Source organism: Cetorhinus maximus, unplaced genomic scaffold (genome assembly GCF_964194155.1).
Source record: "Cetorhinus maximus unplaced genomic scaffold, sCetMax3.hap1.1 HAP1_SCAFFOLD_541, whole genome shotgun sequence".
NCBI lineage: Eukaryota > Metazoa > Chordata > Chondrichthyes > Lamniformes > Cetorhinidae > Cetorhinus > Cetorhinus maximus.
In genome coordinates, this window is record NW_027596483.1 from 113,545 (window position 1) to 257,723 (window position 144,179).

The window sequence follows — 144,179 nt, forward strand, 5'->3', positions numbered from 1 at the left end:
ACCCCAAAGGAGAACTGAGGAGGCAAAACATGTTCTGTTATCAAGGAGATTGTCTCACACACACGGACAGATCGTCCAACGCAGCGGGTTCCTTAAGCGGACAAAGACTGACCTGTGGCATGTGACCGCAGACACACAGGGAAGAGGCTGACTCCGAACTGCCCTCTGAAATGGACTGGCACGGAAACTTGGTACAAGCCCAAGGAAGGGGTGGGCGAGAAATGCCAGTGAGAGCCAGAGGGATGAAAGGGAACCACCTCCGAGTTACTCCAGGGGTGAAGAGAGTCCATGGAATTGAACGCTTCAGCATTTGCCCTTTCTCCACAAATAGCATCTGCTTATGTGCATTCTGCCTTCTCTCCGACCTCCCCCAACCCCACCCCCACCCCACCCCACCCCACCCCACCAGCCCCCACCCCCGGATCCCCACACCCTCAACCTCTCCACGATAACCCCCTCAAGGACATCCGACCCCCAGCTAACGCCAGGAACACCGGCCGAGCTCCGCTCCCGACCTCGGACGCCCCCCACCCCCGCCCCAACCCCCCCAACCCTAAACTTTCCCCCTCACCCACCCCCACCCCGACCCCTACCCCCCCCCGTACCTCGGACATCCCTCTACGGGCTTCCGACAAAACCACCCACCACCCCCCTCCTCACCCCCCTCCCTCCTCACCCCCCACCTGCCCACAGCCGCCAGCGCCCCCACGCCAACACCCCCCACCCCCCCTTCCCTTTACCCAACCTCTGCCTCCCTCATTTCTAACAGTGAGCACTAATGCTCAATGCTCATAGGCCGGCAGCTGTTTATTTTTTTTGTTTACAGATGTTGGACAATAACTTGATGGACCTGAATTCTGGGAGGCAGTTGTGGATTCCCGAGCTGTGTTGAAACCCAAATTGCGAAAGCACCTGTCACATCACATCCTGTTTCTCCAAAGACACCGGAGAGGCGAGAACATTGGTCAAAAAAATAATAATAATAATAATAATAAACTGGCTGCGTTGGATGATCCGAAGAGCCTAAGAAAATCCTCACTGAAATGAAAATGTTGAGTTTCTCAGTTCTCCTCGGGGTCGGTGAGTACAATCGTGGGGCCTCTTAGCTTTAACTCATTTACAATCTTAGTTTTTTTGTCGTAATGTTTAAAGCAGGGGTGGGGGGGGAAAAAAACCCCAGAAAATTCAGAAATTGCTCCACTTGAGGAAGTACAGGCAAAGGCTGGATCTCAGACCATTTGGGGTTTTTTTTTTCCATTGAAATCAATATAGCCAGGCTGATATGGTCTGTGGCTAGGAAACAACAAGGAAATAAAAGTAGGAAAAGAGCAAACAGCATTATCTGTTTCCCTGCCGCTACATTTCGAAAGCACACGGAAGTCCTCCGTGCCCTTAACTGTCTTACAGCACAATTTTACAGGAGGCTTGGGTGAAATGAGAGTGCATTTGGCGTGACTGCTCTGCACCGTGGTATATTCAATGGACTCAAAACAGAGAAGGCAGAAACCGCAAAAACAGACACTCTCTGTGGAGAGAGGAAACTATTTAGCCTTTTAATGCGATGAACTCTCTTCATCTTTGGAATAACTCGGAGATATTGACCATTCATTCTTCTGGGCGTCACTGGCATTGGTCGCCTACCCCCATTTGGCCTTGTACTAGCCCATTTCAGAGGGCAGCCAAGACTCAGCTGCATTCCTGTGGGCCCGGCGGTCACATGTCAGCCAGGACAGAGAGGTGAAGATGGCAGGGTTCTCTTCCCTAAAGGACATTACACAACGAGATGGCCTATTTCAACGACCTATGATCGATTTCATAGTCACCGTCACTTAGACGACCTTTTATGTTCCGGATGTTTTAATCGCGTTTAAATTGCGCCGTCTACAATGGTCGCATATGAAATCACGTCCCCAGCGCATTAGCCCGGGTCTCTGGACTAGCTCAGTCATATTACCGCTACGCCGCCGTGTTATGGCACAGCCGATGGCAAATGCTGAGCTGCTCCGATCCCAGAGGGAAACTTGACGCAGCTGCCACAACGATTTGCAACGTGTATCTATTTCGAGATGCAGGCTTTGAATTCAGTAGTAATAAGACCACCGAGTTTTATATGTTTCGTACAAAACTAAATTAATGCTTTATTAATAGAAGAAATGATTTCAAGCACACACATAGATAGACAAATTACAACTATGGTACCTTTTAAATCGCCTAGTTAAACTTACTCCTAGGTGCAATTACATTAAGGCCATAGTAAGCCACATAGGTTTGAAAAGACCAGGCAAAGAATCACAATACCCAGGACAATCCTTTTTCAATTTTCTCTACTTCAGTTCTTTGTCGACAACAGTATGAGGATTAGATGCTGGAGGTGTTTTCATATATGTTTTAGTTCTTAGAATGATTACCCTTGCACACAGCCTTCTCTCGTTCACACAAATTTTCCCCTTTCAATGCAAATTCCCATTTTTTTCACTCTGTCTTTGGACTTTACCTCTTTAATTATAAAAATCTCACTTAGTACCAATTTCACCAGCAATCTTTGGGGGGAAAGAAAAACAAACACACTTTTGAAACATTTCACTCCCTCCTTTTAATTCACTCTAGGGCGACATATTTTTTAACAAAATGAAATTCTTTCCTTTACGTTTATTTTTAACTACTTAACACTTCAAACCTAGCCTTTCTTCTGTTATATCAAGGCCATCAGACCAGCTGTCTTTAATCTAATGAAGTCACACACACTCACACACACACACACACAGAGAGATACCTAGACACAGGCTCCACCATCACTCTACAATAAATTCTAATTATGAAAATTATTACATCGTCTGATCACCAGGTCCCCCGGAGCTGGTTGGCTCCGCTGATATGATAAGCAGCACTTGATGGACTGTTTCAGGTGATATTTGCAGCATTGGCAGGCCTGGGATTCGGAGAGAAGAGAACCCCCGGGTAGCTGGGAGACGGGTGCTGGAAGGTAGTGGGAGTGTGGGATAGGTAAGAGTGCCGTTAGTGGTGGGAGTGAGTTGACAGGTAGCGGCCTATCGAGCCAGGGGGGTCTTAAATTAAGAAATTAAGATGCGAAACCAAATTGGGAATGAAGACGCATCTGATTTCAGAATAATAATAATAATAATAATAATAATTGCCTGCTGTTCAGCTGAGAACAGAGATTAAGGGACATGCCTTCAGTTTATGACGTTAAAGGGACATGAATAGTCCTAATCGAGGCTGACGTGAGGAGCACAGTTAACGTTTCGAGTCCGAATGGCCCTTCAGCAGAACTAAGTGAAAATAGAAGAGAGGTGAAATATAAGCAAGTTTTATTTTTATTTTTTTCAGGGCTTATAATGGAACCTGGGAGAGCTCGAGGTGAGTCCATAGATCTATCACAGTGCGTAATGCTTATAAGTTTAATTGTATTTTGTTTTCTTCCGGAGACACTCCTTTGTGGTACTACTTGGAAGATGAGGAGAAGGGTTGTCTTGAATTGAAAGAAAAACTGTTAGTGCCGCTCATGCTTGTGAAAGACGCTGGAAACTGCATGCCGCTTTTGATGGCATGGTTGGCAGATACACCAACAGTCAAAGATATTATGTCCTACAGCTGTAAACGCTTTCACGGCCATTAATGTTCTAGCTGGGCAATTGGCGTTAGTGAGCTCGGAGAAACGGTCCTGGAAATCACCATTATTAACCACACGGTTGTTGCTGAGGGTTTTAAATCTCAGGAGAGGATGTGGTTAGTTAATGATGCTCATGACAATTGAAAAGACCCAAATATCAGTCATGCATGTTTGTTTGACACAGGAAATTGCATGACTCAAATATCAAGAGCGCAACATGCTTTTATGGGCTTTTTTTGAGTACTAGTCCCTCACGGGGCAGAGTGGGGTGAGGGTGGGACGTGGTATTGCCTCACAATGATGGACTCAGAGAACAAGAGGGAACATTTGGGAAGGTGACGGAGATCAATCTGAAAGAGAGAGTTTTTTGAGCGGGGATTGAAAGGAACCTTGAGTGACACAAAGGGCGGTAGACAAAGGCCCGGCCATCAATGGGTGAGCGATGAAAACCGTGGACACCTGGGAAGCTGGTTGATGATGTAAAAAGGCAATTTGAAGGCAATTTTAATCAATTGTCAGAAACTTGGAACACCAGCTATAATGGGAGAGGATATATATATAATGTATTTCAGGATGTGGGCGTCGCTGGCTAGGCCAGCATTTTTATTGGTCTTGAATTAACTCTGCTCAGTTTAAAAGCGATTAAATGGTAAGCATTGCCTGAAGGAGAAATATATATTATAATTTTTATGTCTATGCCACTATATCTAGATGAATAAGAATCATCGTTCTATTACTTGCTTTCATTAAGGCAGAACAATAATCGGAACCTTGTTTTGCACATGAATTAGATTATTACTGAAAGTTGTGTTAACATTGATTAATTTGGGAACGTTAACATTAATTAATTTAATCCAGCAGGTGGTAGATCAGTAAAGGTCTGTGTGTAATCCTCAGAATATCCAGCAGGGGGTAGATCAGTAAAGGTGTGTGTGTAATTCAGGGAACATCCAGCAGGGGGTAGATCAGTAAAGGTGTGTGTGTAATTGTCAGAATATCCAGCAGGGGGTAGATCAGAAAAGGTGTGTGTGTGTAATTGTCAGAATATCCAGCAGGGGGTAGATCAGTAAAGGTGTGTGTGTAATTCAGGGAACATCCAGCAGGGGGTAGATCAGTAAAGGTGTGTGTGTAATTCAGGGAACATCCAGCAGGGGGTAGATCAGTAAAGGTGAGTGGGTAAACCAGGGCTGCATTGCAGATTGATAAATATCTCTGCGTTTTAACCCTTTACCTGGGAAAATTTGCACCAGTTTCTCCTTTGTTTTGTCCTGCCCTTGTTAACCTGATAACTATTGAAAGTGACGTGTTAACCTGTACCTATGGAATCCACTGCTCCTGTCGTATACTTTACCAATGATGTCCAGCTTTATATTGTCAATGCTGTAAGTGTAAGATGAATGGGATGAGTTAATGTCTCACGGTTCAGTCTGTAATATTGCAGCGAATGAAGTCAGTGAAAGACAATCCTTTGCTGTCAGTGCGTTTATCCCATTGTGTGAAATCACCAGATTCAACATTTCCAATCAGGAATGAAACACAGCTTGATATCAGCCGGGGAAACTCTGTTATCAAACACCCCGAGTGGACAGGATGGAGAAAGATCCCAACTGCAAGAAAGTCTGGAAACCTGTGTAAATATCTTCTAAATGCTGCCGGGCTCCAATGCATCCCGGAATGACTGTTGTGTCTGCAGCTCCCTGTTTAACCTGAAAGGTCAAGTGAGGTCCCAGAGGATCCGAATTAGTGCTATGAGTGTTGGCACACAGAGAGAGAGAGAGTCCAGAGAAGCTGTCTCACGACATTGACAGTGGCCCTGACAGATCTGAGCTGGGAGCACACAGCTTGGTTTGAGTGGAGTTTGGGGAGGTGAGAAAATCAATGCAGAAATGAAGTTCGGGACTCACCTCTCCTCAAAGCTGGGAGCTGAGCAGAGATGTCACTCGGTGAAGACATGGCAGAGCCTGCAGGAGATGTGGGGATATCGTTGTGCAGCGTTGTTAGTCGGGTCTCTGTAACACAAGGCTTCAGAGAATGTTTGATATGAAATGAGAATTGTAAATCTAACCAATGTTCAATTGTATTGAAGTCCCTCAGACGGCCCCACACACAGTGGATTGAAAGTGAGTGAACTGCGTTGCATTTTATGTCAACATGAGTGGCATGTAATGTACCCTCACAGATTTCCTGAATAGAATAAAGTGTATTCTTTGGAAAGCTAATTGCACAGTTTCCAGACTTGTCTCTCAGTGTGTGTGTGTGTGTACAGGAGTGGATGTCTCTCTCAGTGTGTGTGTGTGTACAGGATTGAATGTCTCTCTCAGTGTGTGTGTGTGTACAGGAGTGGATGTCTCTCTCAGTGTGTGTGTGTGTGTGTGTGTACAGGAGTGGATGTCTCTCTCAGTGTGTGTGTGTGTACAGGAGTGGATGTCTCTCTCAGTGTGTGTGTGTGTACAGGAGTGAATGTCTCTCTCAGTGTGTGTGTGTGTACAGGAGTGGATGTCTCTCTCAGTGTGTGTGTGTGTACAGGAGTGAATGTCTCTCTCAGTGTGTGTGTGTGTACAGGAGTGGATGTCTCTCTCAGTGTGTGTGTGTGTACAGGAGTGGATGTCTCTCTCAGTGTGTGTGTGTGTACAGGATTGAATGTCTCTCTCAGTGTGTGTGTGTGTACAGGAGTGAATGTCTCTCTCAGTGTGTGTGTGTGTACAGGAGTGGATGTCTCTCTCAGTGTGTGTGTGTGTACAGGAGTGAATGTCTCTCTCAGTGTGTGTGTGTACAGGAGTGGATGTCTCTCTCAGTGTGTGTGTGTGTGTACAGGAGTGAATGTCTCTCTCAGTGTGTGTGTGTACAGGAGTGGTTGTCTCTCTCAGTGTGTGTGTGTGTACAGGAGTGGATGTCTCTCTCAGTGTGTGTGTGTGTACAGGAGTGGATGTCTCTCTCAGTGTGTGTGTGTGTACAGGATTGAATGTCTCTCTCAGTGTGTGTGTGTGTACAGGAGTGAATGTCTCTCTCAGTGTGTGTGTGTGTACAGGAGTGGATGTCTCTCTCAGTGTGTGTGTGTGTGTGTACAGGAGTGAATGTCTCTCTCAGTGTGTGTGTGTGTGCAGGAGTGGTTGTCTCTCTCAGTGTGTGTGTGTGTACAGGAGTGGATGTCTCTCTCAGTGTGTGTGTGTGTACAGGAGTGGATGTCTCTCTCAGTGTGTGTGTGTGTGTACAGGAGTGAATGTCTCTCTCAGTGTGTGTGTGTGTACAGGAGTGGATGTCTCTCTCAGTGTGTGTGTGTGTGTACAGGAGTGAATGTCTCTCTCAGTGTGTGTGTGTGTACAGGAGTGGATGTCTCTCTCAGTGTGTGTGTGTGTACAGGAGTGGATGTCTCTCTCAGTGTGTGTGTGTGTACAGGAGTGGATGTCTCTCTCAGTGTGTGTGTGTGTGTGTGTGTGTGTACAGGAGTGAATGTCTCTCTCAGTGTGTGTGTGTACAGGATTGAATGTCTCTCTCAGTGTGTGTGTGTGTACAGGAGTGAATGTCTCTCTCAGTGTGTGTGTGTGTACAGGAGTGAATGTCTCTCTCAGTGTGTGTGTGTACAGGAGTGGATGTCTCTCTCAGTGTGTGTGTGTGTACAGGAGTGAATGTCTCTCTCAGTGTGTGTGTGTGTACAGGAGTGAATGTCTCTCTCAGTGTGTGTGTGTACAGGAGTGGATGTCTCTCTCAGTGTGTGTGTGTGTACAGGATTGAATGTCTCAGTGTGTGTGTGTGTACAGGAGCGGATGTCTCTCTCAGTGTGTGTGTGTACAGGATTGAATGTCTCAGTGTGTGTGTGTGTACAGGATTGAATGTCTCTCTCAGTGTGTGTGTGTACAGGATTGAATGTCTCTCTCAGTGTGTGTGTGTGTACAGGAGTGGATGTCTCTCAGTGTGTGTGTGTGTACAGGAGTGAATGTCTCTCTCAGTGTGTGTGTGTGTACAGCAGTGGATGTCTCTCTCAGTGTGTCTCTGTGTGTGGGCGCCTGTGTACATCCCAGTGTGAGCAGATCCCTCGGGGATGAGCCTGGGCAGAAACCAGTGCAGCTGGATCCAGAGCAGCTTGGTGAAGACACATCGCAGCATTTTCCCTGTCCTGTTTCTCCACAGAGCTGCTCCACTTTAATTCTTTCCCCCCTCCCCAGCTCCTTGTGTTCAATGTTCTCTGTGTTTAAACTCCTGCCAGCCCTGATCTCAGATCCCTGTCCCTGACACATGAAACCTGTCACAGTCGCAGTGGCACCGATAAGGTTTGAACTAGAAAGATCTGCACTCACTCAGGGTGTCCAATGCACACACAGGCTGTCTGGTAAAGATGAAGAGTCATTGGAAATGGAGTAAACTCTACCTTGTTTAATGCAGTAGGGAGGAACTGTGGAAGGAATGATCCTTGGCTGCCGTGCTGAATTTCACATTGCAATCTCTCTGCCAGCTCCATTGTTCCCGAGCTGTGAGCCTGGTGTGGATTCTGGCCTAGGGGGAAAGAGAGAGATGGACAGGGAGATTGCCCTGGGGTAAACCATTTTCCTGGTGGATTACAGCACACCCACCCCACCCCCCCCAAGTCACAGAGAAAGTTTCCTGTTGGTCTGTGCCACCCCTGGGTAGGTGTGTCTCAGGTGTGCAGAGCTGAATGTGGGTTGGATAGGGCAGATTGGTGAGGTGTGGAGTGTTTGAGGGACAGACATGGGAGTATAAAAGGTCTGGATCACCCATTGTTCAGGTCTCTGGGCCATGCGTCATTGGGATGAGTAACATTGCCTGTGTGAGGTGAGTATATATCTTTCTCTTTCTCTCACTGTCTTTGTGTCTGTCTGGGTTGGTGGGTGGGTGGTTGGGTAGGTTTGTGTCTGTTTGTGTGGGTGGGACAGTGTGTGTCTGTGTGGGTGGGTAGGTGTGTGGGTGAGTGTGTATCTGAACCAAGTCCCAGATCTGGCCTTTGAATCTCCCCACCCAGCACACAAACCCAGGCCCAGGGTCTCTCTCCCCGCCATGGGAGAGGAGATGGAAGGAGGAGTGAGAATCCACCAAGGGAAGTTGGAACCTATGGATTAGTGAGTATGAAACTCTTCAATTTCTCGCCTTACTCTCTCTCTCCACCCTTTGCCTCTGTCTCCTTCTCTTCCTCTCTCACTGTGTCTCTCTATCCCTCTCTCTGTGTCTCTCTATACCTCTCTCTGTGTCTCTCTATCCCTCTCTCTGTGTCTCTCTATCCCTCTCTCTGTGTCTCTCTATACCTCTCTCTATGTGTTTCTCTACCCCTCTCTCTGTGTCTCTCTATCCCTCTCTCTATGTGTTTCTCTATCCCTCTCTCTGTGTCTCTCTATCCTCTCTCTCTGTCTCTATAGGTCTCTCTGCCTCTCTCTCTCTCTCTGCTTCTTTCTCTCTATCCCCCTCTGCTCTCTCTCTGCCTCTATCCCTCTCTGCTCTCTCTCTGCCTCTTTGTCTCTGCCTCTCTCTCTCTCTCTCTCTCTGCATCTTTCTCTCTCTCTCTCTCTCTGCCTCTTTCTCTCTCTATCTTTCTCACTATCCCTCTCTGACTCTCTCTCTCTCTGCCTCTTTCCCTGTCTTTCTCTCTCTGCATCTTTCTCTCTCTCTCTCTGCATCTTTCTCTCTCTCTCTCTGCATCTTTCTCTCTCTATCTCTGCCTCTTTCTCTCTCTCTCTCTCTCTCTGCCTCTTTCTTTTTCTCTCTCTGCCTCTTTCTTTTTCTCTCTCTGCCTCTTTCTTTTTCTCTCTCTGCATCTTTCTCTCTCTCTCTCTGCATCTTTCTCTCTCTCTCTCTGCATCTTTCTCTCTCTATCTCTGCCTCTTTCTCTCTCTCTCTCTCTCTCTCTGCCTCTTTCTTTTTCTCTCTCTGCCTCTTTCTTTTTCTCTCTCTGCCTCTTTCTTTCTCTCTCTCTGTCTCTTTCTTTCTCTCTCTCTGCCTCTTTCTTTCTCTCTCTCTGCCTCTTTCTTTTTCTCTCTCTGCCTCTTTCTTTCTCTCTCTCTGTCTCTTTCTTTCTCTCTCTCTGCCTCTTTCTTTTTCTCTCTCTGCCTCTTTCTTTTTCTCTCTCTGCCTCTTTCTTTCTCTCTCTCTGTCTCTTTCTTTCTCTCTCTCTGTCTCTTTCTTTCTCTCTCTCTGCCTCTTTCTTTTTCTCTCTCTGCCTCTTTCTTTTTCTCTCTCTGCCTCTTTCTTTCTCTCTCTCTGTCTCTTTCTTTCTCTCTCTCTGCCTCTTTCTTTCTCTCTCTCTGTCTCTTTCTTTCTCTCTCTCTGCCTCTTTCTTTCTCTCTCTGTCTCTTTCTTTCTCTCTCTCTGTCTCTTTCTCTCTGTCTCCTCTGTCTCTTTCTCTCTCTCTCTGCATCTTTCCCCCCCCCCCACACTCTTCTTTTTTTTATCCCCCCCCCACACTCTTTTTTTTTTATCCCCCCCCCCACACTCTTCTTTTTTTTATCCCCCCCCACACTCTTTTTTTTTTTATCCCCCCCCCACACTCTTCTTTTTTTTATCCCCCCCCCCACACTCTTCTTTTTTTTATCCCCCCCCACACTCTTTTTTTTATCCCCCCCCCACACTCTTTTTTTTATCCCCCCCCCCCACACTCTTTTTTTTATCCCCCCCCACACTCTTTTTTTTTATCCCCCCCCCCACACTCTTTTTTTTATCCCCCCCCCCACACTCTTTTTTTTATCCCCCCCCCACACTCTTTTTTTTTATCCCCCCCCCCCACACTCTTTTTTTTATCCCCCCCCACACTCTTTTTTTTTATCCCCCCCCACACTCTTTTTTTTTATCCCCCCCCCCACACTCTTTTTTTTTATCCCCCCCCCACACTCTTTTTTTTATCCCCCCCCACACTCTTTTTTTTATCCCCCCCCCACACTCTTTTTTTTTATCCCCCCCCACACTCTTTTTTTTTATCCCCCCCCACACTCTTTTTTTTTATCCCCCCCCACACTTTTTTTTTTATCCCCCCCCCACACTCTTTTTTTTTTATCCCCCCCCACACTCTTTTTTTTTATCCCCCCCACACTCTTTTTTTTTATCCCCCCCCACACTTTTTTTTTATCCCCCCCCCACACTTTTTTTTCTTTATTCCCCCCCACACTCTTTTTTTTCTTTATTACCCCCCCACACTCTTTTTTTTCTTTATTACCCCCCCACACTCTTTTTTTTTTCTTTATTCCCCCCCACACTCTTTTTTTTCTTTATTACCCCCCCACACTCTTTTTTTTTTCTTTATTCCCCCCCCACACTCTTTTTTTTTATCCCCCTCTTTTTTTTTATCCCCCCCACACTTTTTTTTTATCCCCCCCCACACTCTTTTTTTAATCTTTTTTTATCCCCCCCATGCTCTTTTTTTTAAATCTTTTTTTTATCCCCCCCCACACTTTTTTTTTAATCTTTTTTTTATCCCCCCCACGCTCTTTTTTTTTTCTTTATTCCCCCCCCCACGCTCTTTTTTTTTCTTTATCCCCCCCACGCTCTTTTTTTTTCTTTATCCCCCCCACGCTCTTTTTTTTCTTTATTCGCCCCCCATGCTCTTTTTTTTTCTTCCCCCCCCCACGCTCTTTTTTTTTCTTTATCCCCCCCACGCTCTTTTTTTTCTTTATTCGCCCCCCATGCTCTTTTTTTTTCTTCCCCCCCCCACGCTCTTTTTTTTTCTTTATTCCCCCCCACGCTCTTTTTTTGCTCTTTTTTCCCCCCCACGCTCTTTTTTTTTCTTTATTCCCCCCCACGCTCTTTTTTGCTCTTTATTCCCCCCCCCCCCCCCCCCGCGCTCTTTCCTTTCCCCCCTCCCCTGTAATTTCGCACTCTGGCCCTCCACACCCGAAATTTCTTCCACCCCCCGGCTCTAATCATTGCCCTGACACTAAAGATCCTCAAGCCCATACTGACCCTGCAACTAATACATGGTCTGGAATTAATACTGACCCTGCAACTAATACATGGTCTGGAATTAATACTGACCCTGCAACTAATACACGGTCTGGAATTAATACTGACCCTGCAACTAATACATGGTCTGGAATTAATACTGACCCTGCAACTAATACACGGTCTGGAATTAATACTGACCCTGAAACTAATACACGGTCTGGAATTAATACTGACCCTGAAACTAATACATGGTCTGGAATTAATACTGACCCTGAAACTAATACATGGTCTGGAATTAATACTGACCCTGAAACTAATACATGGTCTGGAATTAATACTGACCCTGAAACTAATACATGGTCTGGAATTAATACTGACCCTGAAACTAATACAGACACTAATACACGGTCTGGAATTAATACCGACCCTGAAACTAATACACGGTCTGGAATTAATACTGACCCTGAAACTAATACATGGTCTGGAATTAATACTGACCCTGAAACTAATACATGGTCTGGAATTAATACTGATCCTGAAACTAATACAGACACTAATACACGGTCTGGAATTAATACCGACCCTGAAACTAATACACGGTCTGGAATTAATACTGACCCTGAAACTAATACATGGTCTGGAATTAATACTGACCCTGAAACTAATACATGGTCTGGAATTAATACTGACCCTGAAACTAATAGATGGTCTGGAATTAATACTGACCCTGAAACTAATACAGGGCCAGAAACCAATGCAGACCCGACACTAATACTGGACCCGGAATTAATAGAGACTATGAAAAAAATGCAGACCCGGAATAAATAATCTAGTTCCGGAATCGAAATCAGGCATTGAAACTAATGGAGCCCCTGAGACTAGGATTCACCATGAAACTCATTTTGGCCCTGATCATTAGACGGCGCCTGAAACTATTACTGAGCCAAAAAATGAATATGGTCCCTGAAATTACAATTACACCAGGGGAAATACATACCTCGAAATTTATTCAATCACTGAAACTAACAGAATCCCTCAAATCCAATATTAAACACTGAAACCCACACGGGCCGTGAAATAAATACTCATAGAAGCCATTAAAGTAATACAGACACGACGGGCATGATGCCTCTCCCGCCGATGTCTGATTTGTTGGGTGTGTGCCAACAGAGGCCATCGGAGGCCTGAGGCCTAACAGAAGCCGGGGGCCCTATGTCTTGGTTAAGTTTGTGCTGAACAGTTTCTGAGGATGATCTTCCTTGGGCGGTAATAAATCAAAAGCAGAAACAAATCCACCCAGCAACAACTGAATCCCCTCAAACTGATCAAAACCATCAAACAAAGACAGGCCCCCGATCTAATAGGAGACCCTGAAAATAATGCAGAATTGATACCGTTAAAGGATAATGATCCAGGCCGTGAATCGAATGCAGACCCTGTGAGTGTTTCAGGCCCTGAAACTATCACTGAGTAAGATAAGAGCGGCAGGACGAGGTGGAGGGATTGAACTCGATGGGATTATATTGGGCTCTCTGCAGCACCGTGTCTCAACCTGGATCCCCCTGAGTAAAACCCCCATTCCCCAACCACCCCCCACCCCCCGCCACCGACACTGAACCCAATCGTCGGTGTGAAAATTCCACACGTCCTTTCTCCGGGTATAAGAATGAGTGACAAAGACACGGATACATTTTTTTTATTTTTCTCTCCGGTTACAGCTCTTGTCCGAGGATTCCTCGCGGCAAATCGATTCTCTCTCTGCATCGTCCGAGCTGCAGCTGCCAAATCCATTCTCCTTGGGGCGGAGAGGGAGAGAGAGAGAAATGGAAATTGATTAAAATAAAGCACAGAATTTTAAAACACAAGACACAGCAAGATCCCAGGGGCTCTTCTCACTCCCTCACAGCCACAATCTCAATCAAAAGGGGGAGGTGGGCATGTGGGGCCTTTACTCTGAGGCTGGGGCTGTGACTAAACACTGGAGACCACCCCAGTGCCTCCCCTGTCCCCCCAACTCCCAGAGGCTGCGTCTCTCCCTCAGTGTTTAACCTGCTAGCTCCAGCTGTTTTACTGCCTCATTGTAAAAACCACACAAACACTGATCATTCCCCTCTCACCGTCCCTCTCCCATTCACTGTCCTCACCCCCTCTACCTGCTCACTCCAGGGCTGCTGCTGTTTGCACACTAAATATTCACATTGCACGTTCCGATTCTAACACTGTCACCTCTCTCCCTCTGTCTCTCTCTCCCCCTCCCTCTATACCTATCTAGCCTCCTCTCTCTATCTCTGCTCATCTTTCCCTCTCTAATCTGTCGCTATCTCTGTTCCTTTTCTTTACCTCAGGATCAATCTTGACTGAAATGCGTCTCTGAAAAGCTTCTGTCTGACTATTTGAAATAATGATGCACTGTGGCCATGTTTTATATTTATCCATGATTTACTGAGAGAAATGAGGGGGGAGGGGGGCGGGAAATGGGAGCAATCCTCAATCAGCCCGTCACTGAACTGAATTCAGGGGGAGGGCAGCCACAGGGTTGCAGTGCAGGACAGGCTGCAGGTTGGACACGCACAGCAAGATCCCACAAGCAAGGTGATGTTAGCCAGGTATCCTTCCCCCACCCCCTATTCCTAGAAAAAGCTAATCTTCCTCTTTAAAACTGGGCCCGGGGTTGGGAACTAATTGATTTACAAAATATATGAAAACTTCAGAGAAATCAGTGATGGGGATTCAACACAGGAAATAGAACAATAAATAAGCAACATAAAAATAACAGGCCTTTACGCAGCCTCACATTTAGAAATTCAATTCCAGGACCTCCGAAAGTCAACACATCAATGTTTACAATTGCAGCGCACAGCAGGATCCCACAAACAGCCCCACGAGGGACATGGACTGGACAAACCTCAGATGCTGTCTGTCTCTCTCCCTCATAACCGTCCCCTCCCACCATTTGTTAACCTCCCCACTCAATAGTTCCCTCAATCTTTCCTCTTTCCCTTCTCTCTCTCTCCCTCCCTCCCTCTCTCTCTCTCTCTCTCTCTCTTTCTCCCATGGCAGAATATAGAGGCAGAGAGAGAGAGAAAACCACAGTCAGGGCCTCAATAAACTCAATTCAAAATGATTAAAATAAAGCAAACATTACTGAAACAAAAAAGACACAGCAAGATCCCAGGGCTCTTCTCACTCACTTACATCCACAATCTCGGAGGGGCGGTGGAGTGGGGGTAGAGGCATCATTTAGTAAACACACCCTCTGTTAGTAAACACAGACAATGGGAACAGATTTGAAATGAGATGACGGTGTAAATGCCTCGTGACCAGCCCTCTCCCTCTGTGTTTAACCTGACAGCTCCAGCTGTTTTACTGCCTGATTGTAACCTCCCCATGATCTCACCCTCTTTCCCTTTAACCCTCCCGTGATCTCATTCCCTGTCCCTTTAACATCCCCGTGATCTCACTCTCTGTCCCTTTAACCTCCCCTTGATCTCACTCTCTGTCCCTTTAACCTCACCGTGATTTCACTCTCTGTCCCGTTAACCTCCCCGTGATCTCACTCTCTGTCCCTTTAACCTCCCCGTGATCTCACTCACTTTCCCTTTAACCTCTCTGTGATCTCACTCTCTGCCCCTTTAACCTCCCCGTGATCTCACTCTCTGTCCCTTTAACCTCGCCTTGATCAAACTCTCTGTCCCTTTTACCTCCCCGTGATCTCACTGTCTGTCCCTTTAACCTCCCCGTGATCTCACTCTCTGTCCCTTTAAACTCCCCGTGATCTCACTGTCTGTCCCTTTAACGTCCCCGTGATCTCAATCTCTGTCCCTTTAACCTCGCCGTGATCTCACTCTCTGTCCCTTTAACCTTCCCGTGATCTCACTCTCTATCCCTTTAACTCCCCGTGATCTCACTCACTGTCCCTTTAACCTCCCCGTGATCTCACTCTCTGTACGTTTAACTCCCCGTGATCTCTCTCTCTGTCCCTTTAACCTCCCCGTGATCTCAGTCTCTGTCCTTTTAAACTCCCCGTGATCTCACTCTCTGTCCCTCTAACCTCCCCGTGATCTCACTCTCTGTCCCTTTAACCTTCCCGTGATCTCACTCTCTGTCCATTTAACATCCCCGTGATCTCACACTCTGTCCCTTTAACCTCATCGTGATCTCACTCTGTGTACGTTTAACCTCCCCGTCATCTAACACTCTGGCCCTTTAACCGCCCAGTGATCTCACTCTCTGTCTCTTTAACCTCCCCGTGATCTCAATCTCTGTCCCTTTAACAGTCCCTGTTCTCACTTTCTGTCCATTTGACTGTCCCCGATCTCAATCTCTGTCCCTTTCACCTCCCCGTGATCTCACTCTCTGTCCCTTTAACCTCCCCTGAAACTCACTCTCTGTCCCTTTAACGCTCCCGTGATCTCACTCTCTGTCCCTTTAACCTCCCCGTGATCTCACTCTCTGTACGTTTAACTCCCCGTGATCTCTCTCTCTGTCCCTTTAACCTCCCCGTGATCTCAATCTCTGTCCCTTTAACAGTCCCTGTTCTCACTTTCTGTCCATTTGACTGTCCCCGATCTCAATCTCTGTCCCTTTCACCTCCCCGTGATCTCACTCTCTGTCCCTTTAACCTCCCCTGAAACTCACTCTCTGTCCTTTTAACGCTCTCGTGATCTCACTCTCTGTCCCTTTAAACTGCCGGTGATCTCACCCTCTGTCCCTATAGCATCCCCGTGATCTCAGGGGGAGGGCAGCCACAGGGTTGCAGTGCAGGACAGGCTGCAGGTTGGACATGCACAGCAAGATCCCACAAGCAAGGTGATGTTAGCCAGGTATCCTTCCCCCACCCCCTATTCCCAGAAAATCTTCCTCTTTAAAACTGGGCCCGGGGTTGGGAACTAATTGATTTACAAAATATATCAAACAAAAAAGACACAGCAAGATCCCAGGGCTCTTCTCACTCACTTACATCCACAATCTCAGAGGGGCGGTGGAGTGGGGGTAGAGGCATCATTTAGTAAACACACCCCCTGTTAGTAAACACAGACAATGGGAACAGATTTGAAATGAGATGACGGTGTAAATGCCTCGTGACCAGCCCTCTCCCTCTGTGTTTAACCTGACAGCTCCAGCTGTTTTACTGCCTGATTGTACATAACACACAAACACTGATCATCCCCACCTCACCGTCCCTCTCCCATTCACTGGCCTCACCCCCTCTACCTGCTCACTCCAGGGCTGCTGCTGTTTGCACACTAAATATTCACATTGCACTTTCCGATTCAAACACTGTCACCTCTCCCTCTCCCTCTGTCTCTCTCTCCCCCTCCCTCTGTACCTATCCAGCCCACCCCATCCCTGCTCATCTTTCCCTCTCTCTCTCTCTCTCTCCCGCTTGATAATCTGTCCCTATCTCTGTTCTTTCCCCCTTCCTCAGGATTGAACTTGATTCGAAAAGTCTCTGTCTGACCATTTGAAATAATGATGCGCTGTGGCCATGTTTTACATTTATCGATGATTTACGGAGAGAAATGAGGGTGGGGGGCGGTGGGAAATGGGAACAATCCTCAATCAGCCCGTCAGTAAACTGAACTCGGGGAGGGTAACCATGGTTGCGGTGCAGGACAGGCTGCAGGCCAGACAAGCACAGAAAGATCCCAAAAGCCAGGTGATGTTAGCCAGGTATCCTTCCTTCCCTCACCCCCAGAAAAGTCTAATCTACCTCTTTTAAACTGGGGTCGGCTGGGTGGAACTGATTGTATTGCAACTTTTTGAAGGCTTGAGAGAAATCGCTGGAATTAAACCCCCCCCACTCCCCACCCCTGTCCCATTCCTCATCTGGCCCTCAACACAGGGAATTATAACAATAAATAAACAATATCAAACTAACAAGCACAGCCTCACATTTAGACATTCAATTCAAGAAGCTCAAACATTCGAAAATCAATGTTTACAATTGCAGTGCACAGCAGGATCCCACAAACAGCCCCACAAGGGATATGACCATAAGACCTAGGAGCAGAAATGAGGCCATTTGGCCCATCGAGTCTGCTCCGCCATTCAATCGTGGCTGATAAGTTTCTCAACCCCATTCTCCCGCCTTCTCCCCGTAATCTTTGATCCCCTTATCAATCAAGAACCTATCTATCTCGGTCTTAAATACACTCAATGACCTGGCCTCGACAGCCTTCTGTGGCAATGAATTCCATAGATTCACCACTCTCTAGCTAAACAAGTTTCTCCTCATCTCTGTTCTAAAAGGTCTTCACCTTTACTCTGAGGCTGTGTCCTCGGGTCCTGGTCTCTCCTGCTAATGGAAACATCTTCCCCACGTCCACTCTATCCAGGCATTTCAGTATTCTGTGAGTTTCAATCAGATCCCCCCTCATCCTTCTAAACACCATCGAGTATAGACCCAGAGTCCTCAAACGTTCCTCATATGTTAAGCCTTTCATTCCTGGGATCGTTCTCGTGAGCCTCCTCTGGACCCTCTCCAGGGCCAGCACATCCTTCCTGAGTTACGGGGCCCAAAATTGCTCCCAATATTCTAAATGCGGTCTGACCACAGCCTTATAAAGCCTCAGCAGCACATCCCTGCTTTTATATTCTAGTCCTCTCGAAATAAATGCCAACATTGCATTTGCCTTTCTAACTACCGACTCAACCTGCAAGTTAACCTTAAGAGAATCCTGGACTAGGGCTCCCAAGTCCCTTTGCGCTCCAGATTTCTGAATTCTCTCCCCATTTAGAAAATAGTCTATGCCTCTATTCTTCCTACCAAAGTGCATGACCTCACACTTCCCCACGTCCAACCAGGCTGCAGGTTGGACACGCACAGCAAGATCCCACAAGCAAGGTGATGTTAGCCAGGTATCCTTCCCCCACCCCCTATTCCTAGAAAAAGCTAATCTTCCTCTTTAAAACTGGGCCCGGGGTTGGGAACTAATTGCTTTACAAAATATATGAAAACTTTCAGAGAAATCAGTGATGGGGATTCAACACAGGAAATAGAACAATAAATAAGCAACATAAAAATAACAGGCCTTTACGCAGCCTCACATTTAGAAATTCAATTCCAGGCCCTCCGAAAGTAAACGCATCAATGTTTACAATTGCAGCGCACAGCAGGATCCCAAAAACAGCCCCACGAGGGACATGGACTGGACAAACCCCAGATGCTGTCTGTCTCTCTCCCTCATAACCGTCCCCTCCCACCATCTGTTAACCTCCCCACTCAATAGTTGCCTCAATCTTTCCTCTTTCCCACCTCTCTCTCTCTCTCTCCCTCTCTCCCTCTCTCCCTCTGTCTCTCTCTCTCTGTTTCTCCCATGCCAGAATATGGAGAGGCAGAGAGAGAGAAATCCACAGTCAGGCCCTCAATAAACTCAATTCAAAATGGTTCCCGCACATTTCATTCAAGCCTCAATTCATCGCAGTGTCTAAAACAGCAGCATTATTCGGGGAAACAGCCTCACTTGAACAAGTTTCACTTCAGGCCCTCCCGCCTGCTTCACCAGTCGGGAAATTAATTTTCAAAGTGTGCTCCCTGCTGGTCATTTGGGAAAACCTGTTTGGCATTTGCGTACGGAAAGATCCCACACACTGCAGTGTGCTCACAGTCACATCAGATTGGTTTAGACTGAGAGTTGATGGAAAGGCAAAGGCAGAGAAATATCTTGAAACAAACTGGCACAGATTGGCCCCTCAGTGACACATTTTCTTTTCACTAATCCAAACTTCTGGGAGGCTGGGAGTGAGGGTCTTTTCTCCAGAGGCTGGGAGCTGGGCAGTCACTGCACGCCGGAGGCCCCCAGATCCTCGTCTCTCCCCTCCCTGTCCCTCTCTCTCCCTGTTTCCCTCCCTCTCCCCTTTCTCTCTCCCTCCCTCTTGGTGAATTAGACCCGGGTACAAGTTCCGGCCTTTTTAATTCCACGCCCCTGTGAGTGCTGGATAGAAAGGGCACTCTGGAAAGCTCCTGTCTCACCATCGACAAAAATCCACACCACACTGGCCATCTTTTACATTTATAGTTCCACAATCACATCCCCCAGTCAATCAAATAGTTATTAGAGTTGCAACTAAGGCAATTCTGCACAGCAGGATCCCACGAGCGGTCCCACAATGGAGGGGGACACCCCAGACCCTGTGTCTCCTTCCCCTGCCCCCGAGCCCCCAACACCCCCACCCCCTCTCTGTCAAAGTCTCCCTCATTCTGTTCCTCTTTCTCTCTCTCTGCACCCACCTCTCTCTCTGCCCCCATCACTCCGCCCTCTGCACCCACCTCTCTCTCTGCCCACATGTGTACACAGCAAGATCCCACTCCCCACCTGCTCATGACCAGTTAAAAATGTATTGGCTGAGGATAGCGGGTCAGTGAGTGAGGAATGGGCCTCACCCCCTCTCTCTCCTCCCCCCAACATCCTCCCCCACCCCCAATTAAAGTAACGACAAATCACATTGGTGTTTTTATACATTTTATTGAAAGATGAATTATGGACAGAATTGGCTGGAGAGAGAGAGAGGGAGAGAGGGAACAAGCTGGAGAGACAGAGACTGGAGGCTGCTCTCTCCCCACCCTCACCACCAGCCCGCACCCTCAGATCTACATTAACCTCAATTGAAATGGCTGCTGCCCCTTCCACTTAACCCAGGAAAGCCCGTGGCCCGGCCTGTCTAACACACACCGACATGACTCTGGGGGTGAGAAGAAGCCTTCGCACAGGCTCCGGGTTCTCATTTCAGGCCCTCTCCCCCTCCCTCTCTCTCTCCCTCTCCCTCTTCTCTCTCTCTGACTGCTTCACACTCCATGAACCCATTTCTATCAAGTGTGGTCACTGATGCAGTCCAGGAAAGGCTGGCGGCCTGTGTTTTATTTTTTTACACAGCAAGATCCCATGACTTTCCCTATCTCCACACCTGCTGTGAAAGCCTCTCTCTCCCCGATTTCCCCGTGGGAATTCCCCAGTCTGGGGGCCATCCCCTCAGTTCCCTCCCTCCCCAACACCACAACCCCCTGAAAGGGCTGAAACTCAAACGGGGGAGCAGCTGGATTCTCTCAGGAGACATTTTCAAATCACTGCCTCGGGATTTCAGTTGGGGTCAAATCCCACTTTCTGGAAGGCCCTGACTGGGAGCTGGGCAGTGACTGCACACGAGGAGCCCTCTCTCTCTCCCCCCGGACCCTGTGTCTTCTCACCTACCCACACCAACTCCGCTCTGTTTTGTTATCTCTCCCCCTCATTCCCCTGACCTTTCCTTTCTCTCTCTCTCATGTGGGGAAAGGCCACAGGCCCCTGTGGGCACAGCAAGATCAGGAGGATGGAGAGAGAGAGAGAGAGAAATCCACACACAGAAGCTGCGTAAACTGAATTAAAATGGTTCCCCCTGTCCACCCATCAGTCTCCAGAAGGTGCTAAACTCCCTGTCTTATTTTGGAATTATAACAAGCTTCTAAACAGCCTCAGGTTTCAGATTTTTAATCTCCTCTTTGTCACACACCAAAGGGTTAATGTGTTTGTGACTAATCGCAAGGCCGGGATATTTTAACCCCAGGGTTTCAAAATCCAGCACCCCATCATCTGACAGAAACCGCTTCATCGATGCACCAGAAACCAGGGTCCCTCCGAGATTAAAATTAAACCTCGGGGTCATAAAGAAACACAACTCACGTGGGTGGGTGGGGGGTGTGGAACAGGCCTGAGTCCATCCATCCAAGCTGGGGAAAAGCTCCTGCCCATGGATTCATAGTCACATTGCAGTCTTCAAACTCCAAATTCCTGGGGAAAAGAGAGAGAGAAAAGAATTGACTAAAACACAAAGCAAGATCATTTCTAAACAAAATAGCACAGCAAGAGCCCAGGATTCCACCCCCACCCCCACCCCCTCTTTCACCGTTACACAATCTCTTAGCAACATCCAAATACAAAAATATCCCAGTTATAAACCAGAGGCTAAAACAGATTAAGAGACCTTTCCCATCCCCTGTGTTTCTCTCTGTATCTCTCTTCCTATCTCACTCACATCTCTGTCCCCCTCACTCATTCACTCTCTCACTCTGTGTCTCAGAATTGGAAACTAAACCTCGATTGGGGTAATAAACAGACACAACTCACGTGGGTGAAGCCTGTGGACCAGGCCTCAGTCTATCCCCCTCCCTCCGCACCCTCCTCTCTCTCTGCCCCCATCACCCCTCCCTCCGCACCCTCCTCCTTTCCCTCAATCTTTTATTTTGAAAGTGTGGTCACTCTTGTGGGGGGCAAAGAACAGGGCGGGGGGGGGGGGGTGGAGACCATGTGACACAGCAAGATCCCACTCCCCACCTGCTCATGACCAGTTAAAAATGTATTGGCTGAGGATTGCGGAACAGTGAGTGGGGAATGTGCCTCACCCCCTCTCTCTCTCCACCCCAACACCCTCCCCCACCCCCAATTAAAGTAACGACAAATCACATTGAGAGGGAACAAGCTGGAGAGGCAGAGACTGGGGGCTGCTCTCTCCCCACCCTCACCACACCACACTGGCCATGTTTTACATTTATAGTTCCCCCTGTCCACCCATCAGTCTCCAGAAGGTGCTAAACTCCCTGTCTTATTTTGGAATTCTCACAAGCTTTTAAACAGCCTCAGGTTTCAGATTATTAATCTCCTCTTTGCCACACAGCAAAGGGTTAATGTGTTTGTGAATAATCGCAAGGCCGGGATATTTTAACCCCAGGGTTTCAAAATCTAGCACCCCATCATCTAACAGAAACCGCTTCATCGATGAACCAAAAACCAGGGTCCCTCAGAGATTAAAATTAAACCTAGGAGTCATAAAGAGACACAACTCACGTGGGTGGGTGGGGGGTGTGGAACAGGCCTGAGTCCATCCATCCAAGCTGGGGAAAAGCTCCTGCCCATGGATTCATAGTCACATTGCAGTCTTCAAACTCGAAATTCCTGGGGAAAAGAGAGAGGGAAAAGAATTGACTAAAACACAAAGCAAGATCATTTCTAAACATAATAGCACAGCAAGAGCCCAGGATTCCATCCCCCCCATACCAACCCCTTCACAGTTACACAACCTCTTAGCAACATCCAAATACAAAAATATCCCAGTTATAAACCAGAGGCTAAAACAGATTGAGAGACATTTCCCATCCCCTGTGTTTCTCTCTGTATCTCTCTTCCTATCTCACTCACATCTCTGTCCCCCTCTCTCTCTCTCTGTCTCTGTCTCTCAGAGATGAAAATTAAACCTCGATTAGGGTAATAAACAGACACAATTCATGTGGGTGAAGCCTGTGGACCAGGCCTCAGACTATCCCCCTCTGGAAGAAGCTCCTTGTCCTTGTCCCAGACTTTCCCTCTATGGATCCTCACCTTCCAGTTTTCAGAATACAAATTTCTCAGGAGAAAAAGAGATAAATTTTGTTGAAAGGACAAAAGCAAGGACATTTAACTGCATAAATTGAATTAAAATGGTACCCCCTGTCCCCCCCACCGTCAGACTCCAGAAGGTGCTAAACTCCCTCTTTCAGTTTGGGAAGGGGCTGCTCATTCCTTTGGGACACTTTTTAATATTACCATCCCAGGATTTATTTTAAAATCTCATTCTATCTCAGAGGATGTGAGTGGAGGTGGCTTGTGACTACACACTGGAGACCATCAGACCCTGTCTCTCTTTCCCACACCCCCTCCTGTTTTTACACCTCCACTCGCCTTGGCATCCCTCTCTCTACCTGTTTCAATCACTCCCTCCCTTCTCTCTCTGCTCCCGTCTCTCACATTCAGGGTAAAGATGGATGCTCCTATCTAGGCCCTTGTCCCTGTCCTCTCTTTCTCCATCCCTCTTTCTCGCTCGTTCTCTCTGTCCATCTTTCTATTTTCCTTCCCCCTGTCTCATGTGCTCTGCATTGAAATGAGAGTTGAAATGTTCCTGTCTCCCCATTTCAAATAATGACAAATCACATTGCTGTTTCTGGTCAGTTTTTGTTGATTAAAGTTTAAAATGGGCACAAAGAGAGCTGGAGAGAGAGAGAGAGGGAGAGAGAAAAGCTGGAGGGAGAAAGACACAGAAAATCACTCAGGTAAAACTAAAGTCAGAATCTCAGTAAACTGAACAGTAGTGGCCCCTGTGAATCTGATTGAACAGATTCCACTTCATCGCACTGTCTCCCCACCTGTCTTATTTTGCAATTATAACCAGCTTTTAAACAGCCTCAGATTTCAGATTTTTAATCTCCTCTGTCACACACCAAAGGGTTAATGTGTTTGTGACTAATCGCAAGGCCGGGATATTATAACCCCAGGGTTTCAAAATCCAGCACCCCATCATCTAACAGAAACCACTTCATCGATGAACCAAAAAGCAGGGTCCCTCCGAGATTAAAATTAAACCTCGGGGTTATAAAGAGACACAACTCACGTGGGTGGGTGGGGGGTGTGGAAAAGGCCTGAGACCATCCATCCAAGCTGGGGAAAAGCTCCTGCTCATGGATTCATAGTCATATTGCAGTCTTCAAACACCAAATTCCTGGGGAAAAGAGAGAGGGAAAAAGACTTGACTAAAACACAAAGCAAGAACATTTCTAAACAAAATAGCACAGCAAGAGCCCAGGATTCCACACCCACCCCCACCCCCTCTTTCACAGTTACACAACCTCTTAGCAACATCCAAATACAAAAATATCCCAGTTATAAACCAGAGGCGAAAACAGATTGAGAGACCTTTCCCATCCCCTGTGTTTCTCTCTGTATCTCTCTTCCTATCTCACTCACATCTCTGTCCCCCTCACTCATTCACTCTCTCACTCTCTGTGTCTCAGAGATGGAAATTAAACCTCGATTGGGGTAATAAACAGACACAACTCACGTGGGTGAAGCCTGTGGACCAGGCCTCAGTCTATCCCCCTCCCTCCGCACCCTCCTCTATCTCTGCCTCCATCATCCCTCCCTCTGCACCCTCCTCCTTTCCCTCAATCTTTTATTTTGAAAGTGTGGTCACTCTTGTGGGGGGCAAAGAACAGGGCGGGGGTGGAGACCATGTGTACACAGCAAGATCCCACTACCCACCTGCTCATGACCAGATAAAAATGTATTGGCTGAGGATTGCGGGACAGTGAGTGGGGAATGGGCCTCACCCCCTCTCTCTCTCCCCCCCCAACACCCTCCCCCAACCCCAATTAAAGTAACGACAAATCACATTGAGAGGGAACAAGCTGGAGTGGCAGAGACTGGGGGCTGCTCTCTCCCCACCCTCACCACACCACACTGGCCATGTTTTACATTTATAGTTCCATTTATAGTTCCCACTGTCCACCCATCAGTCTCCAGAAGGTGCTAAACTCCCTGACTTATTTTGGAATTATAACAAGCTTTTAAACAGCCTCAGGTTTCAGATTTTTAATCTCCTCTTTGCCACACACAAAAGGGTTAATGTGTTTGTGACTAATCGCAAGGCCGGGATATTTTAACCCCAGGGTTTCAAAATCCAGCACCCCATCCTCTGACAGAAACCGCTTCATCGATGAACCAAAAACCAGGGACCCTCCGAGATTAAAATTAAACCTCGGGGTCATAAAGGGACACAACTCACGTGGGTGGGTGGGGGGTGTGGAACAGGCCTGAGTCCATCCATCCAAGCTGGGGAAAAGCTCCTGCCCATGGATTCATAGTCACATTGCAGTCTTCAAACTCCAAATTCCTGGGGAAAAGAGAGAGGGAAAAGAATTGACTAAAACACAAAGCAAGAACATTTCTAAACTAAATAGCACAGCAAGATCCCAGTATTCCATTCCCCCCATACCGACCCCTTCACAGTTACACAACCTCTTAGCAACATCCAAATACAAAAATATCCCAGTTATAAACCAGAGGCTAAAACAAATTCAGAGACATTTCCCATCCCCTGTGTTTCTCTCTGTATCTCTCTTCCTATCTCACTCACATCTCTGTCCCTCTCTCTCTCTCTCACTCTGTCTCAGAGAGAGGAAAAAGAATTAACTAAACACACAAAGCAAGATCATTTCTAAACAAAATAGCACAGCAGGAGCCCAGGATTCCACCCCCACACCCACCCCCTCCCCTTCACAGTTACGCAATCCCTTAGCAACATCCAAATACCAAAATATCGCAGTTATAAACCAGATGCTAAAACAGATTGAGAGACCTTTCCCATCCCCTGTGTTTCTCTCTGTATCTCACTCACATCTCTGTTCTCCTCACTCTCTCTCTCTTTCGCTCTCTCTCTGTCTCTCAGAGATGAAAATTAAACCTCGATTGGGTTAATAAACAGACACAACTCACGTGGGTGAAGCCTGTGGACCAGGCCTCAGACTATCCCCCTCTGGAAGAAGCTCCTTGTCCTTATCCCAGACTTTCCCTCTTTGGATCCTCACCTTCCAGTTTTCAGAATACAAATTTCTCAGGAGAAAAACAGATAAAATTGGTTAAAAGGACAAAAACTAGGACATTTTTAAAAAAACACAACATAGCACAACAAGATCCCAGAGTTACCACTCTCAAGTCAGTCTCTCAGCAACTTCCCAACACAAACAAATCACAGTTCAAAAGCAGGTTGAGACACACAGAAACACACACACACACACACTGAACCAGAGTGGGCAGGCTGTTCACTCTCTCCAGAGAGAGAGTGCACAGGGAGTTTGCTGGTTTGGGACTGGTTTGGGAATATCCTGATCCATATTTATCCTGAGTGAGCTGGATACAGACTCCACCCCCTGATTCTCGCACATGTTTGGAATGTCGCTCACCCTATCCCCTAGGAGCCCTGTCCATTGAATGTTAATCTCCGGACAGGACCCCTTGCTGATCCTGTCCATTGAATGTTAATCCCTGGATAGGACCCCTTGCTGATCCTGTCCTTTGAATGTTAATGCCTGGATAGGACCCCTTGCTGATCCTGTCCATTGAATGTTAATAACAGGACAGGACCCCTTGCTGCTCCTGTCCACTGAGGGTTAATCCCAGGACAGACATGGTTTCAACAAGGGCCTGTCTTTATTTTTGGCTTAATATTAAATCTATATTTCTTTCCCCTGTTGGTTGTGTTACTCCAGTTCCAAACCCCGATCTCACACAAACCCCCAAAACACTGGCAGTAATCGCAGTCCCCAACCCACTCTCCCTCTCACCCCAACCCACTCTCCCTCTCACCCCAACCCACTCTCCCTCTCACCCCAACCCACTCTCCCTCTCACCCCAACCCACTCTCCCTCTCGGGTTGTATTCCCTGAAATTAAGTAGCATCAGGGGTGACTTGATCAATTTGTCAAATCCTGAGAGGTACTGAGGGGGGAGATTAGGTTAAGGTATGAGCTCTTGTCCTGAGTAACAAGCTTTGTGAGGCAACTTATCGAATCCTTTTTGAACAGACAAGTATCCTTCTGTCACTACAATTTACCTGTATGTTGCAAAGTTATTCTGTTAATTTTCATCCCACAGAGTCAAAATTTCTGCGATTCTGTGTCTGAGTCAGAACTTCAAATAGTTCAGATTCACTGTTTAAAATAAGCAGTCACTTTTCTGTGGTGGTTTTTGTGATTGAGTATGGATCTCAGAATCTGTCAGTGGAAGGGAGTTTCAACAGAGATAGGAAATGGGATTGATGAATAAAGGTCCAGGATTTTGTTCGCTGCATTAGATTGTGAATAATGAATTTGAACACTTTTTTAATTTGAACTCGAATTCAAAGATAATGAGGCTTTTGAATCTCAAAACATCAAATAGTTTCAATGAGAAATTAAATTTGATATTTGGGATCAAGCTGGTTAAAAACTCACACTACCCATTCCATGAATCAGCCTCTGTAACCTGCACTTCAGCACACCACAACAAAAATGATATTTTCAACTGTTCTTGATTCCAGTCTGTTACTCAATCCCGGGTATCGATTATTCTATATATAAACCCCCTGCACCCCTGAATTAGATTCCAGCCTGTAACTCAATCCCGGGTAACTACTATTCTCTATATAAATCCCCTGATCCCAAACTCTCTCTCCCACTCATCCAAACTCTCTCTCCCTCTCACCCCAACCCTCTCTCCCTCTCACCCCAACCCTCTCTCCCTCTCACCCCAACCCTCTCTTCCTCTCACCCCAACACTCTCTCCCTCTCACCCCAACACTCTCTCCCTCTCACCCCAACACTCTCTCCCTCTCACCCCAACACTGTCTCCCTCTCACCCCAACACTGTCTCCCTCTCACCCCAACACTGTCTCCCTCTCACCCTAACACTGTCTCCCTCTCACCCCAACACTGTCTCCCTCTCACCCCAACACTGTCTCCCTCTCACCCCAACCCTCATTCCCTCTCACCCCAACCCTCATTCCCTCTCACTCCAACCCTCTCTGCCTCTCAACACAACCCATTCTCCCTCTCACACCAACCAACTTACCATCTCATCCCCACTCTCCCTCTTACCCCAACACTATCTCCCTCTCACCCCAACTCTATCTCCCTCTCACCCCAACTCTCTCTCCCAATCTCCCCAACTCTCTCTCCCAATCTCCCCAACTCTCTCTCCCAATCTCCCCAACTCTCTCTCCCAATCACCCCAACACTCTCTCCCTATCACCCCAAACCACTCACCCAAAATTCTCTCAATATCATCCCCACTCTCTCACCCTCTCCCCCCAACTCTCTTTCACTCTCACCATCTCCTCATTCCCTCTTACACCAACCCTCTCTCCCTCTCACCCAACCCTCTCTCCCTCTCACCCCATCCTTCTCTCCCTCTCTGCACAACCCTCTCTAACTCTCACCAAAACTCTCTCCCACTCACCCCAAACTTCTGTCCCTCTCAATGCAACCCTCTCTCCATCTCACCAGAACCCGCTGTCCCTCTCACCACAACTCTCTTTCCCTCTCACCCCAACAGTCTCTTCCTCTCACCCCAAACCTCCCACCCTCATACCCCAACTCACTCTCTCTCTCTCACCCCAACCCTCTCTCCCTCTCACCCCAAACCTCTCTCCCTCCCTTCCCCACTCTCTCACCCCAACTCTCCCTCCCTATCACTCCAAACCTCTCACCCAAAAGCTCTCTCACTCTCATCCGCACTCTCTCAGCCTCTCACACCAACTCTCTTTCACTCTCTCCCTTTCACAGGCAATCCCTCTTTCACAATCCCTCTCATACGCTCGCTCTCACACTCAATCTCTTGCACACACAATCTCCCACGCACACACACCATCTCTCTCTCACACACACAATCTCTGTCTCTCACATGCACTCTCTCTCTGATCATCATCTTGGACCACACCCTCTCTGCCAACCCCACGCTTTCTCTCCCACCCCCCAAACTATCTCTGCACAATCCCACCCACCACCCCACCCCGTGCTCTCTCATTCCCATATTCTCTCCAGTTTTGGATGAGAGAGAGTTGGTGAGGGAGGATGGAGATCCCTTCTCTATCCGTTTCTCAGTCTCTATTTCTCTCTGCGAGTGTTTGATGGGGACAGTATGGAGGGAGCTTTATTCTATATTTAACCCTGTGCTGTACCTATCCTGGGAGTGTCAGTTGGGGACAGTATAGAGGGAGCTTTACTCTGTATCTAACCCCGTGCTGTACCTGTCCTGGGAGTGTTTGATGGAGACAGTATCGAGGGAGCTTTACTCTGTATATAACCCCGTGCTGTAGCTGCGCTGGGTGTGTTTGATGGGCACAATATAGAGGGAGCTTTACTCTGTATCTAACCCAATGCTGTACCTGTCCTGGGAGTGTTTGATGGGGACAGTATCGAGGGAGCTTTACTCTGTATCTAACCCCGTGCAGTACCTGTCTTGGGAGTGTTTGGTGGGCACAGTATAGAGGGAGTTTTACTCTGTATCTAACCCCGTGCTTTACCTGTCCTGGAAGAGTTTGATGGGGACAGTATAGAGGGAGCTTTACTCTGTATCTAACCCCGTGCTGTACCTGTCCTGGGAGTGTTTGATGGGGACAGTGCAGAGGGAGCTTTTCCCTGTATGTAACCCCGTGCTGTACCTGTCCTGGGCGTGTTTGATGGGCACAGTATAGAGGGAGCTTTACTCTGTATCTAAATGCGTGCTGTACCTGTCCTGGGAGTGTTTGATGGGGACAGTATCGAGGGAGCTTTACTCTGTATCTAGCCCCTGCTGCATCATCTCTGGGAATGTTTGTTGGCAACATTCTCATCAAAAACAATCCACAAATCAGGCCTAATAAATTGAACATCTGTTTCCATGTTTGATTCTCCCTGGTCTGTTCTGATTCTCTGATAGATTCCTCGGGTTTACCCTGCACATGAGCAGTCATCCTAATCCCGTCTACCTGTCCTGCTCCCAACGTGGCATCCGACTACAATAAGGCCAGTGATACAGGAGCGTCTCAGTGAGTGAGACAGGTGAGTCTTGAACCTGACCTGGGTGTATGTGAGTGACCCGGGTTAATCCGACACTCCAGGGACAGTTTAGACAGTTCGAGTGCATCACAGATTTGCCAGAATGAGACCTGGATTCCAAGGGTTAAATTGCAAAGTGAGATTGCACAAACACGGGTTCTATTCCTTCAAATTTAGTAGCATCAGGGGTGACTTGATCAAATTATCAAATCCTAAGAGGAACTGAGGGGGCCAGTGGGAGTGTTTGATGGGGACGGTGTAGATGGAGATTTACTCTGTATCTAACCCCGTGCTGTAACTGCCCTGGGAGTGTATGATGGGCACAGTGTAGGGGGAGCTTTACTCTGTATCTAACCCCATGCTGTAACTGCCCTGGGAGTGTATGATGGGCACAGTGTAGGGGGAGCTTTACTCTGTATCTAACCCCGTGCTGTAACTGCCCTGGGAGTGTATGATGGGCACAGTGTAGGGGGAGCTTTACTCTGTATCTAACCCCATGCTGTACCAGTCCTTGGAGTGTTTGATGGGGACAGTATAGAGGGAGCTTTACTTTGTATCTAACCCTGTGCTGTACCGGTCCTGGGAGTGTTTGATGGAGAGAGTGTAGAGTGAGCTTTACTTTTTCTCTAACCCAGTGCATTACCTGCCCTGGGAGTTTTTGATGGGGAAAGTGTAGAGGAAGCTTTACTCTGTATCTAACCCTGTCCTGTTCCTGTCCTGGGAATGTTTGATGGGGACAGTATAGATGGAGCTTTACTCTGTTTCTAACCCTGTCCTGTTCCTGTCCTGGGAGTGTTTGATGGGGACAGTGTAGAGGGAGGTTTACTCTGTATCTAACCCCGTGCTGTGCCTTTCCTGGGAGTGTTTGTTGGGGACATTATCGAGGGAGGTTTACTCTGTATCTAACCCCGTGCTGCACTTGCCCTGGGAATGTTTGATGGGGACAGTGCAGAGAGAGCTTTATTCTGTATCTAACCCCGCGCTGTACCTGCCATGGGAGTGTTTGATGGGCACAGTGTAGGGGGAGCTTTACTCTGTATCTAACCCCGTGCTGTACCTGCCCTGGGAGTGTATGATGGAGCCAGTGTAGTGGGAGCTTTACGCTGTATCTAACCCAGTGCTTTAACTGCCCTGGGAGTGTTTGATGGGGAAAGTGTAGAGGTTGCTTTACTCTGTATATAACCCTGTCCAGTTCCTGTCCTGGGAGTGTTTGATGGGAACAGTGTAGAGGGAGCTTTACTCTGTATCTAACCCTGTCCTGTTCCTGTCATGGGAGTGTTTGATGGGGACAGTGTAGAGGGAGCTTTTTTCTGTATCTAACCCCTTGCTTTACCTGTCCTGGGAGTGTTTGATGGGGACAGTGTAGAGGGAGCTTTACTCTGTATCTAACCCAGTGCTTTACCTGCCCTGGGAGTGTTTGATGAGGAAAGTGTAGAGGTTACCCACTCCCGGGTATCAGATATTCTATATATAAACCCAGCAAACCCCTAGATTAGATTCCAGTCTGTAACTCACTCCCGCCTATCAGTGATTCTATTTATAAATCCCCGAAACTCTCGATTAGATTCCAGTCTGTAACTCACGCTCGGGTATCTGTGATTCTATTTATAAATCCCCGAAACTCTTGATCAGATTCCAGTCTATAACTCACTCTCAGGTATCTGATTTTCTTTATTTAAACCATGCCAAAAATCCTCCATTAGATTCGAATCTGTTACTCATTCCCGGGTATCTATCAGCCTATATATATATATACCCTCCAAACCCATCAATTCGATCCCAGTCTGTAACTCCATCACGGGTATCTGTTATTCTATATATAATCCACCTCGAACCCCTCGTTTAGATTCCAGCCTGTAACTCACTCCCAGGTATCTGTTATTATATATATAAAACACCCCGACCCCTTCGATTAGATTGCAGTCTGTAACTCTCTCCCGGGTATCTGTTGTTTTATAAATAAACCCCCTGAAGTCCTCGATTAGATTCCAGTTTGTAACTCACTCCCGGGTATCTGTTATTCAAGATATAAACCACCCCAAACCCCTCGATTAGATTCCAGTCTGCAACTCTCTCCCGGGTATCTGTTATTCTATATATAATCCACCTCGAACCCCTCGATTAGATTCCAGTCTGTAACTCACTCCCGGGCGTTTGTTATTCTATATATAATCCACCGCGAACCCCTCAATTAGATTCCAGTCAGTAACTCACTCCCGGGTAACTGTTATTCTATATATAATCCACCCCGAACCCCTCGATTAGATTCCAGTCTGTAACTCACTCCCGGGTATCTGTTATTCTATATATAATCCACCCCGAACCCCTCGATTAGATTCCAGTCTGTAACTCACTCCCGGGAATTTTTTATTCTGTATATAAACCGCCCCGAACCCCTCGATTAGATTCCAGTCTGTAACTAACTCCCGGGTATCTGTTATTCTATATATAAACCACCCCGAACCCCTCGATTAGATTCCAGTCTGTAACTCAATCCTTGGTATCTATTATTCCATATATAAACCCCACAAAACCCTCGATTAGATTCCAGTCTGCAACTCACTCCCGGGTATCTATTATTCTATATATAAACCCTACAAACCCCTCGATTAGATTCCAGCACTTCCACATCACAAGTTGAGGAAGGGGTCTCCCCCCATTTTAAAGTTAGTTAAAGGCTCTCCGGCCAAATTTAAGATGGAGAAGGGATGTCTCACAGGATATTGTTCTTTACACTCAATAATGTTAACACATTTTTGAACATTTTCAGTTTCCCCCTACACTTTCTCTTTTTGTCATCCTGTCTCGTTCCTTCTCTCCCTCTCCCATCCCATCTGTCTGCCACTCTATACATTTCTCTGTTTCTCTAACTCACCCCATATCTTTACCCTACACTCGCTCCCCTCTCTTCATCTCTCTCTCTCAACTCATCACTTTTTTATCGCTTGATCTCCTCTCTCTATCTCACTCGCTTACCCAGCTCTCTTTCCCTCTCTCCCTGCCTCTCTTCCTCTGAGAATCTAGGCTACAAACACCAGGCAGCCATTTTAGGTTTGTTCACAGTGGCCATTTTATTTCCCCACAGGAATGGGACACTTAGGACAGAGTTGACTCATGTAACATTAGTATTAAAAACGTGACAGAGACACAGGTATGGAGACATAAATTCCACGTGTATTCCCTGGAATATTGAAGGATCCGGGCGTTCAGTCCCACACTTTGCTGTTGTGAATTTGAATTCTGAATTTTCTAAAACTGAATCTGGAAGTAAAAACCTCCGGGATGGAATGATTGACATTCTTTCTGCTGCTGCAAAGCCCGTGTCTGTGTCTGTTTCTCAGTATTTATTAACAATTTGAGATAATAGTTTAGAATGCCACAAGTTTGCCATAATGTCTGGAAAGAGGGTTGAAACAGAGGGGCTGAGGTAGTAAAACAAGAGGAGGGGGTGTGAATAGACACAGGATCTGGGGGTCTCCAATGTGTAGAATCTGCCCAGCTCCCAGTCACATCTTTTAGAAAAGGCTGAATTGCGTAAATGAATCCAGGGACAGTGAAGCAAGTGACTCACTAACAATGAGAGCATTTTAAACATTCATTCTTTCACTGCAAAGCGCTCAGTCTTTCTGAGGTTCTGAAGGGGTCGGGGGTCTTCACTGTCTTAGTCCCTCTCCAACTTGCTGCCTCTCTCTCTCTGTGTAAATATTGCCCCATTTAAAAAGTGCTGAGCAGAGCTGGCTGTACCCTGTGGGATGTTGCTATGCACAAATTGCCTGCAGTGTTTCATACTGTCCCACAACCAGTTAATTTATTAAAAATGTGCTGATTGGACTGATTTCCTGTCCCTTAGGAGCCCTTTACCAAGTCCTAACTGTGAGAGTGTGTAAAAGTTTGTGCTAATTCCTGAATAATGCTGGTGTTTTAGGCAGGGCGATGAATTGGGAGGTGGAACAGTCATTTGAATTCAGTCTCTCTAGGATGTGTCCCTACGTTACAACAGAGAGAGAGGGAGGAGATTGAGGGAAACAGGAAAAGACAGTGACACAGAGGCAGGGGGTGGGGGGTGAGGAAGAGACACAGGGTCTTGGGGGGTTGGATAGGGGAGGTTCTCCAGTGTGGAGTCAGTACCCAGCTCCCAGTCTCTGCAGAAAAGCCTCAGTCACACCCTCCCGGGGATGCCTGGTTTGTAAAAATCACATCTGTGCCCCCCTCACTCATTCACTCTCTCACTCTGTGTCTCAGAGATGAAAATTAAACCTCGACTGGGGTAATAAACAGACACAATTCATGTGGGTGAAGCCTGTGGACCAGGCCTCAGACTATCCCCCTCTGGAAGAAGCTCCTTGTCCTTGTCCCAGACTTTCCCTCTATGGATCCTCACATTCCAGTTTTCAGAATACAAATTTCTCAGGAGAAAAAGAGAGAAATTTTGTTGAAAGGACAAAAGCAAGGACATTTAACTGCATAAATTGAATTCAAATGGTTCCCCCTGTCCCCCTCCCCCATCAGACTCTTGAAGGTGCTAAACTCCCTCTTTCAGTTTGGGAAGGGGCTGCTCATTCCTTTGGGACACTTTTTAAAATTACCATCCCAGGATTTATTTTAAAATCTCATTCTATCTCAGAGGATGAGAGTGGAGGTGGCTTGTGACTACACACTGGAGACCATCAGACCCTGACTCTCTTTCCCACACCTCCTCCTGTTTTTGCACCTCCACTAGCCTTGGCATCCCTCTCTCTCTCTGTTTCAATCACTCCCTCCCTTTTCTCTCTCTGCTCCCGTCTCTCACATTCAGGGTAAAGATGGATGCTCCTATCTAGGCCCTTGTCCCTGTCCTCTCTTTCTCCATCCCTCTTTCTCGCTCGTTCTCTCTGTCCATCTTTCTATTTTCCTTCCCCCTGTCTCATGTGCTCTGCATTGAAATGAGAGATGAAATGTTCCTGTCTCCCCATTTCAAATAATGACAAATCACATTGCTGTTTCTGGTCAGTTTGTGTTGATTAAAGTTTAAAATGGGCACAAAGAGAGCTGGAGAGAGAGAGAGAGAGAGAGAGGGAGGTACTCTCTCACTCTCACCCCAACACTGTCTCCCTCTCACCCCAACACTGTCTCCCTCTCACCCCAACACTGTCTCCCTCTCACCCCAACACTGTCTCCCTCTCACCCCAACACTGTCTCCCTCTCACCCCAACACTGTCTCCCTCTCACCCCAACACTGTCTCCCTCTCACCCCAACACTGTCTCCCTCTCACCCCAACACTGTCTCCCTCTCACCCCAACACTGTCTCCCTCTCACCCCAACACTGTCTCCCTCTCACCCCAACACTGTCTCCCTCTCACCCCAACACTGTCTCCCTCTCACCCCAACACTGTCTCCCTCTCACCCCAACACTGTCTCCCTCTCACCCCAACACTGTCTCCCTCTCACCCCAACCCTCTCTGCCTCTCAACACAACCCATTCTCCCTCTCACACCAACCAACTCACCATCTCATCCCCACTCTCCCTCTCACCCCAACACTATCTCCCTCTCACCCCAACTCATCTCCCTGCCACCCCAACTCTCTCTCCCAATCTCCCCAACTCTCTCTCCCTATCACTCCCACCCTCTCTACCTCCTACCCCAACACTCTCTCCCTATCACCCCAAACCACTCACCCAAAAGATCTCTCACTCTCATCCCTGCTCTCTCAACCTCTCCCCCCAACTCTCTCTCATTCTCACCATCTCCTCATTCCCCCTTACACCAACCCTCTCTCCCTCTCACCCAACCCTCTCTCCCTCTCACCCCATCCTTCTCTCTCTCTCACCCCAAACCTCTCTCCCTCTCACCTCAACCCTCTTACAATCTCATCCCAACACTCTCTCCCTCTCACCCCAACTCTCTCACCCTCTCAGCACAACCCTCTCTAACTCTCACCAAAACTCTCTCCCACTCACCCCAAACTTCTCTCCCTCTCAATGCAACCCTCTCTCCCTCTCACCACAACCCGGTCTCCCTCTCACACCAACAGTCTCTCCCTCTCAGCCCAAACCTCCCACCCTCATACCCCAACTCACTCTCTCTCTCACCCAACCCTCTCTCCCTCTCACCCCAAACCTCTCTCCCTCCCTTCCCCACTCTCTCACCCCAACTCTCCCTCCCTATCACTCCAAACCTCTCACCCAAAAGCTCTCTCACTCTCATCCGCACTCTCTCAGCCTCTCACACCAACTCTCTTTCACTCTCTCCCTTTCACAGGCAATCCCTCTTTCACAATCCCTCTCATACGCTCGCTCTCACACTCAATCTCTTGCACACACAATCTCCCACGCACACACACCATCTCTCTCTCACACACACAATCTCTGTCTCTCACATGCACTCTCTCTCTGATCATCATCTTGGACCACACCCTCTCTGCCAACCCCACGCTTTCTCTCCCACCCCCCAAACTATCTCTGCACAATCCCACCCACCACCCCACCCCGTGCTCTCTCATTCCCATATTCTCTCCAGTTTTGGATGAGAGAGAGTTGGTGAGGGAGGATGGAGATCCCTTCTCTATCCGTTTCTCAGTCTCTATTTCTCTCTGCGAGTGTTTGATGGGGACAGTATGGAGGGAGCTTTATTCTATATTTAACCCTGTGCTGTACCTATCCTGGGAGTGTCAGTTGGGGACAGTATAGAGGGAGCTTTACTCTGTATCTAACCCCGTGCTGTACCTGTCCTGGGAGTGTTTGATGGAGACAGTATCGAGGGAGCTTTACTCTGTATATAACCCCGTGCTGTAGCTGCGCTGGGTGTGTTTGATGGGCACAATATAGAGGGAGCTTTACTCTGTATCTAACCCAATGCTGTACCTGTCCTGGGAGTGTTTGATGGGGACAGTATCGAGGGAGCTTTACTCTGTATCTAACCCCGTGCAGTACCTGTCTTGGGAGTGTTTGGTGGGCACAGTATAGAGGGAGTTTTACTCTGTATCTAACCCCGTGCTTTACCTGTCCTGGAAGAGTTTGATGGGGACAGTATAGAGGGAGCTTTACTCTGTATCTAACCCCGTGCTGTACCTGTCCTGGGAGTGTTTGATGGGGACAGTGCAGAGGGAGCTTTTCCCTGTATGTAACCCCGTGCTGTACCTGTCCTGGGCGTGTTTGATGGGCACAGTATAGAGGGAGCTTTACTCTGTATCTAAATGCGTGCTGTACCTGTCCTGGGAGTGTTTGATGGGGACAGTATCGAGGGAGCTTTACTCTGTATCTAGCCCCTGCTGCATCATCTCTGGGAATGTTTGTTGGCAACATTCTCATCAAAAACAATCCACAAATCAGGCCTAATAAATTGAACATCTGTTTCCATGTTTGATTCTCCCTGGTCTGTTCTGATTCTCTGATAGATTCCTCGGGTTTACCCTGCACATGAGCAGTCATCCTAATCCCGTCTACCTGTCCTGCTCCCAACGTGGCATCCGACTACAATAAGGCCAGTGATACAGGAGCGTCTCAGTGAGTGAGACAGGTGAGTCTTGAACCTGACCTGGGTGTATGTGAGTGACCCGGGTTAATCCGACACTCCAGGGACAGTTTAGACAGTTCGAGTGCATCACAGATTTGCCAGAATGAGACCTGGATTCCAAGGGTTAAATTGCAAAGTGAGATTGCACAAACACGGGTTCTATTCCTTCAAATTTAGTAGTATCAGGGGTGACTTGATCAAATTATCAAATCCTAAGAGGAACTGAGGGGGCCAGTGGGAGTGTTTGATGGGGACGGTGTAGATGGAGATTTACTCTGTATCTAACCCCGTGCTGTAACTGCCCTGGGAGTGTATGATGGGCACAGTGTAGGGGGAGCTTTACTCTGTATCTAACCCCATGCTGTAACTGCCCTGGGAGTGTATGATGGGCACAGTGTAGGGGGAGCTTTACTCTGTATCTAACCCCGTGCTGTAACTGCCCTGGGAGTGTATGATGGGCACAGTGTAGGGGGAGCTTTACTCTGTATCTAACCCCATGCTGTACCAGTCCTTGGAGTGTTTGATGGGGACAGTATAGAGGGAGCTTTACTTTGTATCTAACCCTGTGCTGTACCGGTCCTGGGAGTGTTTGATGGAGAGAGTGTAGAGTGAGCTTTACTTTTTCTCTAACCCAGTGCATTACCTGCCCTGGGAGTTTTTGATGGGGAAAGTGTAGAGGAAGCTTTACTCTGTATCTAACCCTGTCCTGTTCCTGTCCTGGGAATGTTTGATGGGGACAGTATAGATGGAGCTTTACTCTGTTTCTAACCCTGTCCTGTTCCTGTCCTGGGAGTGTTTGATGGGGACAGTGTAGAGGGAGGTTTACTCTGTATCTAACCCCGTGCTGTGCCTTTCCTGGGAGTGTTTGTTGGGGACATTATCGAGGGAGGTTTACTCTGTATCTAACCCCGTGCTGCACTTGCCCTGGGAATGTTTGATGGGGACAGTGCAGAGAGAGCTTTATTCTGTATCTAACCCCGCGCTGTACCTGCCATGGGAGTGTTTGATGGGCACAGTGTAGGGGGAGCTTTACTCTGTATCTAACCCCGTGCTGTGCCTTTCCTGGGAGTGTTTGTTGGGGACATTATCGAGGGAGGTTTACTCTGTATCTAACCCCGTGCTTTACCTGTCCTGGGAGTGTTTGATGGGCACAGTATAGAGGGAGCTTTACTCTGTATATAACCGTGTGTTGTACTGCCCTGGGAGTGTTTGATGGGGACAGTATCGAGGGTGCTTTACTCTGTATCTAGCCCCGTGCTGTACCTGCCCTGGGAGTGTTTGATGGAGACAGTATCGAGTGAGCTCTACTCTGTATCTAACCCCGTGCTGTACCTGTCCTGGGAGTGTTTGATGGGGACAGTATCGAGGGAGCTTTTCTCTGTATCATACCCGGGCTGCACCTGTCCTGGGAGTGTTTGATGGAGACAGTATCGAGTGAGGCCTACTCTGTATCTAACCCCGTGCTGTACCTGTCCTGGGAATGTTTGATGGGTACAGTATCGAGGGAGCTTTACTCTGTATCTAACCCCGTGCTGTACCTGCCCTGGCAGTGTTTGATGGGGACAGTGTAGAGGGAGCTTTACTCTGTATCTAAGCCCGTTCTGTAACTGTCCTGGGAGTGTTTTATGGGGACAGTATCGAGGGAGCTTTGCTCTGTATCTAACCCCGTGCTGTACCTGTCCTTGGAGTGTTTGATGGGGACATTATCGGGGGAGCATTACTCTGTATCTAACCGCGATCTGTACCTGTCCTGGGAGTGTTTGATGGGGACAGCATAGAGGGTGCTTTACTCTGTATCTAACCCCGTGCTGTACCTGTCCTGGGAGTGTTTGATGGGGACAGTATAGAGGGAGCTTTACTCTGTATCTAACCCTGATCAGTACCAGTCCTTGGAGTGTTTGATGGAGACAGTGTAGAGGGAGCTTTACTCTGTATCTAACCACGTGCGGTACCAGTCCAGGGAGTGCTTGATGGGGTGAGTATAGAGGGAGGTTTACTCTGTATCTAATGCTGTGCTGTACCAGTCCTGGGAGAGTTTGATGGTGTAAGTGTAGAGGAAGCTTTACTCTGTATCTAACCCAGTGCTTTACCTGCCCTGTGAGTGTTTGATGGGGTAAGTGTAGAGGTAGCTTTACTCTGTATCTAACCCTGATCTGTTCCTGTCCTGGGAGTGTTTAATGGAGACAGTATAGAGGGAGCTTTACTCTGTATCTAACCCTGTCCTGTTCCTGTCCAGCGAGTATTTGATGGGGACAGTGCAGAGGGAGCTTTTCTCTGTATGTAACCCCGTGCTGTACCTGTCCTGGGAGTGTTTGATGGGGGCAGTGTAGAGGGAGCTTTACTCTGTATCTAACCCCGTGCTGTACCTGTCCAGGGAGTGATTGATGGGCACAGTGTAGGGAGAGATAACTCTCTATCTTTTTACATCTAAATGTAAAAGATGGCCAGTGCGGTGTGGATTTTTGTCGATGGTGAGACAGGAGCTTTCCAGAGTGCCCTTTCTATCCAGCACTCACAGGGGCGTGGAATTAAAAAGGCCCGAACTTGCACCCGGGTCTAATTCACCAAGAGCACAGGGCCCTTGTCTGAGAGCAATTCATGTCACGGTGAAAGGTAAAGGCCCGGCAGCCGATTTAATTCACTTCACCGATCTCTGACTGTCAAATTCTCAGTCTCCTCTCTCCCCTTCGGTCTCTCCAATGGGGGAAGAGAGAGAGAGAGAGAGAAAGGGGGGAGTGAGTGAGGTGAAACAGAGGGGCTGAGATAGTAAAACAAGAGGAGGAGGGGGTGTGAATAGACACAGGATCAGGGGGTCTCCAATGTGTAGAATCTGCCCAGCTCCCAGTCACATCTTTTAGAAAAGGCTGAATTGCGTAAATGAATCCAGGGACAGTGAAGCAAGTGACTCACTAAGAATGAGAGCATTTTAAACATTCATTCTTTCACTGCAAAGCGCTCAGTCTTTCTGAGGTTCTGAAGGGGTCGGGGGTCTTCACTGTCTTAGTCCCTCTCCAACTTGCTGCCTCTCTCTCTCTGTGTAAATATTGCCCCATTTAAAAAGTGCTGAGCAGAGCTGGCTGTACCCTGTGGGATGTTGCTATGCACAAATTGCCTGCAGTGTTTCATACTGTCCCACAACCAGTTAATTTATTAAAAATGTGCTGATTGGACTGATTTCCTGTCCCTTAGGAGCCCTTTACCAAGTCCTAACTGTGAGAGTGTGTAAAAGTTTGTGCTAATTCCTGAATAATGCTGGTGTTTTAGGCAGGGCGATGAATTGGGAGGTGGAACAGTCATTTGAATTCAGTCTCTCTAGGATGTGTCCCTACGTTACAACAGAGAGAGAGGGAGGAGATTGAGGGAAACAGGAAAAGACAGTGACACAGAGGCAGGGGGTGGGGGGTGAGGAAGAGACACAGGGTCTTGGGGGGTTGGATAGGGGAGGTTCTCCAGTGTGGAGTCAGTACCCAGCTCCCAGTCTCTGCAGAAAAGCCTCAGTCACACCCTCCCGGGGATGCCTGGTTTGTAAAAATCACATCTGTGTCCCCCTCACTCATTCACTCTCTCACTCTGTGTCTCAGAGATGAAAATTAAACCTCGACTGGGGTAATAAACAGACACAATTCATGTGGGTGAAGCCTGTGGACCAGGCCTCAGACTATCCCCCTCTGGAAGAAGCTCCTTGTCCTTGTCCCAGACTTTCCCTCTATGGATCCTCACCTTCCAGTTTTCAGAATACAAATTTCTCAGGAGAAAAAGAGAGAAATTTTGTTGAAAGGACAAAAGCAAGGACATTTAACTGCATAAATTGAATTCAAATGGTTCCCCCTGTCCCCCTCCCCCATCAGACTCTTGAAGGTGCTAAACTCCCTCTTTCAGTTTGGGAAGGGGCTGCTCATTCCTTTGGGACACTTTTTAAAATTACCATCCCAGGATTTATTTTAAAATCTCATTCTAACTGTGAGTGTGTGTAAAAGTTTGTGCTAATTCCTGAATAATGCTGGTGTTTTAGGCAGGGCGATGAATTTGGAGGTGGAACATCTTTTGAATTCAGTCTCTCTAGGATGTGTCCCTACGTTACAACAGAGAGAGAGGGGGGAGATTGAGGGAAACAGGAAAAGACAGTGACACAGAGGCAGGGGGTTGGGGGTGAGGAAGAGACACAGGGTCTGGGGGGGGTTAGGGGAGGGTCTCCAGTGTGGAGTCAGTGCCCAGCTCCCAGTCTCTGCAGAAAAGCCTCAGTCACACCCTCCCGGGGACGCCTGGTTTGTAAAAATCGATGCTGGGATGGAGATTTCAAAAAGTCTCCCCCAGGAAGCAGCAGCTTGTCCCCGGTTTGAAGAGAAGGAGTTTAGGCCTTTCTGGGGATGTGTCCGGACTCAGAGCACACATGGTGCCCGGGGTGGGGGAGAGGGGGAAGAGGGAGGGTTACAGCAGGCATGAGGCTGGGGAAGGAAATGTGTCTCCCTGTTCCCATCCGGATAGCATTACATTGCTGCCTGTGGGATCCCCCTGTGCAGAAACGGCCTGCAGCTTTTCCTGAACTGCAACAGGGAACACATGAAGTTTCTGGGGGAGGGGGTGGCATTTCCCTGTCTCTGTCACTCCAGCTTTCCCTCTCCCTCTCTCTTTCCAGACAGGACCCCTTGCTGATCCTGTCCATTGAATGTTAATAACAGGACAGGACCCCTTGCTGCTCCTGTCCACTGAGGGTTAATCCCAGGACAGACATGGTCTCAACAAGGGCCTGTCTTTATTTTTGGCTTAATAATAAATTTATATTTCTTTCCCCTGTTGGTTGTGTTACCCCAGTTCCAAACCCTGATCTCACACAAACCCCCAAAACAATGGCAGTAATCGCAGTCCCCAACCCACTCTCCCTCTCACCCCAACCCACTCTCCCTCTCACCCCAACCCACTCTCCCTCTCACCCCAACCCACTCTCCCTCTCACCCCAACCCACTCTCCCTCTCACCCCAACCCACTCTCCCTCTCACCCCAACCCACTCTCCCTCTCACCCCAACCCACTCTCCCTCTCACCCCAACCCACTCTCCCTCTCACCCCAACCCACTCTCCCTCTCACCCCAACCCACTCTCCCTCTCACCCCAACCCACTCTCCCTCTCACCCCAACCCACTCTCCCTCTCACCCCAACCCACTCTCCCTCTCACCCCAACCCACTCTCCCTCTCACCCCAACCCACTCTCCCTCTCACCCCAACCCACTCTCCCTCTCTCCCCAACCCACTCTCCCTCTCACCCCAACCCACTCTCCCTCTCACCCCAACACTCTCTCCATCTCACCCCAACATAATCTACCTCTCACCCTAACACTCTGTCCCTCTCACCCCAATATTCTCTCCCTCTCACCCCAACCCTCATTCCCTCTCACTCCAACCCTCTCTACCTCTCAACACAACCCATTCACCCTCTCACACCAACCATCTCACCATCTCATCCCCACTCTCTCTCCCTCTCACTCCAAAACTCTCTCCCTCTCACCCCAACACTGTCTCCCTCTCACCCCAACACTGTCTCCCTCTCACCCCAACACTGTCTCTCTCTCACCCCAACACTGTCTCCCTCTCACCCCAACACTGTCTCCCTCTCACCCCAACACTGTCTCCCTCTCACCGCAACACTGTCTCCCTCTCACCGCAACACTGTCTCCCTCTCACCCCAACACTGTCTCCCTCTCACCCCAACACTGTCTCCCTCTCACCCCAACACTGTCTCCCTCTCACCCCAACACTGTCTCCCTCTCACCCCAACATTATCTCCCTCTCACCCCAACTCTCTCTCCCAATCTCCCCAACTCTCTCTCCCTATCACTCCCACCCACTCTACCTCCTACCCCAACACTCTCTCCCTATCACCCCGAACCACTCACCCAAAAGCTCTCTCACTCTCATCCCCCTCTCTCACCCTCTCCACCCAACTCTCTCTCACTCTCACCAACTCCTCATTCCCTCTTACACCAACCCTCTCTCCCTCTCACCCAACCCTCTCTCCCTCTCACCCCATCCTTCTCTCCCTCTCACCCCAAACCTCTCTCCCTCTCACCCCATCGTTCTCTCCCTCTCACCCCAACACTCTCTCCCTCTCACCCCAACTCTCTCAACCTCACAGCACAACCCTCTCTAACTCTCACCAAAACTCTCTCCCACTCACCCCAAACTTCTCTCCCTCTCAATGCAACCCTCTCTCCCTCTCACCACAACCCTCTCTCCCACTCACCCCAACTCTCTCTCCCTCTCACCCCAACAGTCTCTCCCTCTCACTCCAAACCTCCCACCCTCATACCCCAACTCACTCTCTCTCTCACCCCAACCCTCTCTCCCTCTCACCCCTAACCTCTCTCCCTCCCTTCCCCACTCTCTCACCCCAACTCTCCCTCCCTATCACTCCAAACCTCTCACCCAAAGCTCTCTCACTCTCATTCGCACTCTCTCACCCTCTCACTCCAACTCTCTCTCACTCTCTCCCTTTCACAAGCAATCTCTCTTTCACAATCCCTCTCACACGCTCGCTCTCACACTCTATCTCTTGCACGCACAATCTCCCACGCGCACACACCATCTCTCTCTCTCACACACAATCTCTGTCTCTCACATGCACTCTCTCTCTGATCATCATCTTGGCCCACACCCTCTCTGCCAACCCCACGCTTTCTCTTCCACCCCCCAAACTATCTCTGCACCATCGCACCCACCACCACCCCCCGTGCTCTCTCATTCCAATGCTCTCTCCAGTTATGGATGAGAGAGAGTTGGTGAGGGAGGATGGAGATCCTTTCTTAACCCGTTTCTCAGTCTCTATTTCTCTCTGCGAGTGTTTGATGGGAACAGTATGGAGGGAGCTTAATTCTATATTTAACCCTGTGCTGTACCTGTCCTGGGAGTGTTAGTTGGGGACAGTATAGAGGGAGCTTTACTCTGTATCTAACCCCGTGCTGTACCTGTCCTTGGAGCGTTTGATGGGGACAGTGTAGAGGGAGCTTTACTCTGTATCTAACCCCGTGCTGTACCTGTCCTGGGAGTGTTTGATGGGGACAGTATAGAGGGAGCTTTACTCTGCATCTAACCCTGTGCTGTGCTTGCCCTCGGATTGTTTGATGGGGACAGTGCAGAGGGAGCTTTATTCTGTATCTAACCCCGTGCTGTAGCTGCCCTGGGAGTGTTTGATGGGGACAGTATCTTGGGAGATTTACTCTGTATCTAACCCCGTGCTGTACCTGTCCTGGGAGTGTTTGATGGGGACAGTATTGAGGGAGATTTACTCTGTATATAACCCTGTCCTGTACCAGCCCTGGGAGTTTTTGATGGGGACAGGTTAGAGGGAGCTTTACTCTGTATCTAACCCCATGCTGTACCAGTCCTGGGAGTGTATGATGGGGACAGTATTGTGGGAGCTTTACTCTGTATCTAACCCTTTGCTGTACCACTCCTGGGAGTGTTTGATCGATACAGTGTAGAGGGAGCTTTACTCTTTATCTAACCCAGTGCTTCACCTGCCCTGGGAGTGTTTGATGGGGAAAGTGTAGAGGTAGCTTAACTCTGTATCTAACCCTGTCCTGTTCCTGTCCTGGGAGTGTTGATGGGGAAAGTGTAGTGGGAGCTTTACTCTGTATCTAACCCCGTGCTGTACCAGTCCTGGGAGTGTTTGATGGGGAGAGTATAGAGGGAGCTTTACTCTGTATCTAACCCTGTGCTGTACCAGTCCTGGGAGTGTTTGATGAAGACAGTGTAGAGGGATCTTTACTCTATATCTAACCCAGTGCTTTACCTGCCCTGGGAGTGTTTTATGGGGAAAGTGTAGAGGGAGCTTTACTCTGTATCTAACCCTGTCCTGTTCCTGTCCTGGGAGTGTTTGATGGGGACAGTGGAGAGGGAGCTTTACTCTGTATCCAACCCTGTGCTGTACCTGTCCTGGGAGTGTTTGATGGGGACGTTGTAGAGGGAGATTTAATCTTTATCTAACTCCGTGCTGTACCCTTCCTGGGAGTGTTTGATGGGGACAGTGTAGAGGATGCTTTACGATGTATCTAACCCCGTGCTTTACCTGTCCTGGGAGTGTTTGATGGGGACGGTGTAGAGGTAGCTTTACTCTGTATCTAACCCCGTGCTGTACCTGTCCTGGGAGTGTTTGATGGGGACAGTTTAGAGGGAGTTTTCCTCTGTATATAACCCCGTGCTGTACCTGTCCAGGTAGTGTTTGATGGGGACAGCGTAGAGGAAGCTTAACTCTGTATCTAACCCCGTGCTGTACCTGCCCTGGGAGTGTTTGATGGGGACGGTGATGAGGGTGATTTACTCTGTATCTAACCCTGTCCTGTACCTGCCCTGTGAGTGCTTGATGGGGACAGTGTAGAGGGAGCTTTACTCTGTATCTAACCCTGTGCTGTACCAGTCCTCGGAGTGTCTGATGGGTACAGTGTAGCGGGAGCTTTACTCTGTATCTAACCCCGTGCTGTACCTGCCCTGGGAGTGTATGATGGAGCCAGTGTAGTGGGAGCTTTACGCTGTATCTAACCCAGTGCTTTAACTGCCCTGGGAGTGTTTGATGGGGAAAGTGTAGAGGTTGCTTTACTCTGTATATAACCCTGTCCAGTTCCTGTCCTGGGAGTGTTTGATGGGAACAGTGTAGAGGGAGCTTTACTCTGTATCTAACCCTGTCCTGTTCCTGTCATGGGAGTGTTTGATGGGGACAGTGTAGAGGGAGCTTTTTTCTGTATCTAACCCCTTGCTTTACCTGTCCTGGGAGTGTTTGATGGGGACAGTGTAGAGGGAGCTTTACTCTGTATCTAACCCAGTGCTTTACCTGCCCTGGGAGTGTTTGATGAGGAAAGTGTAGAGGTTACCCACTCCCGGGTATCAGATATTCTATATATAAACCCAGCAAACCCCTAGATTAGATTCCAGTCTGTAACTCACTCCCGCCTATCAGTGATTCTATTTATAAATCCCCGAAACTCTCGATTAGATTCCAGTCTGTAACTCACGCTCGGGTATCTGTGATTCTATTTATAAATCCCCGAAACTCTTGATCAGATTCCAGTCTATAACTCACTCTCAGGTATCTGATTTTCTTTATTTAAACCATGCCAAAAATCCTCCATTAGATTCGAATCTGTTACTCATTCCCGGGTATCTATCAGCCTATATATATATATACCCTCCAAACCCATCAATTCGATCCCAGTCTGTAACTCCATCACGGGTATCTGTTATTCTATATATAATCCACCTCGAACCCCTCGTTTAGATTCCAGCCTGTAACTCACTCCCAGGTATCTGTTATTATATATATAAAACACCCCGACCCCTTCGATTAGATTGCAGTCTGTAACTCTCTCCCGGGTATCTGTTGTTTTATAAATAAACCCCCTGAAGTCCTCGATTAGATTCCAGTTTGTAACTCACTCCCGGGTATCTGTTATTCAAGATATAAACCACCCCAAACCCCTCGATTAGATTCCAGTCTGCAACTCTCTCCCGGGTATCTGTTATTCTATATATAATCCACCTCGAACCCCTCGATTAGATTCCAGTCTGTAACTCACTCCCGGGCGTTTGTTATTCTATATATAATCCACCGCGAACCCCTCAATTAGATTCCAGTCAGTAACTCACTCCCGGGTAACTGTTATTCTATATATAATCCACCCCGAACCCCTCGATTAGATTCCAGTCTGCAACTCTCTCCCGGGTATCTGTTATTCTATATATAATCCACCGCGAACCCCTCAATTAGATTCCAGTCAGTAACTCACTCCCGGGTAACTGTTATTCTATATATAATCCACCCCGAACCCCTCGATTAGATTCCAGTCTGTAACTCACTCCCGGGTATCTGTTATTCTATATATAATCCACCCCGAACCCCTCGATTAGATTCCAGTCTGTAACTAACTCCCGGGTATCTGTTATTCTATATATAAACCACCCCGAACCCCTCGATTAGATTCCAGCACTTCCACATCACAAGTTGAGGAAGGGGTCTCCCCCCATTTTAAAGTTAGTTAAAGGCTCTCCGGCCAAATTTAAGATGGAGAAGGGATGTCTCACAGGATATTGTTCTTTACACTCAATAATGTTAACACATTTTTGAACATTTTCAGTTTCCCCCTACACTTTCTCTTTTTGTCATCCTGTCTCGTTCCTTCTCTCCCTCTCCCATCCCATCTGTCTGCCACTCTATACATTTCTCTGTTTCTCTAACTCACCCCATATCTTTACCCTACACTCGCTCCCCTCTCTTCATCTCTCTCTCTCAACTCATCACCTTTTTATCGCTTGATCTCCTCTCTCTATCTCACTCGCTTACCCAGCTCTCTTTCCCTCTCTCCCTGCCTCTCTTCCTCTGAGAATCTAGGCTACAAACACCAGGCAGCCATTTTAGGTTTGTTCACAGTGGCCATTTTATTTCCCCACAGGAATGGGACACTTAGGACAGAGTTGACTCATGTAACATTAGTATTAAAAACGTGACAGAGACACAGGTATGGAGACATAAATTCCACGTGTATTCCCTGGAATATTGAAGGATCCGGGCGTTCAGTCCCACACTTTGCTGTTGTGAATTTGAATTCTGAATTTTCTAAAACTGAATCTGGAAGTAAAAACCTCCGGGATGGAATGATTGACATTCTTTCTGCTGCTGCAAAGCCCGTGTCTGTGTCTGTTTCTCAGTATTTATTAACAATTTGAGATAATAGTTTAGAATGCCACAAGTTTGCCATAATGTCTGGAAAGAGGGTTGAAACAGAGGGGCTGAGGTAGTAAAACAAGAGGAGGGGGTGTGAATAGACACAGGATCTGGGGGTCTCCAATGTGTAGAATCTGCCCAGCTCCCAGTCACATCTTTTAGAAAAGGCTGAATTGCGTAAATGAATCCAGGGACAGTGAAGCAAGTGACTCACTAAGAATGAGAGCATTTTAAACATTCATTCTTTCACTGCAAAGCGCTCAGTCTTTCTGAGGTTCTGAAGGGGTCGGGGGTCTTCACTGTCTTAGTCCCTCTCCAACTTGCTGCCTCTCTCTCTCTGTGTAAATATTGCCCCATTTAAAAAGTGCTGAGCAGAGCTGGCTGTACCCTGTGGGATGTTGCTATGCACAAATTGCCTGCAGTGTTTCATACTGTCCCACAACCAGTTAATTTATTAAAAATGTGCTGATTGGACTGATTTCCTGTCCCTTAGGAGCCCTTTACCAAGTCCTAACTGTGAGAGTGTGTAAAAGTTTGTGCTAATTCCTGAATAATGCTGGTGTTTTAGGCAGGGCGATGAATTGGGAGGTGGAACAGTCATTTGAATTCAGTCTCTCTAGGATGTGTCCCTACGTTACAACAGAGAGAGAGGGAGGAGATTGAGGGAAACAGGAAAAGACAGTGACACAGAGGCAGGGGGTGGGGGGTGAGGAAGAGACACAGGGTCTTGGGGGGTTGGATAGGGGAGGTTCTCCAGTGTAGATAGTACCCAGCTCCCAGTCTCTGCAGAAAAGCCTCAGTCACACCCTCCCGGGGATGCCTGGTTTGTAAAAATCACATCTGTGCCCCCCTCACTCATTCACTCTCTCACTCTGTGTCTCAGAGATGAAAATTAAACCTCGACTGGGGTAATAAACAGACACAATTCATGTGGGTGAAGCCTGTGGACCAGGCCTCAGACTATCCCCCTCTGGAAGAAGCTCCTTGTCCTTGTCCCAGACTTTCCCTCTATGGATCCTCACATTCCAGTTTTCAGAATACAAATTTCTCAGGAGAAAAAGAGAGAAATTTTGTTGAAAGGACAAAAGCAAGGACATTTAACTGCATAAATTGAATTCAAATGGTTCCCCCTGTCCCCCTCCCCCATCAGACTCTTGAAGGTGCTAAACTCCCTCTTTCAGTTTGGGAAGGGGCTGCTCATTCCTTTGGGACACTTTTTAAAATTACCATCCCAGGATTTATTTTAAAATCTCATTCTAACTGTGAGTGTGTGTAAAAGTTTGTGCTAATTCCTGAATAATGCTGGTGTTTTAGGCAGGGCGATGAATTTGGAGGTGGAACATCTTTTGAATTCAGTCTCTCTAGGATGTGTCCCTACGTTACAACAGAGAGAGAGGGGGGAGATTGAGGGAAACAGGAAAAGACAGTGACACAGAGGCAGGGGGTTGGGGGTGAGGAAGAGACACAGGGTCTGGGGGGGGTTAGGGGAGGGTCTCCAGTGTGGAGTCAGTGCCCAGCTCCCAGTCTCTGCAGAAAAGCCTCAGTCACACCCTCCCGGGGACGCCTGGTTTGTAAAAATCGATGCTGGGATGGAGATTTCAAAAAGTCTCCCCCAGGAAGCAGCAGCTTGTTCCCGGTTTGAAGGGAAGGAGTTTAGGCCTTTCTGGGGATGTGTCCGGACTCAGAGCACACATGGTGCCCGGGGTGGGGGAGAGGGGGAAGAGGGAGGGTTACAGCAGGCATGAGGCTGGGGAAGGAAATGTGTCTCCCTGTTCCCATCCGGATAGCATTACATTGCTGCCTGTGGGATCCCCCTGTGCAGAAACGGCCTGCAGCTTTTCCTGAACTGCAACAGGGAACACATGAAGTTTCTGGGGGAGGGGGTGGCATTTCCCTGTCTCTGTCACTCCAGCATTCCCTCTCCCTCTCTCTTTCCAGACAGGACCCCTTGCTGATCCTGTCCATTGAATGTTAATAACAGGACAGGACCCCTTGCTGCTCCTGTCCACTGAGGGTTAATCCCAGGACAGACATGGTCTCAACAAGGGCCTGTCTTTATTTTTGGCTTAATAATAAATTTATATTTCTTTCCCCTGTTGGTTGTGTTACTCCAGTTCCAAACCCTGATCTCACACAAACCCCCAAAACAATGGCAGTAATCGCAGTCCCCAACCCACTCTCCCTCTCACCCCAACTCTCTCTCCCTCTCACCCCAACCCACTCTCCCTCTCACCCCAACCCACTCTCCCTCTCACCCCAACCCACTCTCCCTCTCACCCCAACCCACTCTCCCTCTCACCCCAACCCACTCTCCCTCTCACCCCAACCCACTCTCCCTCTCACCCCAACCCACTCTCCCACTCACCCCAACCCACTCTCCCTCTCACCCCAACCCACTCTCCCTCTCACCCCAACCCACTCACCCTCTCACCCCAACCCACTCACCCTCTCACCCCAACCCACTCTCCCTCTCACCCCAACCCACTCTCCCTCTCACCCCAACCCACTCTCCCTCTCACCCCAACCCACTCTCCCTCTCACCCCAACACACTCTCCCTCTCACCCCAACCCACTCTCCCTCTCACCCCAACCCACTCTCCCTCTCACCCCAACCCACTCTCCCTCACACCCCAACCCACTCTCCCTCTCACCCCAACCCACTCTCCCTCTCACCCCAACCCACTCTCCCTCTCACCCCAACACTCTCTCCATCTCACCCCAACATAATCTACCTCTCACCCTAACACTCTGTCCCTCTCACCCCAATATTCTCTCCCTCTCACCCCAACCCTCATTCCCTCTCACTCCAACCCTCTCTACCTCTCAACACAACCCATTCACCCTCTCACACCAACCATCTCACCATCTCATCCCCACTCTCTCTCCCTCTCACTCCAAAACTCTCTCCCTCTCACCCCAACACTGTCTCCCTCTCACCCCAACACTGTCTCCCTCTCAGCCCAACACTGTCTCTCTCTCACCCCAACACTGTCTCCCTCTCACCCCAACACTGTCTCCCTCTCACCCCAACACTGTCTCCCTCTCACCCCAACACTGTCTCCCTCTCACCGCAACACTGTCTCCCTCTCACCGCAACACTGTCTCCCTCTCACCCCAACACTGTCTCCCTCTCACCCCAACACTGTCTCCCTCTCACCCCAACACTGTCTCCCTCTCACCCCAACACTGTCTCCCTCTCACCCCAACCCTGTCTCCCTCTCACCCCAACATTATCTCCCTCTCACCCCAACTCTCTCTCCCAATCTCCCCAACTCTCTCTCCCTATCACTCCCACCCACTCTACCTCCTACCCCAACACTCTCTCCCTATCACCCCGAACCACTCACCCAAAAGCTCTCTCACTCTCATCCCCACTCTCTCACCCTCTCCACCCAACTCTCTCTCACTCTCACCAACTCCTCATTCCCTCTTACACCAACCCTCTCTCCCTCTCACCCAACCCTCTCTCCCTCTCACCCCATCCTTCTCTCCCTCTCACCCCAAACCTCTCTCCCTCTCACCCCATCGTTCTCTCCCTCTCACCCCAACACTCTCTCCCTCTCACCCCAACTCTCTCAACCTCACAGCACAACCCCCTCTAACTCTCACCAAAACTCTCTCCCACTCACCCCAAACTTCTCTCCCTCTCAATGCAACCCTCTCTCCCTCTCACCACAACCCGCTCTCCCACTCACCCCAACTCTCTCTCCCTCTCACCCCAACAGTCTCTCCCTCTCACTCCAAACCTCCCACCCTCATACCCCAACTCACTCTCTCTCTCACCCCAACCCTCTCTCCCTCTCACCCCTAACCTCTCTTCCTCCCTTCCCCACTCTCTCACCCCAACTCTCCCTCCCTATTACTCCAAACCTCTCACCCAAAAGCTCTCTCACTCTCATTCGCACTCTCTCACCCTCTCACTCCAACTCTCTCTCACTCTCTCCCTTTCACAAGCAATCGCTCTTTCACAATCCCTCTCACACGCTCGCTCTCACACTCTATCTCTTGCACGCACAATCTCCCACGCGCACACACCATCTCTCTCTCACACACACAATCTCTGTCTCTCACATGCACTCTCTCTCTGATCATCATCTTGGCCCACACCCTCTCTGCCAACCCCACGCTTTCTCTTCCACCCCCCAAACTATCTCTGCACCATCGCACCCACCACCACCCCCCGTGCTCTCTCATTCCAATGCTCTCTCCAGTTATGGATGAGAGAGAGTTGGTGAGGGAGGATGGAGATCCTTTCTTAACCCGTATCTCAGTCTCTATTTCTCTCTGCGAGTGTTTGATGGGAACAGTATGGAGGGAGCTTAATTCTATATTTAACCCTGTGCTGTACCTGTCCTGGGAGTGTTAGTTGGGGACAGTATAGAGGGAGCTTTACTCTGTATCTAACCCCGTGCTGTACCTGTCCTGGGAGTGTTTGATGGGGACAGTATCGAGTGACCTTTACTCTGTTTCTAACCCCGTGCTGTACCTGTCCTGGGAGTGTTTGATGGGCACAGTATAGAGGGAGCTTTACTCTGTATCTAACCCCGTGCTGTACCTGTCCTGGGAGTGTTTGATGGGCACAGTATAGAGGGAGCTTTACTCTGTATCTAACCCTGTACTGTATCTGTCCTGGAAGTGTTTGATGGGGACAGTGTAGAGGGAGCTTTACTCTGTATCTAACCCTCGCTGTACCTGTCCTGGGAGTGTTTGATGGGGACAGTGTAGAGGGAGCTTTACTCTGTATCTAACGCTGTGCTGTACCTGCCCTGGGAGTGTTTGATGGGGACGGTGTAGAGGGAGCTTTACTCTGTATCTAACCCCGTGCTGAACCAGTCCTGGGAGTGTTTGATGGGGACAGGTTAGAGGGAAATTTACTCTGTATCTAACCCCATGCTGTACCTGTCCTGGGAGTGTTTGATGGGGACAGTATCGAGTGACCTTTACTCTGTATCTAACCCCGTGCTGTACCTGTCCTGGGAGTGTTTGATGGGGACAGTATCGAGTGACCTTTACTCTGTTTCTAACCCCGTGCTGTACCTGTCCTGGGAGTGTTTGATTGGGACAATATCGAGGGAGCTTTACTCTGTATCTAACCCCGTGCTGCACCTGTCCTGGGAGTGTTTGATGGTTACAGTATCAAGGGAGCTTTACTCTGTATCTAACCCCGTGCTGTACTTGACCTGGGAGTGTTTGATGGGGACAGTGCAGAGGGAGCTTTATTCTGTATCTAACCCGTGCTATTCCTGCCCTTGGAGTGCATGATAGGCACAGTGTAGAGGGAGCTTTACTCTGTATCTAACCCCGTGCTGTACCTGTCCTGGGAGTGTTTGATGGGGACAGTGTAGACGAAGCTTTACTCTGTATCTAACCCCGTGCTGTACCTGCCCTGGGAGTGTTTGATGGCCACAGTGTAGCGGGAGCTTTACTCTGTATCTAACGCCGTGCTGTACCTGTCCTGGGAGTGTTTGATGGGGACAGTATCGAGGGAGCTTTACTCTGTCTCTAGCCCCTGCTGCATCATCTCTGGGAATGTTTGTTGGCAACATTCTCCCCCAAAACAATAACAATCCACAAATCAGGCCTAATAAATTGAACATCAGTTTCCTTGTTTGATTCTCCCTGATCTGTTCTGATTCTCTGATAGATTCCTCATGTTTACCCTCCACATGAGCAGTCATCCTAATCCCGTCTACCTGTCCTGCTCCCAACGTGGCATCCGACTACAATAAGGCCAGTGATACAGGAGCGTCTCAGTGAGTGAGACAGGTGAGTCTTGAACCTGACCTGGGTGTATGTGAGTGACCCGGGTTAATCCGACACTCCAGGGACAGTTTAGACAGTTCGAGTACATCACAGCTTTGTCAGAATGAGACCTGGATTCCAAGGGTTAAATTGCAAAGTGAGATTGCACAAACTCGGGTTGTATTCCCTGAAATTTAATAGCATCAGGGGTGACTTGATCAAATGGTCAAATCCTATTGATGTTACCTGTATGTTGCAAAGTTATTCTGTTAATTTTCATCCCACAGAGTCAAAATTTCTGCGATTCTGTGTCTGAGTCATAACTTCAAATAGTTCAGATTCACTGTTTAAAATAAGCAGTCACTTTTCTGTGGTGGTTTTTGAGATTGAGTATGGATCTCAGAATCTGTCAGTGGAAGGGAGTTTCTACAGAGATAGGAAATGGTATTAATGATTAAAGGTGCAGGATTTTGCTCACTGCATTAGATTGTGTCTGTTGCAGATTCCCAGGAGTTTACATTTTCATGGGAAACGGATGATTATCCAATGTCAACAATTCAATTTCTTCAGACAAGTGAAAACGCAAGAGAAAGATGGAATATACCAACACTGGAACAAACAGGCAACTGTATGAGGAAGGTTTCAATTCTCTGCATGTTTTACTGTGAATTCCTGAGCTAAAGATTGAAATAAACAGGAGTTTAAATCTCACACTGGGATGCCGTACAATTTCAGTCCTGTTACCCTAAAATTAAAAATAAAAACCTACAATTAAAAATTTCTTGGAAAGAGCAGAGGTAATTTGACTCTGTATCGAACCCCATACTGTATTTGGGTTGGGAGTGTTTGATGAACAGTGTAGTCAAAGCTTTAGTTTGAAACAATCTTCTGCAAACGGCAACTGATGCAAAGTCTCTTGTTAATGTTTCAATCTGAGGTTGATAGATTTTTGTTAGAAGAAGGTGTAAAGAGATATGTAGTTAGATCAGGGATCAGTCAGGATCTCATTGAATGTCGGAAACAGTGTGCGGGGAGAAATGGAATCTTCCTCTTCCAATGTACTATGATAACTATCCTTCCTTCCATCTCTGTCTCTCGGTCTCCCTCTCGATGTGAGTCTCTCTCTTCTCCTCTCTCTCTCTCTCTTCCTCTCTCTCAGAATCTATATAAATGACACAAACACCAGTCAGCCTTTTAGGTTTGTTCAGTGAGGCCATATTATGTCCCCAAAGCACTGGGACATTTCTGACAGAGTTGACTCCTCAGGAATGTGACATTGGCACTATATATAAACCCACCAAACACCTCTATTAGATTCCAGTCTGTAACTCCCTCCCGGGTGTCTGTTATTACATATATAAACTACCCCGAACCCCTCGATTAGATTCCAGTCTGTAACTCACTCCCGGGTGTCTGTTATTACATATATAAACTACCCCGAACCCCTCGATTAGATTCCAGTCTGTAACTCACTCCCGGGTATGTTATTCTGTATATAAATCCCCAAAATCCCTCGATTAGATTCCATGGATAAACGATATGACAGGACAATGTTGTTTATACCCAGGCACGTTGAAAAATATTTGGAGCTTTACCATTTTCTCCAGCTGATGAACTTTTAATTTGAACACTATTTATTTTGAAATCTAATTCAAAGGAGAATGAGGCTTTTTAACCTAATAACTTAAGTGTTGAGGGAGCTTTACTCTATATCAAACCCCATGCTGTACCTGTTCTGGCAGCGTTTGATGGGGACAATTTAATAACAACTTTAATTCCTATCTAACCCCACGCTGTCCAATAACGGATGCAGATTCAGATAAATCGGATGTTTCATTTCTGTACCACTTTCTGTATCTTGAAGCTTCTATTTGGAGCTGGAAATCTGTCAGTTGATGAATGTTGTCTTGAAAATTTCACCCTGAATAGTGTGAGCCTTAGTATTGTGGAAACGTGTGAAGAAAGTGTTTGCATTCACACATTCCTACATTGTCAAATGTAAGTTAGCTTTGAAACAATAGGATGTAGGGCCAGGGAGTCTGAATGGGCATCAGGATTTGGTTGATTAAAGAGTGAATTTTAATGATGACCTTTGAAGAAGCCGTTTATTGTAAATATCCCGAGACAATGAAATGCTTCAAAGGAAATATCCCGAGAGAGAGAAATGGTTCCTGAATGTCTGAAACACTTTCCCAAGTCTTCAGAGACATGAAGGGGGCAGAGATATTGTAAGATACAGATCATGAGATACCAGTGAATCACAGAATTGAAGTTGTGGGGCCCTCTCCTGTTTCTGAATGTCAGTTTTGATGTTTAACTCTGTGAAACTTGGCTAATGATTCAGAAAGCAGAAAGTTCCAATCCAATCTGTAACCTGCACTGCAAATTCCAAAGAGATATGTACACCTTAAGTGAATGGGTGAAATAGTGAAAGATGGATTTCATTGTAGGCAAATGTGTGGCTGCCCACTTTAAAAAGGATGGAACAGGTTAACTTATAAATGGTGAAAAGCTGCAAACAGTGAGGGTCAAAAGAGTCCCTATCTATTTGTGTCAAGACTAAGAAAACATCAAATAGTTCCAGTTAAATTTGATATTTGGGATAAAGCTGGTTAAAAACTCACACTACCCATTCCATGAATCAGCCTCTGTAACCTGCACTTCAGCACATCACAAGAAAAATGATATTTTCAACTGTTCTTGATTCCAGTCTGTTACTCAATCCCGGGTATCTATTATTCTATATATAAACCCCCTGCACCCCTGAATTAGATTCCAGCCTGTAACTCAATCCCGGGTATCCCAGAATCGTAAAACCTGTTCATTTCCAGCGACCACAGTATGCCTGTCAGGAATGATAGAGTGCATGTCGGTTTTCACTGGTGCCAGATAACTCCAATAAGAACAGGAAGCAAAATGGAAAGGTTGCAAGATTAGTGACTGCAAGTAGGAAGCTGGCGAAAGGCCAGTTATCCTGGAGGTAATTTTTCACTGTAAACAGCAAGCGCCTGCTGCTTGGGGGATTTAACCCTTCCATTGTCAGTTCCAACTGGCAGCAGGAATACTGACTGTAATTACGCAGTACAAACACAAGGTGGCAATCCACAGGCAGCATTGTCAGCCTGAGAAGCGATTCTCAAGGTAAACTACTATTAGTCCTTAGCACTGCTTATTAACTATAAAAACATCTAGCAGTGATTCCCCCTCACCCCCGCTTTGATTCAATCTGCATCTCTTATTGTGTTAACATGCTGCAGCGGTTTAAGAGGCAAAACGAGCAGAAAATGTAATCGATTCCAAGGCGGTAGAATTATTTCACATGTCACAATTCATTGGGAGGATGAATAGGGCATTAAAGGGCAGGAACGACAGCTATAAGGCGGTGGAAGAAACAATTCGGTATTTCGTTGGGTAGAGACGAAAAACAAAGCAAAAAAAAAATGAGCGTCAGTGTCAACAACACGAGCCTTTCGAATTTATGGATATGTTATCCATTTAATGTGCATAATGCAGCATTGACCTTATTCCGTATAGTGACTGCTAGCTGTGCTTTGATGCAGTCCCGCTTCAATGCTACTAAGCTTTTGTCCTTCATTGCACGCTAGTGAATGATGCATGGAAATTAAAGACGGAATCCCACATCCGTTGCATACATTTTATTCATTGAGCTAACAAGATGCACATGTATATAAATATGCCTGAGGCTAATCAAAACCTCGCCCAACAAACAGTCGATCCTTTGGACTGCAGGGTGAGAAAGAAAAAAATATTCGAGCACCCTGTAAAGCTATTATATCCTTTTGTCACACTGCCCACTATGGTTGACTCGATGTCGTGCAACCAGGAAACAATATAAACTTGATCACGGTATGAACCATGTCTCTGTTCCCTAAAAAAAAAATGCTCTTAACAGAAGCTTCAGACATATTGCTAGTTTCCTCCACCTACTTGATTCTGCATTATTTTTCTACTTGAGACCTGTGAATATTAGAAAGATAGACACATAGAAACTCAGAGCAGGAGCAGGCCATTCGGCCCTTCGGGCCTGCTCCGCCATGCAATATGATTATGGCTGATCCTCTCTCTCGAAGCTCTATTCCTGCTTTCTCTCAATACTCCTTGATGCCCTTAACATCCAAAAAATATATAAATTTCTTTCTTGAATATGCTCAGTGACCCGGCCTCTGGTAGGTTGGCCGCCCTCTGAGTGAAGATTGATTTCCTCATCTCAGTCCTAAATGTCTTGTCCCACATCCTGAGCTTGTGGCCCTTGCTTCTAGACTTCACGACCAGGCGAAACATCCCCCCCCACCCCCTGCATCCAGTCTGTCTGGCCCTCTTAGAATTTTATACGTTTCAATCAGGTCCCCTCTCATCCTTCTAAACTCTAGTGACCAGTCGAACCAATCTCTGCTCATACGTTAGTCCTGCTGTCTAACATTGTGCAAAGCACTGAGCAAACCAGTGAGCAATTCGGAGGCAGGGAAGGAGCCTTGTTGGATTTTGTTCAATGCTGTGATGTAAGGTTCTTATTGTGAGAATATGAACATTTGGCAGACGTGTTAAAAAAAAACATTGTAACTACTATATTAGGTGTCAGTGAAAAATTCAAAGCAGGCCTCTGGTTTATTACCATGTCCGAAGGTTCACATCTTATGGATTGGCACGAGTGCTGCGACTATTATCTGCATCGCTCATTTTATTCCTGGATCTTCAAATATCATATCTTGCCGTTCAATTCTATTGTTATTCTTGACAGTAACACCGCGCTGCAAATTTGGCTAGGGTACAAAGGGAAGGGAATGGGACTTAACGCGCGTTTTCCAGAGCACATATGCTATTCGGTCATGGGGTGCGGGCATTTATTTTAATTCCTTAATTGCCCTTCCTGTGGGGTCTGGGGTCACATGTAGACCAGGTAAGGACGGCCTTGCTTAATTGTTTGTTTTTTTTAATGACAATCAGCATTGATTTCGTGGTTATCATCAGATTTTAAATTCCAGATTTTTATTGAATTCAATTTTCACCATTGGCCGTAATGCTCCAGGGATTTGAACCCAGAACCAGGAGATCGGATCTCTGGGATCTCATGGATTCGCGGAGCATTATCTTAGTTTTCATGGTGATACCCCATAGCACCCTCGCCTTTGAATCAGAGGGTTGTGGGTTCATGTCCCACTCACGGAAACCAAGAACTGTGAATGTACTCGAAAGAGTTACATGCGATCTGTTGATAACTCGAAAGAGTTACAAGCCAGGCCAGGTAGGCACAGCAGTTTAAGGTCTCGACCTCTTAAGAGAGGTGTCAGCTGTGGCTCAGTTCATAGCACCCTCGCCTTTGAATCAGGGGGTTGTGGGTTCATGTCCCACTCCCGGAAACCAAGAACTGTGAATGTACTCGAAAGAGTTACAATCTGTGACTGTTGATAACTCGAAAGAGTTACATCTTCTAGAGAGGTGTCAGCTGTGGCTCAGTTCATAGCACCCTCGCCTTTGAGTCAGAGGGTTGCGGGTTCATGTCCCACTCCTGGAAAACTAAGAACTATGGCGGTAATGCTAGCAATACCACTATGCCACCTTCTCCCCTAAGAAATGCGCAGAGGTGCTAGCCATGAGTTCAGTGTGCATGGTGTTAGTTGGAAAATTAATTAGGCAAATCACGATAGAACCAATTGGAGGATTTTAGAAGAGGGGTCTGAAAAAAGAGACCTTCAGGTTGACAGAATTCAATATTGATCAAATATTAAAAGAGGAGCATGGAAATCACGACACTTATATAGAAAGCAATGGTTCAGTTTTCAAATGCAAGTTAGGAATACTAAGCTGTTAACAATCACGCTTCGGCTGGGGTACTGTCACATCCTGAGCACCGTGGTTTAAGTTGGATGCTGTGAATTTCGGCATGGCGTGCGAAGCCTTATCAGGATGGAAGCACCACCGAGGACCTCAGTTATATATCATTACTAAGAAGCCCCTTCTTGTAGCACAAAACGGCAATTGTTTCAATAGAGGTGGTAATAGTGATCATGGAAAAGATGATCATCTGTTTTCACTGGTCGTTCAGCAGCATTAATACACCTTTTGGGTAATTGTCAAAGAACTGGAGTGGAGGTCAGGAAAGGTTTATTTTGAATAAGCATCTGTTTCAAACAGGAACTTATTACATGGAAAAGGGGCAACAGAAATGGACATGTGGTGGCCTAGTGGTAACGCCACTGTATTAGGAATGCACAGGTCCAGGTTAATGGCTTTGCGGACATGGATTTTAAATGCCATCTCAGAAGCTGTGTGAAATTAAATTCAATTAATAAATATGGAATATAAATCAAGTTCCGGTGATGGTGACCATGAAAATGTTGCCATGAACTAAACAGTGTCTTTTCGGAAGAAAATATGACATCCTTGCCTGGTCTGGCCTACATGTGACTCCAGACCCACAGCGATGTGGATGGCTCTTAACTGCCCTCTGAAATGGCCTAGCAAGTCACCCTGTTCAAGGACAATTCGGAATGTGCAACAAAGGCTGGTCTTGCCAGTAACACCCACGCACCATGAAAACTGTACATAAATCTAAAACAAAATGAATAATTAAGTATCTCTGGGGGAAAAAAAGCTAAAAACTGGGTGTGTATTAAAATGAACAATGTGAAGGGCTATTGAGATGTAGAAGGTGTCTGCAATTAATTAGGCAATTCTTCAATATTAAGCAAAGCAGATATAGGTCCAATTTACTCATTCTCTGTCTTTTCATTCTCTGAAACATAAGTCTTAGCACCTTCTGTTCGTTTATTCCAGTGCTCGAAGCATTAGGTTATATAATTTTACATTCATTCAAACGATCAAAGGCATGCTAATTCAATAGTTTTAATGTCAAATAATAAACATGTCGGGTCACTGAAGATTGCAGTAAAATGTACGATGCCATTGATTTGTTTGATTACACCAGTGGTCTGTGGGCAACACTATTACAAGAGAGATTGAATGTTGACAGGCAGGCATACATAGAACAGTAGAACAGTCAATCCCACCAGATAGATTAGCTATTAAATTAGATCATAAATTATCAGTATCTGAACTCTAACTATCTGCCCTTCTATCGATTCCATTGATATGTTGACCAAACAGTCATGAATCAACCATATTGTATACAGTTCTAATTATACAATGTCTAAGGCACTTTGGTTGATCCATTTCTGATTTGTAAAACCATACTGTTTGACAGAAACTACCGTTAGCACAGGCTTGATTACCACGAACTTGTCTTCAATTAAAATCCTCCATAATTTGCTGCGCTCCTTAAATGTCCCGTTAAACCAGGCTTTTCCAGAGGAAAGATTTGCAGATTCCCTCGTCCCTGCACCTAACCGAATGTCTAATAGAACCAGTGACATGTTACTAATAACCCCGGACAACCAACCACCCACCCCGCACCGCACCCCCTCCCTCCACCAACAACCACCCTTCAGCTCTGCGCCGAATATGGCAGTATTCTCCCACTGGAGACAAATCCGGGCATTCTTAACGCTTCTTGGGAAATGTTTTTATCGCTGACTGTCCATTCGTTCTTTCACTGGAATTGGTATCTGGTAGTATTGCCTTCGCCCTTTTCTTTCAATGGAATTATCAGAGTTAGATTCAGCAATAGAGTCCACGATTTTTTATTAATAGAATGGCAGCCGCGTAATAATTGAAGTGTCCAAAGACCTTTGGGTCACTTAGCCACACCAGTCATTGGCGTCAACAGTTAATAGAGCTTTATGGAATTGATACCCACGCGAGACAATTGATCACTAGTGCTAGGCTCACGTTTCAGTAAAAGACTCATTGTAGCCCTGTCATATTCTGCCTGAGGTGTTAAGCAGGAACCCCTTTCTGAACTCTGTAATGACTTGGAATTATCCCAAGAATTTATTCAAAAACCTCACCTGGGAGCTCCCCAAGTAGCCTGGTCATGGCTAAACCATCATCCAACCCGATAGCTACCTGATGCTTGCAGTCTGATATCTCATCGTAATGGACTGCAAGTCATCTCCCAAATCCTGCGGGATGATAGAACGATGCCACGCTGGACAGGTCCCCCTCGGTAAAGGAAATGCAATTTTCAGGAGTTGACCAGCAATTGCAAATTGTCCAAGGGCCATCTTTTGGTTAGCAGGTGCAGGGCGAAGGGAAAACGATCTTCCGTCAGCAACGTGATGAAATGCATCGAGGATAATGCTATCAAGCATCACTTAGGCGGAAAATAACCTGATCGCTTAGGCTTAGAATGAGGCCCCTTCACTCTCTAGGCCTCATTGCAGGATTGGCCCAAGCGTGACAACAACATCACACAAAAAGGCTGGATCAACAGTTTGAGATGGAAGCGACTGCCCTTGTCATCACGGTTGCCTCTGACCGAATGTGGCAACAACAACCTACACCAAAATAGACGCCAACGGAGTAAGGCCAAGGAACTTCACAGGTTGGAGGTGCACAGACCACAGGGCAATATGGTTTTGCTTGTTGGAAGCCATTCACCTCACCCCAAAAACCATAACTCCCCGAGTTCCTCAGTGCAAAACCTTTGGCTAACCGATTTCACGGCTTCATCAATGACTTTTGCTCCATCATAAGGTCAGGGTCTTCCACGATTGCTGCCCAGCACTCAGTGTTATGCGACTCCCCAATTGCAGAGGTAGACCATGATTGCATACAGCGTCCAGGCTTGGGATGATAAGTGGCAAGCAACTTTGGGGGTCACATATGGTTCCTGGTAATCATCATGCCAAATAAGCGAGAATATAACCATGTCATAGTGCCAACATTTATAAGGCCGAATCCGCCCCCTTCTCCCCGTCAACACACCTGTTCCAGCTACCATTGGCTGAGGAAATGGCAGGCCCAGCCATTTCAATGCTGGGGCTATCGGGGCAGTTCAGAGGCCCTGCCGCGAGGAACTTACATCCTGAAATCCCAATGCCTTTCCAACCCCCAGAGGGTACAGCTGTTGGTGGGAGGTGAGGGCGTTGGTGCGGGGAGCGAGAGTGTGTCGGTGGGATCCCGTCCATGTCCCTGCATGAGTGCAGCTCCAATAAGGCCCAAGAAGCTTCACACCATCCAGGGCAAAGAAGCTAGAACGCTGGGCATACCATGGGCCACATTCCGCATGACTTATCTCCACCACTAGCGCCCAGTGGCAGCTCACTGCACCACCTACAAGTCCCATTGTAGCAACTTGAAAGCATTTTCCAACCCCGAGACACCTGTACACGGGAGATGCATTCGACCCACCGCCCCCCCAACCCCACCCTGCTTACAGATTAGCACGTTACCATCATCACACAGCCACCAACACACCTCCCCACCGCCCACCACAACAATCACACACACACACACATAAACACACACACACACATAAACACACACAGACGCATACGCACACAAACACACGCACACAAAAACTCGCACTCACTCACACACACACACACGCAAACCCTCACACACACACACACACAAACACGCAGACAAGCACACACACACACACACACACATACCCACAAACACACACTCACTCACACACACACACACACACACACATACCCACAAACACACACTCACTCACACACACAAACGCACACACAAACGCACACACAGGCAAGCACACACACACACACACATACCCACAAACACACACTCACACACACACACATACATACCCACAAACACACACTCACTCACACACACGCACACACAAACACACACACACGCACACACACACCCAGGCACATACACTCACTCTCACACACAAACACACACACACACTCACTCACTCACTCACATACACAGAATCACACACACACAAACACACCCACAGAAACACACACACACTCACTCGCACACACACACACACTCACTCATACTCAGACACTCACTAACACACACACGTACACACAAACACACACACACTCACTCACTCACATACACAGAATCACACACACACACACAAACACACCCACAGAAACACACACACACTCACTCACACACACACACACTCACTCACACTCACTCATACTCACACACTCACTGACACACACACTCACACTCACTCATACTCACACACTCACTGACACACACACACTCACACTCACTCATACTCACACACTCACTGACACACACACACACTCACTCACTCATACTCACACTCACTGACACACGCACACACACAAATCCGCCTCTTAAATACACGCAGGTAGCAGGAAAGTGAGCCGTCAGCACACTGCACGTTAGAAGGTCTTCACTATGAATACAGCAGCAGGTAACCTTGAACCACTGAATAGAGAATCATAGTTCGACTCAAGAGAAAAATGATACATATGTGGAATTGTAAACCCCGTGTGCTTCTGTTATTAATCTATGTTTATGTCTATTAGGGGGGGGGGTGTGGGGGGGGTTCAACACTGCATCACTGAAACTAAATCTCCAATAGGGACCGGCCTTTCAGCCCGTTCAGGCGGCTTCTATCACCCGTCACTTCTGCGCCACCTAGCGTCGGATTTGGCGGCTGCCCGAAATATGCGCTGGGAAATCCCGATGGGAGGTCCCCAGGTAAAGGGGGCTTGTTGGGGAAATGGGGCCAGAACAGAGCACATCACCTGGGCAACTTCGGCTCCGCTGGGAACCGTCTGAAAGTCCCTTTCACCCCTCCACGAACCCCCCGGACCCTCTGAATCACACCCCCACCTCCCCCAGAACACCGCGGGACTCAGGCCCCCCCCTCACCAGGATCCACCCGGACACTCCCACCCCCCCCACCCCCACCCCCCCCACCACCCCCACCCCTCCCACAACACCTTTTTTCGCTGAATATTCTGTCCTTCCCTTTTTTTGTTTGGAAATGATGAGACGGGATCAGGTTTTGAGTGAGTTAAATTAAAGCTGAGATGCCCCAGAAGTGCCAGTCACCCACCCCAAAGGAGAACTGAGGAGGCAAAACATGTTCTGTTATCAAGGAGATTGTCTCACACACACGGACAGATCGTCCAACGCAGCGGGTTCCTTAAGCGGACAAAGACTGACCTGTGGCATGTGACCGCAGACACACAGGGAAGAGGCTGACTCCGAACTGCCCTCTGAAATGGACTGGCACGGAAACTTGGTACAAGCCCAAGGAAGGGGTGGGCGAGAAATGCCAGTGAGAGCCAGAGGGATGAAAGGGAACCACCTCCGAGTTACTCCAGGGGTGAAGAGAGTCCATGGAATTGAACGCTTCAGCATTTGCCCTTTCTCCACAAATAGCATCTGCTTATGTGCATTCTGCCTTCTCTCCGACCTCCGACCTCCCCCCACCCCACCCCCACCCCCCACCCCACCCCACCCCCGGATCCCCACACCCTCAACCTCTCCACGATAACCCCCTCAAGGACATCCGACCCCCAGCTAACGCCAGGAACACCGGCCGAGCTCCGCTCCCGACCTCGGACGCCCCCCGCCCCAACCCCCCAACCCTAAACTTTCCCCCTCACCCCCACCCCCACCCCCACCCCGACCCCTACCCCCCCCCCGTACCTCGGACATCCCTCTACGGGCTTCCGACAAAACCACCCACCACCCCCCACCCTCCCTCCTCACCCACCACCACCCCCCTCCTCACCCCCTCCCTCCTCACCCCCCACCTGCCCACAGCCGCCAGCGCCCCCACGCCAACACCCCCCACCCCCCCTTCCCTTTACCCAACCTCTGCCTCCCTCATTTCTAACACTGAGCACTAATGCTCAATGCTCATAGGCCGGCAGCTGTTTATTTTTTTTTGTTTACAGATGTTGGACAATAACTTGATGGACCTGAATTCTGGGAGGCAGTTGTGGATTCCCGGGCTGTGTTGAAACCCAAATTGCGAAAGCACCTGTCACATCACATCCTGTTTCTCCAAAGACACCGGAGAGGCGAGAACATTGGTCAAAAAAAAAAATAATAATAATAATAAACTGGCTGCGTTGGATGATCCGAAGAGCCTAAGAAAATCCTCACTGAAATGAAAATGTTGAGTTTCTCAGTTCTCCTCGGGGTCGGTGACTACAATCGTGGGGCCTCTTAGCTTTAACTCATTTACAATCTTAGTTTTTTTGTCGTAATGTTTAAAGCAGGGGTGGGGGGGGAAAAAAACCCCCAGAAAATTCAGAAATTGCTCCACTTGAGGAAGTGCAGGCAAAGGCTGGATCTCAGACCATTTGGGGTTTTTTTTTTCCATTGAAATCAATATAGCCAGGCTGATATGGTCTGTGGCTAGGAAACAACAAGGAAATAAAAGTAGGAAAAGAGCAAACAGCATTATCTGTTTCCCTACCGCTACATTTCGAAAGCACACGGAAGTCCTCCGAGCCCTTAACTGTCTTACAGCACAATTTTACAGGAGGCTTGGGTGAAATGAGAGTGCATTTGGCGTGACTGCTCTGCACCGTGGTATATTCAATGGACTCAAAACAGAGAAGGCAGAAACCGCAAAAACAGACACTATCTGTGGAGAGAGGAAACTATTTAGCCTTTTAATGCGATGAACTCTCTTCATCTTTGGAATAACTCGGAGATATTGACCATTCATTCTTCTGGGCGTCACTGGCATTGGTCGCCTACCCCCATTTGGCCTTGTACTAGCCCATTTCAGAGGGCAGCCAAGACTCAGCTGCATTCCTGTGGGCCCGGCGGTCACATGTCAGCCAGGACAGAGAGGTGAAGATGGCAGGGTTCTCTTCCCTAAAGGACATTACACAACGAGATGGCCTATTTCAACGACCTATGATCGATTTCATAGTCACCGTCACTTAGACGACCTTTTATGTTCCGGATGTTTTAATCGCGTTTAAATTGCGCCGTCTACAATGGTCGCATATGAAATCACGTCCCCAGAGCATTAGCCTGTGTCTCTGGACTAGCTCAGTCATATTACCGCTACGCCGCCGTGTTATGGCACAGCCGATGGCAAATGCTGAGCTGCTCCAATCCCAGAGGGAAACTTGACGCAGCTGCCACAACGATTTGCAACGTGTATCTATTTCGAGATGCAGGCTTTGAATTCAGTAGTAATAAGACCACCGAGTTTTATATGTTTCGTACAAAACTAAATTAATGCTTTATTAATAGAAGAAATGATTTCAAGCACACACATAGATAGACAAATTACAACTATGGTACCTTTTAAATCGCCTAGTTAAACTTACTCCTAGGTGCAACTACGTTAAGGCCATAGTAAGCCACATAGGTTTAAAAAGACCAGGCAAAGAGTCACAATACCCAGGACAATCCTTTTTCAATTTTCTCTACTTCAGTTCTTTGTCGACAACAGTATGAGGATTAGATGCTGGAGGTTTTTTCATATATGTTTTAGTTCTTAGAATGATTACCCTTGCACACAGCCTTCTCTCGTTCACACAAATTTTCCCCTTTCAATGCAAATTCCCATTTTTTTCACTCTGTCTTTGGACTTTACCTCTTTAATTATAAAAATCTCACTTAGTACCAATTTCACCAGCAATCTTTGGGGGGAAAGAAAAACAAACACACTTTTGAAACATTTCACTCCCTCCTTTTAATTCACTCTAGGGTGACATATTTTTTAACAAAATGCAATTCTTTCCTTTACGTTTATTTTTACCTACTTAACACTTCAAACCTAGCCTTTCTTCTGTTATATCAAGGCCATCAGACCAGCTGTCTTTAATCTAATGAAGTCACACACACTCACACACACACACACACAGAGAGATACCTAGACACAGGCTCCACCATCACCCTACAATAAATTCTAATTATGAAAATTATTACATCGTCTGACCACCAGGTCCCCCGGAGCTGGTTGGCTCCGCTGATATGATAAGCAGCACTTGATGGACTGTTTCAGGTGATATTTGCAGCATTGGCAGGCCTGGGATTCGGAGAGAAGAGAACCCCCGGGTAGCTGGGAGACGGGTGCCGGAAGGTAGTGGGAGTGTGGGATAGGTAAGAGTGCCGGTAGTGGTGGGAGTGAGTTGACAGGTAGCGGCCTATCGAGCCAGGGGGGTCTTAAATTAAGAAATTAAGATGCGAAACCAAATTGGGAATGAAGACGCATCTGATTTCAGAATAATAATAATAATAATAATAATAATTGCCTGCTGTTCAGCTGAGAACAGAGATTAAGGGACATGCCTTCAGTTTATGACGTTAAAGGGACATGAATAGTCCTAATCGAGGCTGACGTGAGGAGCACAGTTAACGTTTCGAGTCCGAATGGCCCTTCAGCAGAACTAAGTGAAAATAGAAGAGAGGTGAAATATAAGCAAGTTTTATTTTTATTTTTTTCAGGGCTTATAATGGAACCTGGGAGAGCTCGAGGTGAGTCCATAGATCTATCACAGTGCGTAATGCTTATAAGTTTAATTGTATTTTTTTTTCTTCCGGAGACACTCCTTTGTGGTACTACTTGGAAGATGAGGAGAAGGGTTGTCTTGAATTGAAAGAAAAACTGTTAGTGCCGCTCATGCATGTGAAAGACGCTGGAAACTGCATGCCGCTTTTGATGGCATGGTTGGCAGATACACCAACAGTCAAAGATATTATGTCCTACAGCTGTAAACGCTTTCACGGCCATTAATGTTCTAGCTGGGCAATTGGCGTTAGTGAGCTCAGAGAAACGGTCCTGGAAATCACCATTATTAACCACACGGTTGTTGCTGAGGGTTTTAAATCTCAGGAGAGGATGTGGTTAGTTAATGATGCTCATGACAATTGAAAAGACCCAAATATCAGTCATGCATGTTTGTTTGACACAGGAAATTGCATGACTCAAATATCAAGAGCGCAACATGCTTTTATGGGCTTTTTTTGAGTACTAGTCCCTCACGGGGCAGAGTGGGGTGAGGGTGGGACGTGGTATTGCCTCACAATGATGGACTCAGAGAACAAGAGGGAACATTTGGGAAGGTGACGGAGATCAATCTGAAAGAGAGAGTTTTTTGAGCGGGGATTGAAAGGAACCTTGAGTGACACAAAGGACGGTAGACAAAGGCCCGGCCATCAATGGGTGAGCGATGAAAACCGTGGACACCTGGGAAGCTGGTTGATGATGTAAAAAGGCAATTTGAAGGCAATTTTAATCAATTGTCAGAAACTTGGAACACCAGCTATAATGGGAGAGGATATATATATAATGTATTTCAGGATGTGGGCGTCGCTGGCTAGGCCAGCATTTTTATTGGTCTTGAATTAACTCTGCTCAGTTTAAAAGTGATTAAATGGTAAGCATTGCCTGAAGGAGAAATATATATTATAATTTTTATGTCTATGCCACTATATCTAGATGAATAAGAATCATCGTTCTATTACTTGCTTTCATTAAGGCAGAACAATAATCGGAACCTTGTTTTGCACATGAATTAAATTATTACTGAAAGTTGTGTTAACATTGATTAATTTGGGAACGTTAACATTAATTAATTTAATCCAGCAGGTGGTAGATCAGTTAAGGTCTGTGTGTAATCCTCAGAATATCCAGCAGGGGGTAGATCAGTAAAGGTGTGTGTGTAATTCAGGGAACATCCAGCAGGGGGTAGATCAGTAAAGGTGTGTGTGTAATTGTCAGAATATCCAGCAGGGGGTAGATCAGAAAAGGTGTGTGTGTGTAATTGTCAGAATATCCAGCAGGGGGTAGATCAGTAAAGGTGTGTGTGTAATCCTCAGAATATCCAGCAGGGGGTAGATCTGTAAATGTGTGTGTGTAATTCAGGGAACATCCAGCAGGGGGTAGATCAGTAAAGGTGTGTGTGTAATTCAGGGAACATCCAGCAGGGGGTAGATCAGTAAAGGTGTGTGTGTAATTCAGGGAACATCCAGCAGGGGGTAGATCAGTAAAGGTGAGTGGGTAAACCAGGGCTGCATTGCAGATTGATAAATATCTCTGCGTTTTAACCCTTTACCTGGGAAAATTTGCACCAGTTTCTCCTTTGTTCTGTCCTGCCCTTGTTAACCTGATAACTATTGAAAGTGACGTGTTAACCTGTACCTATGGAATCCACTGCTCCTGTCGTATACTTTACCAATGATGTCCAGCTTTATATTGTCAATGCTGTAAGTGTAAGATGAATGGGATGAGTTAATGTCTCACGGTTCAGTCTGTAATATTGCAGCGAATGAAGTCAGTGAAAGACAATCCTTTGCTGTCAGTGCGTTTATCCCATTGTGTGAAATCACCAGATTCAACATTTCCAATCAGGAATGAAACACAGCTTGATATCAGCCGGGGAAACTCTGTTATCAAACACCCCGAGTGGACAGGATGGAGAAAGATCCCAACTGCAAGAAAGTCTGAAAACCTGTGTAAATATCTTCTAAATGCTGCCAGGCTCCAATGCATCCCGGAATGACTGTTGTGTCTGCAGCTCCCTGTTTAACCTGAAAGGTCAAGTGAGGTCCCAGAGGATCAGAATTAGTGCTATGAGTGTTGGCGCACAGAGAGAGAGAGAGTCCAGAGAAGCTGTCTCACGACATTGACAGTGGCCCTGACAGATCTGAGCTGGGAGCACACAGCTCGGTTTGAGTGGAGTTTGGGGAGGTGAGAAAATCAATGCAGAAATGAAGTTCAGGACTCACCTCTCCTCAAAGCTGGGAGCTGGGCAGAGATGTCACTCGGTGAAGACATGGCAGAGCCTGCAGGAGATGTGGGGATATCGTTGTGCAGCGTTGTTAGTCGGGTCTCTGTAACACAAGGCTTCAGAGAATGTTTGATATGAAATGGGAATTGTAAATCTAACCAATGTTCAATTGTATTGAAGTCCCTCAGACGGCCCCACACACAGTGGATTGAAAGTGAGTGAACTGCGTTGCATTTTATGTCAACATGGGAGGCATGTAATGTACCCTCACAGATTTCCTGAATAGAATAAAGTGTATTCTTTGGAAAGCTAATTGCACAGTTTCCAGACTTGTCTCTCTCAGTGTGTGTGTGTACAGGAGTGGATGTCTCTCTCAGTGTGTGTGTGTGTACAGGAGTGGATGTCTCTCTCAGTGTGTGTGTGTGTACAGGAGTGAATGTCTCTCTCAGTGTGTGTGTGTGTACAGGAGTGGATGTCTCTCTCAGTGTGTGTGTGTGTGTACAGGAGTGGATGTCTCTCTCAGTGTGTGTGTGTACAGGAGTGAATGTCTCTCTCAGTGTGTGTGTGTGTACAGGAGTGGATGTCTCTCTCAGTGTGTGTGTGTGTTTACAGGAGTGAATGTCTCTCTCAGTGTGTGTGTGTACAGGAGTGGATGTCTCTCTCAGTGTGTGTGTGTGTACAGGATTGAATGTCTCTCTCAGTGTGTGTGTGTGTACAGGAGTGGATGTCTCTCTCAGTGTGTGTGTGTTTACAGGAGTGAATGTCTCTCTCAGTGTGTGTGTGTGTACAGGAGTGGATGTCTCTCAGTGTGTGTGTGTGTACAGGAGTGGATGTCTCTCTCAGTGTGTCTCTGTGTGTGGGCGCCTGTGTACATCCCAGTGTGAGCAGATCCCTCGGGGATGAGCCTGGGCAGAAACCAGTGCAGCTGGATCCAGAGCAGCTTGGTGAAGACACATCGCAGCATTTTCCCTGTCCTGTTTCTCCACAGAGCTGCTCCACTTTAATTCTTTCCCCCCTCCCCAGCTCCTTGTGTTCAATGTTCTCTGTGTTTAAACTCCTGCCAGCCCTGATCTCAGATCCCTGTCCCTGACACATGAAACCTGTCACAGTCGCAGTGGCACCGATAGGGTTTGAACTAGAAAGATCTGCACTCACTCAGGGTGTCCAATGCACACACAGGCTGTCTGGTAAAGATGAAGAGTCATTGGAAATGGAGTAAACTCTACCTTGTTTAATGCAGTAGGGAGGAACTGTGGAAGGAATGATCCTTGGCTGCCGTGCTGAATTTCACATTGCAATCTCTCTGCCAGCTCCATTGTTCCCGAGCTGTGAGCCTGGTGTGGATTCTGGCCTAGGGGGAAAGAGAGAGATGGACAGGGAGATTGCCCTGGGTTAAACCATTTGCCTGGTGGATTACAGCACACCCACCCCACCCCCCCCAAGTCACAGAGAAAGTTTCCTGTTGGTCTGTGCCACCCCTGGGTAGGTGTGTCTCAGGTGTGCAGAGCTGAATGCGGGTTGGATAGGGCAGATTGGTGAGGTGTGGAGTGTTTGAGTGACAGACATGGGAGTATAAAAGGTCTGGAGCACCCATTGTTCAGGTCTCTGGGCCATGCGTCATTGGGATGAGTAACATTGCCTGTGTGAGGTGAGTATATACCTTTCTCTTTCTCTCTCTGTCTTTGTGTCTGTCTGGGTTGGTGGGTGGGTGGGTGGTTGGGTAGGTGTGTGTCTGTTTGTGTGGGTGGGTCAGTGTGTCTGTGTGGGTGGGTGGTTAGGTGTGTGGGTGAGTGTGTATCTGAACCAAGTCCCAGATCTGGCCTTTGAATCTCCCCACCCAGCACACAAACCCAGGCCCAGGGTCTCTCTCCCTGCCATGGGAGAGGAGATGGAAGGAGGAGTGAGAATCCACCAAGGGAAGTCGGAACCTATGGATTAGTGAGTATGAAACTCTTCAATTTCTCGCCTTACTCTCTCTCTCCACCCTTTGCTTCTGTCTCCTTCTCTTCCTCTCTCACTGTGTCTCTCTATCCCTCTCTCTGTGTCTCTCTATCCCTCTCTCTGTGTCTCTCTATACCTCTCTCTGTGTCTCTCTATACCTCTCTCTGTGTCTCTCTATACCTCTCTCTATGTGTTTCTCTATTCCTCTCTCTGTGTCTCTCTATCCTCTCTGTCTCTATAGGTCTCTCTGCCTCTCTCTCTCTCTGCTTCTTTCTCTCTATCCCCCTCTGCTCTCTCTCTGCCTCTATCCCTCTCTGCTCTCTCTCTGCCTCTTTGTCTCTGCCTCTCTCTCTCTCTCTCTCTCTGCATCTTTCTCTCTCTCTCTCTCTCTCTCTCTGCCTCTTTCTCTCTCTATCTTTCTCACTATCCCTCTCTGACTCTCTCTCTCTCTGCCTCTTTCCCTGTCTTTCTCTCTCTGCATCTTTCTCTCTCTCTCTCTGCATCTTTCTCTCTCTCTCTGCATCTTTCTCTCTCTATCTCTGCCTCTTTCTCTCTCTCTCTCTCTCTGCCTCTTTCTTTTTCTCTCTCTGCCTCTTTCTTTTTCTCTCTCTGCATCTTTCTCTCTCTCTCTCTGCATCTTTCTCTCTCTCTCTCTGCATCTTTCTCTCTCTATCTCTGCCTCTTTCTCTCTCTCTCTCTCTCTCTCTCTCTGCCTCTTTCTTTTTCTCTCTCTGCCTCTTTCTTTTTCTCTCTCTGCCTCTTTCTTTCTCTCTCTCTGCCTCTTTCTTTCTCTCTCTCTGTCTCTTTCTTTCTCTCTCTCTGCCTCTTTCTTTCTCTCTCTCTGCCTCTTTCTTTCTCTCTCTCTGCATCTTTCTCTCTCTATCTCTGCCTCTTTCTCTCTCTCTCTCTCTCTCTCTCTGCCTCTTTCTTTTTCTCTCTCTGCCTCTTTCTTTTTCTCTCTCTGCATCTTTCTCTCTCTCTCTCTGCATCGTTCTTTTTCTCTCTCTGCCTCTTTCTTTTTCTCTCTCTGCCTCTTTCTTTCTCTCTCTCTGCCTTTTTCTTTCTCTCTCTCTGCATCTTTCTCTCTCTATCTCTGCCTCTTTCTCTCTCTCTCTCTCTCTCTCTCTCTGCCTCTTTCTTTTTCTCTCTCTGCCTCTTTCTTTCTCTCTCTCTGCCTTTTTCTTTCTCTCTCTCTGCATCTTTCTCTCTCTATCTCTGCCTCTTTCTCTCTCTCTCTCTCTCTCTCTCTCTCTCTCTGCCTCTTTCTTTTTCTCTCTCTGCATCTTTCTCTCTCTCTCTGCATCTTTCTCTCTCTCTCTCTGCATCTTTCTCTCTCTATCTCTGCCTCTCTCTCTCTCTCTCTCTCTCTGCCTCTTTCTTTTTCTCTCTCTGCCTCTTTCTTTTTCTCTCTCTGCATCTTTCTCTCTCTCTCTGCATCTTTCTCTCTCTCTCTGCATCTTTCTCTCTCTATCTCTGCCTCTTTCTCTCTCTCTCTCTCTCTCTGCCTCTTTCTTTTTCTCTCTCTGCCTCTTTCTTTCTCTCTCTCTGCCTCTTTCTTTCTCTCTCTCTGCCTCTTTCTTTCTCTCTCTCTGTCTCTTTCTTTCTCTCTCTCTGCCTCTTTCTTTCTCTCTGTCTGCCTCTTTCTTTCTCTCTCTCTGTCTCTTTCTTTCTCTCTCTCTGTCTCTTTCTCTCTGTCTCCTCTGTCTCTTTCTTTCTCTCTCTCTGTCTCTTTCTTTCTCTCTCTCTGTCTCTTTCTCTCTGTCTCCTCTGTCTCTTTCTCTCTCTCTCTGCATCTTTCCCCCCCCCCCCCACACTTTTTTTTTTATCCCCCCCCCACACTCTTTTTTTTTTATCCCCCCCCCCACACTCTTCTTTTTTTTCTCCCCCCCCCACACTTTTTTTTTTATCCCCCCCCACACTCTTTTTTTTTTTATCCCCCCCCCCCCACACTCTTTTTTTTTATCCCCCCCCCCACACTTTTTTTTTTATCCCCCCCCCACACTCTTTTTTTTTTATCCCCCCCCCCCACACTCTTTTTTTTTATCCCCCCCCCCCACACTCTTTTTTTTTTATCCCCCCCCCCACACTCTTTTTTTTTATCCCCCCCCCCACACTCTTTTTTTTTATCCCCCCCCCCACACTCTTTTTTTTATCCCCCCCCCACACTTTTTTTTTTATCCCCCCCCACACTCTTTTTTTTTTATCCCCCCCCCCCACACTTTTTTTTTTATCCCCCCCCCACACTCTTTTTTTTTTATCCCCCCCCCCCCACACTCTTTTTTTTTATCCCCCCCCCCCACACTCTTTTTTTTTTATCCCCCCCCCCCACACTCTTTTTTTTTATCCCCCCCCCCACACTCTTTTTTTTATCCCCCCCCCACACTTTTTTTTTATCCCCCCCCCACACTCTTTTTTTTTTATCCCCCCCCCCACACTCTTCTTTTTTTTATCCCCCCCCCACACTTTTTTTTTATCCCCCCCCCACACTCTTTTTTTTTTATCCCCCCCCCCACACTCTTTTTTTTTTATCCCCCCCCCCCCACACTCTTTTTTTTTTATCCCCCCCCCCACACTCTTTTTTTTTTATCCCCCCCCCCACACTCTTTTTTTTTATCCCCCCCCCCACACTCTTTTTTTTATCCCCCCCCCACACTCTTTTTTTTTAATCCCCCCCCACACTCTTTTTTTTTAATCCCCCCCCACACTCTTTTTTTTTATTCCCCCCCCACACTCTTTTTTTTTTATTCCCCCCCCACGCGCTCTTTTTTTCTTTATTACCCCCCCACGCTCTTTTTTTTTATCCCCCCCACGCTCTTTTTTTAATCCCCCCCACACACTCTTTTTTTTTATCCCCCCCCACACTCTTTTTTTTTATCCCCCCCACACTCTTTTTTTTTTAATCCCCCCCCACACTCTTTTTTTTTTAATCCCCCCCCACACTCTTTTTTTTTATTCCCCCCCCACACTCTTTTTTTATTCCCCCCCCACGCGCTCTTTTTTTCTTTATTACCCCCCCACGCTCTTTTTTTTTATCCCCCCCACGCTCTTTTTTTAATCCCCCCCACACACTCTTTTTTTTTATCCCCCCCCACACTCTTTTTTTTTATCCCCCCCACACTCTTTTTTTTTTAATCCCCCCCCACACTCTTTTTTTTTATTCCCCCCCCACACTTTTTTTTTTTATTCCCCCCCACGCGCTTTTTTTTTCTTTATTACCCCCCCACGCTTTTTTTTTATCCCCCCCCACACTTTTTTTTTAATCCCCCCCACGCGCTTTTTTTTTCTTTATTACCCCCCCACGCTCTTTTTTTTTATCCCCCCCCCCACACTTTTTTTTTAATCCCCCCCACACTCTTTTTTTTTATCCCCCCCACACTTTTTTTTATCCCCCCCACACTCTTTTTTTTATCTCCCCCCCCCACACTCTTTTTTTAATCTTTTTTTTATCCCCCCCCCCACACTCTTTTTTTTATCCCCCCCCCACACTTTTTTTTTTATCCCCCCCCCACACTCTTTTTTTTTATCCCCCCCCCCCACACTTTTTTTTTTATCCCCCCCCCACACTCTTTTTTTTTATCCCCCCCCCCCACACTCTTTTTTTTTATCCCCCCCCCCCACACTCTTTTTTTTTTATCCCCCCCCCCCACACTCTTTTTTTTTATCCCCCCCCCCACACTCTTTTTTTTATCCCCCCCCCACACTTTTTTTTTTATCCCCCCCCCACACTCTTTTTTTTTTATCCCCCCCCCCACACTCTTCTTTTTTTTATCCCCCCCACACTCTTTTTTTTTTATCCCCCCCCACACACTCTTTTTTTTTTTAATCCCCCCCCACACTTTTTTTTTATCCCCCCCCCACACTCTTTTTTTTTTATCCCCCCCCACACTCTTTTTTTTTATCCCCCCCCACACTCTTTTTTTTTATCCCACTCTTTTTTTTTATCCCCCCCCACACTTTTTTTTTATCCCCCCCCCACACTTTTTTTTTCTTTATTCCCCCCACACGCTCTTTTTTCTTTATTCCCCCCACACGCTCTTTTTTCTTTATTCCCCCCACACGCTCTTTTTTCTTTATTCGCCCCCCCACGCTCTTTTTTTTTCTTTATTCCCCCCCCACGCTCTTTTTTTCTTTATTCCCCCCCCCCCCCACGCTCTTTTTTGCTCTCCCCCCCCCCCCCCCCGCGCTCTTTCCTTTCCCCCCTCCCCTGTAATTTCGCACTCTGGCCCCCACATCTTTTTTTTATCCCCCCCCCACACTTTTTTTTTTATCCCCCCCCACACTTTTTTTTTATCCCCCCCCCACACTCTTTTTTTTTTATCCCCCCCCACACTCTTTTTTTTTATCCCCCCCCACACTCTTTTTTTTTATCCCACTCTTTTTTTTTATCCCCCCCCACACTTTTTTTTTATCCCCCCCCCACACTTTTTTTTTCTTTATTCCCCCCACACGCTCTTTTTTCTTTATTCCCCCCACACGCTCTTTTTTCTTTATTCCCCCCACACGCTCTTTTTTCTTTATTCGCCCCCCCACGCTCTTTTTTTTTCTTTATTCCCCCCCCACGCTCTTTTTTTCTTTATTCCCCCCCCCCCCCACGCTCTTTTTTGCTCTCCCCCCCCCCCCCCCCCGCGCTCTTTCCTTTCCCCCCTCCCCTGTAATTTCGCACTCTGGCCCTCCACACCCGAAATTTCTGCCACCCCCCTCCTCCTTTTCCACCCCCCGGCTCTAATCATTGCCCTGACACTAAAGATCCTCAAGCCCATACTGACCCTGAAACTATTACACGGTCTGGAATTAATACTGACCCTGCAACTAATACATGGTCTGGAATTAATACTGACCCTGAAACTAATACATGGTCTGGAATTAATACTGACCCTGAAACTAATACACGGTCTGGAATTAATACTGACCCTGAAACTAATACATGGTCTGGAATTAATACTGACCCTGCAACTAATACACGGTCTGGAATTAATACTGACCCTGAAACTAATACACGGTCTGGAATTAATACTGACCCTGAAACTAATACACGGTCTGGAATTAATACTGACCCTGAAACTAATACATGGTCTGGAATTAATACTGACCCTGAAACTAATACATGGTCTGGAATTAATAATGACCCTGAAACTAATACACGGTCTGGAATTAATACCGACCCTGAAACTAATACACGGTCTGGAATTAATACTGACCCTGAAACTAATACATGGTCTGGAATTAATACTGACCCTGAAACTAATACATGGTCTGGAATTAATACTGACCCTGAAACTAATAGATGGTCTGGAATTAATACTGACCCTGAAACTAATACACGGCCAGAAACCAATGCAGACCCGACACTAATACTGGACCCGGAATTAATAGAGACTATGAAAAAAATGCAGACCCGGAATAAATAATCTAGTTCCGGAATCGAAATCAGGCATTGAAACTAATGGAGCCCCTGAGACTAGGATTCACCATGAAACTCATTTTGGCCCTGATCATTAGACGGCGCCTGAAACTATTACTGAGCCAAAAAATGAATATGGTCCCTGAAATTACAATTACACCAGGGGAAATACAGACCTCGAAATTTATTCAATCACTGAAACTAACAGAATCCCTCAAATCCAACATTAAACACTGAAACCCACACGGGCCGTGAAATAAATACTCATAGAGGCCATTAAAGTAATACAGACACGACGGGCATGATGCCTCTCCCGCCGATGTCTGATTTGTTGGGTGTGTGCCAACAGAGGCCATCGGAGGCCTGAGGCCTAACAGAAGCCGGGGGCCCTTATGTCTTGGTTAAGTTTGTGCTGAACAGTTTCTGAGGATGATCTTCCTTGGGCGGTAATAAATCAAAAGCAGAAACAAATCCACCCAGCAACAACTGAATCCCCTCAAACTGATCAAAACCATCAAACAAAGACAGGCCCCCGATCTAATAGGAGACCCTGAAAATAATGCAGAATTGATACCGTTAAAGGATAATGATCCAGGCCGTGAATCGAATGCAGACCCTGTGAGTGTTTCAGGCCCTGAAACTATCACTGAGTAAGAGTGAGCAGAGATAAGAGCGGCAGGACGAGGTGGAGGGATTGAACTCGATGGGATTAGATTGGGCTCTCCGCAGCACCGTGTCTCAACCTGGATCCCCCTGAGTAAAACCCCCATTCCCCAACCACCCCCCACCCCCCGCCACCGACACTGAACCCAATCGTCGGTGTGAAAATTCCACACGTCCTTTCTCCGGGTATAAGAATGAGTGACAAAGACACGGATACATTTTTATTATTTTTCTCTCCGGTTACAGCTCTTGTCCGAGGATTCCTCGCGGCAAATCGATTCTCTCTCTGCATCGTCCGAGCTGCAGCTGCCAAATCCATTCTCCTTGGGGCGGAGAGGGAGAGAGAGAGAAATGGAAATTGATTAAAATAAAGCACAGAATTTTAAAACACAAGACACAGCAAGATCCCAGGGGCTCTTCTCACTCCCTCACAGCCACAATCTCAATCAAAAGGGGGAGGTGGGCATGTGGGGCCTTTACTCTGAGGCTGGGGCTGTGAATAAACACTGGAGACCACCCCAGTGCCTCCCCTGTCCCCCCAACTCCCAGAGGCTGCGTCTCTCCCTCAGTGTTTAACCTGCTAGCTCCAGCTGTTTCACTGCCTCATTGTAAAAACCACACAAACACTGATCATTCCCCTCTCACCGTCCCTCTCCCATTCACTGTCCTCACCCCCTCTACCTGCTCACTCCAGGGCTGCTGCTGTTTGCACACTAAATATTCACATTGCACGTTCCGATTCAAACACTGTCACCTCTCTCCCTCTGTCTCTCTCTCCCCCTCCCTCTATACCTATCTAGCCTCCTCTCTCTATCTCTGCTCATCTTTCCCTCTCTAATCTGTCGCTATCTCTCTTCCTTTTCTTTACCTCAGGATCAATCTTGACTGAAATGCGTCTCTGAAAAGCTTCTGTCTGACTATTTGAAATAATGATGCACTGTGGCCATGTTTTATATTTATCCATGATTTACTGAGAGAAATGAGGGGGGAGGGGGGCGGGAAATGGGAGCAATCCTCAATCAGCCCGTCACTGAACTGAATTCAGGGGGAGGGCAGCCACAGGGTTGCAGTGCAGGACAGGCTGCAGGTTGGACACGCACAGCAAGATCCCACAAGCAAGGTGATGTTAGCCAGGTATCCTTCCCCCACCCCCTATTCCTAGAAAAAGCTAATCTTCCTCTTTAAAACTGGGCCCGGGGTTGGGAACTAATTGATTTACAAAATATATGAAAACTTCAGAGAAATCAGTGATGGGGATTCAACACAGGAAATAGAACAATAAATAAGCAACATAAAAATAACAGGCCTTTACGCAGCCTCACATTTAGAAATTCAATTCCAGGACCTCCGAAAGTCAACACATCAATGTTTACAATTGCAGCGCACAGCAGGATCCCACAAACAGCCCCACGAGGGACGTGGACTGGACAAACCTCAGATGCTGTCTGTCTGTCTCTCTCCCTCATAACCGTCCCCTCCCACCATTTGTTAACCTCCCCACTCAATAGTTCCCTCAATCTTTCCTCTTTCCCTTCTCTCTCTCTCCCTCCCTCCCTCTCTCTCTCTCTCTCTCTCTCTCTCTGTTTCTCCCATGGCAGAATATAGAGGCAGAGAGAGAGAGAAAACCACAGCCAGGGCCTCAATAAACTCAATTCAAAATGATTAAAATAAAGCAAACATTACTGAAACAAAAAAGACACAGCAAGATCCCAGGGCTCTTCTCACTCACTTACATCCACAATCTCGGAGGGGCGGTGGAGTGGGGGTAGAGGCATCATTTAGTAAACACACCCCCTGTTAGTAAACACAGACAATGGGAACAGATTTGAAATGAGATGACGGTGTAAATGCCTCGTGACCAGCCCTCTCCCTCTGTGTTTAACCTGACAGCTCCAGCTGTTTTACTGCCTGATTGTACATAACACACAAACACTGATCATCCCCACCTCACCGTCCCTCTCCCATTCACTGGCCTCACCCCCTCTACCTGCTCACTCCAGGGCTGCTGCTGTTTGCACACTAAATATTCACATTGCACTTTCCGATTCAAACACTGTCACCTCTCCCTCTGTCTCTCTCTCCCCCTCCCTCTGTACCTATCCAGCCCACCCCATCCCCGCTCATCTTTCCCTCTCTCTCTCTCTCTCCCGCTTGATAATCTGTCCCTATCTCTGTTCTTTCCCCCTTCCTCAGGATTGAACTTGATTCGAAAAGTCTCTGTCTGACCATTTGAAATAATGATGCGCTGTGGCCATGTTTTACATTTATCGATGATTTACGGAGAGAAATGGGGGCGGGGGGCGGTGGGAAATGGGAACAATCCTCAATCAGGCCGTCAGTAAACTGAACTCGGGGAGGGTAACCATGGTTGCGGTGCAGGACAGGCTGCAGGCCAGACAAGCACAGAAAGATCCCAAAAGCCAGGTGATGTTAGCCAGGTATCCTTCCTTCCCTCACCCCCAGAAAAGTCTAATCTACCTCTTTTAAACTGGGGTCGGCTGGGTGGAACTGATTGTATTGCAACTTTTTGAAGGCTTGAGAGAAATCGCTGGAATTAAACCCCCCCACTCCCCACCCCTGTCCCATTCCTCATCTGGCCTTCAACACAGGGAATTATAACAATAAATAAACAATATCAAACTAACAAGCACAGCCTCACATTTAGACATTCAATTCAAGGAGCTCAAACATTCGAAAATCAATGTTTACAATTGCAGTGCACAGCAGGATCCCACAAACAGCCCCACAAGGGATATGACCATAAGACCTAGGAGCAGAAATGAGGCCATTTGGCCCATCGAGTCTGCTCCGCCATTCAATCGTGGCTGATAAGTTTCTCAACCCCATTCTCCCGCCTTCTCCCCGTAATCTTTGATCCCCTTATCAATCAAGAACCTATCTATCTCGGTCTTAAATACACTCAATGACCTGGCCTCGACAGCCTTCTGTGGCAATGAATTCCATAGATTCACCACTCTCTAGCTAAACAAGTTTCTCCTCATCTCTGTTCTAAAAGGTCTTCACCTTTACTCTGAGGCTGTGTCCTCGGGTCCTGGTCTCTCCTGCTAATGGAAACATCTTCCCCACGTCCACTCTATCCAGGCATTTCAGTATTCTGTGAGTTTCAATCAGATCCCCCCTCATCCTTCTAAACACCATCGAGTATAGACCCAGAGTCCTCAAACGTTCCTCATATGTTAAGCCTTTCATTCCTGGGATCGTTCTCGTGAGCCTCCTCTGGACCCTCTCCAGGGCCAGCACATCCTTCCTGAGTTACGGGGCCCAAAATTGCTCCCAATATTCTAAATGCGGTCTGACCACAGCCTTATAAAGCCTCAGCAGCACATCCCTGCTTTTATATTCTAGTCCTCTCGAAATAAATGCCAACATTGCATTTGCCTTTCTAACTACCGACTCAACCTGCAAGTTAACCTTAAGAGAATCCTGGACTAGGGCTCCCAAGTCCCTTTGCGCTCCAGATTTCTGAATTCTCTCCCCATTTAGAAAATAGTCTATGCCTCTATTCTTCCTACCAAAGTGCATGACCTCACACTTCCCCACGTCCAACCAGGCTGCAGGTTGGACACGCACAGCAAGATCCCACAAGCAAGGTGATGTTAGCCAGGTATCCTTCCCCCACCCCCTATTCCTAGAAAAAGCTAATCTTCCTCTTTAAAACTGGGCCCGGGGTTGGGAACTAATTGCTTTACAAAATATATGAAAACTTTCAGAGAAATCAGTGATGGGGATTCAACACAGGAAATAGAACAATAAATAAGCAACATAAAAATAACAGGCCTTTACGCAGCCTCACATTTAGAAATTCAATTCCAGGCCCTCCGAAAGTAAACGCATCAATGTTTACAATTGCAGCGCACAGCAGGATCCCAAAAACAGCCCCACGAGGGACATGGACTGGACAAACCCCAGATGCTGTCTGTCTCTCTCCCTCATAACCGTCCCCTCCCACCATCTGTTAACCTCCCCACTCAATAGTTGCCTCAATCTTTCCTCTTTCCCACCTCTCTCTCTCTCTCTCTCTCTCTCTCTCCCTCTCTCCCTCTGTCTCTCTCTCTCTCTCTCTGTTTCTCCCATGCCAGAATATGGAGAGGCAGAGAGAGAGAAATCCACAGTCAGGCCCTCAATAAACTCAATTCAAAATGGTTCCCGCACATTTCATTCAAGCCTCAATTCATCGCAGTGTCTAAAACAGCAGCATTATTCGGGGAAACAGCCTCACTTGAACAAGTTTCACTTCAGGCCCTCCCGCCTGCTTCACCAGTCGGGAAATTAATTTTCAAAGTGTGCTCCCTGCTGGTCATTTGGGAAAACCTGTTTGGCATTTGCGTACGGAAAGATCCCACACACTGCAGTGTGCTCACAGTCACATCAGATTGGTTTAGACTGAGAGTTGATGGAAAGGCAAAGGCAGAGAAATATCTTGAAACAAACTGGCACAGATTGGCCCCTCAGTGACACATTTTCTTTTCACTAATCCAAACTTCTGGGAGGCTGGGAGTGAGGGTCTTTTCTCCAGAGGCTGGGAGCTGGGCAGTCACTGCACGCCGGAGGCCCCCAGATCCTCGTCTCTCCCCTCCCTGTCCCTCTCTCTCCCTGTTTCCCTCCCTCTCCCCTTTCTCTCTCCCTCCCTCTTGGTGAATTAGACCCGGGTACAAGTTCCGGCCTTTTTAATTCCACGCCCCTGTGAGTGCTGGATAGAAAGGGCACTCTGGAAAGCTCCTGTCTCACCATCGACAAAAATCCACACCACACTGGCCATCTTTTACATTTATAGTTCCACAATCACATCCCCCAGTCAATCAAATAGTTATTAGAGTTGCAACTAAGGCAATTCTGCACAGCAGGATCCCACGAGCGGTCCCACAATGGAGGGGGACACCCCCAGACCCTGTGTCTCCTTCCCCTGCCTCTGAGCCCCCAACACCCCCACCCCCTCTCTGTCAAAGTCTCCCTCATTCTGTTCCTCTTTCTCTCTCTCTGCCCCCATCACTCCTCCCTCTGCACCCACCTCTCTCTCTGCCCCCATCACTCCGCCCTCTGCACCCACCTCTCTCTCTGCCCACATGTGTACACAGCAAGATCCCACTCCCCACCTGCTCATGACCAGTTAAAAATGTATTGGCTGAGGATAGCGGGTCAGTGAGTGAGGAATGGGCCTCACCCCCTCTCTCTCCTCCCCCCAACATCCTCCCCCACCCCCAATTAAAGTAACGACAAATCACATTGGTGTTTTTATACATTTTATTGAAAGATGAATTATGGACAGAATTGGCTGGAGAGAGAGAGAGGGAGAGAGGGAACAAGCTGGAGAGACAGAGACTGGAGGCTGCTCTCTCCCCACCCTCACCACCAGCCCGCACCCTCAGATCTACATTAACCTCAATTGAAATGGCTGCTGCCCCTTCCATTTAACCCAGGAAAGCCCGTGGCCCGGCCTGTCTAACACACACCGACATGACTCTGGGGGTGAGAAGAAGCCTTCGCACAGGCTCCGGGTTCTCATTTCAGGCCCTCTCCCCCTCCCTCTCTCTCTCCCTCTCCCTCTTCTCTCTCTCTGACTGCTTCACACTCCATGAACCCATTTCTATCAAGTGTGGTCACTGATGCAGTCCAGGAAAGGCTGGCGGCCTCTGTGTTTTATTTTTTTACACAGCAAGATCCCATGACTTTCCCTATCTCCACACCTGCTGTGAAAGCCTCTCTCTCCCCGATTTCCCCGTGGGAATTCCCCAGTCTGGGGGCCATCCCCTCAGTTCCCTCCCTCCCCAGCACCACAACCCCCTGAAAGGGCTGAAACTCAAACGGGGGAGCAGCTGGATTCTCTCAGGAGACATTTTCAAATCACTGCCTCGGGATTTCAGTTGGGGTCAAATCCCACTTTCTGGAAGGCCCTGACTGGGAGCTGGGCAGTGACTGCACACGAGGAGCCCTCTCTCTCTCCCCCCGGACCCTGTGTCTTCTCACCTACCCACACCAACTCCTCTCTGTTTTGTTATCTCTCCCCCTCTTTCCCCTGACCTCTCCTTTCTCTCTCTCTCATGTGGGGAAAGGCCACAGGCCCCTGTGGGCACAGCAAGATCAGGAGGATGGAGAGAGAGAGAGAGAAATCCACACACAGAAGCTGCGTAAACTGAATTAAAATGGTTCCCCCTGTCCACCCATCAGTCTCCAGAAGGTGCTAAACTCCCTGTCTTATTTTGGAATTATAACAAGCTTCTAAACAGCCTCAGGTTTCAGATTTTTAATCTCCTCTTTGTCACACACCAAAGGGTTAATGTGTTTGTGACTAATCGCAAGGCCGGGATATTTTAACCCCAGGGTTTCAAAATCCAGCACCCCATCATCTAACAGAAACCGCTTCATCGATGCACCAAAAACCAGGGTCCCTCCGAGATTAAAATTAAACCTCGGGGTCGTAAAGAGACACAACTCACGTGGGTGGGTGGGGGGCTGTGGAACAGGCCTGAGTCCATCCATCCAAGCTGGGGAAAAGCTCCTGCCCATGGATTCATAATCACATTGCAGTCTTCAAACTCCAAATTCCTGGGGAAAAGAGAGAGGGAAAAGAATTGACTAAAACACAAAGCAAGAACGTTTCTAAACAAAATAGCACAGCAAGAGCCCAGGATTCCACCCCCACCCCCACCCCCTCTTTCACAGTTACACAACCTCTTAGCAACATCCAAATACAAAAATATCCAAGTTATAAATCAGAGGCTAAAACAGATTGAGAGACCTTTCCCATCCCCTGTGTTTCTCTCTGTATCTCTCTTCTTATCTCACTCACATCTCTGTCCCCCTCTCTCATTCACTCTCTCACTCTGTGTCTCAGAGATGGAAATTAAACCTCGATTGGGGTAAGAAACAGGCAAAACTCACATGGGTGAAGTCTGTGGACCAGGCCTCAGTCTATCCCCCTCCCTCCGCACCCTCCTCTCTCTCTGCCTCCATCATCCCTCCCTCCTTTCCCTCCTCCTTTCCCTCAATCTTTTATTTTGAAAGTGTGGTCACTCTTGTGGGGGGCAAGGAACAGGGCGGGGGGGGTGGATACCATGTGTACACAGCAAGATCCCACTCCCCACCTGCTCATGACCAGTTAAAAATGTATTGGCTGAGGATTGCGGGACAGTGAGTGGGGAATGGGCCTCACCCCCTCTCTCACCCCCCCACCCCCCCAAACACCCTCCCCCACCCCCAATTAAAGTAACGACAAATCACATTGGTTTTCTTATACATTTTACTGAAAGATGAATTATGGACAGAATTGGCTGGAGGGAGAGAGGGAGAGACGGAACAAGAGGGAGAGACAGAGACTGGGGGCTGCTCTCTCCCCACCCTCACCACCAGCCCGCACCCTTAGATTTACATTAAACTCAATTGAAATGGCTGCTGCCCCTTCCATTTAACCCAGGAAAGCCCGTGGCCCGGCCTGTCTAACACACACCGACATGACTCTGGGGGTGAGAAGAAGCCTTCGCACAGGCTCCGGGTTCTCATTTCAGGCCCCCTCCCTCTCCCTCTCCCTCTCCCTCTCTCTGACTGCTTCACACTCCATGAACCCATTTCTATCAAGTGTGGTCACTGATGCAGTCCAGGAAAGGCTGGCGGCCTCTGTGTTTTATTTTTTTACACAGCAAGATCCCATGACTTTCCCTATCTCCACACCTGCTGTGAAAGACTCTCTCTCCCCGCCTTCCCCGTGGGAATTCCCCAATCTAGGGGCCATCCCCTCAGTTACCTCCCTCCCTCCCCACCACAACCCCCTGAAAGGGCTGAAACTCAAACGGGGGAGCTGCTGGATTCTCTCAGGAGACATTTTCAAATCACTGCCTCGGGATTTCAGTTGGGGTCAAATCCCACTTTCTGGAAGGCCCTGACTGGGAGCTGGGCAGTGACTGCACACGAGGAGCCCTCTCTCTCTCCCCCCGGACCCTGTGTCGTCTCACCTACCCACACCAACTCCTCTCTGTTTTGTTATCTCTCCCCCTCTTTCCCCTGACTTCTCCTTTCTCTCTCTCTCATGTGGGGAAAGGCCACAGGCCCCTGTGGGCACAGCAAGATCAGGAGGATGGAGAGAGAGAGAGAGAAATTCACACACAGAAGCTGCGTGAACTGGATTAAAATGGTTCCCCCTGTCCACCCATCAGTCTCCAGAAGGTGCTAAACTCCCTGTCTTATTTTGGAATTATAACAAGCTTCTAAACAGCCTCAGGTTTCAGATTTTTAATCTCCTCTTTGTCACACTCCAAAGGGTTAATGTGTTTGTGACTAATCGCAAGGCCAGGATATTTTAACCCCAGGGTTTCAAAATCCAGCACCCCATCATCTGACAGAAACCGCTTCATCGATGAACCAAAAACCAGGGTCCCTCCGAGATTAAAATTAAACCTCGGGGTCGTAAAGATACAGAACTCACGTGGGTGGGTGGGGGGATGTGGAACAGGCCTGAGTCCATCCATCCAAGCTGGGGAAAAGCTCCTGCCCATGGATTCATAGTCACATTGCAGTCTTCAAACTCCAAATTCCTGGGGAAAAGAGAGAGAGAAAAGAATTGACTAAAACACAAAGTAAGATCATTTCTAAACAAAATAGCACAGCAAGAGCCCAGGATTCCACCCCCACCCCCACCCCCTCTTTCACCGTTACACAATCTCTTAGCAACATCCAAATACAAAAATATCCCAGTTATAAACCAGAGGCTAAAACAGATTAAGAGACCTTTCCCATCCCCTGTGTTTCTCTCTGTATCTCTCTTCCTATCTCACTCACATCTCTGTCCCCCTCACTCATTCACTCTCTCACTCTGTGTCTCAGAAATGGAAACTAAACCTCGATTGGGGTCCTCAATCTTTTATTTTGAAAGTGTGGTCACTCTTGTGGGGGGCAAAGAACGGGGCGGGGGGGGGGTGGAGACCATGTGACACAGCAAGATCCCACTCCCCACCTGCTCATGACCAGTTAAAAATGTATTGGCTGAGGATTGCGGAACAGTGAGTGGGGAATGTGCCTCACCCCCTCTCTCTCTCCACCCCAACACCCTCCCCCACCCCCAATTAAAGTGACGACAAATCACATTGAGAGGGAACAAGCTGGAGAGGCAGAGACTGGGGGCTGCTCTCTCCCCACCCTCACCACACCACACTGGCCATGTTTTACATTTATAGTTCCCCCTGTCCACCCATCAGTCTCCAGAAGGTGCTAAACTCCCTGTCTTATTTTGGAATTCTCACAAGCTTTTAAACAGCCTCAGGTTTCAGATTATTAATCTCCTCTTTGCCACACAGCAAAGGGTTAATGTGTTTGTGAATAATCGCAAGGCCGGGATATTTTAACCCCAGGGTTTCAAAATCTAGCACCCCATTATCTAACAGAAACCGCTTCATCGATGAACCAAAAACCAGGGTCCCTCAGAGATTAAAATTAAACCTAGGAGTCATAAAGAGACACAACTCACGTGGGTGGGTGGGGGGTGTGGAACAGGCCTGAGTCCATCCATCCAAGCTGGGGAAAAGCTCCTGCCCATGGATTCATAGTCACATTGCAGTCTTCAAACTCCAAATTCCTGGGGAAAAGAGAGAGGGAAAAGAATTGACTAAAACACAAAGCAAGATCATTTCTAAACATAATAGCACAGCAGGAGCCCAGGATTCCACCCCCACCCCCACCCCCTCTTTCACCGTTACACAATCTCTTAGCAACATCCAAATACAAAAATATCCCAGTTATAAACCAGAGGCTAAAACAGATTAAGAGACCTTTCCCATCCCCTGTGTTTCTCTCTGTATCTCTCTTCCTATCTCACTCACATCTCTGTCCCCCTCACTCATTCACTCTCTCACTCTGTGTCTCAGAAATGGAAACTAAACCTCGATTGGGGTCCTCAATCTTTTATTTTGAAAGTGTGGTCACTCTTGTGGGGGGCAAAGAACGGGGCGGGGGGGGGGTGGAGACCATGTGACACAGCAAGATCCCACTCCCCACCTGCTCATGACCAGTTAAAAATGTATTGGCTGAGGATTGCGGAACAGTGAGTGGGGAATGTGCCTCACCCCCTCTCTCTCTCCACCCCAACACCCTCCCCCACCCCCAATTAAAGTGACGACAAATCACATTGAGAGGGAACAAGCTGGAGAGGCAGAGACTGGGGGCTGCTCTCTCCCCACCCTCACCACACCACACTGGCCATGTTTTACATTTATAGTTCCCCCTGTCCACCCATCAGTCTCCAGAAGGTGCTAAACTCCCTGTCTTATTTTGGAATTCTCACAAGCTTTTAAACAGCCTCAGGTTTCAGATTATTAATCTCCTCTTTGCCACACAGCAAAGGGTTAATGTGTTTGTGAATAATCGCAAGGCCGGGATATTTTAACCCCAGGGTTTCAAAATCTAGCACCCCATTATCTAACAGAAACCGCTTCATCGATGAACCAAAAACCAGGGTCCCTCAGAGATTAAAATTAAACCTAGGAGTCATAAAGAGACACAACTCACGTGGGTGGGTGGGGGGTGTGGAACAGGCCTGAGTCCATCCATCCAAGCTGGGGAAAAGCTCCTGCCCATGGATTCATAGTCACATTGCAGTCTTCAAACTCCAAATTCCTGGGGAAAAGAGAGAGGGAAAAGAATTGACTAAAACACAAAGCAAGATCATTTCTAAACATAATAGCACAGCAAGAGCCCAGGATTCCACCCCCACACCCACCCCCTCCCCTTCAAAGTTACACAACCTCTTAGCAACATCCAAATACCAAAATATCCCAGTTATAAACCAGAGGCTAAAACAGATTGAGGACCTTTCCCATCCCCTGTGTTTCTCTCTGTATCTCTCTTCTTATCTCACTCACATCTCTGCCCCCCTCACTCATTCACTCTCTCACTCTGTGTCTCAGAGATGGAAATTAAACCTCGATTGCGGTAATAAACAGACACAACTCACGTGGGTGAAGCCTGTGGACCAGGCCTCAGTCTATCCCCCTCCCTCCACACCCTCCTCTATCTCTGTCTCCATCATCCCTCCCTCCGCACCCTCCTCCTTTCCCTCAATCTTTTATTTTGAAAGTGTGGTCACTCTTGTGGGGGGCAAAGAACAGGGCGGGGGGTGGAGACCATGTGTACACAGCAAGATCCCACTACCCACCTGCTCATGACCAGTGAAAAATGTATTGGCTGAGGATTGCGGGACAGTGAGTGGGGAATGGGCCTCACCCCGTCTCTCTCTCCCCTCCCAACACCCTCCCCCAACCCCAATTAAAGTAACGACAAATCACATTGAGAGGGAACAAGCTGAAAGGTAGAGACTGGGGGCTGCTCTCTCCCCACCCTTACCACACCACACTGGCCATGTTTTACATTTATAGTTCCATTTATAGTTCCCCCTGTCCACCCATCAGTCTCCAGAAGGTGCTAAACTCCCGGTCTTATTTTGGAATTATAACAAGCTTTTAAACAGCCTCAGGTTTCTGATTTTTAATCTCCTCTTTGCCACACACAAAAGGGTTAATGTGTTTGTGACTAATCGCGAGGCCGGGATATTTTAACCCCAGGGTTTCAAAATCCAGCACCCCATCATCTAACAGAAACCGCTTCATCGATGCACCAAAAACCAGGGTCCCTCCGAGATTAAAATTAAAACCTCGGGGTCATAAAGAGACACAACTCACGTGGGTGGGTGGGGGGTGTGGAACAGGCCTGAGTCCATCCATCCAAGCTGGGGAAAAGCTCCTGCCCATGGATTCATAGTCACATTGCAGTCTTCAAACTCCAAATTCCTGGGGAAAAGAGAGAGAGAAAAGAATTGACTAAAACACAAAGCAAGAACATTTCTAAACAAAATAGCACAGCAAGAGCCCAGGATTCCATCCCCCCCTTGCCGACCCCTTCACAGTTACACAACCTCTTAGCAACATCCAAATACAAAAATATCCCAGTTATAAACCAGAGGCTAAAACAAATTCAGAGACATTTCCCATCCCCTGTGTTTCTCTCTGTATCTCTCTTCCTATCTCACTCATATCTCTGTCCCCCTCTCTCTCTCTGTCTGTCTCTCAGAGATGAAAATTAAACCTCGATTGGGGTAATAAACAGACACAATTCATGTAGGTGAAGCCTGTGGACCAGGCCTCAGACTATCCCCCTCTGGAAGAAGCTCCTTGTCCTTGACCCAGACTTTCCCTCTATGGATCCTCACCTTCCAGTTTTCAGAATACAAATTTCTCAGGAGAAAAAGAGATAAATTTTGTTGAAAGGACAAAAGCAAGGACATTTAACTGCATAAATTGAATTAAAATGGTTCGCCCTGTCCCCCCCCCCATCAGACTCCAGAAGGTGCTAAACTCCCTCTTTCAGTTTGGGAAGGGGCTGCTCATTCCTTTGGGACACTTTTTAAAATTACCATCCCAGGATTTATTTTAAAATCTCATTCTATCTCAGAGGATGTGAGTGGAGGTGGCTTGTGACTACACACTGGAGACCATTAGACCCTGTCTCTCTTTTCCCACACCCCCTCCTGTTTTTACACCTCCACTCGCCTTGGCATCCCCCTCTCTCTCTGTTTCAATCACTCCCTCCCTTTTCTCTCTCTGCTCCCGTCTCTCACATTCAGGGTAAAGATGGATGCTCCTATCTAGGCCCTTGTCCCTGTCCTCTCTTTCTCCATCCCTCTTTCTCGCTCGTTCTCTCTCTGTCCATCTTCCTATTTTCCTTCCCCCTGTCTCATGTGCTCTGCATTGAAAAGAGAGATGAAATGTTCCTGTCTCCCCATTTAAAATAATGACAAATCACATTGCTGTTTCTGGTCATTTTTTGTTGATTAAAGTTTAAAATGGGCACAAAGAGATCTGGAGAGAGAGAGAGGGAGAGAGAGAGAAAAGCTGGAGGGAGAAAGACACAGAAAATCACACAGGTAAAACTAAAGTCAGAATATCAGGAAACTGAACAGTAATGGCCCCTGTGAATCTAATTGAACAGATTCCACTTCATCGCACTGTCTCCCCACCTGTCTTATTTTGCAATTATAACCAGCTTTTAAACAGCCTCAGATTTCAGATTTTTAATCTCCTCTTTGTCACACACCAAAGGGTTAATGTGTTTGTGAATAATCGCAAGGCCGGGATATTATAACCCCAGGGTTTCAAAATCCAGCACCCCATCATCTAACAGAAACCACTTCATCGATGAACCAAAAAGCAGGGTCCCTCCGAGATTAAAATTAAACCTCGGGGTTATAAAGAGACACAACTCACGTGGGTGGGTGGGGGGTGTGGAAAAGGCCTGAGACCATCCATCCAAGCTGGGGAAAAGCTCCTGCTCATGGATTCATAGTCATATTGCAGTCTTCAAACACCAAATTCCTGGGGAAAAGAGAGAGGGAAAAGACTTGACTAAAACACAAAGCAAGAACATTTCTAAACAAAATAGCACAGCAAGAGCCCAGGATTCCACACCCACCCCCACCCCCTCTTTCACAGTTACACAACCTCTTAGCAACATCCAAATACAAAAATATCCCAGTTATAAACCAGAGGCGAAAACAGATTGAGAGACCTTTCCCATCCCCTGTGTTTCTCTCTGTATCTCTCTTCCTATCTCACTCACATCTCTGTCCCCCTCACTCATTCACTCTCTCACTCTCTGTGTCTCAGAGATGGAAATTAAACCTCGATTGGGGTAATAAACAGACAGAACTCACGTGGGTGAAGCCTGTGGACCAGGCCTCAGTCTATCCCCCTCCCTCCGCACCCTCCTCTATCTCTGCCTCCATCATCCCTCCCTCTGCACCCTCCTCCTTTCCCTCAATCTTTTATTTTGAAAGTGTGGTCACTCTTGTGGGGGGCAAAGAACAGGGCGGGGGTGGAGACCATGTGTACACAGCAAGATCCCACTACCCACCTGCTCATGACCAGATAAAAATGTATTGGCTGAGGATTGCGGGACAGTGAGTGGGGAATGGGCCTCACCCCCTCTCTCTCTCCCCCCCCAACACCCTCCCCCAACCCCAATTAAAGTAACGACAAATCACATTGAGAGGGAACAAGCTGGAGTGGCAGAGACTGGGGGCTGCTCTCTCCCCACCCTCACCACACCACACTGGCCATGTTTTACATTTATAGTTCCATTTATAGTTCCCACTGTCCACCCATCAGTCTCCAGAAGGTGCTAAACTCCCTGACTTATTTTGGAATTATAACAAGCTTTTAAACAGCCTCAGGTTTCAGATTTTTAATCTCCTCTTTGCCACACACAAAAGGGTTAATGTGTTTGTGACTAATCGCAAGGCCGGGATATTTTAACCCCAGGGTTTCAAAATCCAGCACCCCATCCTCTAACAGAAACCGCTTCATCGATGAACCAAAAACCAGGGACCCTCCGAGATTAAAATTAAACCTCGGGGTCATAAAGGGACACAACTCACGTGGGTGGGTGGGGGGTGTGGAACAGGCCTGAGTCCATCCATCCAAACTGGGGAAAAGCTCCTGCCCATGGATTCATAGTCACATTGCAGTCTTCAAACTCCAAATTCCTGGGGAAAAGAGAGAGGGAAAAGAATTGACTAAAACACAAAGCAAGAACATTTCTAAACAAAATAGCACAGCAAGATCCCAGTATTCCATTCCCCCCCATACCGACCCCTTCACAGTTACACAACCTCTTAGCAACATCCAAATACAAAAATATCCCAGTTATAAACCAGAGGCTAAAACAAATTCAGAGACCTTTCCCATCCCCTGTGTTTCTCTCTGTATCTCTCTTCCTATCTCACTCACATCTCTGTCCCCCTCTCTCTCTCTCACTCTGTCTCAGAGAGAGGGAAAAGAATTAACTAAACACACAAAGCAAGATCATTTCTAAACAAAATAGCACAGCAGGAGCCCAGGATTCCACCCCCACACCCACCCCCTCCCCTTCACAGTTATGCAATCCCTTAGCAACATCCAAATACCAAAATATCGCAGTTATAAACCAGATGCTAAAACAGATTGAGAGACCTTTCCCATCCCCTGTGTTTCTCTCTGTATCTCACTCACATCTCTGTTCTCCTCACTCTCTCTCTCTTTCGCTCTCTCTCTGTCTCTCAGAGATGAAAATTAAACCTCGATTGGGTTAATAAACAGACACAACTCACGTGGGTGAAGCCTGTGGACCAGGCCTCAGACTATCCCCCTCTGGAAGAAGCTCCTTGTCCTTATCCCAGACTTTCCCTCTTTGGATCCTCACCTTCCAGTTTTCAGAATACAAATTTCTCAGGAGAAAAACAGATAAAATTGGTTAAAAGGACAAAAACTAGGACATTTTTAAAAAAACACAACATAGCACAACAAGATCCCAGAGTTACCACTCTCAAGTCAGTCTCTCAGCAACTTCCCAACACAAACAAATCACAGTTCAAAAGCAGGTTGAGACACACAGAAACACACACACACACACACACACTGAACCAGAGTGGGCAGGCTGTTCACTCTCTCCAGAGAGAGAGTGCACAGGGAGTTTGCTGGTTTGGGACTGGTTTGGGAATATCCTGATACATATTTATCCTGAGTGAGCTGGATACAGACTCCACCCCCTGATTCTCGCACATGTTTGGAATGTCGCTCACTCTATCCCCTAGGAGCCCTGTCCATTGAATGTTAATCTCCGGACAGGACCCCTTGCTGATCCTGTCCATTGAATGTTAATCCCTGGATAGGACCCCTTGCTGATCCTGTCCTTTGAATGTTAATGCCTGGATAGGACCCCTTGCTGATCCTGTCCATTGAATGTTAATAACAGGACAGGACCCCTTGCTGCTCCTGTCCACTGAGGGTTAATCCCAGGACAGACATGGTTTCAACAAGGGCCTGTCTTTATTTTTGGCTTAATATTAAAACTATATTTCTTTCCCCTGTTGGTTGTGTTACTCCAGTTCCAAACCCCGATCTCACACAAACCCCCAAAACACTGGCAGTAATCGCAGTCCCCAACCCACTCTCCCTCTCGGGTTGTATTCCCTGAAATTAAGTAGCATCAGGGGTGACTTGATCAATTTGTCAAATCCTGAGAGGTACTGAGGGGGGAGATTAGGTTAATGTATGAGCTCTTGTCCTGAGTAACAAGCTTTGTGAGGCAACTTATCGAATCCTTTTTGAACAGACAAGTATCCTTCTGTCACTACAATTTACCTGTATGTTGCAAAGTTATTCTGTTAATTTTCATCCCACAGAGTCAAAATTTCTGTGATTCTGTGTCTGAGTCAGAACTTCAAATAGTTCAGATTCACTGTTTAAAATAAGCAGTCACTTTTCTGTGGTGGTTTTTGTGATTGAGTATGGATCTCAGAATCTGTCAGTGGAAGGGAGTTTCTACAGAGATAGGAAATGGGATTGATGAATAAAGGTCCAGGATTTTGTTCGCTGCATTAGATTGTGAATAATGAATTTGAACACTTTTTTAATTTGAACTCGAATTCAAAGATAATGAGGCTTTTGAATCTCAAAACATCAAATAGTTCCAATGAGAAATTAAATTTGATATTTGGGATCAAGCTGGTTAAAAACTCACACTACCCATTCCATGAATCAGCCTCTGTAACCTGCACTTCAGCACACCACAACAAAAATGATATTTTCAACTGTTCTTGATTCCAGTCTGTTACTCAATCCCGGGTATCGATTATTCTATATATAAACCCCCTGCACCCCTCAATTAGATTCCAGCCTGTAACTCAATCCCGGGTAACTACTATTCTCTATATAAATCCCCTGATCCCAAACTCTCTCTCCCACTCATCCAAACTCTCTCTCCCTCTCACCCCAACCCTCTCTCCCTGTCACCCCAACCCTCTCTCCCTCTCACCCCAACCCTCTCTTCCTCTCACCCCAACACTCTCTCCCTCTCACCCCAACACTCTCTCCCTCTCACCCCAACACTGTCTCCCTCTCACCCCAAAACTGTCTCCCTCTCACCCCAACACTGTCTCCCTCTCACCCCAACACTGTCTCCCTCTCACCCCAACATTGTCTCCCTCTCACCCCAACACTGTCTCCCTCTCACCCCAACACTGTCTCCCTCTCACCCCAACCCTCATTCCCTCTCACCCCAACCCTCATTCCCTCTCACCCCAACCCTCATTCCCTCTCACTCCAACCCTCTCTGCCTCTCAACACAACCCATTCTCCCTCTCACACCAACCAACTTACCATCTCATCCCCACTCTCCCTCTTACCCCAACACTATCTCCCTCTCACCCCAACTCTATCTCCCTCTCACCCCAACTCTCTCTCCCAATCTCCCCAACTCTCTCTCCCAATCTCCCCAACTCTCTCTCCCAATCTCCCCAACTCTCTCTCCCAATCACCCCAACACTCTCTCCCTATCACCCCAAACCACTCACCCAAAATTCTCTCAATATCATCCCCACTCTCTCACCCTCTCCCCCCAACTCTCTTTCACTCTCACCATCTCCTCATTCCCTCTTACACCAACCCTCTCTCCCTCTCACCCAACCCTCTCTCCCTCTCACCCCATCCTTCTCTCCCTCTCTGCACAACCCTCTCTAACTCTCACCAAAACTCTCTCCCACTCACCCCAAACTTCTCTCCCTCTCAATGCAACCCTCTCTCCATCTCACCAGAACCCGCTGTCCCTCTCACCACAACTCTCTTTCCCTCTCACCCCAACAGTCTCTTCCTCTCACCCCAAACCTCCCACCCTCATACCCCAACTCACTCTCTCTCTCTCACCCCAACCCTCTCTCCCTCTCACCCCAAACCTCTCTCCCTCCCTTCCCCACTCTCTCACCCGACTCTCCCTCCCTATCACCCCAAACCTCTCACCCAAAAGCTCTCTCACTCTCATCCGCACTCTCTCACCCTCTCACCCCAACTCTCTCTCACTCTCTCCCTTTCACGTGCAATCCCACTTTCACAATCCCTCTCACACGCTCACTCTCACACTCTATCTCTTGCACACACAATCTCCCACGCACACACACCATCTCTCTCTCACACACACAATCTCTGTCTCTCACATGCACTCTCTCTCTGATCATCATCTTGGCCCACACCCTCTCTGCCAACCCCACGCTTTCTCTCCCACCCCCCAAACTATCTCTGCACCATCCCACCCACCATCCCCACCCCCGTGCTCTCTCATTCCCATGCTCTCTCCAGTTTTGGATGAGAGAGAGTTGGTGAGGCAGGACGGAGATCCCTTCTCAATCCGTTTCTCAGTCTCTATTTCTCTCTGCGAGTGTTTGATGGGGACAGTATGGAGGGAGTTCTATTCTATATTTAACCCTGTGCTGTACCTGTCCTGGGAGTGTTAGTTAGGGACAGTATAGAGGGAGCTTTATTCTGTATCTAATCCCGTACTGTACCTGTCCTGGGAGTGTTTGATGGAGACAGTATCGAGGGAGCTTTACTCTGTATATATCCCCGTGCTGTACCTGTCCTTGGAGTGTTTGATGGGTACAGTATCGAGGGAGCTTTACTCTGTATCTAGCCCCTGCTGCATCATCTCTGGGAATGGTTGCTGGCAACATTCTCATCAAAAACAAAAACATTCCACAAAGCAGGGCTTAACAAATTGAACATGAATTTCCTTGTTTGATTCTCCCTGGTCTGTTCTGATTCTCTGATAGATTCCTCATGTTTACCCTCTATTTTATATATAAACCCCCTGAACCCCTCGATTAGATTCCAGTCTGAAACTCTCTCCCGGGTGTCTGTTATTCTATATATAAACCACCCCAACCCCTCGATTAGATTCCAGCGCTTCCACATCACAAATTGAGGAAGGGGTCTCCCCCCATTTTAAAGTTGGTTAAAGGCTCTCCCGCTATTTTTAAGATGGGGGCGGGATCACCCTCCAATTTAAAGATGGAGAAGGGATGTCTCACAGGATAATGTCCTTTACGCTCAATAATGTTAAGAAATTTTTGAACATTTTCAGTTTCCCCCTACAATTTCTCTTTCTCTCATCCTGTCTCATTCCTTCTCTCCCTTTCCCATCCCATCTCTCTGCCACTCTATACATTTCTCTGTTTCTCTCTCTCACCCCATCACTTTACCCAACACTCGCTCCCCTCTCTTCATCTCTATCTCTCAACTCATCCCTTTTTCTTTCGCTCGATCTCCCCCCTCTATTTCACTCGCTTACCCAGCTCTCTTTCCCTCTCACCCTGTCTCTCTGCCGCTCTGTCTCTCTATCTGTCGTTCCGTCTTTCTCTCTCTCTCTCACTCACTACTTACCTCCGTTGCTCTGCTACTCCCTCTGTCGCCGCCATATCTCTCCCTTTCGCCTTGTCTCTCTGTTGCTCTCTTTCTATCTCTGTACCTCTTTCATCCCATCTACCTCTCCGTCTATCTCTCTCTCTCTCTTTCTCTCCCAGGAAAACAGAGAGTAATGGTTCATGGGAATTTTTCCGGCTGGATGTAGGATTGTAGTGGAGTTCCCCAGGGGTCAGTATTGGAACCCTGGATTTCCCTGATGTATATAAATGATTGAGATATTAGTGTGCAGGGGACCATTTCAGAGTTTGTGGATGGCACAAAACTTGGGAGAATGATAAACAGAGAGGGGGACAGTGTAGAGCATCAAAAGGACATTTACAAGTTAGTAGCGTGGGCAGATAGGTGGCCAATGATGTTCAATGTGGAGACGTTTGAGGTGATGCATTTTGGTAGGAGAAACATGGACAGGAAAAATAAAAGTAGGGGTGAAATTTTGAAGGGGGTGCAGGAGCAGACAGACCTGGGTGGAGATGTGCATAGATCATTGAAGGTGGCAGGACAGGTTGAGCGAGTGTTCATAAAGCATATCGTATCCTGGGCTTTAATAATAGGGGCATAGAGTACAAGAGCAGGGAGGTTATGCTGAATTTATATAAGACGCTAGTTAGACCTCAGATGGAGTATTGTGTACAGTCCTGGGAGCCACACTATAGGAAGGATATGATTCCCGGCACAGTGTGATTACGTGGGATGGAATTGAGATTTACACCCCTTCTGTGTTTGATGTTGGAATCAGCTTCATTTGGAGTGTGCTGTGTTTTGTAGACATTTTCAGATCTTTTTAAATAATTCCCTTTTTTTGTAGACTGCATCACTGAGTGTGAATTGGAGCTTAGCATCCATTTTTCAAATTGTTTGAAAATAGTTTTAAACTTCGCCCCTAGTTCCAAACTCTCCCACAAGGGGAAACATCTTCTCCACATCCACCCTGTTAAGACCCCTCAGGAACTTACATCTTTCACTAAGATCACCTCTCCAAATTCTAAACTCCAATGGATACAGGCCCAGCCTGTCCAACCTTTCCTCATAAGAAAATCAGAATCCTTTCCTCATAAGATCCGAGATGATGAGAAATGCCTCACACAATTGGCCTTGTCCTTGTCTTCATTGGTTTCTGAGCAACAACCTTCAATAATAATTATAATAATTTCGGGGAAGGGGCAGACGAGTGAGACCAGTGAAATTTTCCTTGCAGAGTGTCGAAAGTAGATTGATGGGCTGAATGGCCTCCTTCTGTGTTGTAAACTTTCTGTGTTACACACGCAGGTTAACATTTCATTCTCGAATAAGCTTCACTCTTTCCTCCATTGTAGGTTCCAGCACTTCCACATCACAAGTTGGGCAATGGATCTCCCTCCATTTTAAAGATGGAGAAAGTGGCTCCCACCATTTTAAAGATGGGAATGGATCTTCCTCCATTTTAAAGATGGAGAAGACGTAGCCTAGTGGGACATAAGCAAGGCTTTTGATAAGGTCCCACAAGGGAGAACGAAAGCGAAGGTAAGAGCCCATGGGATCCAAGGCAATTTTTCTATTTGGATCCAGAATTGGCTGAGTGGCAGGAAGCAGAGGGTGATGGTCAAGGGCTGTTTTTGTGACTGGATCCCTGTGTCCAGTGGGGTTCCACTGGGATGGGTGTTGAGTCCCTTGCTGTGTGTGGTATGTATAAACGATTTAGACTTCAATGTAGGAGGGTTGATCAGCAAGGTTGTGGATGACACGATAATTGGTGGTGTGGTAAATAGTGAGGAGGAGAGCCTTAGATTACAGGCGGATATAGACGGACTGGTCAGTGGTTCATGGACTTTAATCCGGATAAGTGTGAGGTGATGCACTTGGGCAGGACACACAAGGAACAGGAATACATGATGAATGGTAGGACCCTGGGATCTAATGAGCATTAGAGAGACCTTGGTGTGTATGTCCACTGGTCCCTTAAGGTAGTGGGACAGGTAAATAAGGTGGTTAAGAAGGCATATGAGATACTTTCCTTTATTAGCCGAGACATAGAATATAAGAGCGGGGAAGTCATGCTGGAACTGCATAAAACGCTGGTTAGGCCACAGCTAGAGTATTGCATGTAGTTCTGGAGTCCGCATTATAGGAAGGATGTGATTGCACTAGGGAGAGAGCAGAGGAGATTTACCAGGATGTTGCCCTGGTATCTGTTATTCTATATATAATCCACCCCGAACCCCTCGATTAGATTCCAGTCTGTAACTCACTCTCGGGTATCTGTTATTCTGTATATAATCCACCCTGAACCCCTCGATTTGATTCCAGTCAGTAACTCACTCCCGCGTATCTGTTATTCTATATATAAACCCCCTGAACCCCTCGATTAGATTCCAGTCTGTAACTCACTCTCGGGTATCTGTTATTCTATATATAATCCACCCCGAACCCCTCGATTAGATTCCAGTCTGTAACTCACACCCGGGTATCTGTTATTCTATATATAAACCACCCCGAACCCCTCGATTAGATTCCAGTCTGTAACTCACACCCGGGTATCTGTTATTCTATATATAAACCCCCCAAACCCCTCGGTTATATTCCAGTCTGTAACTCACTCCCAGGTATCTGTTATTCTATATATAATCCACCCCGAACCTCTCGATTAGATTCCAGTCTGTAACTAACACCCGGGTATCTGTTATTCTATATATAAACCACCCCGAACCCCTCGATTAGATTCCAGTCTGTAACTCAATCCTTGGTATCTTTTATTCTATATATAAACCCCACAAACCCCTCGATTAGATTCCAATCTGCAACCCACTCCCGGGCATCTATTATTCTATATATAAACTCCACAAACCCCTCGATTAGATTCCAGCACTTCCACATCACAAGCTGAGGAAGGGGTCTCCCCCCATTTTAAAGTTGGTTAAAGGCTCTCCCGCCAATTTTAAGATGGAGAAGGGATGTCTCACAGGATATTGTTCTTTACAGTCAATAATGTTAACACATTTTTGAACATTTTCAGTTTCCCCCTACACTTTCTCTTTCTGTCACCCTGTCTCGTTGCTTCTCTCCATCTCCCATCCCATCTCCTTGACACTCTATACATTTCTCTGTTTCACTAATTCACCCCATATCTTTACCCTACACTCGCTCCCCTCTCTTCATCTCTCTCTCTCAACTCATCCCTTTTTTATCGCTTGATCTCCTCTCTCTATCTCACTCGCCTACCCAGCTCTCTTTCCCTCTCTCCCTACCTCTCTTCCTCTGAGAATCTAGTCTACAAACACCAGGCAGCCATTTTAGGTTTGTTCACAGTGGCCATTTTATGTCCCCACAGGAATGGGACACTTAGGACAGAGTTGACTCATGTAACATTAGTATTATAAACGTGACAGAGACACAGGTATGGAGACAGAAATTCCACGTGTATTCCCTGGAATATTGAAGGATCCGGGCGTTCAGTTCCACACTTTGCTGTTGTGAATTTGAATACTGAATTTTCTAAAACTGAATCTGGAAGTAAAAACCCCCGGGATGGAATGATTGACATTCTTTCTGCTGCTGCAAAGCCCGTGTCTGTGTCTGTTTCTCAGTATTTATTAACAATTTAAGATAATAGTTTATAATGCCACAAGTTTGCCATAATGTCTGGAAAGAGGGTTGAAACAGAGGGGCTGAGATAGTAAAACAAGAGGAGGGGGTGGTGAATAGACACAGGATCTGGGGGTCTCCAATGTGTAGACTCTGCCCAGCTCCCAGTCACATCTTTTAGAAAAGGCTGAATTGCGAAAATGAATCCAGGGACAGTGAAGCAAGTGACTCACTAAGAATGAGAGCATTTTAAACATTCATTCTTTCACTGCAAAGCGCTCAGTCTTTCTGAGGTTCTGAAGGGGTCGGGGGTCTTCACTGTCTTAGTCCCTCTCCAGCTTGCTGCCTCTCTCTCTCTGTGTAAATATTGCCCCATTTAAAAAGTGCTGAACAGAGCTGGCTGCACCCTGTGGGATCTTGCTGTGCACAAATTCCCTGCAGTGTTTCATACTGTGCCACAACCAGTTAATTTATTAAAAATGTGCTGATTGGACTGATTTCCTGTCCCTTAGGAGCCCTTTACCAAGTCCTAACTGTGAGTGTGTGTAAAAGTTTGTGCTAATTCCTGAATAATGCTGGTGTTTTAGGCAGGGCGATGAGTTGGGAGGTGGAACAGTCATTTGAATTCAGTCTCTCTAGGATGTGTCACAGCAGGTGTGGAGATAGGGAAAGTCATGGGATCCTGCTGTGTAAAAAAACAAAACAAAGAGGCCGCCAGCCTTTCCTGAACTGCATCAGTGACCACACTTGATAGAAATGGGTTCATGGAGGGTGAAGCAGTCGGACACAGAGAGAGAGGGAGAGGGAGAGGGAGAGGGCCTGAAATGAGAACCCGGAGCCTGTGCGAAGGCTTCTTCTCACCCCCAGAGTCATGTCGGTGTGTGTTAGACAGGCCGGGCCACGGGCTTTCCTGGGTTAAGTGGAAGGGGCAGCAGCCATTTCAATTGAGTTTAATGTAGATCTGAGGGTGCGGGCTGGTGGTGAGGGTGGGGAGAGAGCAGCCCCCAGTCTCTGTCTCTCCAGCTTGTTCCCTCTCTCCCTCTCTCTCTCCAGCCAATTCTGTCCATAATTCATCTTTCAATAAAATGTATAAGAAAACCAATGTGATTTCTCGTTACTTTAATTGGGGTTGGGGGAGGGTGTTGGGGGGGGAGAGAGATAGAGGGTGAGGCCCATTCCCCACTCACTGTCCCGCTATCCTCAGCCAATACATTTTTAACTGGTCATGAGCAGGTGGGTAGTGGGATCTTGCTGTGTACACATGGTCTCCACCCCCCCGCCCTGTTCCTTGCCCCCCACAAGAGTGACCACACTTTCAAAATTAAAGATTGAGGGAAAGGAGGAGGGTGCAGAGGGAGGGATGACAGGGGCAGAGAGAGAGGAGGGTGCGGAGGGAGGGGGATAGACTGAGGCCTGGTCCACAGGCTTCACCCACGTGAGTTGTGTCTGTTTATTACCCCAGTCGAGGTTTAATTTCCATCTCTGAGACACAGAGAGTGAGAGAGTGAATGAGTGAGGGGGACAGAGATGTGAGTGAGATAGGAAGAGAGATACAGAGAGAAACACAGGGGATGGGAAAGGTCTCTCAATCTGTTTTAGCCTCTGGTTTATAACTGAGATATTTTTGTATTTGGATGTTGCTAAGAGGTTCTGTAACTGTGAAGGGGTCGGTATGGGGGGGGATGGAATCCTGGGCTCTTGCTGTGCTATTTTGTTTAGAAATGTTCTTGCTTTGTGTTTTAGTCAATTCTTTTCCCTCTCTCTTTTCCCCAGGAATTTGGAGTTTGAAGACTGCAATGTGATTATGAATCCATGGGCAGGAGCTTTTCCCCAGCTTGGATGGATGGACTCAGGCCTGTTCCACACCCCCCACCCACCCACGTGAGTTGTGTTTCTTTATGACCGCGAGGTTTAATTTTAATCTCGGAGGGACCCTGGTTTTTGGTGCATCGATGAAGCGGTTTCTGTTAGATGATGGGGGGCTGGATTTTGAAACCCTGGGGTTAAAATATCCCGGCCTTGCGATTAGTCACAAATACATTAACCCTTTGGTGTGTGACAAAGAGGAGATTAAAAATCTGAAACCTGAGGCTGTTTAGAAGCTTGTTATAATTCCAAAATAAGACAGGGAGTTTAGCACCTTCTGGAGACTGATGGGTGGACAGGGGGAACCATTTTAATTCAGTTTACGCAGCTTCTGTGTGTGGATTTCTCTCTCTCTCTCTCCATCCTCCTGATCTTGCTGTGCCCACAGGCGCCTGTGGCCTTTCCCCACATGAGAGAGAGAGAAAGGAGAGGTCAGGGGAAAGAGGGGGAGAGATAACAAAACAGAGAGGAGTTGGTGTGGGTAGGTGAGAAGACACAGGGTCCGGAGGGAGAGAGAGAGGTCTCCTCATGTGCAGTCACTGCCCAGCTCCCAGTCAGGGCCTTCCAGAAAGTGGGATTTGACCCCAACTGAAATCCCGAGGTAGTGATCTGAAAATATCTCCTGAGAGAATCCAGCTGCTCCCCAGTTAGAGTTTCAGCCCTTTCAGGGGGTTGTGGTGCTGGGGAGGGAGGGAACTGAGGGGATGGCCCCCAGACTGGGGAATTCTCACGGGGAAGGCGGGGAGAGAGAGGCTTTCACAGCAGGTGTGGAGATAGGGAAAGTAATGGGATCCTGCTGTGTAAAAAATAAAACACAGGCCACCAGCCTTTCTTGAACTGCATCAGTGACCACACTTGATAGAAATGGGTTCATGGAGGGTGAAGCAGTCGGAGAGGGAGAGGGAGAAGGAGAGGGAGAGGGAGAGGGAGAGGGAGAGGGAGAGGGAGAGGGAGAGGGAAAGGGAGAGGGAGAGGGAGAGGGAGAGGGAGAGGGAGAGGGAGGGAGAGGGCCTGAAATGAGAACCCGGAGCCCGTGAGAAGGCTTCTTCTCACCCCCAGATTCACGTCGGTGTGTGTTAGACAGGCCGGGCCACGGGCTTTCCCGGGTTAAATGGAAGGGGCAGCAGCCATTTCAATTGAGGTTAATGTAGATCTGAGGGTGCGGGCTGGTGGTGAGGGTGGGGCGAGAGCAGCCCCCAGTCTCTGTCTCTCCAGCTTGTTCCCTCTCTCCCTCTCTCTCTCCAGCCAATTCTGTCCATAATTCATCTTTCAATAAAATGTATAAAAACACCAATGTAATTTCTCGTTACTTTAATTGGGGGTGGGGGAGGTTGTTGGGGGGGCGGAGAGAGAGGGGGTGAGGCCCATTCCGCACTCACTGTCCCGCTATCCTCAGCCAATACATTTTTAACTGGTCATGAGCAGGTGGGTAGTGGGATCTTGCTGTGTACACATGGTCTCCACCCCCCCCCCGCCCTGTTCCTTGCCCCCCACAAGAGTGACCACACTTTCAAAATAAAAGATTGAGGGAAAGGAGGAGGGTGCGGAGGGAGGGATGATGGAGGCAGAGAGAGAGGAGGGTGCGGAGGGAGGGGGATAGACTGAGGCCTGGTCCACAGGCTTCACCCACGTGAGTTGTGTCTGTTTATTACCCCAATCGAGGTTTAATTTCCATCTCTGAGACACAGAGTGAGAGAGTGAATGAGTGAGGGGGACAGAGATGTGAGTGAGATAGGAAGAGAGATACAGAGAGAAACACAGGGGATGGGAAAGGTCTCTCAATCTGTTTTAGCCTCTGGTTTATAACTGGGATATTTTTGTATTTGGATGTTGCTAAGAGGTTGTGTAACTGTGAAGGGGTCGGTATGGGGGGGAATGGAATACTGGGATCTTGCTGTGCTATTTTGTTTAGAAATGTTCTTGCTTTGTGTTTTAGTCAATTCTTTTCCCTCTCTCTTTTCCCCAGGAATTTGGAGTTTGAAGACTGCAATGTGATTATGAATCCATGGGCAGGAGCTTTTCCCCAGCTTGGATGGATGGACTCAGGCCTGTTCCACACCCCCCACCCACCCACGTGAGTTGTGTTTCTTTATGACCCCGAGGTTTAATTTTAATCTCGGAGGGACCCTGGTTTTTGGTTCATCGATGAAGCGGTTTCTGTTAGATGATGGGGTGCTGGATTTTGAAACCCTGGGGTTAAAATATCCCGGCCTTGCGATTAGTCACAAATACATTAACCCTTTGGTGTGTGACAAAGAGGAGATTAAAAATCTGAAACCTGAGGCTGTTTAGAAGCTTGTTATAATTCCAAAATAAGACAGGGAGTTTAGCACCTTCTGGAGACTGATGGGTGGACAGGGGGAACCATTTTAATTCAGTTTACGCAGCTTCTGTGTGTGGATTTCTCTCTCTCTCTCTCCATCCTCCTGATCTTGCTGTGCCCACAGGCGCCTGTGGCCTTTCCCCACATGAGAGAGAGAGAAAGGAGAGGTCAGGGGAAAGAGGGGGAGAGATAACAAAACAGAGAGGAGTTGGTGTGGGTAGGTGAGAAGACACAGGGTCCGGAGGGAGAGAGAGAGGTCTCCTCATGTGCAGTCACTGCCCAGCTCCCAGTCAGGTCCTTCCAGAAAGTGGGATTTGACCCCAACTGAAATCCCGAGGTAGTGATCTGAAAATATCTCCTGAGAGAATCCAGCTGCTCCCCAGTTAGAGTTTCAGCCCTTTCAGGGGGTTGTGGTGGTGGGGAGGGAGGGAACTGAGGGGATGGCCCCCAGACTGGGGAATTCCCACGGGGAAATCGGGGAGAGAGAGGCTTTCACAGCAGGTGTGGAGATAGGGAATGTCATGGGATCCTGCTGTGTAAAAAAACAAAACAAAGAGGCCACCAGCCTTTCCTGAACTGCATCAGTGACCACACTTGATAGAAATGGGTTCATGGAGGGTGATGCAGTCGGACACAGAGGGAGAGGGAGAGGGAGAGGGAGAGGGAGAGGGAGAGAGAGAGAGAGAGAGAGGGAGAGGGAGAGGGAGAGGGAGAGGGAGAGGGAGAGGGAGAGGGAGAGGGAGAGGGCCTGAAATGAGAACCCGGAGCCTGTGCGAAGGCTTCTTCTCACCCCCAGAGTCATGTCGGTGTGTGTTAGACAGGCCGGGCCATGGGCTTTCCTGGGTTAAATGGAAGGGGCAGCAGCCATTTCAATTGAGTTTAATGTAGATCTGAGGGTGCGGGCTGGTGGTGAGGGTGGGGAGAGAGCTGCCCCCAGTCTCTGTCTCTCCAGCTTGTTCCCTCTCTCCCTCTCTCTCTCCAGCCAATTCTGCCCATAATTCATCTTTCAATAAAATGTATAAAAACACCAATGTAATTTGTCGTTACTTTAATTGGGGGTGGGGGAGGTTGTTGGGGGGGGAGAGAGAGGGGATGAGGCCCATTCCCCACTCACTGTCCCGCTATCCTCAGCCAATACATTTTTAACTGGTCATGAGCAGGTGGGGAGTGGGATCTTGCTGTGTACACATGGTCTCCAACCCCCACCGCCCTGTTCCTTGCCGCCCACAACAGTGACCACACTTTCAAAATAAAGGGGGCAGAGAAAGAGGAGAGTGCGGAGGAAGGGGTGATGGGGGCAGAGAGAGAGGAGGTTGCAGAGGGAGGGGTGATGGGGGCAGAGAGAGAGGAGGTTGCAGAGGGAGGGTTGATGGGGGCAGAGAGAGAGGAGGTTGCGGAGGGAGGGTTCATGGGGGCAGAGGGAGAGGTGGGTGCGGAGGGAGGGGTGATGGGGGCAGAGAGAGAGGTGGGTGCAGAGGGAGGAGTGATGAGGGCAGAGAGAGAGGTGGGTGCGGAGGGAGGGGTGATGGGGGCAGAGTGAGAGGTGGGTGCTGAGGGAGGGGTGATGGGGGCGGAGAAGAGGTGGGTGCGGAGGGAGGGCTGAATGGGGGCAGAGAGAGAGGTGGGTGCAGAGGGAGGAATGATGGGGGCAGAGAGAGAGAAAGAGGAACAGAATGAGGGAGACTTCGACAGAGAGGGGGTGGGGGTGTTGGGGGCTTGGGGGCAGGGGAAGGAGACACAGGGTCTGGGGGTGTCCCCATCCATTGTGTGACTGCTCGTGGGATCCTGCTGTGCAGAATTGCTTTAGTTGCAACTCTAATAACTATTTGATTGACTGGGGGATGTGATTGTGGAACTATAAATGTAAAAGATGGCCAGTGTGGTGTGGATTTTTGTCGATGGTGAGACAGGAGCTTTCCAGAGTGCCCTTTCTATCCAGCACTCACAGGGGCGTGGAATTAAAAAGGCAGGAACTTGTACCCGGGTCTAATTCACCAAGAGCACAGGGCCCGTGTCTGAGAGCAATTCAAGTCACGGTGAAAGGTAAAGTCCCCGCAGCCAATTTAATTCACTTCACCGATCTCTGACTGTCAAATTCTCAGTCTCCTCTCTCCCCCTCGGTCTCTCCAATGGGGGAAGTGAGAGAGAGAGAGAAAGGGGGGAGTGAGTGAGGTGAAAAAGAGGGGCTGAGACAGTAAAACAAGAGGAGGGGGTGGTGAATAGACACAGGATCTGGGGGTCTCCAATGTGTAGACTCTGCCCAGCTCCCCTTCACATCTTTTAGAAAAGGCTGAATTGTGAAAATGAATCCAGGGACAGTGAAGCAAGTGACTCACTAACAATGAGAGCATTTTAAACATTCATTCTTTCACTGCCATGCGCTCAGTCTTTCTGAGGTTCTGAAGGGTTCGGGGGTTTTCACTGTCTTAGTCCCTCTCCAGCTTGCTGCCTCTCTCTCTCTGTGTAAATATTGCTCCATTTAAAAGACATTTCCAGACATTATGGCAAACTTGTGGCATTCTAAACTATTATATTAAATTGTTAATAAATACTGAGAAACAGACACAGACACGGGCTTTGCAGCAGCAGAAAGAATGTCAATCATTCCATCCCGGGGGTTTTTACTTCCAGATTCAGTTTTAGAAAATTCAGAATTCAAATTCACAACAGCAAAGTGTGGGACTGAAGGCCCGGATCCTTCAATATTCCAGGGAATACACGTGGAATTTCTGTCTCCATACCTGTGTCTCTGTCACGTTTAAAATACTAATGTTACATGAGTCAACTCTGTCCTAAGTGTCCCAGTGCTGTGGTACATAAAATGGCCACTGTGAACAAACCTAAAATGGCTGCCTGGTGTTTGTAGACTAGATTCTCAGAGGAAGAGAGGCAGGGAGAGAGGGAAAGAGAGCTGGGTAAGCGAGTGGGATAGAGAGAGGGTTGAAACAGAGGAGCTGAGGTAGCAAAACAAGAGGAGGGGGTGTGAATAGACACAGGATCTGGGGGTCTCCAATTTGTAGAATCTGCCCAGCTCCAAGACACATCTTTTAGAAAAGTCTGAATTGCGAAAATGAATCCAGGGACAGTGAAGTAAGTGACTCACTAAGAATGAGAGCATTTTAAACATTCATTCTTTCACTGCAAAGCGCTCAGTCTTTCTGAGGTTCTGACGGGTTCAGGGATCTTCACTGTCTTAGTCCCTCTCCAACTTGCTGCCTCTCTCTGTGTAAATATTGCCCCATTTAAAAAGTGCTGAGCAGAGGTGGCTGCACCCTGTGGGATCTTGCTGTGCACAAATTCCCTGCAGTGTTTCATACTGTGCCACAACCAGTTAATTTATTAAAAATGTGCTGATTGGCCTCATTTCCTGTCCCTCAGGTGCCCTTTACCAAGTCCTAACTGTGAGTGTGTGTAAAAGTTTGTGCTAATTCCTGAATAATGCTGGTGTTTTAGGCAGGGCGATGAATTGGGAGGTGGAACAGTCATTTGAATTCAGTCTCTCTAGGATGTGTCACAGCAGGTATGGAGATAGGGAAAGTCTTGGGATCCTGCTGTGTAAAAAAATAAAACAAAGAGGCCGCCAGCCTTTCCTGAAATGCATCAGTGACCACACTTGATAGAAATGGGTTCATGGAGGGTGGAGCAGTCAGACACAGAGAGAGAGGGAGAGGGCCTGAAATGAGAACCCGGAGCCTGTGCGAAGGCTTCTTCTCACCTCCAGAGTCATGTCGGTGTGTGTTAGACAGGCCGGGCCACGGGCTTTCCTGGGTTAAATGGAAGGGACAGCAGCCATTTCAATTGAGTTTAATGTAGATCTGAGGGTGCGGGCTGGTGGTGAGGGTGGGGAGAGAGCAGCCCCCAGTCTCTGTCTCTCCAGCTTGTTCCCTCTCACCCTCTCTCTCTCCAGCCAATTCTGTCCATAATTCATCTTTCAATAAAATGTATAAAAACACCAATGTAATTTCTCGTTACTTTAATTGGGGGTGGGGGAGGATATTGGGGGGCGGAGAGAGAGGGGGTGAGGCCCATTCCGCACTCACTGTCCCGCTATCCTCAGCGAATACATTTTTAACTGGTCATGAGCAGGTGGGTAGTGGGATCTTGCTGTGTAATCATGGTCTCCACCCCCCCCCGCCCTGTTCCTTGCCCCCCACAAGAGTGACCACACTTTCAAAATAAAAGATTGAGGGAAAGGAGGAGGGTGCGGAGGGAGGGATGATGGAGGCAGAGAGAGAGGAGGGTGCGGAGGGAGGGGGATAGACTGAGGCCTGGTCCACAGGCTTCACCCACGTGAGTTGTGTCTGTTTATTACCCCAATCGAGGTTTAATTTCCATCTCTGAGACACAGAGTGAGAGAGTGAATGAGTGAGGGGGACAGAGATGTGAGTGAGATAGGAAGAGAGATACAGAGAGAAACACAGGGGATGGGAAAGGTCTCTTAATCTGTTTTAGCCTCTGGTTTATAACTGGGATATTTTTGTATTTGGATGTTGCTAAGAGGTTGTGTAACTGTGAAGGGGTCGGTATGGGGGGGATGGAATCCTTGGCTCTTGCTGTGCTATTTTGTTTAGAAATGTTCTTGCTTTGTGTTTTAGTCAATTCTTTTCCCTCTCTCTTTTCCCCAGGTATTTGGAGTTTGAAGACTGCAATGTGATTATGAATCCATGGGCAGGAGCTTTTCCCCAGGTTGGATGGATGGACTCAGGCCTGTTCCACACCCCCCACCCACCCACGTGAGTTGTGTCTCTTTATGACCCTGAGGTTTAATTTTAATCTCGGAGGGACCCTGGTTTTTGGTGCATCGATGAAGCGGTTTCTGTTAGATGATGGGGTGCTGGATTTTGAAACCCTGGGGTTATAATATCCCGGCCTTGCGATTAGTCACAAACACATTAACCCTTTGGTGTGTGACAAAGAGGAGATTAAAAATCTGAAACCTGAGGCTGTTTAGAAGCTTGTTATAATTCCAAAATAAGACAGGGAGTTTAGCACCTTCTGGAGACTGATGGGTGGACAGGGGGAACCATTTTAATTCAGTTTACGCAGCTTCTGTGTGTGGATTTCTCTCTCTCTCTCTCCATCCTCCTGATCTTGCTGTGTCCACAGTGGCCTGTGGCCTTTCCCCACATGAGAGAGAGAGAAAGGAGAGGTCAGGGGAAAGAGGGGGAGAGATAACAAAACAGAGAGGAGTTGGTGTGGGTAGGTGAGAAGACACTGGGTCCGGAGGGAGAGAGAGAGGGCTCCTCGTGTGCAGTCACTGCCCAGCTCCCAGTCAGGGCCTTCCAGAAAGTGGGATTTGACCCCAACTGAAATCCCAAGGTAGTGATCTGAAAATATCTCCTGAGAGAATCCAGCTGCTCCCCAGTTTGAGTTTCAGCCCTTTCAGGGGGTTGTGGTGGTGGGGAGGGAGGGAACTGAGGGGATGGCCCCCAGACTGGGGAATTCCCACGGGGAAATCGGGGAGAGAGAGGCTTTCACAGCAGGTGTGGAGATAGGGAATGTCATGGGATCCTGCTGTGTAAAAAAACAAAACAAAGAGGCCGCCAGCCTTTCCTGAACTGCATCAGTGACCACACTTGATAGAAATGGGTTCATGGAGGGTGAAGCAGTCGGACACAGAGGGAGAGGGAGAGGGAGAGGGAGAGAGAGAGAGAGAGAGAGATTGAGAGGGAGAGGGAGAGGGAGAGGGAGAGGGAGAGGGAGAGGGAGAGAGAGAGGGAGAGGGAGAGGGAGAGGGAGAGGGAGAGGGAGGGGGCCTGAAATGAGAACCCGGAGCCTGTGCGAAGGCTTCTTCTCACCCCCAGAGTCATGTCGGTGTGTGTTAGACAGGCCGGGCCACGGGCTTTCCTGGGTTAAATGGAAGGGACAGCAGCCATTTCAATTTAGTTTAATGTAGATCTGAGGGTGCGGGCTGGTGGTGAGGGTGGGGAGAGAGCTGCCCCCAGTCTCTCCAGCTTGTTCCCTCTCTCCCTCTCTCTCTCCAGCCAATTCTGTCCATAATTCATCTTTCAATAAAATGTATAAGAAAACCAACGTGATTTGTCGTTACTTTAATTGGGGGTGGGGGAGGATGTTGGGGGGGGGGAGAGAGAGGGGATGAGGCCCATTCCCCACTCACTGTCCCGCTATCCTCAGCCAATACATTTTTAACTGGTCATGAGCAGGTGGGGAGTGGGATCTTGCTGTGTACACATGGTCTCCACCACCCCCGCCCTGTTCCTTGCCCCCCCGCAACAGTGACCACACTTTCAAAATAAAGGGGGCAGAGAAAGAGGAGAGTGCGGAGGGAGGGGTGATGGGGGCAGAGAGAGAGGTGGGTGCGGAGGGAGACGTGATGGGGGCAGAGAGAGAGGAGGGTGAGGAGGGTGGGGTGATGGGGGCAGAGAGAGAGGTGGGTGCGGAGGGAGGTGTAATGGGGGCAGAGAGAGAGGTGGGTGTGGAGAGTGGGGTGATGGGGGCAGAGAGAGAGGTGGGTGCGGAGGGAGGGGTAATGGGGGCAGAGAGAGAGGAGGTTGCGGAGGGAGGGTTGATGGGGGCAGAGAGAGATGTGGGTCCGGAGGGAGGGGTGATGGGGGCAGAGAGAAAGGTGGGTGCGGAGGGAGGGGTGATGAGGGCAGAGAGAGAGGTGGGTGCGGAGGGAGGGGTGATGGGGGCAGAGAGAGAGGAGGGTGCGGAGGGAGAGGTGATGGGGGCAGAGAGAGAGGTGGGTACAGAGGGAGGAGTGATGGGGGCAGAGAGAGAGAAAGAGGAACAGAATGAGGGAGACTTCGACAGAGAGGGGGTGGGGGTGTTGGGGGCTCGGGGGCAGGGGAAGGAGACACAGGGTCTGGGGGTGTCCCCCTCCATTGTGTGACTGCTCGTGGGATCCTGCTGTGCAGAATTGCCTTAGTTGCAACTCTAATAACTATTTGATTGACTGGGGGATGTGATTGTGGAACTATAAATGTAAAAGATGGCCAGTGTGGTGTGGATTTTTGTCGATGGTGAGACAGGAGCTTTCCAGAGTGCCCTTTCTATCCAGCACTCACAGGGGCGTGGAATTAAAAAGGCCGGAACTTGTATCCGGGTCTAATTCACCAAGAGCACAGGGCCCGTGTCTGAGAGCAATTCATGTCACGGTGAAAGGTAAAGGCCCAGCAGCCAATTGAATTCACTTCACCGATCTCTGACTATCTAATTCTCGGTCTCCTCTCTCCCCCTCGGTCTCTCCAATGGGGGAAGTGAGAGAGAGAGAGAAAGGGGGGTGTGAGTGAGGTGAAACAGAGGGGCTGAGATAGTAAAACAAGAGGAGGGGGTGGTGAATAGACACAGGATCTGGGGGTCTCCAATGTGTAGACTCTGCCCAGCTCCCAGTCACATCTTTTAGAAAAGGCTGAATTGCGAAAATGAATCCAGGGACAGTGAAGCAAGTGACTCACTAACAATGATAGCATTTTAAACATTCATTCTTTCACTGCAAAGCGCTCAGTCTTTCTGAGGTTCTGAACGGTTCGGGGGTCTTCACTGTCTTAGTCCCTCTCCAGCTTGCTGCCTCTCTCTCTCTGTGTAAATATTGCCCCATTTAAAAGACATTTCCAGACATTATGGCAAACTTGTGGCATTCTAAACTATTATATTAAATTGTTAATAAATACTGAGAAACAGACACAGACACGGGCTTTGCAGCAGCAGAAAGAATGTGAATCATTCCATCCCGGGGGTTTTTACGTCCAGATTCAGTTTTAGAAAATTCAGAATTCAAATTCACAACAGCAAAGTGTGGGACTGAAGGCCCGGATCCTTCAATATTCCAGGGAATACACGTGGAATTTATGTCTCCATACCTGTGTCTCTGTCACGTTTAAAATACTAATGTCACATGAGTCAACTCTGTCCTACGCGTCCCAGTGCTGTGGGGACATAAAATGGCCACTGTGAACAAACCTAAAATGGCTGCCTGGTGTTTGTAGACTAGATTCTCAGAGGAAGAGAGGCAGGGAGAGAGGGAAAGAGAGCTGGGTAAGCGAGTGAGATAGAGAGAGGAGATCAAGCGATAAAAAAGGGATGAGTTGAGAGAGAGAGATGAAGAGAGGGGAGCGAGTGTCGGGTAAAGATATGGGGTGATATAGAGAAACAGAGAAATGTATAGAGTGGCAGAGAGATGGGATGGGAGAGGGAGGGAAGGAATGAGACAGGATGACAGAAAGAGAAAGTGTAGGGGGAAACTGAAAATGTTCAAAAATGTGTTAACATTATTGAGTGTAAAGAACAATATCCTGTGAGACATCCCTTCTCCATCTGAATATTGGCGGGAGAGCCTTTAACCAACTTTAAAATGGGGGGAGACCCCTTCCTCAACTTGTGATGTGGAAGTGCTGGAATCTAATCGAGGGGTTTGTGGGGTTTATATATAGAATAATAGATACCCGGGAGTGAGTTGCAGACTGGAATCTAATCGAGGGGTTTGTGGGGTTTATATATAGAATAATAGATACCAAGGATTGAGTTACAGACTGGAATCTAATCTAGGTGTTTGTGGGGTTTATATATAGAATAATAGATACCAAGGATTGAGTTACAGACTGGAATCTAATCGAGGGGTTCGGGGTGATTTATATACAGAATAACAAATACTGTGGAGTGAGTTACAGGCTGGAATCTAATCGAGGTGTTCGGGGTGTATTATATATAGAATAAGAGATACCTGGGAATGAGTTACAGACTGGAATCTAACCAAGGGGTTTGGGGGGTTTATATATAGAATAACAGATACCCGGGAGTGAGGTACAGACTGGAATCTAATCGAGGGGTTCGGGGTGGTTAAGATATAGAATAACAGATACCCGGGAGTGAGTTACAGACTGGAATCTAATCGAGGGGTTCGGGGTGGATTATATAGAGAATTACAGATACCCGGGAGTGAGTTGCAGACTGGGTTCAGTGGGAGATTTAATCTTTAAATAACCCTGTCCTGTACCTGCCGTGGGAGTGCTTGATGGGGACAGTGTAGAGGGAGCTTTACTCTGTATCTAACCCCGTGCTGTACCAGTCCTGCGAGTGTTTGATGGGGACAGTATAGAGGAAGCTTTACTCTGTATCTAACCCCGTGCTGTACCTGCCCTGGGAGTGTATGATGGCCACAGTGTAGGGGGAGCTTTACTCTGTATCTAACGCCGTGCTGTACACGCCCTGGGAGTGTATGATGGCCACAGTGTAGGGGGAGCTTTACTCTGTATCTAACCCTGTGCTGTACCAGTCCTGGGAGTGTTTGATGGAGACAGTGTAGAGGGAGCTTTACTCTGTATCTAACCCAATGCTTTATCTGCCCTGGGAGTGTTTGATGGGGAAAGTGTAGAGGTAGCATTACTCTCTATCTAATCCAGTCCTGTTCCTGTCCTGGGAGTGATTGATGCGGACAGTATAGAGGGAGATTTATGCTGTATCTAACCCTGTCCTGTTGCTGTCCAGGGAGTGTTTGATGGAGACAGTGTAGAGGGAGATTTACTCTGTATCTAACCCCGTGCTGTACCAGCCCTGGGAGTGTTTGATGGGGACGGTGTAGAGGGAGATTTACTCTGTATCTAACCCACTGCTGTACCTGTCCTGGGAGTGTTTGATGGGGACAGTGTAGAGGAAGCTTTAATCTGTATCTAACCCTGTAATGTACCTGCGCTGGGTGTGTTTGTTAGCGACAGTGTAGAGGGAGATTTACTCTGTATCTAACCCCGTGCTGTACCTGTCCTGGGAGTATTTGATGGAGACAGTGTAGAGGGAACTTTACTCTGTATCTAACCCCGTACTGTACCTGCCCTGGGAGTGTTTGATAAGGACGGTGTAGAGGGAGCTTTACTCTGTATCTAACCCCGTGCTGTACCTGTCCTGGGAGTGTTTGATGGGGACTGTATCGAGGGAGCTTTATTCTGTATCTAACCCCGTGCTGTACCTGTCCTGGGAGTGATTGATGGGTACAGTATCGAGGGAGCTTTACTCTTTATCTAACCCCGTGCTGTACCTGTCCTGGGAGTGTTTGATGGGTACGGTATCGAGGGAGCTTTACACTGTATGTAACCCCGTGCTGTTCCTGTCCTGGGAGTGTTTGACGGGGACAGTGTAGAGGAAGCTTTACTCTGTATATGACCCCGTGCTGTACCTGTCCTGGGAGTGTTTGATGGGCACAGTGTAGAGGCAGCTTTACTCTGTATCTAACCATGTACTGTACCTGTCCTGGGAGTGTTAGATGGGGACAGTGTAGAGGGAGCTTTACTCTGTATCTGACCCCGTGCTGTACCTGCCCTGGGAGTGTTTGATGGGGACAGTTTACAGGGAGCTTTACTCTGTATATAACCCTGTCCTGAACCTGCCCTGGGAGTGTTTGATGGGGACAGGTTAGAGGGAGCTTTACTCTGTATCTAACCCCGTGCTGTACCTGCCCTGGGAGTGTTTGATGGGGACAGGTTAGAGGGAGCTTTACTCTATATCTAACCCCGTGCTGTACCAGCCCTGGGAGTGTTTGATGGGGACAGTATAGAGGGAGCTTTACTCTGTATCTAACCCAGTGCTTTACCTGCCCTTGGAGTGTTTGATGGGGAAAGTGTTTAGATAGCTTTACTCTGTATCTAACCCCGTGCTGTACCTGTCCTGGGAGTGTTTGACGGGGACAGTGTAGAGGAAGCTTTACTCTGTATCTTACCCCGTGCTGTACCTGTCCTGGGAGTGTTTGATGGGGACAGTGTAGAGGCAGCTTTACTCTGTATCTAACCCCGTTCTGTACCTGTCCTGGGGGTGTTTGATGGGGACAGTATAGAGGTAGCTTTACTCTGTATCTAACTCTGTGCTGTACCTGTCCTGGGAGTGTTTGATTGGACAGTATAGAGGGAGCTTTACTCTGTATCTAGCCCCGTGCTGTACCTGTCCTGGGAGTGTTTGATGGGGACAGTGTAGAGGGAGCTTTACTCTGTATCTAAACCTGTGCTGTACCTGTCCTGGGAGTGTTTGATGGGAACAGTATTGAGGGAGCTTTACTCTGTATCTAACCACGTGCCGTACCTGTCCTGGGAGTGTTTGATTGGGAAAGTGTAGAGCGAGCTTAATCTGTATCTAACCAAGTGCTTTACCTGTCCTGGGAGTGTTTCATGGGGACAGTGTAGAGGAAGCTTTACTCTTTACCTAACCCCGTGCTGTACATGTCCTGGGAGTGTTTGATGGGGACAGTGTAGAGGAAGCATTACTCTGTATCTTACACCATGCTGTACCTGGCCTGGGTGTGTTTTTTAGCAACTGTGTAGAGGGAGATTTACTCTGTATCTAACCCCGTGCTGTACCTGTCCTGGGAGTATTTGATGGATATAGTGTAGAGGGAACTTTACTCTGTATCTAACCCCGTTCTGTACCTGCCCTGGGAGTGTTTGATGTGGACGGTGTAGAGGGAGCTTTACTCTGTATCTAGCCCCGTGCTGTACATGCCCTGGGAGTGTTTGATGGGGATAGTGTAGAGGTAGCTTTACTCTGTATTTAACCCCGTGCTGTACCTTTCCTGGGAGTGTTTGATGGGGACAGTATCGAGGGAGCTTTACTCTGTATCTAACCCCGTGCTGTACCTGTCCTGAGAGTGTTTGATGGGGACAATATCGCGGGAGCTTTACTCTGTATCTAAGCCAGTGCTTTACCTGCCCTGGGAGTGTTTGATGGGGAAAGTGTAGAGGTAGCTTTACTCTGTATCTAATCCTGTCCAGTTCCTGTCCTGGGAGTGTTTGATGGGGACAGTATAGAGGGATCTTTACCATGTGTCTAACCCTGTCCTGTTCCTGTCCTGGGAGTTTTTGATGGGAACAGTATAGAGGGAGCTTTACTCTGTATCTAAGACTGTCCTGGTCCTGTCCTGGGAGTGTTTGATGGGGACAGTTTAGAGGGAGCTTTACTCTGTATCAAAACCCCATGCCTTACCTGTCCTGGGAGTGTTTGATGGGGACAGTGTAGAGGGTGCTTTACTCTGTATCTAACCCAGTGATTTACCTGTCCTGGGAGTGTTTCATGTGGACAGTTCAGTGGGAGCATACTCTTTAAATAAGCCTGTCCTGTACCTGCCCTGGTAGTGTTTGATGGGGACAGTGTAGAGGGAGCTTTACTCTGTATCTAACCCCGTGCTGTCCCAGTCCTGCGAGTGTTTGATGGGGACAGTATAGAGGAAGCTTTACTCTGTATCTAACCCTGTGCTGTACCTGCCCTGGGAGTGTATGATGGCCACAGTGTAGGGGGAGCTTTACTCTGCATCTAACCCCGTGCTGTACCTGTCCTGGGAGTGTTTGATGGGCACAGTATAGGGGGAGCTTTTCTCTGTATATAACCCCGGACTGTACCTGTCCTGGGAGTGTTTGATGGGGACAGTATCGAGGGAGCTTTTCTCTGTATCTAACCCCGTGCTGTACCTGTCCTGGGAGTGTTTGATGGGCACAGTATATGGGGAGCTTTACTCTGTATATAACCCCGTGCTGTACCTGTCCTGGGAGTGTTTGATGGGGACAGTATCGAGGGAGCTTTACTCTGTATCTTACCCCGTGCTGTACTTGCCCTGGTAGTGTTTGATGGGGACAGTGCAGAGGAAGCTTTTTTCTGTATCTAATCCCGTGCTGTACCTGCCCTGGGAGTGTTTGATGGGCACAGTGTAGAGGGAGCTTTACTCTGCATCTAACCCCGTGCTGTACCTGTCCTGGGAGTGTTTGATGGGGACAGCATCGAGGGAGCTTTTCACTGTATCTAACCCCGTGCTGTACCTGTCCTGGGAGTGTTTGATGGGCACAGTATAGGGGGAGCTTTTCTCTGTATATAACCCCGGACTGTACCTGTCCTGGGAGTGTTGATGGGGACAGTATCGAGGGAGCTTTTCTCTGTATCTAACCCCGTGCTGTACCTGTCCTGGGAGTGTTTGATGGGCACAGTATAGGGGGAGCTTTTCTCTGTATATAACCCCGTGCTGTACCTTTCCTGGGAGTGTTTGATGGGGTCAGTATCGAGGGAGCTTTACTCTGTATCTAACCCCGTGCTGTACCTGTCCTGGGAGTGTTTGATGGGGACAGTATCGAGGGAGCTTTACTCTGTATCTAACCCCGTGCTGTACCTGTCCTGGGAGTGTTTGATGGGGACAGTATCAAGGGAGCTTTACTCTGTATCTAGCCCCTGCTGCATCATCTCTGGAAATGTTTTTTGGCAACATTCTCATCAAAAACAAAAACAATCCACAAATCAGGCCTAATAAATTGAGCATCAGTTTCCTTGTTTGATTCTCCCTGGTCTGTTCTGATTCTCTGATAGATTCCTCATGTTTACCCTCCACATGAGCAGTCATCCTAATCCCGTCTACCTGTCCTGCTCCCAAAGTGGCATCCGACTACAATAAGGCCAGTGATACAGGAGCGTCTCAGTGAGTGAGACAGGTGAGTCTTGAACCTGACCTGGGTGTATGTGAGTGACCCGGGTTAATCCGACACTCCAGGGACTGTTTAGACAGTTCGAGTGCATCGCAGCTTTGCCAGAATGAGACCTGGATTCCAAGGGTTAAATTGCAAAGTGAGATTGCACAAACTCTGGTTGTATTCACTGAAATTTAGTAGCATCAGGGGTGACTTGATCAAATTGTCAAATCCTGAGAGGAACTGAGGGGGGAGATTAGGGGAATGTATGAGCTCTTGTCCTGAGTAACAAGATTCGTGAGGCATCTTATCAAATCACCTTTGACCAGACAAGTATCCACCTGTCACTACAGTTTACCTGTATGTTGCAAAGTTATTCTGATAATTTTAATCCCACCGAGTCAGAATTTCTGCGATTCTGTGTCTGAGTCAGAACTTCACATAGTTCAGATTCACTGTTTAAAATAAGCAGTCACTTTTCTGTGGTGGTTTTTGAGATTGATTATGGATCTCAGAATCTGTCAGTGGAAGGGAGTTTCTACAGAGATAGGAAATGGGATGGATGAATAAAGGTGCAGGATTTTGTTCACTGCATTAGATTTTGTCTGTTGCTGTTTCCCAGGAGTTTATATTATCATGGGAAAGGGATGAATAACCAATGTCAACAATTCAATTTCTTCAGACAAGTGAAAACGCAAGAGAAAGAGGGAATATACCAACACTGGAGCAAACAGGCAACTGTATGAGGAAGGTTTCAATTCTCTGCATGTTTTAATGTGAATTCCTGAGCTAAAGATTGAAATAAACAGGAGTTTAAATCTCACACTGGGATGCCATACAATTTCAGTCCTGTTATCCTAAAATTAAAATTAAAAATCTACAATTAGAAATTTCTTGGAAAGAGTAGAGGGTGTTTGACTCTGTATCGAACCCCATACTGTATTTGGGTTGGGGGTGTTTGATGAACAGTGTAGCCAAAGCTTTAGTTTGAAACAATTTTCTGCAAACGGCAATTGACACAAAGTCTCTTGTTAATGTTTCAATTTGAGGCTGATAGATTTTTGTTAGGCAAAGGTGTAAAGAGATATAGAGTTAGATCAGTCAGGATCTCATTGAATGTCGGAAACAGGGTGTGGGGTGAAATGGAATCTTCCTTTTCCCATGTGCTATGATAAATATCCTTCCTTCAATCTCTGTCTCTCGGTCTCCCTCTCGATCGGTGTCTCTGTCTTCTTCTCACTCGCTTGGTCTCTCTCTCTCTATTCCTCTCTCTCAGAATCTATATAAATGACACAAACACCAGTCAGCCTTTTAGGTTTGTTGACAGAGGCCATATTATGTCCCCACAGCACTGGGACATTTTTGACAGAGTTGACTCCTCAGGAATGTGACGTTGGTACTTTCAACGTGACAGAGAGACAACTATGGAGATACTGATCAGACACTCATCCCCCAAACACCGCATTTTGCACGGGTTCCAGGTCATCCCCACTCGCTGATTTAAAAAGATTTTCAGCACATCCCCCCCTTCATCCCTTTCTCAAAACCTTCGCCCTGTCTCTCTCCCTGTCACCATCGAACCAATTTTTTGAATTTGACTCTGTATGGACCCCATACTGTAATTGGGTTGGGAGTGTTTGATGAACAGTGTAGTCAAAGCTTGACTCTGAAACACTGGAATTGAGGTTAAGGGGTGATTTGATCAAACGCTTCAAGATACTAATGTAAATGAATAATGTTTTTATACCCAGGCATGTTGAAAAATATTTGGAGCTTTACCCTTTTCTCCAGCTGATGAACTTTTAATTTGAACACTTTTTAAATTGAACTCAAATTCAAAGGTGAATGACGCTTTTCAATCTCATAACTCAATTGTTGAGGGAGCTTCACTCTGTATGGAACCCCGGGCTGTACCTGTTCTGGGAGCGTTTGATGGGGACAATTTAAGAACAACTTTAATTCCTATCTAACCCCGCGCTGTCCAATAACGGATGCAGATTCAGATAAATCGGATGTTTCATTTCTGTGTCACTTTCTGTATCTTGAAGCTTCTATTTGGAGCTGGAAATCTGTCAGTTGATGAATGTTGTCTTGAAAATTTCACCCTGAATAGTGTCAGCCTTATTATTGTGGAAACGTGTGAGTAAAGTGTTTGCATTCACACATTCCTACATTGTGAAATGTAAGTTAGCTTTGAAACAATAGGATGTAGGGCCAGGGAGTCTGAATGGACAAAAGGTTTTGGATGATTAAAGAGTGGATTTTAATGATGTCCTTTGAAGAAGCCGTTTACTGTAAATGTCCCGAGACAATGAAATGCTTTAGAGGAAATGTCCCGAGAGAGAGAAATGGTTCCCCAATGTCTGAAACAGTTTCCCAAGTCTTCAGAGACACGAAGGGGCAGAGCTATGGTAAGAAACAGATCATGAGATGCCAGAGAATCACAGAGTTGAAGTTGTGGGGCCCTCTACTGTTTCAGAATGTCAGTTTTGATATTTAACTCTGTGAAACCTGGCTAATGATTCAGAAAGCAGAAAGATCCAATCCAATCTGTAACCTGCACTGCAAATTCCAAAGAGATATGTACACCTTAAGTGAATGAGTGAAATAGTGAAAGATGGATTTCATTGTAGGCAAATGTGTGGCTCCTCACTTTAAAAAGGATGGAACAGGTTAAATTATAAATGGTGAAAAGCTGCAAACAGTGAGGGTCCAAAGAGTCCCTATCCATTTGTGTCAAGACTAAGAAAACATCAAACAGTTCCAATGAGAAATTAAATTTGATATTTGGGATAAAGCTGGTTACAAACTCACACTACCCATTCCATGAATCAGCCTCTGTAACCTGCACTTCAGCACATCACAAGAAAAGTTATATTTTCAACGGTTCTTGATTCCAGTCTGTAACTCAAACCCGCGTATTTATTATTACACATATAAACCCCCTGAACCCTTCGATTAGATTCCAGTCTGTAACTCAATCCCGGGTATCTATTATTCTGTATATAAACCCCCTGAACACCTTGATAAGATTCCAGTCTGTAACTCAATCCTTGGTATCCATTATTCTATATATAAACCCCCCGAACCCCTCGATTAGATTCCAGTCTGTAACTCACTCCTGGGTATCTATTATTTAATATATAAACCCCCTGAACCCCTGGATTAGATTCCAGTCTGTAACTCTCTCCCGGGTATCTATTGTATAATATATAAACCCCCTGAACCCCTCGATTAGATTCCAGTCTGTAAGTCAATCCTTGGTATCTATTATTCTATATATAAACCCCCTGACACCTGGATTAGATTCCCGCCTGTAACTTACTCCCGGGTAATTATTATAATATATATAAACCCCCTGAACACCTCGATTAGATTCCAGTCTGTAACTCAATCCTTGGTATCTATTATTCTATATGTAAACCCCACAAACCCCTCGATTAGATTCCAGTCTGTAACTGACTCCCGGGTATCCATTATTCTATATACAAACCCCACAAACCCCTCGATTAGATTCCAGCACTTCCAAATCACAAGTTGAGGAAGGGGTCTCCCCCCATTTTAAAGATGGTGAAAGGATCTCCCTCCAATTTAAAGATAGAGAAGGGATGTCTCACAGGATATTGTTCTTTATACTCAAAAAATGTTAACAAATTTCTGAACATTTTCAGTTTCCCCCTACACTTTCTCCTTCTCTCACCGTCATTTTCATTCTCTCCCTCTCCCACCCCATCTCTCTGCCACTCTACCACATTTCTCTGTTTCTCTCTCTGACCCCATCACTTTACCCTACACTCGCTCCCCTCTCTTCACCTCTCTCTCTCTCACCTCATCCCTTTTCCTTTCATTTTATCTCTTCTCTCTATCTAACTCGCTCGCCCCAGCTCTCTTTCTCTCTCACCCTGTCTCTCCGTCGTTCTGTCTCTCTATCTCTCATTCCGGCTATCTCTCCCTCTCTCTCACTCCTTTCCTCCGTTGCTCTGCTCCTCTCTCTGTCGCCCCCATCTCTCTCCCTCTCGCCTTGTCTCTCTTTCTATCTCTGTACCTCTTTCATCCCATCTATCTCGCCCTCTCTCTCTCTCTCTCTCTCTCTCTCTCCCTCTCCCAGCTTCTTTTGAGCCAAAATTGGATATAAAGCTGAATGAAAAATTTTTTCAGGCTCCCGAGAATAGGCAGACGAGTCAGACCAGCGAAATGTGGATACAGAATTGGCTGATGGATAGGAAACAGAGAGTTCACGGATATTTTTCCGGCTGTATGTAGGATTGTAGTGGAGTTCCCCAGGGGTCATTATTGGAACCCTGGATTTCCCTGCTGTATATAAATGATTGAGATATTGGTGTGCAGGGGACCATTTCAGAGTTTGTGGATGGCACAAAACTTGGGAGAATGATAAACAGAGAGGGGGACAGTGTAGAGCATCAAAAGGACATTTACAAGTTGGTAGAGTGGGCAGATAGGTGGCCAATGATGTTCCTGGGCCTGTTTGATGGGACAGAGCAGAGGAAATGTTACACTCTATCGAACCCCATACTGTATTTGGTTTGGGTGTGTTTGTTGAACAGTGTGGATGAAGCTTTACACTGGAATTTAGGTGAGGTTGTGATTTGATGAAATATTTCATTGTATTTCATTGAGGTGTGTGACAAAGAGGAGATTTAAAATCTGTCATCTGAAGCTGTTTAAAAGCTTGTTATGATTGCTAAATAAGACAGGTGGGGAGACAGTGCGATGAAGTGGAATCTGTTCAATCAGATTCACAGGGGCCATTACTGTTCAGTTTACTGAGATTCTGACTTTAGTTTTACCTGTGTGATTTTCTGTGTCTTTCTCCCTCCAGCTTTTCTCTCTCCCTCTCTCTCTCTCTCCAGCTCTCTTTGTGCCCATTTTAAACTTTAATCAACAAAAACTGACCAGAAACAGCAATGTGATTTGTCATTATTTGAAATGGGGAGACAGGAACATTTCATCTATTATTTCAATGCAGAGCACATGAGACAGGGGGAAGGAAAATAGAAAGATGGACAGAGAGAACGAGCGAGAAAGAGGGATGGAGAAAGAGAGGACAGGGACAAGGGCCTAGATAGGAGCATCCATCTTTACCCTGAATGTGAGAGACAGGAGCAGAGAGAGAAAAGGGAGGGAGTGATTGAAACAGGGAGAGAGAGGGAGGCCGACGGGAGTGGAGGTGTAAAAACAGGAGAGGGTGTGGGAAAGAGAGACAGGGTATGATGGTCTCCAGTGTGTAGTCACAAGCCACCTCCACTCACATCCTCTGAGATAGAATGAGATTTTAAAATAAATCCTGGGATGGTAATATTAAAAAGTGTCCCAAAGGAATGAGCAGCCCCTTCCCAAACTGAAAGAGGGAGTTTAGCAACTTCTGGAGTCTGATGGCGGGGGGGACAGGGGGAACCATTTTAATTCAATTTATGCAGTTAAATGTCCTTGCTTTTGTCCTTTCAACAAAATTTATCTCTTTTTCTCCTGAGAAATTTGTATTCTGAAAACTGGAATGTGAGGATCCATAGAGGGAAAGTCAGGGACAAGGACAAGGAGCTTCTTCCAGAGGGTGATAGTCTGAGGCCTGGTCCACAGGCTTCACCCACATGAACTGTGTCTGTTTATTACCCCAGTCGAGGTTTAATTTTCATCTCTGAGAGACAGAGAGAGAGAGAGGAGGACAGAGATGTGAGTGAGATAGGAAGAGAGATACAGAGAGAAACACAGGGGATGGGAAAGGTCTCTCAATCTGTTTTAGCCTCTGGTTTATAACTGGGATAATTTTGTATTTGGATGTTGCTCAGGAATTGTGTAACTGTGAAGGGGAGGGGTTGGGTGTGGGGGTGGAATCCTGGGCTCTTGCTGTGCTATTTTGTTTAGAAATGTTCTTGCTTTGTGTCTTAGTCAATTCTTTTCCCTCTCTCTTTTCCCCAGGAATTTGGAGTTTGAAGACTGCAATGTGACTATGAATCCATGGGCAGGAGCTTTTCCCCAGCTTGGATGGATGGACTCAGGCCTGTTCCACAGCCCCCCACCCACCCACGTGAGTTGTGTCTCTTTATGACCCCGAAGTTTAATTTTAATCTCGGAGGGACCCTGGTTTTTGGTTCATCGATGAAGCGGTTTCTGTTAGATGATGGGGTGCTGGATTTTGAAACCCTGGGGTTAAAATATCCCGGCCTTGCGATTAGTCACAAACACATTAACCCTTTGGTGTGTGACAAAGTGGAGATTAAAAATCTGAAACCTGGGCTGTTTAGAAGCTTGTTATAATTCCAATATAAGACAGGGAGTTTAGCACCTTCTGGAGACTGATGGGTGGACAGGGGGAACCATTTTAATTCAGTTTACACAGCTTCTGTGTGCGGATCTCTCTCTCTCTCTCTCCATCCTCCTGATCTTGCTGTGCCCACAGGGGCCTGTGGCCTTTCCCCACATGAGAGAGAGAGAAAGGAGAGGTCAGGGGAAAGAGGGGGAGAGATAACAAAACAGAGAGGAGTTGGTGTGGGTAGGTGAGAAGACACAGGGTCCGGGGGGAGAGAGAGAGGGCTCCTCGTGTGCAGTCACTGCCCAGCTCCCAGTCAGGGCCTTCCAGAAAGTGGGATTTGACCCCAACTGAAATCCCGAGGCAGTGATTTGAAAATGTCTCCTGAGAGAATCCAGCTGCTCCCCAGTTTGAGTTTCAGCCCTTTCAGGGGGTTGTGGTGGTGGGGAGGGAGGGAACTGAGGGGATGGCCCCCAGACGGGGGAATTCCCACCGGGAAGACGGGGAGAGAGAGGCTTTCTCAGCAGGTGTGGAGATAGGGAAAGTCATGGGATCCTGCTGTGTATAAAAATAAAACAAAGAGGCCGCCAGCCTTTCCTGAACTGCATCAGTGACCACACTTGATAGAAATGGGTTCATGGAGGGTGAATCAGTCGGAGAGAGGGAGAGGGAGAGGGAGAGGGAGAGGGAGAGGGAGAGGGAGAGAGAGAGAGAGAGAGAGAGAGAGGGAGAGGGAGAGGGAGAGGGAGAGGGAGAGGGAGAGGGAGAGGGAGAGGGAGAAAGAGAAAGAGAAAGAGAAAGAGAAAGAGAAAGAGAAAGAGAAAGAGAAAGAGAAAGAGAAAGAGAAAGAGAAAGAGAAAGAGAAAGAGAGAGGGAGAGGGAGAGGGAGAGGGAGAGGGAGAGGGAGAGGGAGAGGGCCTGAAATGAGAACCCGGAGCCTGTGCGAAGGCTTCTTCTCACCCCCAGAGTCATGTCGGTGTGTGTTAGACAGGCCGGGCCACGGGCTTTCCTGGGTTAAATGGAAGGGGCAGCAGCAATTTCAATTGAGTTTAATGTAGATCTGAGGGTGCGGGCTGGTGGTGAGGGTGGGGAGAGAGCAGCCCCCAGTCTCTGTCTCTCCAGCTTGTTCCCTCTCTCCCTCTCTCTCTCCAGCCAATTCTGCCCATAATTCATCTTTCAATAAAATGTATAAAAACACCAATGTGATTTGTCGTTACTTTAATTGGGGGTGGGGGAGGTTGTTGGGGGGGGAGAGAGAGGGGATGAGGCCCATTCCCCACTCACTGTTCCGCTATCCTCAGCCAATACATTTTTAACTGGTCATGAGCAGGTGGGGAGTGGGATCTTGCTGTGTACACATGGTCTCCAACCCCCACCGCCCTGTTCCTTGCCCCCCACAACAGTGACCACACTTTCAAAATAAAGGGGGCAAAGAAAGAGGAGAGTGCAGAGGAAGGGGTGATGGGGGCAGGGAGAGAGGAGTTTGTTGAGGGAGGGTTGATGGGGACAGAGAGAGAGGTGGGTGCGGAGGGAGGGGTGATAGGGGCAGAGAGAGAGGTGGGTGCGGAGGGAGGGTTGATGGGGGCAGAGAGAGAGGTGGGTGCGGAGGGTGGGGTGATGGGGGCAGAGAGACAGGAGGTTGCGGAGGGAGGGTTGATGGGGGCAGAGAGAGAGGTGGGTGCGGAGGGTGGGGTGATGGGGGCAGAGAGAGAGGAGGTTGCGGAAGGAGGGTTGATGGGGGCATAGAGAGAGGTGGGTGCGGAGGGAGGGGTGATGGGGGCAGAGAGAGAGGTGGGTGCGGAGGGAGGGGTGATGGGGGCAGAGAGAGAGGTGGGTGCGGAGGGAGGGGTGATGGGGGCAGAGAGAGAGGTGGGTGCGGAGGGAGGGGTGATGGGGGCAGAGAGAGAGGTGGGTGCGGAGGGTGGGGTGATGGGGGCAGAGAGAGAGGTGGGTGCGGAGGGAGGGGTGATGGGGGCAGATAGAGAGGTGCGTGCGGAGGAAGGGGTTGATGGGGGTAGAGAGAGGAGAGTGTGGAGGGAGTGGTCGATGGGGGCAGAGAGAGAGGTGGGTGCAGAGGGAGGAGTGATGGGGGCAGAGAGAGAGAAAGAGGAACAGAATGAGGGAGACTTCGACAGAGAGGGTCTGGGGGTGTTGGGGGCTCGGAGGCAGGGGAAGGAGACACAGGGTCTGGGGGTGTCCCCCTCCATTGTGTGACTGCTCGTGGGATCCTGCTGTGCAGAATTGCCTTAGTTGCAACTCTAATAACTATTTGATTGACTGGGGGATGTGATTGTGGAACTATAAATGTAAAAGATGGCCAGTGTGGTGTGGATTTTTGTCGATGGTGAGACAGGAGCTTTCCAGAGTGCCCTTTCTATCCAGCACTCACAGGGGCGTGGAATTAAAAAGGCCGGAACTTGTACCCGGGTCTAATTCACCAAGAGCACAGGGCCCGTGTCTGAGAGCAATTCATGTCACGGTGAAAGGTAAAGGCCCGGCAGCCAATTGAATTCACTTCACCGATCTCTGACTATCTAATTCTCAGTGTCCTCTCTCCCCCTCGGTCTCTCCAATGGGGGAAGTGAGAGAGAGAGAGAGAGAAAGGGGGGAGTGAGTGAGGTGAAACAGAGGGGCTGAGATAGTAAAACAAGAGGAGGGGGTGGTGAATAGACACAGGATCTGGGGGTCTCCAATGTGTAGACTCTGCCCAGCTCCCAGTCACATCTTTTAGAAAAGGCTGAATTGTGAAAATGAATCCAGGGACAGTGAAGCAAGTGACTCACTAACAATGAGAGCATTTTAAACATTCATTCTTTCACTGCAAAGCGCTCAGTCTTTCTGAGGTTCTGAAGGGTTCGGGGGTCTTCACTGTCTTAGTCCCTCTCCAGCTTGCTGCCTCTCTCTCTCTGTGTAAATATTGCCCCATTTAAAAGACATTTCCAGACATTATGGCAAACTTGTGGCATTCTAAACTATTATATTAAATTGTTAATAAATACTGAGAAACAGACACAGACACGGGCTTTGCAGCAGCAGAAAGAATGTCAATCATTCCATCCCGGGGGTTTTTACTTCCAGATTCAGTTTTAGAAAATTCAGAATTCAAATTCACAACAGCAAAGTGTGGGACTGAAGGCCCGGATCCTTCAATATTCCAGGGAATACACCTGGAATTTATGTCTCCATACCTGTGTCTCTGTCACGTTTAAAATACTAATGTTACATGAGTCAACTCTGTCCTAAGCGTCCCAGTGCTGTGGGGACATAAAATGGCCACTGTGACCAAACCTAAAATGGCTGCCTGGTGTTTGTAGACTAGATTCTCAGAGGAAGAGAGGCAGGGAGAGAGGGAAAGAGAGCTGGGTAAGCGAGTGAGATAGAGAGAGGAGATCAAGCAATAAAAATGGGATGAGTTGAGAGAGAGAGATGAAGAGAGGGGAGCGAGTGTCGGGTAAAGATATGGGGTGATATAGAGAAACAGAGAAATGTATAGAGTGGCAGAGAGATGGGATGGGAGAGGGAGGGATGGAATGAGACAGGATGACAGAAAGAGAAAGTGTAGGGGGAAACTGAAAATGTTCAAAAATGTGTTAACATTATTGAGTGTAAAGAACAATATCCTGTGAGACATCCCTTCTCCATCTGAAAATTGGCGGGAGAGCCTTTAACCAACTTTAAAATGGGGGGAGACCCCTTCCTCAACTTGTGATGTGGAAGTGCTGGAATCTAATCGAGGGGTTTGTGGGGTTTGTATATAGATTAAATTCAGAATTCAAATTCACAGCAGCAAAGTGTGGGACTGAACGCCCGGAACCTTCAATATTCCAGGGAATACACAGGGAATTCATGTCTCCATACCTGTGTCTCTGTCACGTTTAAAATACTAATGTTACATGAGTCAACTCTGTCCTAAGTGTCCCAGTGCTGTGGGGACATAAAATGGCCACTGTGAACAAACCTAAAATGGCTGCCTGGTGTTTGTAGACTAGATTCTCAGAGGAAGAGAGGCAGGGAGAGAAGACACAGATCGAGTGAATGAGAAATAGAGACACTCAGACCCAGTGGGTGACTGAGAGCCAGACAGTGAATAAAGGATATTGGTCCTAGCACATGGAAAGAGCAAGAGGCCATTTAACCCTCCAACCCTGTTCTGACATTCAATGAGATTCTACCTAATCTGGGATCGAACCCTTTGTCTCAAATCTCTGCAGCCTGTTAGGTAACAGAAATCTATCAGCCTCAGTTTTAAACATGGACTAGTGGCTCAGCATCAATTTCCGTTCATGTGAGAGAGATCCAAACTAATACCACACTTGGTGTTTTAAAGTGTTTCTTAGTTTCCCTCCTGCAATTCTAAAATTCAAAACATAGTTGAAAAACCATGACCCCAAGGCCCAGACTCCCCAAACCGGCGGGAATAGTTAGTCTTTTTCAAACCTCTACTTGCATTATTATCCTGAAATATTTCATCAAATCACCCCCTCACCTAAATTCCAGTGTAAAGCTTCATCCACATTGTTCAACAAACACACCCAAACCAAATACAGTATGGGGTTTGATAGAGAGTTAAATTCCCTCTGCTCTGTACCATCAAACAGGCCCAGGGAAGGGTCAACACCTGGTTAGATACCAAGTAAAGACAGGGCCTATTGTGTGATAAACAGAGAAATGGTCGTGTGTAGTCCAAACAGAGGCCGGGTGAAGTGTAGCATTCGCAGAGACACGGCCACATGTTATATCAACTTAGAGAATGTCTGGTGCAGTATTAACTGAGGCAGGGTCTAGTGTAATTGAAACAGAGGCCTGGTCTAGTGCAGTCAGAATGGAAACAGGTTGTTGCTCAGAAACCAATGAAGACAAGGACAAGGCCAATTGTGTGAGGCATTTCTCATCATCTCTGATCTTATGAGGAAAGGATTCTGATTTTCTTATGAGGAAAGGTTGGACAGGCTGGGCCTGTATCCATTGGAGTTTAGAATTTGGAGAGGTGATCTTAGTGAAAGATGTAAGTTCCTGAGGGGTCTTAACAGGGTGGATTTGGAGAAGATGTTTCCCCTTGTGGGAGAGTTTGGAACTAGGGGCGAAGCTTAAAACTATTTTCAAACAATTATAAAAATGGATGCTAAGCTCCAATTCACACTCAGTGATGCAGTCTATAAAAAAAAGGGAATTATTTAAAAAGATCTGAAAATGTCTACAAATCACAGCACACCCCAAACGAAGATGATTCCAATATCAAACACAGAAGGGGTGTACATTTCAATTCCATCCCACGTAACCACACCGGGAATCACATACTTCCTATAGTGTGGCTCCCAGGACTGTACACAGTTTCCAGCTGAGGTCTAACTAGTGTCTGATATAAATTCAGCATAAACTCCCTGCTCCTGTACTCTAGTCCCCTATTAATAAAGCCCAGGATACGATATGCTTTATTACATAAGCGCTCAACCTGTCCAGCAACCTTCAATGATCTATGCACATCTCCACCCAGGTCTTTCTGCTCCTGCACCCCCTTCAAAATTTCACCCCTAATTTTATTTTTCCTGTCCATGTTTCTCCTACCAAAATGCATCACCTCACACGTCTCCACATTGAACAATATTGGCCACCTATCTGCCCACTCTACCAACTTGTAAATGTCCTTTTGAAGCTCTACACTGTCCCCCTCTCTGTTTATCATTCTCCCAAGTCTCCCGAGAGAGGTGGGTGCGGAGGGAGGGGTGATGGGGGCAGAGAGAGAGGTGGTTGCGGAGGGAGGGGTGATGGGGCAGAGAGAGTGGTGGGTGCGGAGGGACGGGTGATGGGGGCAGTGAGAGAGGAGGGTGCGGTGGGAGGGGTGATGGGTGCAGAGAGAGAGGTGGGTGCGGAGGGAGGGGTGATGGGGGCAGCGAGAGAGGTGGGTGCAGAGGGAGGAGTGATGAGGGCAGAGAGAGGTGGGTGCGGAGGGAGGTGTGATGGGGGCAGAGAAGAGGTGGGTGCGGAGGGAGGGCTGAATGGGGCAGAGAGAGAGGTGGGTGCAGAGGGAGGAGTGATGGGGGCAGAGAGAGAGAAAGAGGAACAGATTGAGGGAGACTTCGACAGAGAGGGGGTGGGGGTGTTGGGGGCTCGGAGGCAGGGGAAGGAGACACAGGGTCTGGGGGTGTCCCCCTCCATTGTGTGACTGCTCGTGGGATCCTGCTGTGCAGAATTGCTTTAGTTGCAACTCTAATAACTATTTGATTGACTGGGGGATGTGATTGTGGAACTATAAATGTAAAAGATGGCCAGTGTGGTGTGGATTTTGTCGATGGTGAGACAGGAGCTTTCCAGAGTGCCCTTTCTATCCAGCACTCACAGGGGCGTGGAATTAAAAAGGCCGGAACTTGTATCCGGGTCTAATTCACCAAGAGCACAGGGCCCGTGTCTGAGAGCAATTCATGTCACGGTGAAAGGTAAAGGCCCAGCAGCCAATTTAATTCACTTCACCGATCTCTGACTGTCAAATTCTCAGTCTCCTCTCTCCCCCTCGGTCTCTCCAATGGGGGAAGTGAGAGAGAGAGAGAAAGGGGGGAGTGAGTGAGGTGAAAAAGAGGGGCTGAGAAAGTAAAACAAGAGGAGGGGGTGGTGAATAGACACAGGATCTGGGGGTCTCCAATGTGTAGACTCTGCCCAGCTCCCAGTCACATCTTTTAGAAAAGGCTGAATTGTGAAAATGAATCCAGGGACAGTGAAGCAAGTGACTCACTAACAATGAGAGCATTTTAAACATTCATTCTTTCACTGCAAAGCGCTCAGTCTTTCTGAGGTTCTGACGGGTTCGGGGGTCTTCACTGTCTTAGTCCCTCTCCAGCTTGCTGCCTCTCTCTCTCTGTGTAAATATTGCCCCATTTAAAAGACATTTCCAGACATTATGGCAAACTTGTGGCATTCTAAACTATTATATTAAATTGTTAATAAATACTGAGAAACAGACACAGACACGGGCTTTGCAGCAGCAGAAAGAATGTCAATCATTCCATCCCGGGGGTTTTTACTTCCAGATTCAGTTTTAGAAAATTCAGAATTCAAATTCACAACAGCAAAGTGTGGGACTGAAGGCCCGGATCCTTCAATATTCCAGGGAATACACCTGGAATTTATGTCTCCATACCTGTGTCTCTGTCACGTTTAAAATACTAATGTTACATGAGTCAACTCTGTCCTAAGTGTCCCAGTGCTGTGGGGACATAAAATGGCCACTGTGAACAAACCTAAAATGGCTGCCTGGTGTTTGTAGACTAGATTCTCAGAGGAAGAGAGGCAGGGAGAGAGGGAAAGAGAGCTGGGTAAGCGAGTGAGATAGAGAGAGGGTTGAAACAGAGGAGCTGAGGTAGCAAAACAAGAGGAGGGGGTGTGAATAGACACAGGATCTGGGGGTCTCCAATTTGTAGAATCTGCCCAGCTCCAAGACACATCTTTTAGAAAAGTCTGAATTGCGAAAATGAATCCAGGGACAGTGAAGCAAGTGACTCGCTAAGAATGAGAGCATTTTAAACATTCATTCTTTCACTGCAAAGCGCTCAGTCTTTCTGAGGTTCTGAAGGGGTCAGGGATCTTCACTGTCTTAGTACCTCTCCAACTTGCTGCCTCTCTTTGTGTAAATATTGCCCCATTTAAAAAGTGCTGAGCAGAGGTGGCTGCACCCTGTGGGATCATGCTGTGCACAAATTCCCTGCAGTGTTTCATACTGTGCCACAACCAGTTAATTTATTAAAAATGTGCTGATTGGCCTCATTTCCTGTCCCTCAGAAGTCCTTTACCAAGTCCTAACTGTGAGAGTGTGTAAAAGTTTGTGCTAATTCCTGAATAATGCTGGTGTTTTAGGCAGGGCGATGACTTGGGAGGTGGAACAGTCATTTGAATTCAGTCTCTCTAGGATGTGTCACAGCAGGTATGGAGATAGGGAAAGTCTTGGGATCCTGCTGTGTAAAAAAATAAAACAAAGAGGCCGCCAGCCTTTCCTGAAATGCATCAGTGACCACACTTGATAGAAATGGGTTCATGGAGGGTGGAGCAGTCAGACACAGAGAGAGAGGGAGAGGTAGAGGGAGAGGGCCTGAAATGAGAACCCGGAGCCTGTGCGAAGGCTTCTTATCACCTCCAGAGTCATGTCGGTGTATGTTAGACAGGCCGGGCCACGGGCTTTCCTGGGTTAAATGGAAGGGACAGCAGCCATTTCAATTGAGTTTAATGTAGATCTGAGGGTGCGGGCTGGTGGTGAGTGTGGGGAGAGAGCAGCCCCCAGTCTCTGTCTCTCCAGCTTGTTCCCTCTCACCCTCTCTCTCTCCAGCCAATTCTGTCCATAATTCATCTTTCAATAAAATGTATAAAAACACCAATGTAATTTCTCGTTACTTTAATTGGGGGTGGGGGAGGATATTGGGGGGCGGAGAGAGAGGGGGTGAGGCCCATTCCGCACTCACTGTCCCGCTATCCTCAGCCAATACATTTTTAACTGGTCATGAGCAGGTGGGTAGTGGGATCTTGCTGTGTACACATGGTCTCCACCCCCCCCCGCCCTGTTCCTTGCCCCCCACAAGAGTGACCACACTTTCAAAATAAAAGATTGAGGGAAAGGAGGAGGGAAAGGAGGGAGGGATGATGGAGGCAGAGAGAGAGGAGGGTGCGGAGGGAGGGGGATAGACTGAGGCCTGGTCCACAGGCTTCACCCACGTGAGTTGTGTCTGTTTATTACCCCAATCGAGGTTTAATTTCCATCTCTGAGACACAGAGTGAGAGAGGGAATGAGTGAGGGGGGCAGAGATGTGAGTGAGATAGGAAGAGAGATACAGAGAGAAACACAGGGGATGGGAAAGGTCTCTCAATCTGTTTTAGCCTCTGGTTTATAACTGAGATATTTTTGTATTTGGATGTTGCTAAGAGGTTGTGTAACTGTGAAGGGGTCGGTATGGGGGGGATGGAATCCTGGGCTCTTGCTGTGCTATTTTGTTTAGAAATGTTCTTGCTTTGTGTTTTAGTCAATTCTTTTCCCTCTCTCTTTTCCCCAGGAATTTGGAGTTTGAAGACTGCAATGTGACTATGAATCCATGAGCAGGAGCTTTTCCCCAGCTTGGATGGATGGACTCAGGCCTGTTCCACACCCCCCACCCACCCACGTGAGTTGTGTCTCTTTATGACCCCGAGGTTTAATTTTAATCTTGGAGGGACCCTGGTTTTTGGTACATCGATGAAGCGGTTTCTGTTAGATGATGGGGTGCTGGATTTTGAAACCCTGGGGTTAAAATATCCCGGCCTTGCGATTAGTCACAAACACATTAACCCTTTGGTGTGTGACAAAGAGGAGATTAAAAATCTGAAACCTGAGGCTGTTTAAAAGCTTGTTATAATTCCAAAATAAGACAGGGAGTTTAGCACCTTCTGGAGACTGATGGGTGGACAGGGGGAACCATTTTAATTCAGTTTACGTGTGGATTTCTCTCTCTCTCTCTCCATCCTCCTGATCTTGCTGTGTCCACAGGGGCCTGTGGACTTTCCCCACATGAGAGAGAGAGAAAGGAGAGGTCAGGGGAAAGAGGGGGAGAGATAACAAAACAGAGCGGAGTTGGTGTGGGTAGGTGAGAAGACACAGGGTCCGGGGGGAGAGAGAGAGGGCTCTTCGTGTGCAGTCACTGCCCAGCTCCCAGTCAGGGCCTTCCAGAAAGTGGGATTTGACCCCAACTGAAATCCCGAGGTAGTGATCTGAAAATGTCTCCTGAGAGAATCCAGCTGCTCCCCAGTTTGAGTTTCAGCCCTTTCAGGGGGTTGTGGTGGGGAGGGAGGGAACTGAGGGGATGGCCCCCAGACTGGGGAATTCCCACGGGGAAATCGGGGAGAGAGAGGCTTTCACAGCAGGTGTGGAGATAGGGAATGTCATGGGGTCCTGCTGTGTAAAAAAACAAAACAAAGAGGCCGCCAGCCTTTCCTGAACTGCATCAGTGACCACACTTGATAGAAATGGGTTCATGGAGGGTGAAGCAGTCGGACACAGAGGGAGAGGGAGAGGGGGAGAGAGAGAGAGAGAGAGGGAGAGGGAGAGGGAGAGGGAGAGGGAGAGGGAGGGGTCCTGAAATGAGAACCCGGAGCCTGTGCGAAGGCTTCTTCTCACCCCCAGAGTCATGTTGGTGTGTGTTAGACAGGCCGGGCCATGGGCTTTCCTGGGTTAAATGGAAGGGGCAGCAGCCATTTCAATTGAGTTTAATGTAGATCTGAGGGTGCGGGCTGGTGGTGAGGGTGGGGAGAGAGCTGCCCCCAGTCTCTCCAGCTTGTTCCCTCTCTCCCTCTCTCTCTCCAGCCAATTCTGTCCATAATTCATCTTTCAATAAAATGTATAAGAAAACCAACGTGATTTGTTGTTACTTTAATTGGGGGTGGGGGAGGGTGTTTGGGGGGGAGTGAGAGGGGGTGAGGCCCATTCCCCACTCACTGTCCCGCTATCCTCAGCCAATACATTTTTAACTGGTCATGAGCAGGTGGGGAGTGGGATCTTGCTGTGTACACATGGTCTCCACCACCCCCGCCCTGTTCCTTGCCCCCCCCAACAGTGACCACACTTTCAAAATAAAGGGGGCAGAGAAAGAGGAGAGTGCGGAGGGAGACGTGATGGGGGCAGAGAGAGAGGAGGGTGAGGAGGGTGGGTTGATGGGGGCAGAGAGATAGGTTGGTGCAGAGGGAGGGTTGATGGGGGCAGAGAGAGAGGTGGGTGTGGAGAGTGGGTTGATAGGGGCAGAGAGAGAGGTGGGTGCGGAGGGAGGGGTAATGGGGGCAGAGAGAGAGGAAGTTGCGGAGGGAGGGTTGATGGGGGCAGAGAGAGATGTGGGTCCGGAGGGAGGGGTGATGGGGGCAGAGAGAGAGGTGGGTGTGGAGAGTGGGGTGATAGGGGCAGAGAGAGAGGTGGGTGCGGAGGGAGGGGTAATGGGGGCAGAGAGAGAGGAAGTTGCGGAGGGAGGGTTGATGGGGGCAGAGAGAGATGTGGGTCCGGAGGGAGGGGTGATGGGGGCAGAGAGAGAGGTGGGTGTGGAGAGTGGGGTGATAGGGGCAGAGAGAGAGGTGGGTGCGGAGGGAGGGTTGATGGGGGCAGAGAGAGATGTGGGTCCGGAGGGAGGGGTGATGGGGGCAGAGAGAGAGGTGGGTGCGGAGGGAGAATGATGAGTGCAGAGAGAGAGGTGGGTGCGGAGGGAGGGGTGATGGGGGCAGAGAGAGAGGAGGGTGCGGAGGGAGAGGTGATGGGTGCAGAGAGAGAGAGGTGGGTGCGGAGGGAGGGGTGATGGGGGCAGAGAGAGAGGTGGGTGAGGAGGGAGGGGTGATGGGGGCAGAGAGAGAGTTGGGTGCGGAGGAAGGTGTTGATGGGGGTAGAGAGAGGAGAGTGCGGAGGGAGGGGTTGATAGGGGCAGAGGGAGAGGTGGGTGCAGAGGGAGGAGTGATGGGGGCAGAGAGAGAGAAAGAGGAACAGATTGAGGGAGACTTCGACAGAGAGGGGGTGGGGGTGTTGGGGGCTCGGGGGCAGGGGAAGGAGACACAGGGTCTGCGGGTGTCCCCCTCCATTGTGTGACTGCTCGTGGGATCCTGCTGTGCAGAATTGCCTTAGTTGCAACTCTAATAACTATTTGATTGACTGGGGGATGTGATTGTGGAACTATAAATGTAAAAGATGGCCAGTGTGGTGTGGATTTTGTCGATGGTGAGACAGGAGCTTTCCAGAGTGCCCTTTCTATCCAGCACTCACAGGGGCGTGGAATTAAAAAGGCCGGAACTTGTACCCGGGTCTAATTCACCAAGAGCACAGGGCCCGTGTCTGAGAGCAATTCATGTCACGGTGAAAGGTAAAGGCCCAGCAGCCAATTTAATTCACTTCACCGATCTCTGACTGTCAAATTCTCAGTCTCCTCTCTCCCCCTCGGTCTCTCCAATGGGGGAAGTGAGAGAGAGAGAGAAAGGGGGGAGTGAGTGAGGTGAAACAGAGGGGCTGAGATAGTAAAACAAGAGGAGGGGGTGGTGAATAGACACAGGATCTGGGGGTCTCCAATGTGTAGACTCTGCCCAGCTCCCAGTCACATCTTTTAGAAAAGGCCGAATTGCGAAAATGAATCCAGGGACAGTGAAGCAAGTGACTCACTAACAATGAGAGCATTTTAAACATTCATTCTTTCACTGCAAAGCGCTCAGTCTTTCTGAGGTTCTGAAGGGTCGGGGGTCTTCACTGTCTTAGACCCTCTCCAACTTGCTGCCTCTCTCTGTCTGTGTAAATATTGCCCCATTTAAAAAGTGCTGAGCAGAGCTGACTGCACCTTGTGGGATCTTGCTGTGCACAAATTCCCTGCAGTGTTTCATACTGTGCCACAACCAGTTAATTTATTAAAAATGTGCTGATTGGACTCGTTTCCTGTCCCTCAGAAGCCCTTTACCAAGTCCTAACTGTGAGAGTGTGTAAAAGTTTGTGCTAATTCCTGAATAATGCTGGTGTTTTAGGCAGGGCGATGACTTGGGAGGTGGAACAGTCATTCGAATTCAGTCTCTCTAGGATGTGTCCCTACGTTACAACAGAGAGAGAGGGGGGAGATAGAGGGAAACAGGAAAAGACAGTGACACAGAGGCAGGGGGTTGGGGGTGAGGAAGAGACACAGGTTCTGGGGTGGGGTTAGGGGAGGGTCTCCAGTGTGGAGTCAGTGCCCAGCTCCCAGTCTCTGCAGAAAAGCCTCAGTCACACCCTCCCGGGGACGCCTGGTTTGTAAAAATCGATGCTGGGACGGAGATTTCAAAAAGTCTCCCCCAGGAAGCAGCAGCTTGTTCCCGGTTTGAAGAGAAGGAGTTTAGGCCTTTCTGGGGATGTGTCCGGACTCAGAGCACGCATGGTGCCCGGGGTGGGGGGGAGAGGGGGAAGAGGGAGGGTTACAGCAGGCATGAGGCTGGGGGAGGAAATGTGTCTCCCTGTTCCCATCCGGATAGCATTACATTGCTGCCTGTGGGATCCCCCTGTGCAGAAACGGCCTGCAACTTTTCCTGAACTGCAACAGGGAACACACGACGTTTCTGGGGGAGGGGGTGGCATTTCCCTGTCTCTGTCACTCCAGCTTTCCCTCTCCCTCTCTCTTTCCAGACAGGACCCCTTGCTGATCCTGTCCATTGAATGTTAATAACAGGACAGACATGGTTTCATCAAGGGCCTGCCTTAATTTTTGGCTTAATAATAAATCTATATTTCTTTCCCCTGTTGGTTGTGTTACTCCAGTTCCAAACCCTGATCTCACACAGACCCCCAAAACAATGGCATTAATCGCAGTCCCCAGCCAACTCTCCCTCTCACCCCAACCCACTCTCCCTCTCACCCCAACCCACTCTCCCTCTCACCCCAACCCACTCTCCCTCTCACCCCAACCCACTCTCCCTCTCACCCCAACCCACTCTCCCTCTCACCCCAACCCTCTCTCCCTCTCACCCCAACCCACTCTCCCTCTCACCCCAACCCACTCTCCCTCTCACCCCAACCCTCTCTCCCTCTCACCCCAACCCACTCTCCCTCTCACCCCAACCCACTCTCCCTCTCACCCCAACCCTCTCTCCCTCTCACCCCAACCCACTCTCCCTCTCACCCCAACCCACTCTCCCACTGACTCCAAACCACTCTCCCTCTCACACCAAACCACTCTCCCTCTCATCCCAACCCACTCTCCCTCTCACCACATCCCACTCTCCCTCTCACCACAACCCACTCTCCCTCTCACCACAACCCACTCTCCCTCTGAGACCAACCCTCTCTCCCAGGGAGATTTACTCAGTATCTAACCCAGTGCTGTACCTGCCCTGGGAGTGTTTGATGGGGACGGTGTAGAGGAAGATTTACACTGTATCTAACCCCGTACTGTACCTGCCCTAGGAGTGTTTGATGGGGACGGTGTAGAGGGAGATTTACACTGTATCTAAGCCTGTCCTGTACCTGCCCTGTGAGTGCTTGATGGGGACAGTGTAGAGGGAGCTTTACTCTCTATCTAACCCCATGCTGTACCATTCCTGGGAGTGTTTGATGGGAACAGGTTAGAGGGAGCTTTACTCTGTATCTAACCCCGTGCTGTACCTGTACTTGGAGTGTTTGATGTGGACAGTATAGAGGGAGCATTACTCTGTATCTAACCCTGTGCTGTACCTGTCCTGGGAGTGTTTGATGGGGACTGTGTAGAGGGAGCTTTACTCTGTATCTAACCCTGTGCTGTACCTGTCCTGGGAGTGTTTAATGGGGGACAGTTTAGAGGGAGCATTACTGTGTATTTAACACCGTGCTGTGCCTATCCTGGGAGTGTTTGATGGGGACAGTTTAGAGGGATCTTTACTCTGTATCTAACCCCGTGCTGTACCTGCCCTGGGAGTGTTTGATGGGGACGGTGTAGAGGGAGATTTAATCTTTATCTAACCCTGTCCTGTAACTGCCCTGTGAGTGCTTGATGGGGAGACTGTAGAAGGAGCTTAACTCTGTATCTAACCCCGTTCTGTACCAGTCCTGGTAGTGCTTGATGGGGACAGTACAGAGGGAGCTTTACTCTGTATCTAACCCTGAGCTGTACTAGTCCTGGGAGTGTTTGATGGAGTCAGTGTAGTGGGAGCTTTCTTCTGTATCTAACCCCATGCTGTACCTGCCCTGGGAGTTTATGATGGCCACAGTGTAGGGGGAGCTTTACTCTGTATCTAACCCCGTGCTGTACCTGTCCTGGGAGTGTTAGATGGGGACTGTACAGAGGGAGCTTTTCTCTGTATCTAACCCTGTGCTGTACCAGTCCTGGGAGTGTTTGATGGGGACAGTATAGAGGGAGCTTTACTCTGTATCTAACCCTGTTCTGTTCCTGTCCTGGGAGTGTTTGATGGGGACAGGTTAGAGGAAGCTTTACTCTGTATCTAACCCCGTGATGTACCAGTCCTGTGAGTGTTTGATGGGGCAGTATAGAGGGAGCATTACTCTGTATCTAACCCAGAGCTGCACCAGTCATGGGAGTGTTTGATGCAGACAGTGTAGAGGGAAATTTACTCTGTATCTAACCCCGTGCTGTACCTGTCCTGGGAGTGTTTGATGGGGACAGTATAGAGGGAGCTTTACTCTGTATCTAGCCCTGTCCTGTTCCCGTCCTGGGAGTGTTTGATGGGGACAGTGCAGAGGGAGCTTTACTCTGTATCTAACCCCGTGCTGTACCTGTACTGGGAGTGTTTGATGTGGACAGTATAGAGGGAGCATTACTCTGTATCTAACCCTGTGCTGTACCTGTCCTGGGAGTGTTTGATGGGGACAGTTTATAGGGATCTTTACTCTGTATCTAACCCCGTGCTGTACCTGCCCTGGGAGTGTTTGATGGGGACGGTGTAGAGGGAGATTTAATCTTTATCTCACCCTGTCCTGTAACTGCCCTGTGAGTGCTTGATGGGGAGACTGTAGAAGGAGCTTAACTCTGTATCTAACCCCGTGCTGTACCAGTCCTGGGAGTGTTTGATGGGGACAGGTTAGAGGAAGATTTACTCTGTATCTAACCCCATAATGTACCTGCCCTGGGAGTTTTTGATGGGGACGGTGTAGAGGGAGTTTTACTCTGTATCTAACCCCGTGCTGTACCTGTCCTGGGAGTGTTTGATGGGGACAGTTTAGAGGGTTCTTTACTCTGGATCTAACCCCGTGCTGTACCTGCCCTGGGAGTGCTTGATGGGGACAGTGTAGAGGGAGCTTTACTCTGTATCTAACCCCGTGCTGTACCAGTCCTGGGAGTGATTGATGGGGACAGGCTAGAGGGAGCTTTACTCTGTTTCTAACCCCGTGCTGTACCTGCCCTGGGAGTGTATGATGGGCGCAGTGTAAGGGGAGCTTTACTCTCTATCTAACCCCGTGCTGTACCAGTCCGGGGAGTGTTTGATGGAGACAGTCAAGAGGCAGCTTTACTCTGTATCTAACCCCGTGCTGTACCAGTCCTGGGATTGTTTGATGGGGAGAGTATAGAGGGAGGTTTACTCTGTATCTAACCCTGTGCTCTACCAGTCCGGGGAGTGTTTGATGGAGACAGTGTAGATGGAGCTTTACTCTGTATCTAACCCAGTGCATTACCTCCCCTCGGAGCGTTTGATGGGGAAAGTGTAGAGGTAGCTTTACTCTGTATCTAACCCTGTCCTGTTCCTGTCCTGGGAGTGTTGATGGGGACAGTATAGAGGGAGCTTTACTCTGTATCTAACCCCGTCCTGTACCAGTCCTGGGAGTGTTTGATGGGGAAAGTGTAGGGGGAGCTTTACTCTGTATCTAACCCCGTCCTGTACCAGTCCTGGGAGTGTTTGTTGGGGAGAGTATAGAGGGAGCTTTACTCTGTATCTAACCCTGTGCTGTACCAGTACTGGAAGTGTTTGATGGATGCAGTGTAGAGGCAGCTTTACTCTGTATCTAACCCAGTACATTAGCTGCCCTGGGAGTGTTTGATGGGGAATGTGTAGAGGGAGCTTTACTCTGTATCGAAACCCTGTCCAGTTCCTGTCCTGGGAGTGTTTGATGGGGAGAGTATAGAGGGAGCTTTACTCTGTATCTAACCCCGTGCTGTACCTGTCCTGGGAGAGTTTGATGTACGTGCCCTGCGAGTGTTTGATGGTGACACTGCAGAGGGAGCTTTATTCTGTATCTAACCCCGTGCTGTACCTGCCCTGGGAGTGTTTGATGGGGACAGTATAGAGGGAGCTTTACTCTGTATCTACCCCTGTGCTGTACCTGCCCTGGGAGTGTTTGATGGGGACAGTGTAGAGGGAGCTTTACTCTGTATCTAACCCCGTGCTGTATCTGTCCTGGGAGTGTTTGATGGGACAGTATCGAGGGAACTTTACTCTGTATCTAGCCCTTGCTGCATCATTTCTGGGAGTGTTTGTTGGCAACATTCTCGCCCAAATCAAAAACAATCCACAAATCAGGCCTAATAAATTGAACATCTGTTTCCTTGTTTGATTTTCTCTGGTCTGTTCTGATTCTCTGATAGATTCCTCATGTTTACCCTCCACATGAGCAGTCATCCTAATCCCGTCTACCTGTCCTGCTCCCAACGCGGCATCCGACTACAATAAGGCCAGTGATACAGGAGCGTCTCAGCGAGTGAGACAGGTGAGTCTTGAACCTGACCTGGGTGTATGTGAGTGACCCGGGTTAATCCGACACTCCAGGGACAGTTTAGACAGTTCGAGTGCATCGCAGCTTTGCCAGAATGAGACCTGGATTCCAAGGGTTAAATTGCAAAGTGAGATTGCACAAAGTCGGGTTGTATTCCCTGAAATTTAGTAGCATCAGTGGTGACTTGATCAAATGGTCAAATCCTATTGATGTTACCTGTATGTTGCAAAGTTATTCTGATAATTTTCATCCCACAGAGTCAAAATTTCTGCGATTCTGTGTCTGAGTCAGAACTTCAAATAGTTCAGATTCACTGTTTAAAATTATCAGTCACTTTTCTGTGGTGGTTTTTGAGATTGAGTATGGATCTCAGAATCTGTCAGTGGAAGGGAGTTTCTACAGAGATAGGAAATGGGATTGATGAATAAAGGTGCAGGATTTTGTTCACTGCATTTGATTTTGTCTGTTGCAGTTTCCCAGGAGTTTACATTTTCATGGGAAAGGGATGATTATCCAATGTCAACAATTCAATTTCTTCAGACAAGTGAAAACGCAAGAGAAAGACGGAATATACCAACACTGGAACAAACAGGCAACTGTATGAGGAAGGTTTCAATTCTCTGCATGTTTTAATGTGAATTCCTAAACTAAAGATTGAAATAAACAGGAGATTAAATCTCACACTGGGAGCTCCCCCCCACGCTCTTTTTTTTCTTTATTACCCCCCCCACACGCTTTTTTTTTCTTTATTCCCCCCCACACGCTCTTTTTTCTTTATTCGCCCCCCCACGCTCTTTTTTTTATCCCCCCCCACACTCTTTTTTTTTATCCCCCCCCCACACTCTTCTTTTTTTTATCCCCCCCCACACTCTTCTTTTTTATCCCCCCCCCCCACACTCTTCTTTTTTTTATCCCCCCCCCCACACTCTTCTTTTTTTTATCCCCCCCCCCACACTCTTTTTTTTATCCCCCCCCCACACTCTTCTTTTTTTCCCCCCCCCCACACTCTTTTTTTTATCCCCCCCCACACTCTTTTTTTTATCCCCCCCCCCACACTCTTTGTTCCCCCCCACACTTTTTTTTTCTTTATTCCCCCCCACACACTTTTTTTTCTTTATTACCCCCCCCACGCGCTTTTTTTTTCTTTATTCCCCCCCCCGCACTCTTTTTTTTTATCCCCCCCCCACACTCTTTTTTTTCTTTATTCCCCCCCCACTTTTTTTTCTTTATTCCCCCCCCGCGCTCTTTTTTTATCCCCCCCCCACACTCTTTATTTTCTTTAGTCCCCCCCCACTTTTTTTCTTTATTCCCCCCCCGCGCTCTTTTTTTTCTTTATTCCCCCCCGCCCGCGCTCTTTTTTTTTTCTTTATTTCCCCCCCCCCCCCCACGCTCTTTTTTGCTCTTTCCCCCCCCCCCCCCCGCGCTCTTTCCTTTCCCCCCTCCCCTTTAATTTCGCACTCTGGCCCTCCACACCCGAAATTTCTGCCACCCCCCTCCTCCTTTTCCACCCCCCGGCTCTAATCATTGCCCTGACACTAAAGATCCTCAAGCCCATACTGACCCTGAAACTAATACACGGTCTGGAATTAATACTGACCCTGAAACTAATACATGGTCTGGAATTAATACTGACCCTGCAACTAATACATGGTCTGGAATTAATACTGACCCTGAAACTAATACATGGTCTGGAATTAATACTGACCCTGAAACTAATACATGGTCTGGAATTAATACTGACCCTGCAACTAATACATGGTCTGGAATTAATACTGACCCTGAAACTAATACATGGTCTGGAATTAATACTGACCCTGAAACTAATACATGGTCTGGAATTAATACTGACCCTGCAACTAATACATGGTCTGGAATTAATACTGACCCTGAAACTAATACATGGTCTGGAATTAATACTGACCCTGAAACTAATACATGGTCTGGAATTAATACT

At 47.9% G+C, this 144,179-nt stretch overlaps 1 protein-coding gene across 3 annotated transcripts; it reads right to left on the minus strand.

The window, feature by feature from the left end:
* Positions 1 to 13,190: 13,190 nt before the first annotated feature.
* Positions 13,191 to 93,956, minus strand: LOC144674049 (uncharacterized). 3 transcript variants are annotated; one of them, XM_078535587.1, is made up of 9 exons: positions 93,557 to 93,643; positions 92,846 to 92,953; positions 91,677 to 91,784; positions 90,096 to 90,203; positions 88,927 to 89,034; positions 87,890 to 87,997; positions 86,852 to 86,960; positions 84,870 to 84,978; positions 13,191 to 13,304 (listed from the first exon to the last, which is right to left on the minus strand). In XM_078535587.1, the coding sequence occupies exons 3-8, from the start codon at positions 91,712 to 91,714 to the stop codon at positions 84,964 to 84,966; spliced, it is 486 nt and encodes a 161-aa protein (XP_078391713.1). In that variant the 5' UTR covers positions 91,715 to 91,784; positions 92,846 to 92,953; positions 93,557 to 93,643; the 3' UTR covers positions 13,191 to 13,304; positions 84,870 to 84,963. The 3 variants fall into 3 exon arrangements, with proteins under 3 accessions (XP_078391713.1, XP_078391712.1, XP_078391714.1); XM_078535586.1 differs by lacking the exon at positions 13,191 to 13,304 and adding an exon at positions 78,623 to 78,737 and having other exon boundaries at positions 93,557 to 93,956; XM_078535588.1 differs by lacking the exons at positions 13,191 to 13,304; positions 84,870 to 84,978; positions 87,890 to 87,997; positions 88,927 to 89,034; positions 91,677 to 91,784 and adding an exon at positions 78,623 to 78,737 and having other exon boundaries at positions 93,557 to 93,875.
* Positions 93,957 to 144,179: the final 50,223 nt, after the last annotated feature.

Excerpts from the sequence above, each read along its gene's own strand:
- LOC144674049 (XM_078535587.1), bottom strand. The coding sequence starts at position 91,714 with ATGGTCTCAGGCCTTTTCCACACCCCCCACCCACCCAC. Across the intron at positions 89,035-90,095 it reads CACACCCCCCACCCACCCAC|GAATTTGGAGTTTGAAGACT; the intron begins GTGAGTTGTGTC and ends TCTTTTCCCCAG. Across the intron at positions 87,998-88,926 it reads CACACCCCCCACCCACCCAC|GAATTTGGAGTTTGAAGACT; the intron begins GTGAGTTGTGTC and ends TCTTTTCCCCAG.